This window comes from Elgaria multicarinata, chromosome 4 (assembly GCF_023053635.1).
Source record: "Elgaria multicarinata webbii isolate HBS135686 ecotype San Diego chromosome 4, rElgMul1.1.pri, whole genome shotgun sequence".
Classification (NCBI taxonomy): Eukaryota; Metazoa; Chordata; class Lepidosauria; order Squamata; family Anguidae; genus Elgaria; species Elgaria multicarinata.
In genome coordinates, this window is record NC_086174.1 from 92,179,793 (window position 1) to 92,283,928 (window position 104,136).

General features: G+C 40.1%; 2 protein-coding genes across 2 annotated transcripts; one reads left to right on the plus strand and one right to left on the minus strand.

Moving 5' to 3' along the window:
• Positions 1-636: 636 nt before the first annotated feature.
• REV3L (REV3 like, DNA directed polymerase zeta catalytic subunit) lies at positions 637-84,491 on the plus strand. Its single transcript, XM_063124779.1, has 32 exons — positions 637-829; positions 17,604-17,793; positions 19,324-19,398; positions 20,352-20,512; positions 28,330-28,426; positions 29,536-29,630; positions 30,123-30,227; positions 31,588-31,672; positions 31,753-31,892; positions 33,134-33,259; positions 34,066-34,303; positions 43,958-44,097; positions 44,605-48,754; positions 49,364-50,268; positions 50,902-50,984; positions 52,844-52,969; positions 55,438-55,636; positions 58,380-58,491; positions 64,870-64,985; positions 65,653-65,771; positions 66,850-66,968; positions 68,221-68,362; positions 69,156-69,400; positions 70,736-70,844; positions 72,067-72,273; positions 73,409-73,518; positions 77,091-77,205; positions 77,978-78,115; positions 78,321-78,511; positions 81,352-81,598; positions 82,381-82,590; positions 83,353-84,491. Exons 1-32 carry the CDS (start codon positions 691-693, stop codon positions 83,491-83,493), a joined length of 9,375 nt encoding a protein of 3,124 aa, XP_062980849.1. The 5' UTR covers positions 637-690; the 3' UTR covers positions 83,494-84,491.
• A 6,074-nt stretch (positions 84,492-90,565) lies between these two features.
• On the minus strand, positions 90,566-100,216 carry MFSD4B (major facilitator superfamily domain containing 4B). The gene is made up of 4 exons (XM_063124780.1): positions 99,779-100,216; positions 97,832-98,000; positions 95,834-95,950; positions 90,566-92,187 (listed from the first exon to the last, which is right to left on the minus strand). The coding sequence occupies exons 1-4, from the start codon at positions 100,124-100,126 to the stop codon at positions 90,974-90,976; spliced, it is 1,848 nt and encodes a 615-aa protein (XP_062980850.1). The 5' UTR covers positions 100,127-100,216; the 3' UTR covers positions 90,566-90,973.
• Positions 100,217-104,136: the final 3,920 nt, after the last annotated feature.

The window sequence follows — 104,136 nt, forward strand, 5'->3', positions numbered from 1 at the left end:
TACAGCTACACGTCTCTACTTCCGAAATGGCGGCTAAACATGGAGCCTAATCATAGCATCCTAATCCAAGCCTCTACGCCCATCCGCGACTCGGCGTTCTCCGCCCTTCCTCAACTCCGGGAGGCCGAACGCCGAGCTATCGATAGCACCACTCACTAAGCAAGAGGCTTCTTTTAAAAAAAAGCACCCCTCGAGGGAGAGGGCATTCTCGCGCTGAAGCTGAGAGTAGGAGGAGAAAACCCACCCGCCCTGCACTCCTCAGCCGACACCACTCCCCTTCCGTCACGCAACGAAGGTGGCTGGGTCCGTGACGTCATCATCATGGCAACAACAGCTGCAGTCCAGAAACTACTGCTACGGTGCTCCCGCGCTCAAGGCAAAGGGCGGGTTTTGACCAAGAAGCGCACGCAATTTGCTTGGTTCTAGAGCTTGGCCTACTGTCGGTGAGCGCGCGCGCGCACGGCGGAGCCTTCCTGCCTGCCTCTCCCCGCCCCCCACCACCCCGCGCGGACCGTCCGCTCGTCCATGCGCGGAAGCGAGCGCGCGACAGGCGGGTGAGGAAAGGAGGAGGGGGCTGCGGCGGGGCGGCAGCAGCGGCAGCCTGAGGAGGCGCGGGGGGGGGGAAGCCCCAGCGTCGGGGTTGCGCCCAACGGTCGCCCTCAGCGGGCACCTCTCCTCGCAGTGGCGAACATGTTCTCAATGAGGGTCGTGACCGCCGATTACTACATGAGCAGCCCTCTGCCCGGCCTGGACCCCTGCCAGTCCCACTTCAGAGAGGCCCCGGTCAAGAAGGTGCCCGTGGTGAGAGTCTTCGGAGCCACCCCGTCAGGTAAGAGAGACCCGCCCAGGCAGGGCACGGTGGCGGGGGTGGGGTGGGGTGGGGGTGAGATTATTGCGGGGGGGCTGCGTTGGGCGCTGGGATTCCTGCAGCTGTCTCGTCCCCTCAGCCCATACATAGTCAGGGCTGCCTTTCCTTTTTGTGACTGACTGACAGACAGACAGGCGCTGCCCTTCCTCCTTCACCCCCGGTTTATCTTCCTCCCTGCGGTGTTGGCGCGCTGCAGCGTGTGCCTCACCTGCTTGCCGCCACCCCTTCGGCCGCTGCGGTTGAGTGAACTCGTCTATGCCCGGGGCCCCGCCTGGTGATAGCAGGGAAGGAGGAGGTAGACAGCCACCCCGTGTGTTTCGGTGTATTGTGTTTGTAGCCGCATGCGAGCGACGCCGGGAGAGCGCCTTCTGCTTTCGGGACTGACCCTTACCGTCGCACAGTAAAGGTGGGTGGAGGATATAGGGCGGTCTGTACTTGCTGGCGGTGTGTCTCCGTGTAGTGCATAATCCTCGTGCAAAGCGCAGTTGGAAGCGGGCGAATATCCACCACTCCCGCCCCCGTATATTATAAGCCATAATGAAATGCAGCTGTATAAACACTGCTTTTGTACTAGTGGCAGTGCTGAGCCATAACTCATCCTGGGGGTTTTTCGTTTTAAAACATAACATCTTCAGGTGTGGAATTTCTACACCTGGTGTAGGAAGGTTGTGAGCTTGTACTTGATTTAAAAGGTTTTGTTGGATTTCTATGATAGGTATACCGTCAAACACTGGCAAAACCTGTATTTCACTTGCCATTGTACAAAGTCCAAACATTCCTTAGTACTATAAGAATGGGCCAATCTAGGCACTTGTTGACCTTCAGAGATTTTCTGACATGGTGTTCTTTAAAATAATTTTTAAAAAGAGTAGTATATTATTGCATTCTATTCCTTGTGCCTTCTTTTACAGAGTAGAAGTTACTCAGTCAAGTCACTGCATCCCTAATCTAGCCAACTCCTGTTTTTAGTCTGTTTTTCTTAATAAAAAAACATTTCATGTTACTACCCACTACTGTTTAGCAAATCAGTCTTTGCTAATGTCATGCAGCCCATGGTAGCCATAAAGTGACCTGGCCAACTGCATAGCTTGCGTGTTGCAGGTGGGCCATGTAACGTATGTATTAATATTATTGACGGCATAATGAAAGGCAGGAATTCTACAAGCAAGGCACACAACAGTTCAGACTAAGGACGAGTATTGTAAATGAATAAAGAAAAAGTAGTTTGACATCACAAAGATACACTGATATAAAACAGTGAAAACTTTTCTCTTACAGTTTGTGTGTATTTGGTATTCTACGTGTACTTGGCAATAGTATAAATATGTTAAATCTAAGTAGTTTTTCAACTATTTTATGAAAGGAGAATATTTGAGTATTATGCATTTCTCTGTAATTGTTTTAATAATTCATAAACTTTATCTGTGGAAGCAAGATGGCTTTTTGTGCATAAGTGTAGTTCCTTATAAGGCAATAGGATATGCTTTTTCAAAGTATTCCAATCAATACTGCTGTTTCCCTTTGAGTATTTTTGCATTTTTCCACAAATCTATCTAGCAACAACAGCAAGTGTCCCATTTGGTGACTGCTTATGTCCTACACACTCCGTGCACATAATGAGAAGGAAAAGCAGTGTGTATTCTGTGAAAGTCCAACACAAAGGCAAAGTAAACACCCTCATTCTTCCATCTTCTCTGCAATTCATGGACAACTTGGGGAATGAATATGATGTTTTCTTTCCTTTCCCCATTGGGCTTTTACAGAAGGGAAAAACAGTGCTTCACTCTGGAAAACCCCAGTGTTAAGGCAGAAAAAACACCCCTCCCTTCCCCAGAGTTCTCCACACATGCCATAGGATGTGAGGGAAAGGAGAGGTTAGTAGCAACTACAAATAAGTAAGCCAAGATAAAATCCTACTGAGTTACTGTTTAATTTTAAATGTATGTAGTGTCTTTCTGTTCTACACAACTCCTAAGGTGGTTTGCAATAAATAAAAATCTAAGATAACAATGAAACATAAAAAAAGAAAAGTCAACATAATTGCAGCATCAAAAGCATCTAGATAAAATCCCCAATACCTTGTGGAATAAATAAAAATATTCTTTACTGTCCTTTTAACAGTGTAATTCTATGCATACTTACTTAAAAGTACATAGAATCATAGAATAGCAGAGTTGGAAGGGGCCTACAAGGCCATCGAGTCCAACCCCTGCTCAATGCAGGAATACATCCCACTGTATTCAATCAGATTTACTAGCAGGAAAGTGTGCTTATATTTATAACCTAAAAACTGAAAGAATGAGCCTCACACATTTCCTTGAGGCAATTCCAGAGAATGGGACAAGATTTGGGTAACATTTCTGAGTACCCTTAAGACTGCACCCTATTCATGTTTGCTTGTGAATAAACCACAGTGAATTCAGTGGGACTTACTTCCAAGCAAACATGCCTTAGAATGGGCTGTAAGAGTCATTGGCCTGATTCACATGGCATGGTTTACTCTTGGGTTTGAAGTCTGATTTACTCCATCCCCAACAATCTTTGATTCTGGGTTCAGACATTATGAACAATGAAGCCGAGCGGAATCAGGATGCTTTGGTAGAGTTTTGTTGCTTCCCAAACTGGGCTTCAGTCCAGAGACAACAGAAATGAAGCTGCTCCAGAACAAGGCTTCATTAGCCAGTTGCATTTCAGAAATGCACAGACTTTATGATCTGGTTTGAAAATAACACTAAGCCATAGTATGGTTTATTGAATTCTGGATTGTTGTAATGCATGAATATGGCTGTGCTAACAAGCCATTGTTTATTAATCATGAACAATCCAGAAGAATAACCCATGGTTTGTTGTTGAGTTGTGAACTCTGGGTTTTTTAACCTAGAACCCTGGGTTGTTCACCAGGCTACAGAGCTGGAAGGCAAGAGTGGTAAAAAAAAAAAAAAACCAGACATCCTACATGCTAGTTCTATAGTGATGTAAAGGCATTTGGTATAAAAGGAGGGAAACCACCAACCCAGGGATTGAGAAAACAAAGCATTTTTGTTCAATTTTTTTGCCAGGCAAACCCTGGATAGGATTACAAACCATGGATTAACCATGGGTTAAATTAATCGTGGGTTAAATAAACCATGGGTTAGTGAAAAAGGCCTATAAGCCAGTTCACACATAACATTCTATATGTTAAAGAATCCACCCTGTGAATCAACTACATAGTGTGGATTTTTCACAGAACAACCCATGGTATCCCCGACAGATGATCAGGCTCTCCTGAGTTCTCCCTTTCATTCCTCCAGGCAGTATCCCAGTGTCCTTCGCAGCAGAACCTGTCTTGTTTCCTGCTCTGGTCACTACCCTTTTTCATTCACTGCCCTTATTTATATAAAAAATAAAAATCAGACCCTCAAAAATGTGTAATTGGAGTCGGGGGCGGGTTGGCCCCAGAAATTTTCTGCTTTTCCCCCTTGACCAGAGTGTTTCCATTGATGGCTCAGCAATTTATTTATTTATTTATTACATTTTTATACCTTGGCAATTGTGTGCAAATTAGTCTATATGCAGTCTCATCTCCTCAGCTGCCTTGCATGTTACATACTCCACTTCCTGTTCCCTTTGACAGCTGAAACATACAAGGAAATTGACTAGGCAAACTACACATATTGAATAGCTGCAAAAGATTGACAAAATAACAATAAGTAAAAATAAGTAAAAAGACAGTTGTATAAATGTCTGGGGCTGATTATTATTTTTTGAAAGAGGAGGATGAACCAGTGACGGTAGCTCCAAAGTGCCACTTGGAGGAGCTGTTACTGAAGGGGGCATGGGTGAGATTGCATAGAGTGTTGGGGGTTTTGGCTACTTTTGCTGAGTGTTTGCTTGCTGATACCCACAATGAAATGGCTCTGTCAGGTTCAGACAACCCACGATGAAATGGCTCTTTCAGGTTCAGACAAGGTGCCAACCTATTGTGGGTTGAACAGCCCTTAGAACAAGCAATGAATTGTCAGGGTAGTTTGTTGCCCCAAAGTAAAGCCACTTTGTGGGAAGTGGTCTAGTTTCAGATGACACGACAGCCATTGTTGCTAGTTACCCATGATGGGTTGTCATGCAAACCCAGTGAAGGGCTGTTGGGGATGAGCTGGAGATAGCATGTTGCTTTTAAAACAACAACCTACAATTGGCTTGTCCATAGGGTGTTGAGCGTGACATGCAAACCTGGAGCACTGCATTGTTTTGGAGCTACACCCCGTGCTTAATCCACCAACAAATCATGGGTTAAATGCTGGGTTGCTTAACAACCCAGCGCTCCAGGTTTTCACATCACATTCATCAACCTATGAATGGAATGATAGTAGGTTCTTGATTAAAAGTGGAAGTGGTGGATGTATGGGAGACATTGTGCTCGCTTTCTCCCACTTGTGTATGACAACCCATGGGTTGTGTTAACCATGACCTGTTAGGTGTGAACCAGGTCTATGTCTCCTGCAAATAATGTATTTTAGTTTCTTTTCTCTAAATGCTGATTAATACTTGGCATGTATTATCATGGGATCCAGTCACTGTCCTTTGTGGGAGGAATTGAGTTTTATTGAATATTTCATAAAAATTCTTATTCTCTTCCCTTTCTCTCAGTACAGTGTAGAAACTTAGAGTGTAGTAACTTTAGGCCTACCTTTGGAATGGAAACTGGCTTGGCTGCCCTGTGGCGTGATCTTTGCCAACAGAGGGACAGGGGAAGTGTGACACTGTTGATTCTCTTGGACCTCTCGCAGCCATGGTATTCTTCTGGATAGGTTGTCTGGGTTGGGAGTTGGAGGCACTGTGTTACAGTACTTCCAATCCTACTTGGATGGCCGATTCTAGAAGATGATGCAGGGGGATTATTGCTCAGTGCTTTGCCAACTATGCTATGGGGTTCCATAGGGCTCTATTTTTATCTCACATGCTGTTTAACATCTATGTGAAACTGCTGGGGGAGTTTATCTGGATGTATGGGCTGAGGTCTCATAAATATGCGGATGACACCTAGCTCTATTTCTCCTTTTCATCAAATCCAGGTGAGGCAGTGTCTGTTCTGAATCAGTGCCTGGCCATGGTAATGGACTGGATAAGTATCAATAAACTGAGACTCAGTGCAGACAAGATGGAAGTACTGTTGGTGATTGGTTCATCTGCATGGCTAAGTGATGTTCAACCTGTTCTGGAGGTGGTTGTACTCCCCCTAAAGGATCAGGTTTGTAGTTTGGGGGTGCTCTTGTACCCAAAATCGTCATTTGAGGCATGGGTTGATTTGGTGGCATGGAGCACCTTTTATCAGCTTAGGCTGATATACCAACTATGCCCTTATCTGGACAGGGATAGCTTAGCTACAGTTATCCATGCTCTGATAACTTCTTGTCCATGGGGCTGCCTTTGAAAGACAGTCAAGAAAATTCAGCAGGTCCAAAGCAGGGTAGTGAAATTGTCAGGGACTGTCCAGCGTGATCATATTATGTCAGTACTTTTCCAGTTGCATTGGCTGCCAATCCATTTCGAGACCCAAATTACTTTTATTAACATTCATAACCCTAAACAGCTTGGAGCTGTTATCTGAAGGATAGTCTCCTCCAGTATGTACCTGCTTGGACCCGGAGATCATCTTCAGTGGCCCTTCTCTTGGAGCCCCTGCCAAAGGAAGTGAGCCAGGGGGCTGCCAGGAAGAGGACCTTTTCTGCTGTGGCACCCCAGTTGTAGAATGAGCTTCTTAAAGAGATTTGCTTGGCACCTGTGTTGTGCTCTTTCCAGCCCCTTTTTATTTTCCCAGACGTTTTAGTTTTTCAGCTCTGTTCTAAATTTGCTATTGTATTTTAAAATCACTGCATTGCTGCTCTGTTTTATTCTGGTTGTACTTTTTTTTATACATATATATATATATATATATAGTTTTATGCTGTATTTTATGGTTTTAATTTTTGTGAACTTCAGCTATTGGGCGGTATAGAAATGTAATAAATAAATGATAGAGCAAAAAGAAATGAAGTGATAGATTCTTTCTTACTAGGTGGGGCAGCTTAGCTTCAATTATCGATTAATTTCATTCAAAATTATCCTTTCCTTTCTGATGTAACTCAGTCCTTTTCTCAGACATTTTCCTGCAAAATATTTTTTTTGAGATACCCTTCTTTGATATCTTAGTTGTTCTGTTTTGTGATTGGGTGTGGCTATAGAATTAGGTAGTGAATACTTTTTCTCTTCTCCTAGTTAGGAAAAATGAATTAAGTATTAATTGTTTTGAATTCAGTTCCTTCCTATTTTCCTGCAGAGGGGTGTGTGTGTGTGTATGATCTATTATTCCCCTATTTTTGTCTTTGTTCTTTGCTTGGCTTTCTTACCAGGCAGTTCCCCATCACTATGCCTTAGTGTAGTTCTTCTTTCCCCTTGTTAAACTTTGATATATATTTTTCGATTCCATTTTGATTCCAGTCTCATTCAGTACATTTTATGTTACATCATTATTCCTTTATTAACAAATCTTCCAATGCCATCATGCTTCACCAAAGAAAGGGTTTAGCTGGTTTCATACATCATAGCTCTAGTACCTATCCTTCTGAAACTTTGCAGGTTTCTTGCCTGTGCATAACAATATGATATATGCCACTCAACCCTACCACCCCCCATTTTTTTTAAAAAAAACCCTCTCCTTCCGCATGAACCATGTCATCTGTCCCTCTGAAACTTTGCATGTTTCAGGTGTCAGAGGGTAACCTGTCTTGGTTGAAAAGGTTGGGCCCACAGGATGTTCCCCTCCTGCCCTCGGAAGAGGAAATCCCCTTTCAGCTACAGCACTTGATTTCTTCCATTTCATTTATTGCCTTTCTAGACACCTAATAGCCAAAGCTCTCTGGGCAGTTTACAAAGATTTCTCTGGGTGGTTTACAAAAAACAACACTTAAGTACAACATTCTACATAGTATAAAAACTGTTTACATATAAACAGACAACACACACATGCCCACACATATATTTTAAACAACAATAAGAAAATCTAGGATCTGATTAAAACCTTATCATATGCTGCCAAATGCTTGAGAGTAGAGGATGTAGAGAGTAGAGCTTGGCGCTGGAAAGATAACAATGTTGGTGCCAGGTGGAGCCTGCTGGGGAATATGTTCCATAATTGGGGGAGCCACCACTCAGAAGGCCCTCTCCCTTGTTGCCACCTTCTGAGGCACCTAGAGGAGGGTCTTAGATTATGAGCTTAGTAAATAGGTAAGAGAGGTGCTCCATCAGGAATTTTGGTCCGTCAGGTATTTCAGTAGTAGAGCTGAAATAGTAGCTTGGAAACAGAAACTTCAATTGATAGTAAACTGTATTAACAGTCCTTCAGGCATGAAGGAAATAAACACTGGATGGGATAGAGCAGGGATGGGGACCTTGTGACGCTCCAGATGTTTTGACTTACAACTCACCTTCAGCCCTAGCCACAACAGCCAATGGTGACAGGTTGCCCACCCCTGGGATAAAGGCTGAAGAGGCCCCATCTACCTAGTGGCAACTCTGCAAACAGGAATACTGAACTCCTAGGAGTCTCCTGTGCAAAATGAAGGGTGAGACTGTTGGATCCAATCTTTGCTGTCCAAAAGAACCCTTAATAGTAAGTCTAACTTTGCATTCTCTGTCAGTGGAGGAGTGTTGGAGACCTTTCCAACAGGGAAGGGATGTAGCCTTATAGCAAGAAAGAGGACTCAGATGACTTGTTGTAACACCCAGTGACTGAAGGAAGCCTCAGCCCAGGCTTACTTACCAATCTTATAGTGCAAGATGAAAGTAGCCCAGGTAGTTTCACTACAAACATCCTCTGGGGGGGGGGCATTCATCATGCCCAACGCAGCTGCCCCTGCACAGAATGGGCTGGGATCTCTGGTGAACTACTTATTCACAGATCAGTATGCCAGGGGAATGTACTCCGATGGTGCTCCTAGACACCTGACTATGCTGTGCTCTTGCAATAGACGAAAAGACTGTCAGAACTCCTGATGTCCTGCATAACACGCTTCAAGTACCCTGTGCACATCTAACTTGTGACACAACTTTTCTTTGGCATGAGATGGGTTGGGTCAAAAATCTGGTAGTACTATGTCCTAACTGATGGAACATGGTGCTCAACTAATTATTTTGCTTCTGCTTCTTATCCCTCCCTCATATATTTCAACTTTTCCTCTTCTCCCCCAGACAAAATAGGATAATGGCAGTCTACCTTACAGGATTGTTATAAACGTTACTGAGATTTATTTAATTTGCATCTGTCTTTCAGTAACTATTCTCAGGGCAGCTGACATCCATAAAACAGAATAATTAAAACCATGCAATAAGCATTACAAAATTAAATAGGTAAAACTGACAGCAACATCTCATTGCAGATTGAAAATTAAAAGTATGGGAGAATTAAAGTATATTTTCTTAATCTGAAAAAAAGAATAACAAAGGTGCCAGGTTAGCCTCTCCAAGGAGAGAATTCACTAAATGGTATCATAAGTAAGATGTCCCTTTCCGTAGTCAAGATAATGTTGCTAGTAAGACTCACATACATCTAATAAAGAGACCAAGATGCTCTTTCTGCAGAGAAGAGGCTCTGAATGAACTCTAAAACCTAAGATTCTGCTCAAATAGGTGGCATGTAACTAGCTAAGTTTGACTTCATTAATTTCATTTGGAATTCTATTTATCATTGTTTTTCCTGTTTTCCCCTTACCCCAAATAAACTTCTTTTTATATCTGGACATTTGACTGTATTGTTCCCTTTTGAAATGCCTCACTAAAACCTTCCCAATATGCAGGATTCCATGGTTGCTTAAGCATTGTGTTCTTAGATTACCCCAAAAAGGTTTATTAAGTTCTGGGCATTGGACAAGTAAGTAAAAAATGCCATCCTTTAAAAAAAAAATCTTTGCAGAGCAGGCTGAAAGGAGGGGTCTTTGTAATATGGCACAGAATCTCTGAAAGCTGCTGGACAGCTTAGAGTGTTCAGGTGAAGATTAGCCTGTGGTGGAAGCCTGTATCGGTAATTCCTTGGGGACGAGCCCTCGCAAAGATGGGATTCAATAGTATGGAAAGTCTCCCAGATCTAGGAAGCATTTAAGGAGAGCCTAAGCAGACATATATTAGGGATGCTGTAGTTACATCCTGCATTGTAGGGCTTGAATTAAGCAGAGGTTTATATTAGAAGACTTCCAGGGTTCCTTCTAACTATAATTCAGTTACTGGGCACAAACAGCACAACAATCCACACTCAACTGTGGGTTGTTGAACTGTGGGTTATTGTGTGAACCCAGCCGTGCTAACAAATCATAGTTTAACTATGAAGAACCCGCAATTCAAAGAACCTGCAATTCAAAACTCAACAATAAACCATTGATGTTCTTCGTGGGTTGTTTGTGGTTAAGAACCATGGTTTGTTAGTGCAACAGGTTCACACACCACAACAAACCACAGTTCAACAACCCATACTCAACCTTGAGTGTGGATTGTCATGTTGTGTGAACCCAGCCAATGGGCAGATTCGCACGTCACACAAAGCCACTGTGAATAAGCCACAGTAGGTTAGTTGTTCATACAGATTTCACTTCCCTGTTCCCTTTGATAGTTGAAAGGTACAAGGGACTTGATCAGGCAACACTACACATATTGGGGAACCATAAGTGTACACTTACGAAAGACCAACTAATAATAATAACAATAATACAACTTCAATTGCACATTTTTGAGTCATCAAAAATTTAAAAAGAAAGGAACAAGTGACAGTCCTTCCAAAGTGCTGTTTCAGCATCGGTGGAGGGCAGTAACTGGCAGGATCACAAAGAGCAAGCGGCATGGACTTCTTTGCCACTCTTGTTGAGCAGCTCTGTAGCCGATCCCAGCAACCCATGATAAAATTGGTTTTCCAAGTTTGGATGACACAGCTACCCATTTGTGGGCACAAACAACCCTACAATAAGCCATAGGTACTTGTCATGGCTTCTTCTCAAAAAACAAGCCAACTCATAGAAAACGCTCTCGGTTTGGACAACATGACAAGTGTCTTTCTACGGTGATTTGTCATGTCTTGCAAATCCATTCTATGTGCTAACTGCTTCTATTTATGGTTTGTATGTTTTTAACTCCTGGTCTTTCTGACTTTTCTTCTTCCAGACCATACACCTATCATCATTCATTCAGAAATCTGCTTAGTTCTTTATATGGTTACCACCTTACTGTTAGCATCAATTTAAGGATCGTTAACACAGTAAAGCTCTGATCAGCCCATTTGGAGTTTGTTTACAGAAAACAAGTGACTTGCATGTGGTGCACATCCCCCAAAATTAACTCATGATTTGCTACCGAATGCTGCTTGGGATGTGCAACCAGCCCCAAAGACTATTCCTGCTCAGTTGCAGGAAGAGTTCAAACAGTGAGATGGGGATAGGCATGGGAGATGATGTGCAGAAGGCTGTGGGGGACAGCTCTGAATCTGTCACTTGTGTGAAGGGGGGCGATGGAGAGAGGGTTGGGAAGTCATGTTGGTGGACTTCTGAGCTACAGGGTGAAGCAACAATGCCCTCTACTTAAGGGCAAGCCATTTATAAGTAAAAGGAATTACTTTTTTTTTGAAGAATAGGAAACCGATATAGCAGTTGGAGGGAGAGAAGAAAAAGAGGGCTGTAACAGAATAGAAAACCAAACTGTGACCTGGTCTCCATGATGCTCCCAGAATCATGGCTAGAAAGAGAAATACACCTGATCACTGTCTCCTAGAGTCCATGATCTGCTGTTTTGATGGAGAAAGAATCCTGTACATCAGGACAGATGGATTTGAGGGCATACATAATAACAATTAAGGCAATTTGTGCATTAATGTAGAATGCATACTATATGCAAGCAGTTCTGAGCTCCTTGAGCCTTGGATATAAGAACATAAAAAAGATGCATAGTGGAAATCCTTTATGCTGTCTGAGGCTTTGTTAGAACAAAGCCTTTTACCAGCTATATAAAAGGCACCTGCTCTTCAAAAGGCACATGAAGACAACATTAAAATACAACATTATACTTTAATTCAGTAGTTTACAATTGGATAAATATCTTGGTTTGTAAAGTTATAGTATTAAAAATTGGATTAGTGTAGATATTGTATAATTTATCATTAATTTTTAGACTCCTTTTATAGAGAGGAAGATTTCTGTCAAGAACCTATTGACATTTGGAACAAAGAATTTAGATATGAAGGTGTAGCCAGATAAAAAGAACAAGGCATATATGCCATAAATAGGATTTGCTTCTATAGAGGTTTGTAAATATTGGATTTGAGTAGTCTGTGTGCTTGCATTGAGCATTTAAAGATACTCAAGTTCAGAAAGTCCATTTGATTTGGAAAGAGTTGGATATTTCCCCCCGGAATTATCAGAAACAATCAAACAATGCAGGTAACAAATACTTTGGTCTGTCATATTTTTTATCATATATATGTAAAATATTTTATGCTTGCAACTAAAAATGTAATGAGTAATTGCTGCAAACGTATGCGTCCCACTGTACATATGGTATGGGTGCTCAGATTAACCTCAGCTGGTCTCCCTCCCCACCCAACTCCAGTGCTGGTAAACATACATCTGCTGCTGCATAATGTAGAAGCAAGACAGATTGTTGCTTTTGCAGCCTTACTATTTTTCTTCTTTGTTGATAAGAGCAAGGCATTATTTCTTTTCCTAACTAATAATGGAAGGATTATGTATGTTTCCCGTTCCATCTTCTCCAAACTGTATAGAAATAAACAAGAAGGAGAAAGCAATAAAATTCTAGGTAAACTGATACTATATTCTATATTTTCTGTATTTATGGCTTCCATTTTATTATCAGTGATTTGTTTGGAAACCGCTGTATGTGGCTACTAAGTCAAGGGCATTTTCAGTCAGGGCACTCAGTTAAGGAAGTCCTCCGCTTGCTTCACACCTATTCTCTGGTCTTTTCAAAGCCAGGTAAAGATCTTATTTTCCAAGACCTTTTAGTTTTTAATCTTAAATTATTTTAGTGATCTATAGATTTTGTGACATTTTAAGAGTTTAACATATGTGAAATTTCTGATGTTGTGATTTTGTTGTGTTTCATCCTCTGCTGCTGGTTTTTATCCCACATTTAGATTTTATAGCTCTAGCTTTTGTGTATTAGTTTGCCTGTATTGTAAGATGCCCCAAGAATTTGTTATTTTGTTGATGTTATAAGTATCATTAAGTAAAAAATGGAGGAAATAAAAAATGGGTGATATTCTGTGTTTTTGTTTTTACCAAAGTACAGCTGCATTCCAAAGAAGTTCGACAGTATTATTTTTGTCACATTTATATGTTGCCCTTACTCCTTTAAGTTCAGGCAAAGTATGTTAAGAGTTCTTTCTTTATCTCTCTCACACACACACAGATGCACATGCCCCAGCTTGTTTGAAGCAGGTCAGGCAGAAAGAGTAACTTTCCCAAAGTAAGTTCATGAAATTAATGATCCAGTTCACACTTTAAAAACACACACACAAAACAGGGTTGCTTCAAAGCTGGGTTGATGTGCAGGAGGTGGGAGTGAGGGAGCATGATGGCTCTTGCTGATCAACCTAGGAATGCTCTGTCCCTGAGTTGTTGTCCTTGACATCCAAACCCAGAATTGTGGGCTGTTGGGTTCTAACTCTGGGTTGTCTCTTCTCCAACAACCTGCAAAGGTTAAGATGTCATAGATAACAACCTAGAGACAGAGCATTCCTGGTTATTTAGCTCAGTGGGAGCAGGTGGATGTAAGCCCTGGGTAGCAATGTTGTGTGAACTGGCTCGATGATTCTGTTGTTAAGACTTTTTTCTGAAATCTTTTCTCCAAAGCTTAGATTTTGATATGCCTCCTTGATTATGGTAGCAAAAAGTTAAGTGATTCCCAGCTATGCTCATGGTTCTCAACTGTGCACGTATAAAGCTTCTCTGGGTTGTAGTCTAGGGAAAAATCAAACCTGTTAGCATTTACCTAGTATTTTCCCCCCACTGGGAGTACTTCTATAATTGCTGTTTGCTCAGAAAAAAATTGATCCCTTGATATTAAGCAACCGCAACAAGAAAACGTTTTAAAATCTTATGTATTTGGGTCATTATTTTGTACCCAACATATCTTAATGCATAAATCTTAATAGATCTAGGGTGCAATCTTATGCATCTTTAGGCAGCATGGCTGACTGGAAATGTTGCCAGTTATAGAACTTTTCTCTGTCTAAACATGGATAGGATTCCACCCTTTATTTCCTTAATATTAAAAGAAATGCTAAATAACCAAACAGGTGACTGACTTCAGCTGGAAACTGTTTGAAGTCAGAGAGCATAATAGGTTGTATAAAATATACAGGTTTATAATTAGTTTGCTTAATTTAGTCTGAAAGCAATTTTGAATTTTTCAAGAATCTGGTAGTGACATAGAGTGAAATACAAAAACTGAGTATATAAATCATCTCCTTTCTTCCCATATTTCTACCTACAAGGCTTTCCTGTATATGAAATTAAATTTATCCTCACTGTAAGCATTAATACAAGCACTGTTAGACATGTATGACATTTTGTTTACACTCCCTGTGTGTATCCATGGCTTATAGTCCTGACAGCTATATGCTACCACCAGCATGAGAAGCAGTATGCCTATGTACACAAGTTGCTGGGGAACATCAGCATGATGGTGCTGTTGCACTCATGTATTGCTTGTGTGTCTCCCATATGCAGCTGTTTGGCCACTGTGTGAACAGAATGCTTGACAAGATGGCTCCTTGGTCTGGTCCAGCATGGCTTTTCTTATGTTCTTATGCAGAGTTTATTTAATACTGATTTTCCTGTGAAAGAATGTGTAGTTGTTGTTCTTAAAACATTTTCCTGAAATGTCCATAAATTAATTTTCCAGTTACTTTACATGGAAGTCAGGTGATTTCCAATGGACTAGAGTTCAACTATATTGATTCTGCCCCATGTCATGGTTTTTACTGATCTTTCACCTTTTTCAGCATTTGCTCTTGCTTCGGGTTTTACTAGTGAGCTGTTCTTTGGATAAAAGACCTTCCTTTCCCCAACATCTAGATTATCCAACCTGCACTGATAAGACTTCCCATTCTTCCTGCCTGTTTTTTAATGCATTATTTTCAAGAGAATCCTTTACAGCTTATTAGTGCAGAAGAGCCACCAATGAATCAAAATGATCAGGGGACTAAAGCAAATATCCTAAACAGAAAGATCACATTGTTTGGGGCTATATTTACTTTAGAAAAAAGTGAGGAACAAGGAGATATGATAAAGCTGTATAAAAGTGTGTGTGATGTGAAGAAAGTGGGTGGAGATGGTTTCTTTTTGTTTGTTTACTTCTCAATACTATTTATTTACTACAGTTATATGCTGCCTTTCAGGTTACAAATCCTACTAAAGTGGCTTACAGGTAACAAAAATAATAAAACCACAAGCAATATTAAAAGTACAAGATAAACCTTCAGGATCCTTTCCACAGAACAATTGGTGAAAGATGGCCCTGGGGGCAGGGAGAGTCTCACTAAAACAGGAGCAGGTGTCCTATGTTTTCTTCATCTACCTCCCATCCTCTCCTGGAATTCTTCCCCACCTGGTAGATCTGTTGGTGGAGAAATTGAAAGTCAGTGTCTTCTGAGTATCTTCTTTGCCTGCCTTTCACCCTCTCTTTCCTGGAATCCTACCCACAGGGCAGCTGATGATAGATGGCCCTGTGAGGATAGAGGTATGAGTCCAGCTGGAGACTCTAAACTCTACATTTAGCTCTGTCTAGTCTGGGGACTACAACCCAATGAAGCCAAATGGTGGGAGATTCAGGACAGACAAAAGGTGGTGGTACACGTAGCATATAGTTAAACTATAGAATTCTCATCAAGAAAATGTAGTGATGGCCACCAACATAGACAGCTATAAAAGTAAAACAATTCATGGAAAATATGTTCAGATATATATGAACCTGACCCGTGGATTCCACAGCAGACCAGCTTCTCCCCCATTGGGCGGATTCCATGGAATTATGGAACAGTTTTTTAACCTTGGAGAATTTTGCACAATTTTTGTTGTCTACGCCCCCCGCCCCAACCTGCCCAAAATGTGCATTTCTTCCATAGGCTAAAGTGAGAAAATGGGTATTTGGGGGGAATTTGCACATTTGCACAAGTGCAAATTTGTAGATATGGAAACAAAAAAAATCTGATTCTGTCTATGGGCAGACAATGGAACAAAAGGCACCTGACAAACTGTGAAACATAGACAGTGCGGATTTTACACAATCTGTAAATCCCTAGTTGCGATGGCTACATACTACCTCTAGGATCAAAGGCAGTATGTCTCTGAATACTAGTTTCTCGGGAGCAACAGTAACATGAGTTATTTCCCTCAAGTCTTGCTCAGTTCTGTGCAGAGTTAGGGTATAAGATTATGTCCACTACAATATAATGAAGCATCAGTGTAGAATTGAGCGATTCCTGTCCCTAAAGCCCAGCAAGTGTTGTCTTGTCTGTGTTGGAGCATATGGCAATAAAAGGAATGTAGACTTAAACAAAATTGAGAGGATGCTTGGCTAAAGAGTGTGTGAAGTATAGAAATATGAGAATATGGTGGGTATTTCACTGTAATTTGAATTGAGTTAAAATTAAAGTAAATGTTTTTGCAGGCAAACCTGAACAAGTATTCTTTTAAACTGATTTTTGTTTAATTTTAAATGTGTTCTTAAATTTAATGAATGCTGAAATTCAGTCTCATCTAATTTTATTTATGTTTGAATACACCAGTGTGGTGTAGCGACTAAGGTGTTGGACTGGGAGTCGGGAGATCTGGGTTCTAGTCCCCACTCTGCCATGGAAACCCACTGGATGACTTTGGGCCAGTCACATACTCTCAGCCCAACCTACCTCACAGGGTTGTTGTGAGGATAACATGGAGAGAAGGAGGATTATGTACGCCACCTTGGATTCCTTGGAGGGAAAAAGACAGGATATAAATATAATAAATAAATGTTGCAATATAGATAATCTCTGTGCTGATAAGTAATGATAGAAGTTTCTTAGTTCCAGCTTTTTCTTTTGACATTAAAATTTCATATATTTGCAGCTCTTGATAAGTTTTTTTTGCCACTGAATTGAATATGCTGCTCTACTATGCAGATAGGTTAAGGTGAAAGAGAAGGATTGAAAATTTTCATTCTTAGAAACATAACACACAAATCAATGTTCGTGGGCTTCTGGGGTGATAAATTCCTGAAAGAGGTTTGATGTGTGACCTGTCTGGGTATTTAAACTGTTTGCATCTCATGTACACATATAAATCTATGGGTAATATTCAACAGTGACCAGCTGTTTGTGGCCAGTCCTGCTGATTCTCTTGCACAACACCACTTGCACAATGGTGAATTAGTACTTCCAGGGGCAACCTGAAACAAGCAGAACCTTCCACCCAGACCTGCTAATTCACTGTTGTACAACAGAATTGGCAGGACTGGCCATACATTGAATGGAAGACGCTGTGGGCTCCACATGCAAATGGGCAGGATTGGATACTGCCTATTATCTACAAACGTCTTTGAATACCATTAACTAGTGACATGCTGTGATGTGTTTTAAATGCTGGTAATCATGAAATGTTCTTCCTTTTGATAAGGAAGAGTTGATGGCTTTCTGGACTCTTTCAATTTTATGATTCTGAAAGATTGTTCTTTTGTTCTCTAGGTCAGAAGACCTGTCTCCATCTACATGGAATTTTTCCTTACCTATATGTGCCATATGATGGCTATGGACAGCTGCCAGAACATTATTTGCGTCATTTAGCATTCAGCATTGACCGAGCACTCAATGTTGCTTTAGGAAATCCATCCTCTTCTGTTCAGCATGTGTTCAAAGTGTCACTAGTCTATGGAATGTAAGTATGATTTCATTATGGTTTTTTATATGGTATTATTTATTTATTTTTGCTCTTGACAAAATTGAAAGAAAACTATCAGGTATTCAGGGTTTAAATCACTGTCAGATAATAAAAAATCTTTAAAATATTTTGAAAAGCTTTTGACAAGGCTTTTTGAAGTGTTTTCACATACAGAACAACTTCTCCACCCTCTCCACAAATCATTTCAACTTGTACCGTATTCCTTGCCTCCAATCTACTTGCCCTTCAGGCTTCATTAAAGCATCAGATATGAAAATCTGATGTCCTGATGGCAATTCCTTCTAGCCTGGACGTTATGAGAAGGTATGTCATGTGACTGCTTGGTGTTAACTGGCTATGTTAAAGATCTGCTGGTATGATAGCTCAGCTTTTTGCCTTCTACCTGAGTGCTTGTGGCAGTTGGGATATCTGGTAGTGGTGATGATGATAAATAAAAGAATAAAGTATTTCCTCCTAGTAGCTAAGTGGTGCTTGTGGTGTATTTCTTGGAAGTTTCCTAACATGTATATGAGCACATATACTTCAGCTAGTATGAAGGGTGCATTAACTTTTCCTTTTGACATAAGGAAACATTTTGTGTATTTTGAGCAGAAGTTGGTTGTATATTCTTGAATTTTGAGTGTAATAAAATTGGTTGAACTTCAACGAAGGATCCTTTTGTGAGCATAACACAAGATAAATATTTGCAGGAGCTTCAGGCTACTGATTGCTCCAGATGTTATACAAATTAGTATGACCATGCTTGCATACTGTATATACCCACGGTGATTCTGTAATATCTGAGTACTGTATCTGTCTTCTTTGTTTTGATTTTTTTTAATTGCATCTGGATGCTGTAGGGAGTTAAGTATCACCATATCATGTGGATGCATTAATTTATAACCAGGGGATCCACAATTTTATTCTGGTAACTAAACCAAAAATATTTGTAGCCAGTTCCATGCTCTGCAACTTTGGCCATAGTGCCACCAAGGTGTTCTAGGCCCTTCAGCTCCTCAGTGACCTAGGAAGCTGGAAAGTGTGCTGATTTGGAGAACATTTAAGTGACTTGACATGCGAACTTTCACACTAAGTTTTTGACATGTTCTTTAACATTTTATACTATATTTTTGGTGAAGATTTGTTAGATTGGCTGCTGAGATTGAGAGAAGGAAGAGCCCCTCACTGCCCTTTATACTATATGTGGAAGATTTGTTTTTGAAACATCTGGAGTTTATCTTACTAAACATAGCCGTTGTCTTTTGTAATTCATTTTTGTCTCTTTACTACCTACTCTTCTCACTGGTAATTGATACTTTATTATATGCTCCTCATGTTGGACTAGCAAATATCTGAAATTACGGTGCACAGGGTGAGGTCCAGATCTAGAACTTGGTATAAAGTCTAATGTGCAGGATTACCATTTGCTCCTATTTACTTCAATGAGAGTAGATTGGTAAATTCATTGACCCACTGGGTCCAAGGACAAACAGTGATATAATATTGTGCTGGATTTTTGTTTTCTAGGCCTTTTTATGGTTACCATGAAAAGGAAAGGCAATTCATGAAGATCTATCTTTACAATCCTGCTATGGTGAAAAGGTAATGATGCAGCAAAAGTCTGATGCCTCTGTTTTTGTTAGTGAACTAGAAAAGAACACTTTATCCATTAATATTTCATAAATGTACATTACTGTAATGTGCTCTACCAGGGGCTACCTTAAAGATAAGAAAGAAGATGCTGGCACAAGTCTCTGGATTACTTATCCTGCTTTTGTATTTTTGTTCCTATGTATATATATTGTATCTGATTATATTTATATGTTTTAAAAATATGTTTATGCCATCTTGAGAAAAAGTGGATAGGTGGGATAAAATGGTTGAAATAAATGTAAACAAAGAGCTTATAAGACATATTATTTAGTACTATAGCTAGAATATGTATGCGTTTGCAAAACTGGCAGGCTCTTTCCTGTGTGTGTGATAAAAGTTTAAACTGCAATATTTTGTAAGTTACGAACAAGCTCTTTGGAAGCTGCTCTTATTCATAGGAAATAAAGTCATGATTGCATTGTAATTGAGGGCTTTGGCCAACTCTGTATAGAACTTGAGAATCTGAGTTGATTTTTAGTTTGTACCTTTTATAGTTTCATTGGAAATCTGTTCAGATGCTTGCATCATTTTCTGTTGCTATTTTGAATCTGAGACTGTACTTCAATGCTGCTTCTTATATGTGTTTACATAAAGGGAGATCTGCATGCAAAATGAGTCGTATTACTGTTCCAATTGTATGAACTATTCCCTTTTGCTTAAGCAGATGCAAACAACACTTGAACAGCTGCTCATGCAAATACCTTTCACACATGGGTTCTTTGGACCATGGTTTTAGGACTTATAATTTTGGCTGTTTAGCTATAATTCTGAGTGTCTATATGCTAGGAAATGCCTATTTTGTACTTCCAATTTATATTTCAATAATTGTCCTACATTTAAATGTTGTAATATTAAGTAACATGGCAATGTTTTTCCATCTCTTACATCTTTTTCAATTATAGAGTGTGCGAGCTTCTACAGGGTGGAGCCATAATGAATAAAATTTATCAACCTCATGAAGCTCATATTCCCTACCTCCTCCAGCTCTTCATAGATTACAACTTGTATGGAATGAATTTAATAAACCTGGCTGCTGTCAAGTTTAGAAAGTCAAAGAAAAATGGTATGCAAGTCCATTTGATAAAAATTGTTGTGCAGCTTTAGGAAAATCTCTAGAATAAACTTTATTTGATATAACACATGGAGGATCATTCATTCTGCGCTCATAACAGTTGATGTGCGTTCTATACTACATTTCTAATTTATGCTATATTATGTGCAGGGATGGAATTTGTTTATTTATTTAAAGTATTTTACCCTGTTAACTGAAAAAGTTAATTCCTCCAGAAGCACCCCCAAACTACAAACCTGATCCTTTTGGCAGAGTGCAACCACCTCCAGAACAGGTTGAACATCACTTAGCTGGGCAGATGAACCACCCACTAACAGTTCTATCTCATCTGGATTGAGTCTCAGTTTATTAGCCCTCATACAGTCCATTTATGTGGCCAGGCACTGGTTCAGAATAATGACTGCTTCAGATGGATTTGATGAACAGGAGAAGTTGAGCTGGATGTCATCCACATATTGATGGCATCATAGGCCGCACATCTGGATAAGCTCTCTCTGCAGTTTCATGTAGATGTTGAATAGCATGGGAGATAAAATAGAGCCCTGTGGAACCCCACAGCATAATAGCCAAGCACAAAGCAATAATCCTCCAGCACCACCTTCTGGAATCGGCCATCCAAGTAGGATTGGAACCACTGCTTCACATTGCCTCCAACTCCTAGCCCAGGCAACCTATCCAGAAGGATGCCATGGTTGATGGTACTGAAAGCCATTCAAGCATCCAAGAGAATCAATAGGGCTGCAGTCCTCTTTTCCCTCTCTTGGCAGAAGTCATCTCACAGGGTGATCAATGCAATTTTCATTCTAAGACTAGTCCTGAAGCCAAACTGAATAATCACCAGTATTGTTGTAAATTTAGTAGATTCTCCCAAGAATGGCTGAGATCAATGACTGTTTGTCAATTCTCCAGCTATTTCAATGTGTTGTGTTCTCACTTGGAAATGTCTTTCCAAGATGAGAAAGAGGGACAAAGCCACTGAGCTGCAATTTCCAAGGCACCTTCTGAATTCTTACAATGGGTCTTAGTGCTTACCTGTTCTTCATCGTGGTCTCTATGCATCACACATATGGGCTTTGCGCCTGCGCAGAGACCGAACCGGAACCTACTATAGCTGAGTGGAACGTTTTTGGCGGGAACCCCTCCCCCACGCTGCCGCGCATGTCCATGGGGTTCCCGCCCTTACCTCAGTTCTTCGTCGTCTGCCATTTTGCCTAGACCTGTAGAACCAACCTCTAGCGTTTTTTTCTTCTACCTTCTCTTAAAATCCTTCAAATCTCTCCTATTTCGACTATATTCTCCTCTTATCTTCTTATATTTTCTCCGAAAAAAATAATAATTTGTAGTTGTTAGTTTCCTCAGCGACATTCAGTCGCGGCGGCCTAGCCGCATGGCAGTGAAGGCGCCTTTTCGAAAATGTGTTAGGTGTGGGGCAAAACTTCCCCCTACCGACGGACACTCTTTGTGTGTTATCTGCTTAGGCGAAAGCCACAAGGTGGAATCTTGCCATCATTGTATGGCCTTTACTAAGCAAACGAGAAAAAACAGAACAGATCGTTTGCGCGCTATTCTGTGGGAGAAGGCTCTCAGAGCTACAGACGCCACAATTTCAAAGCCAACTCAGGCCGAAATGGATAAAACGGCACCGAAAAAGTCCGTTCCAGACCGCAGCACAAAGGAGTGCGATAATACCAGCGCGAACAATAGGGCACTGATACCCCTAATGCCTGGGCGGTCATTAGTGAGTTCCGCGGCCAGAAAAATCACGAAGAAGGCCCGGACTCCTAAATCTTCTTCGGACATCGAGAAGAAGAAGAAGAAGGACGGAGAAAAACACTCCAAAAAGTCCCCTCAGCCCTCTAGGCCTATTCAGACAGCTCCTTCGGTACCGACGGTCCCAGCAACTGTCTCAATACCGAGACCTCAGTCGAGACCGACGTCTGACCAACCTTTGATACCGAGACGTCCACAGAGTCTATCAGAGGGCGAAATTAGAGATTCGGCCTCAGTAGCATCATTGCGAGATCCACCGCAAGCTTTAGAAATGGAGGAGCCTATTACGCAGCCGTCCCCCAGACCGGTGGTCGTAGAAAGACCAAGTCAGATGTGGGATAGAACCTCCCAATACTCCGAGTCCCAGCCCAGACTTTAATACTATGACTGGGATTATTATCGTCCGCACAGATATTTCCCACAGGATAGGGATTACCAATACGCACCGGAAGCTTACTATGCCCAGCCTCCTCCGACTTCAAGGGTCCTTCAGATCCTGCTGGTCCCTCCGTCGCGCCACCCTTCGCCAGCTCCAACTCATCGACGCCATAGCACTTCCATACCGACAGCGACCACTACGGTACCAACCCATCAGGAGCAATCGGAGCTCGAATAACAGCAGCTCCAGATCATTACTGTGTCGTCCCCCGAGGATGGTTACCCTTCTGATACTGATTCTAGGGTTTCAGTTACCCCTTCGGTACCGTCGCCAGAGGATGCTCTGCATTCACAAGACCCTGCTTCACCCTCTGACGACATGGGAAGATTCTCAGAACATATGCGGAGAATATCTCAAGCGCTGGGGTTGGATATACAACAACCCGATGAGCCGGTCGAAGACCCTATTTATGACGTTTTTCAAACTAAGAGTAACGCTGCAGTAGCTATTCCTCTCCCTCCGGCCCTGAAACAGACGGCACAGCTTTCCTGGAAAACCCCTGCGTCCACACAGGCCACATCGAGGAGATTGGAAACTCTCTACTGCATCCAGGAGGGGGATGCTGCTTTCCTTACTCAACACCCAAAACCTAATTCGATTGTGGTTGAGTTCGCCCAGGGTCAGTCGCAGAAGCCCCATTCTGCTCCGGTAGACAAGGAGGGCAGGAAATTGGACATTACAGGAAGGAGGATCTATTCTTCTGCGTCCCTCGGTATCAGGGCCTCTACATACCAGGCGACCATGGCTCGCTACCAACTCTTCCTCTGGGAGAAAGTAGGGTCACTATGTGACTATCTCCCAGAGGACAAAAGAGAGTTGGCAAGAGTGTTTCAGGCAGAGGCTTTGGCGATAGCAAAACAGCAGCTATCGACCGCCAGACATCAGGTCAACTGCCATTCCAAAAACATGATGGGGGCAGTATCGTTGAGGAGGCACACCTGGTTAAGATCAGCGAACTTAACCTATGAAACGAAGGCCAGGATTGAAAACATGCCCTTCGATGGCGAGGGCTTGTTTAACTCCAAGACCGACGAAACGTTGGACACCATTTATAAAGCCCGTACTACGGCAAAGAAGATGGGTTTCGCTCCCCCACCTCCACAGTATAAACCAAAGCGCTGGTCAAGACCACCTGTTCAGCAGCAACAACAACAACATCGCCCTCAATTTCAACAACCGAGGCAGCAGCAACAACTCCAACGAAAACGGCCATACCAAAGTCGTTTTCAACAAGACAAGCGCCAGCCCGACTTCACTAAGAAGCAGCGGGTTTGACTCTTCCATCCCAGATCCACTACCTTTTGTGAACCGCCTAGCACCATATTACCATCAATGGGAGTCAATAACATCGGACTCTTGGGTGCTCACTATCATCAACTCGGGGTATGCCATCGAGCTCGACGTCCTCCCTCCTTCGGGGGTGAAAGTAACAGCGCCATCCCCTCCTCTGCTTCTCGAGGTGCAAACCCTGTTAGTGAAGGGAGCCATCTCTCCCGTACCCGCAGAGGAAGTCAACCAGGGGTTTTTTTCGCGCTACTTCACGGTCCCGAAGAAGGATGGAGGTCTTAGACCGATCATGGACTTAAGGCAGTTAAACAAATACATCACCCCGAAGAAGTTCCGTATGACAATGGTTACTTCTATTCTGCAACTCCTACACAAAGGGGTTTGGTTCGCTGTGGTGGATCTGAAGGACGCGTACTTCCATATCTCCATCAGGAAGTCTCATCAAACTTACCTGCGGTTTTCAATCAGTACGTCCCAGTTCCAGTTCACCGTTCTTCCCTTCGGGCTTGCCACGGCACCGAGGGTCTTCACGAAAGTGATGGCAAAAAGGAATTTATGTATACCCGTACTTAGACGATTAGCTTCTGGTAGCGAACAACAGTTACACGCTCCAGATCGACATACTAACCACTCTCAGCCTGTTGGACTTGTTAGGCCTATGGGTCAACGAGGAGAAATCCATCTTGACTCCACATCAGAAGCTGGGCTTTATAGGGGTAACCCTATCGTCTCGAGACGGGAGGGCATATCTGCTCTCGACCAGAGCACACACTCTTCAGGATTTAGCCATCGCTACCGAAAGCCGTCAAAAGGTTTCGGCATGGACGATCCAGAGGCGATTAGGTCTAATGGCAGTGACTACCGCAGTCATCAGGTTTGCAAGACTCAGAATGAGGATCTTGCAGGCTTGGTTTCTAAGAACATTCGATCTCCGACGCGATGCCCGACGAACTTACCTGTCGATCCCGAGGCAAGTAAGAGCATCCCTGAAATGGTGGTTTTCGATGGCGACTCTCCTAGAAGGGGTTCCGTTCCGACAAGAAACTCCTTCGGTAACGATCACAACGGATGCATCGTTGACCGGATGGGGAGCACACTGCGACTCTCTCACGGCTCAAGGCCGCTGGCCTCCTTCTCAGAGGGAGCATCATATCAACCACCTAGAACTTCTAGCGGTGGAGAATGCATTAAAGACCTTCGCACAAATTATCGAAGGCCGGAATGTCCTGATCGCGACGGACAACACCACCATAGTGGCATACATCAACAGACAGGGTGGAACAAGATCACACCCCCTGAACCGATCGGCACTCAGAATTTGGAACTGGTGCATAAAGAGAAACACTTACCTGATGGCGATCCATGTAGCGGGGAAGGAGAACACCATTGCAGACTCCCTCAGCAGGTCCTTCCACGTCGATCACGAATGGGAGCTCGATGCCGAAGTCAGGGACGATCTCTTTCGGTACTGGGGCCGCCCTGCTGTCGATGTCTTCGCTACCGAAGAGAACGCAGCCTGTCCCAAGTTCTGCAGCAGAGCAGGAAGAGGAAAGCACTCTCTGGGAGACGCTTTCACCAGAACTTGGAAAGAGGATCTCCTCTACATCTTCCCACCGTTTCCACTGTTAACGAAGGTACTAGCCAAGATCCAGATGGACAGGTCGGATTGCATCCTCATCACACCGTGGTGGCCTCGACAGACGTGGTTCTCTCACGCCCTTCGACTGTCGAACGGGAATTACATCAGACTCCCGTCGATACTGTCTCGACACCAGGGCAGGGTTCGACACGCAAATCTGTCGACCCTCAAGATGACGGCGTGGAGAATATCATCCACTCCTCCCCTCGTATCGAAAACTTAACTGTGGACCATATATTGTTGGCTTCACTAAAGCCTTCAACAAGGAAGTCTTACATGGCGAAGTGGCAAAGATTCCAAAAGTTTGCCTTAGAGAAAAATCAACCATCGGAATCTTGCCCTATATCACTGATTCTTCAATACTTATTAACACTTTATCAGCAGGGACTCAAACTCACATCAATCAGAGTCCACTTACCTGCTATTACGGCCTATCATCGTGGCATGGATGGTTTTTCACCTTTTACACATCCAACAGCCAGAAAATTCCTAAAGGGACTTAAGAATTCGATACCGACAGTAAAGTGTATCGTTCCACCATGGAGCCTGTCAGTTGTACTACAATCACTGACAAGGAGACCTTTCGAGCCTATGGCCTCAATAGACCTTAGACTCCTGACATTCAAGACTGTCTTTTTAGTGGCCATTACGTCGGCAAGGCATGCAAGTGAGCTTAGAGCTCTCAGAATAGATGCTCCCTACACTATTTTTCACAAGGATAAGGTTGTGTTACGCACAGACCCTACCTTCCTGCCTAAGGTAGTGTCAACTTTTCATCTGTCCCAGCATATCACTCTACCGGCTTTCTTCCCGAATCCTACAACATCTGTCGAGTCTTCGTTACATACACTGGATGTAAGGAGAGCTCTTGCCTTTTACAAGGCTAGGACACAGGATTTTAGGAAAACAAATCAATTGTTTATTTGTTATGGAGAGCCTTCTAAAGGACTCCCTGTTTCATGCCAACGACTGTCACACTGGATTGTAGAGACAATTGAACTTGCCTACTCTATCTCTAAGCTAGACCTTTTAAAGCCTGTGACAGCTCATTCTACTAGAGCCGTCGCAACATCTGTTGCCTTCAGCAGAGGTGTTCCCCTGACAGAAGTCTGTAGAGCTGCAACGTGGTCCACTCCGTCCGCGTTTGTTAAACACTACAATTTGGACACCCGTGCAAGTCAAGACTGCTCATTTGGGAGGACAGTGCTGTCAGAGATCCTGAGATGATGCACCAACCCACCTCCAAGGTATGTCAGCTTGCTACTCGCCCATATGTGTGATGCATAGAGACCACGATGAAGAAATGCAGGTTGCTTACCTGTAACTGTAGTTCTTCGAGTGGTCATCTATGCATTCACACAACCCACCCACCATCCCCACTTGGTGGTGTGAAATTTACAAAGGACACAGTTATATGTGGAATGTACTTTATTTTATTTTACACTCATGTTTATGGGGGCGCAATGTCGGACTCCTGTAAACTGAGGTAAGGGCGGGAACCCCATGGACATGCGCGGTAGCGTGGGGGAGGGGTTCCCGCCAAAAACGTTCCACTCAGCTATAGTAGGTTCCGGTTCGGTCTCTGCGCAGGCGCAAAGCCCATGTGTGTGAATGCATAGATGACCACTCGAAGAACTACAGTTACAGGTAAGCAACCTGCATTTTCTCTTCTGACACTCCACCAAAGTAAAAACTCTTCACACTGCTTATTTTGATATGATACTTGGATGCCAACATGATGTGAGCAGACCAGGAGCAGCAGGACAGCCATAGTGCAGCCATGGGTAACCACGCAGAACACTCATCCATTTTTCTGCATGGAAATGGCATTTCTCATTGTAATAATAGGTGATTGGAATCCAACACATTTCAAAGAATCAATTAACAATCCTCATCATTTTTGTTTCAAGTAACTGAAAGGAGTATTCATCGATGAGAGCATGAGGACTTGTTTCCATTGCTCTCTGCCTCCATGTTCTACAGCTGCTGTTACTGAGCTCCGATCATTTCTGAGGCACTGAGAAGGGCCTGTGTGAGCACAGTACCATGTGTCAAACCTCCTCCTGGGCTCAGAGTTCTTTGGGTCATGCAAAGGTTATGGCTGCAATCCCATCCACATTTTTTAGGTAGTTAGTCCCATTCAGCTGGATGGAGCTTTCTTTTGAGTAAACCTGATCAGTCAGCGTGGCTGCAATCCTAAACACTTCCTAGGATGGAAGTAAAATCACATTTAAAATACATTATTAAAACAATTCCAATAATAGTACAGAGCAATATAAGAAGCAGTAAGATGGGGTAGCATGATTAATTACAAGCCAGAGAATGCCTGGGTGAACAAGGGCATTTTCAGGAGATGTTGGGAGCCCATGAAACTTGTCTAAAAGTGTTGAGTATTACTAGTTTCTCCTCTTGTTATGCCACATAATGTCCCCTGAATATGAAAAGATAAGTTTTAGTTAAATAGCAGATGGGATAAACAAAGCATGTCTTTTAAAATTGATTTTATATTTATTTTCATTATAAGGTTCTGCATACTCAGACTGCACGTGGAACATATTAACTGTTCAAGATGCAAATAATTTCTATTTCAAATCCGCAGTATTTAAATAGGTAATATGCGTTGACAGATAATTCTCAATTCTGGACAGTTTATATACTGTGCTCTATTTTTAGGTGATGCATTTGAAGAAATTGGATGTTATAAAGAGAATTTGTCAGGACATTCTGCTACCAGAACCCTTCTTCGATGGGAAGATAATCAAATACCAAGGTTAGCATATCTACCTAGTTTTTTAAAAAAAGAAAGCAGAGTTCAAAATAGAAAATTGATGCATATAAAATTAAATGAGTTTGGATCCAGACTAAGTTGAGCTTAATTCCCATTGAAATCATCAGTTCAAGTTAGTCATGGCTTAAGTCCATTGATTACCTTAGCATAGTTCCAGCTCATTGTGTGTATTACTTCAGCATCACTATTAAATATGGCTACAATCTTTGATTAGTAGTTTAACCAATACAGCTTTTAGTTTGATTAATCAGTGGAGGCAAGAAAAATTAATCAGTGGGGCTGAGGTTGAAGTCACTTTACTTTTGAAGTCATATTAGCTCTAGTGTGTTGTTGCAATAGGGATTGATAAAGATGTCCTAATAGGATAGTGCCAACATATTAAGTGCTGTTAAAAGATTGCTAGTGAGCATATGTTACCAACCAAGCAGGATTTATTGAAGAGTGTTGCTTAGATGATAGAAGACTTGTGCTTATAACTTTGGAATGTTGTAACATGTAATATAAATTGGACACGTTTCACCCAAATGCTTATATGGTTACCTGAATTCTTTCTCCTAATATCTTCTGTGCTTAACTAAAAGCATGTCTTTCTCTGATCCTTATAACGAGTTCCTCTTTGCATATGTATCTGTCATTGTAAATAGAAAAATCAGCTTCTCCCTTCTAATAAAGTCACAAAACCCTTCTCCAGGCTTGTCCAGTTACTGAGTCCAGTAACCTGACTCAGATCTGTTTATACCATGTGGCATGATCCAAACCTAGCTTCTTCATATGCTGTGACCGCTGGTGTCTGCCTTTCTGTGTTGCCAGTGTGTGTGATTGAGAGCCTCTCTTGCTTAGTGTCATTAGGGCAGAGAATAAATGATGACTTGTACTGTTTCAGCTCTCAGGGTACATAACTAAGTCACCTTTGCCTGCCATCTAACTATGGCCTGAACAGCTATAAACCTGACATGATTGGGCTATTTATTTTAAATATATTCCCATCTAAAATTTCTAATTAACATTCTTTCTTGTTTTTGAATTTAACATAATATAATTTTAATAAGAAATATATTTTAATCCTGCTTTAATTTTTAATGTAATTGCAGCTCTTTAATACTGGAGGCTATTGAACCACAGAGTACTTGTGAATTGGAAGTGGATGCAGTGGCTGCTGATATTTTAAATAGGTTGGATATTGAAGGTAAACAATTTTTCTGTGCGTAAATAATGCAAGACATTGATAAGTTGTTTTTACAGTGCTTAGCATCAGTGTTTAAAACCTATGAGTTTTAGTTAGCAATAATATATTATAATAGGAGGAGTCAGTTAAATAATAAAAACAAGGGAGGGAAGGCAAATGTTAGAAAAACCTACTATTGTAAAGGTGTTAAATAGACAAGCTTTAAAGTCATTTGAAAGTTCTTGTTTACTTGTAAGATAATGGAAAGATGCAGATAACAGTTTTTAACTATTTCATAGCATTATCTTTGTATGAGGTTTGGTTTGTGTGCTTAGAGGTAAACATTTTGTTCTGTCTTTAAAGAATAGGTAACTCTTATCTTGGACTTACTTAAAGGAAACAAGTTAATTCTTGTGAACATCTGAACTGTATCGGTGTAAGCGCTTGTGTTAGGTTTTAGTAAGCTTGATACTCCAATTGAATCTGTTGTATCTTTTACTTTTATGTTTCCAGCACAGATTGGTCGAAATCCAGGTTTACAAGCAATTTGGGAAGATGAGAAACAACGACGTAGGGTGAACAAGGAGTCTTCTCAGATTAATCCTCCTAACTCACAAGGTAGATGGAAACCTGCTATTATTATTATTATTTTGGACAGGTACATGTCATAGATCAGTATTGATCAAATATTTATTGCTTGTCAGATTTCCAAGTTTATCTCTCTAAACAGAAAGTTCAGAAATGTTCCCATAATATTCTAATGCACTTAATCAAGACATGATCTTGAAATTCACATTCTTATGTGTAAGCTACTGCTCAAGTTTGTAATATCTAATTTACTTCCTATGAAATGAGAGTACTTGGTTAATGAGATAATTTAATCTAAATATGTCTAAACAGTCTTATCCAAGCAGGTCTAGAATCTCCATAACTTCCATATATGTTGAAATATATATGATAAATTGATCCCAATACTCCTATACTTATTTTGCCTTTTATATTTTCTCCTTTTTATATTGTGGACCATTTCTTTTCTTTTTAATCCTGGCCCTGCTTTTTTGATGTCTCAGCATGAAATACAGATTTCTTCATGAAACTAAGAAATTAATAACAGAAGTAATCTTACCAAAATCAAGCCCCATTCTTTTCAGTGGGGAAAAAGTAAAGCATGTGTTGAATGCTTAATTGATATCAACCGGATATGAACATGCTTAATTTTTATTGTATTGTGTCAATCTGAGATGTGTACCTCTTCCCTGCATTCCCTGTATTATACCTTTTGCTGTCATGTGTCTTCCCTGTTCTATACTTAATTTTACCTTAAAGGTTTGCGTCTTCAATAAATTTTATCATATTGGTTTAGATTCAAAGAACAGTGAGAGGAAGAAGAAAATGTATTAGTTCTGTTCTGTGAATTCCTCCTGAAGAGATAGTGGAAAATGTTACGGTTGCAGTGCCACAATGTTTCAGTTATTGCATTACAGTCTCAGTGATGATGAATAAAAAAATAAAGTCTGTAGTTTATAATCCTGTTTTGGTGGATCATAAAATGTTATTGAGAATGAGTTAATGCAAAGTCTTATACAAGAGCTTGTGCAAATAGAGGGACTCACAATTCTCTTCCACTAAGTTGGAAACAGCCCATCTGTGAGTGGAAGAGGCATTGTGCTAGCGAAAGAATACTTTTGGATCCTGCCATAAATTTTATCCTTGAAATAATTTTGTAAGTACACAGAATATATTCTAGGTATATAACGATGTTGTTAAAAGACAACAATCCTTTGGCTCAGGTTTGCTTGAAATTCATAGACAGTGTATTGCTTGCTCTGAACTACTTTTTAGTTGGAAAAAACCCTTCAAGGACGGGGTAATTGTTAATAAAATATCTATGAAGTTTCCATCTTTATTTATGAAGTCTTTCAGCAATCCTACTTTGTTATATTAAACATCCTATATATCCTTTTTCTCATAACTAAAGATCGTGGATTTGTGGCCCCAACAGAAAGTGAAAAATTCTTTCAGAAGAGACTTAAAGAAATCCTCAAGCAAAGCAATCTCTCTGTGTAAGCATTCATTTAGCTATTAATCTTGTCTTTATTTGTGAGCTATACTGTCATTTTAAATGTCATTTTTTATTAATTAGGACATTATCTGGATCACTGGACTATGGATCACAGGAATTCTCTCCTGAGTTGACACTACATTCTGAGGTACAATCTCCCAAAGTTCCATGTTCACCAGCAAATATGGTAGAAGTGCACAGAGATAAAGAACTGAACAGAGGTTAGTATTAATACAGTTTAAGTTTTAGGCAGAGTACCACTGTGAATAAACTAAACTAGAGGAGAGCGTGGGCGTGATCTCTTCCTTTTGCATGCTTGTCAGTCCACAGGAGTACAGATGGGGTGGGGGACAACACACCACAGATTTATTCCCAGCAGGCTCCCCTTTTGCTCTTTCCTGTGTATATATTCAGGATGGGGGAAGAGTGCCAAGGAATATGTCTACATATGCGTCTCTCTCCTCTTTTGCTTTTCCTAGCAGAATGTTATTATGGTATATTAAAGATGTTAAAACAAGTGCTTTGGAATGTGTTGAAAGCAGCCAAAATGCTAATTGCTACTAAATGGAGAAGTAGTGAAATAGTAAGACATGGCTTTGGAATATTGCAGAGATAGCGAAAATGATGGAGTCTTTCCATAAGAATTGGTTACCATTTGTTAGTTTTATGCAAAGAAGATATGACTTGGATATAAATAGATGCCATGTATTTAAAATGTTTTGAGAATATGGAAATCTATTATTTTAATCATTTTAAGGACATATATGAAACTTGTTAGTATTTCCTATGTAATCGTGTGCATCTAAGACTTTTTAAGGCTTTTAATGACTACATAAATATATTTTTGTTTCTTATTAATTACGACTGTTTATGATGATGATTTAAATAGGGCTTATTGCTAACCTGACCATAATAATTTCTGTGACTATGTGTTTTACATCAATGTATACAAGAATTTTGATAGCTATATTTATAACTATTATATGTGGTGTTAGGAATATAGGTTATATTAAGAAAATTAAAATAGGTAAGTTGTAAGGAAGATAGAGGATGGGTTGTTACATGTTGGAAATGCAGATGTACTAATTATCTAAAAAAAGAAAATAGTAAGTGTCTATTAAGCTAATGAATAGTTATCTTGTCAATATTTGGATGTACTATTAAATTTATATATGTATCATGTGATATGCATTATAAACAATTTAAAAGGAAGGGAAAATGAGTTGCCATAATGCTCACTTAATCAAAATGAAGAATGTAAATGTTAAAGAAATTTTCAATGCCTGTCTGTTCTGAACAGTGCAAGCAATATGAAGTTGCAAACTTCCCCTAGTAAAAGTGTCTCTAACCATATCCTCTGAAAATTCTATTCAAGTAATTTGAGCTGCTAATAGTCTAGAACTATTTATAAAAGGAAATCATGTTGACAGATCATGTGCAGAATTCTTAATCTCATTTTTAGAGGAGATCAGCAGTAAGTATAAAGAGGAAGATGCACTTATTAACGAAGAAGCCATTTTGAACATCATGGAAAATAGTCAGCATTTTCAACCCTCACCTCAGAGATTTAATAACACCCCAGTGTTCAGTAAGTCTAATCCAGAAATATATTTTCTTTCTCTACAGTCTGAAGAGCTATTCTTCCATATTCTGGCAGTTTTATCACTAGTACCTCATGCATTTTGTCTATACCGAGAGACTTCCTGAAAAAAGTGTTTCTAGTCCAGTTGTTTATAAATAGTGCTGTATCGGCACTATCTTCTGAAAAGAGGAGTCTTTATCCTACTGCTCTGGACCTGCTTTCTGGTGGAAGCTTGAGAGTAAAATATACCTAGTTAATATTAAAATATTTCTAATATACATTAAAAGTAGAAGTAATCATAAATGAATTCGATTTTCAAAGGGCAGAGGTGTCAAAAAAGATTTGTAAAGATTTGTTCATATAACATTTGCCTTTTTAAAAAAGTGTTCGGTCTGCAAATATAAGGTATACAGGCCTTTTTAAAAAAGAACAATGCCTCTTGAGTTCACAAGATAGACATAGATTGGGTTCACACAACATGGTAACCCACACTCCAGAGTTGAGTATGGGTTGTCGTTGAACTGTGGGTTATCATGTTCTCTCAACCTAGCCACAGTAACATACCATTGTTTATTACCCATGAATAGTCGATGAAAAGAACCTATGGTTTGTTGTTGGGTTTGTTATCATGGTTGGGTTCAGACAACACCATAACCAAAGTTTCAACAACAGCCCGCACTCAACCCATACTCAGTCCTTGAGTGTAGGTTATCGTGCTGTCTGAACCCAAACACTATCATTGGACTTTTTAAAAAGCAAGCAAGCTATAGACTAAAAGGATATGTCTGAATTTGTTTTTGTTTTTTCTTCAGTGGACAGTAATGCTGATCAAGCCATGATACATCTCTTGGCTGGATTGGAAGAAGATGCATATAAAATTGGAGGACAGAGTACATTATTGCAACAGTTCTCTTCTGGAAGCTGTAGAAATCCACAGAACAGTGATGATGAAGAAAATGAACCACAAATTGAAAAGGAAGAAATGGAGCTCAGTTTGCTAATGTCCCAGCGATGGGACAGCAGCCCTAATGATGTTGGTGCAAAGAGAAGGTATATTCTGATTGTGAGATTCTAGGTCTAGAAGAAATTATACTAATTAGTTTATGCTGAAGTTCCCATACTCCTAAAGGAAATCCATATAAGTATCCAGAGTTTAGTATACTATGAAGAGAGATGTCTGTAGAAATGTGATTAGTGGTGCAAACCCAGATAGCTCAAGAAGCAGACAGATAAGAGAACACAAAGGCCATAGCTAGACCTAAGGTTTATCCCTGGATCGTCCAGGGGTCAAACCTGTTCATCTAGGTGACACACAGGGGATCCAGTGCTCAGGCAGGGGTGAACCCTGGATGATCCCAGGATAAACCTTAGGTCTAGCTGTGGCCAAGGATTTCTAGCTAAGCTGACTTTGAATGAAGGAGGAGAGTTTTCTTGTTTGTTCTACAAACTATTCCAGAATTCTACTCCTTATCCTATATTGCTGTAAGGTCATATTTTACACAGCGGTTACGTTATACTAATAAAGAATAACATCTGTAATTCATTTTAGATACATTATTCAGTTTTTTTCTCTGTGCCTGCTTTCTCTTCTGTTTATAAAATACAATCATGTTTACGATTGATTTCATTTCTATACTGCCCAGTAGCCAAAGCTCTGTGGGCAGCTCACAATTCAGAAAATGAAATACAGCATAAAAATTAAATATACAAAATTTAAAAACAATTTAAACAGTTAAAAACAATTTCAATAAAATGCTACACCTATTCAGACAGCTGGTATAAATGCCCCATCTTATGCCATTAAATGCCTGAGGGTAGAGAACAGTCAACCTGGCACCGAAAAGATGACAGTGTTGAAACCAGGCGGTTATCAGGGCCCTATTTTAGCACTGCAGTGGGCCTTTTAGTTTATAGCTGAAATTTAATTTGAAGTAGTCTGGAAGGGTTTGGACCAATTGAGCCTGTGGATTGTTAGAATCTATGTGATTTTATCTCTGTCAGCATTCTCAGAGGGGGAGTTGCTCTATTCCCCACGTCCATCTGCAGGGACAGCCTTTACAAGGTGGGAGGATAGAAGTTCTCGGTGAGAGCCTGACAGAAGTGGGATGAGGGTTGCAGGAGGGTCACCCAGGATGAAGTGATGTTGCTGGAGGGCTGAGCAGTGATGCCCTGTTTGGACAGGGGCCTTGTGGAAAGGCCAAAAGCCCTTGCTGTCAAGGCGTCTGTCAGGTTCTCACAGAAAGATTCCATCCTCCCACCTTGTCAAGGCTGTCTCTGCAGATGGACGTGGGGAATAGAGCAACTCCCCCTCTGAGAATGCTGACAGGTGGACCACCTCCCCCCTGCTCTGCTTTGAGAATGCTGACAGAAATAAACTCACACAGATTCTAACATTCTGCCAGGTATTGCAGTCCCAAGCCTTGTAAGGCTTTATAGGTTAAAATCACATTGAATCAAGCTGGGAAACATATAGGAAGCCTGATAGCTTGTTATATTTGTTGGTTAATGAAAAGCATCTTTCTAATCGGATTATCTGTAGTCCATGGTTTGAAGAATATTTGCAGCCATGGTTTTAGTTAAGCCTTCTTTGCTCTAAATATAGTTCAACTCTAAATATAGTTCAGTCCTGATTCCCGTGTTACAGCAAACTACAGAAGTGAGGGAAGAAAACTACACATGAGAGTAGGAGGGAGTGTGCAGACCTATGGCACATGAGAGCCAGGGTGGATAGTGGTTAAGACTGGAAAGGCCCAGTTCAAATCTCTAGTTAGCCATGGAGCTCACTTTGTGACTTTGGTCCAATTGTTTTCTCTCAGCTTAACCTGCCTTACAATATTATTGTAAGGATAAAAGATGGGGGAGAACCATGAAGTTCTTGGAGGAAAGTGGTAATAAAAAAAGAATTCCAAAACTATTGTTTGGAAATCGGGAAACATGATGTCATAGGCTCAGTGAAGGCAACTGCTTTATCTAGTGTTAGAAGTAACCAAATGACCAAGTTACATAATTTGGTTTTCTTAACCTAGGACTATTTGCATGTGAGGCATGAGCTATACTGCTGAGATATGGCCCTTTCCTCCATCATAGAATACTTTAACTTCCAGAAATCAGGGTAGTAAGCCTCCCTTGGAATGAATACAGCATATTTTGCATTGTGAATTAACTAAATTGGTGCTAAATTCTGCAATTTGAAATTAAATACACTAATCCGTATTGAGGTATTAAAATTTTTAGAACTTTTGGTTTACTGAATAATGATTAGTGCATCTAATTTCAGATAACTGAATTATGCAGTGTCTCATTTTGCAATATCATACAAGTTTTTAGTTGTGTGAACAGATGAAATTATATACAGGTTGCAAGGTCACAGAAGTGTTGTTTTATAGAAAGCTAATGTAGTGTCTATAATTAAAGCATTGGATTTGAGCCTGGATTTAGGTTTTGCATGTGCCATGAACTCATTATGTGGCTTTGCATTAATACTAGTTTCTCCAAGTGGCTTTGAAAGTACCATTGCCAGGAGAGCCAACACAACCAAACTAAGGCAGGGAAACTGCAGTTTAAGTTGCAGTATGTCTGTAAGCATTCCCAGAGAAATATAAGGCTTAATTTTTGTGAACCACCCAGAGAGCTCCGGCTATTGGGCGGTATAGAAATGTAATAAATAAATAAATAAATAAATTATAAGGTTACGCTAATGGTGAGAAAGAAGAATTCAAAATGAGATGAAAATTATGTGGACTATAGGAAAATCTGTATTTTCTGATTAAAATATCATCCTATGTTGCTACCAGTTAGTGTGGGCAATGCTGAGCTAGATATTCTCAGTCAGCGGAGGAGTGGACCCAACAACAAAGGGTTAAGTCTTCCAGCTCAAGAAGACAGGGCCAATGAAATTTCACTTCCTTTCCTCGAGGAGGAAACCCCTTCCAGTCTTGGCTCTGTCTTTGCCAGGAAGAGTAGGGTTGGTTTGGGCTGCTCTTTGGCAGCCTGTAAGTTTAAGGGATAAAATAATACTTAGGAGTGGTCCTTTTCCTCCTTTTCCCTGCTTTCTCCCGTCAGTGTCCTAGACAGGATATGGGGAATTTGGAGGTTATTTGAGGGGAAGACGCTTGGTATGTTTTCCTCAGGATTTTTTCTGGCAGTGCCTTTCTGAAAGGGTACGTGGTGCATTCAGCTCTGGCGCTCCCCCTCAACATTGACTGGTATGTTTGAAGGGAGAGGTTGGAGTCTGCTTCTTCTCCTTTGATCTGCCAAATTTGTTTCCGAGGAGGACCTGGTGCTTTCTGACCCAGCACCTCTCCTGAGTGACTGATGGACCTCGGACCTTGGTAAAACCCAGCACGCCTAGCCCTTGTGTTTTCCCAGTCATCTTCACTCATGTGATGCCTTGGCTTTGCTAGGCAGGAACCTGAAGCCTTGCTCCTCTCAGCATTCCTGTCCCCTTCAGCAAACAGCTGAGTTTTTTACCTCAGAAGGGCGAGAACCCAAGGTGTCACAGCACTTGGTGTTTTCATTTCTCTACCCAGTGAGAACCCAAAGCGCCTCACCTCTCAGTGTTTTTCACTTCTCTTCCCAGCCGCAGAGAACCAGGTAAGTCTCTGCCTGTGTTCCCTCAAAGCTTTTTTTCTAATGTCTTCAAGTGAGGGGGAAGGGAACTCCCAAAATACAAACTGCCAACGGGCAGCTCTTTCACTTTTGGCAACTGCTGCTATAATTCAGCCTGAGGAGGAGGAGGGCAGAAAGGCCTCTTGTTGTTGTTGTTTATTCGTTCAGTCGCTTCCGACTTTTCGTGACTTCATGGACCAGCCCACACCAGAGCTTTCTGTCGGCCATCGCCACCCCCAGCTCCCCCAAGGTCAAGTCTGTCACCTCCAGAATATCATCCGTCCATCTTGCCCTTCCTTTTGCCTTCCACTTTCCCTAGCATCAGCCTCTTCTCCAGGGTATCCTGTCTTCTCATTATGTGGCCAAAGTACTTCAGTTTAGCCTTTAATACCATTCCCTCAAGTGAGCAGTCTGGCTTTATTTCCTGGAGTATGGACTGGTTTGATCTTCTTGCAGTCCAAGGCACTCTCAGCATTTTCCTCCAACACCACAGTTCAAAAGCATCTATCTTCCTTCACTCAGCTTTCCTTATGGTCCAGCTCTCGCAGCCATAGGTTACTATGGGGAATACCATTGCTTTAACTATGCGGACCTTTGTTGTCAGTGTGATGTCTCTGCTCTTAACTATTTTATCGAGATTTGTCATTGCTCTCCTCCCAAGAAGTAAACGTCTTCTGATTTCCTGGCTGCAGTCAGCGTCTGCAGTAATCTTTGCGCCCAGAAACCTCTAGTGTCCCATTTAAGGTGCTGCACCAAACCTTATCAGGGAAACCCTGGCACTTCCAAGCCCTTGGCTTAGCTCAACCCCTCACCCCTCCTCAAGGGGAAATTCTGGCTTTTCTGGAAAGGATTTTAATTCCACAAAGCATGAACATGGTAGGCAGCACAAATATAGCCACAAGAGGAGAAGGGAATCCTCTTTGTATAGCACGACGACCACCTCCTCCTCTTCTTCTGCCTCATCCACCTGTTCCTCCTGGTCTCACACTGGGGGAAAGTGGAAGGCTAAGCACCGTCGTAGGACACACTCTAAAAGACATAGAAGGTCCACACACAGAGCCATTTCCTCCTCTCATAGAGATGCCTCTTCTAACAGGGGCTATAAACAAACCTCAGGCATCATCAAGAAGGGGCACTTCATCTTCTTCCCTGTGGGTGATAATCCTATTCAAAGGGCCCCCAGCACTCATGTAGGGTCCCTCTCTGAACATGAGGAGCTCTTCTCACAAGAGTCTGAGGGAAAAGAAGGGGAGTTGTCAGGTGGTGACTAACCTGCTGCGACCCCGCCACAACATAGACTTTTTCAGCAGAACCTATTCCCTGTTATTCTAAACAAAGCCATCAGGGTTCTTAAACTGACTAAGCCACCTGCTGCTGCTTCAGAGATTTCTACAGAAGACCCTGCCCAGGAAGGGAATGCAGAGGTCTTTCCCTCTGATGCCCCATCTGACCCTGTGATGCCTTTTCCTAAATGTTGCAGTTGCTCAATTTTGAATAGATTGAGCAAGCCAAACAAAGGACTACTCATTCATTGGCGAATAAAATGTACTCTCTACCACAAGAAGTGATGGACCGCCTGAAGGTGGCCTTGGTCAATGATCCTGTGGCCGCCCTCACCTCTAAAGTGGTTCCCATTAAGGTGGATAATGAAGCCCTCGCGGATCCAGGTGAAAGGAACAATGAGGCAGCACTCTGCCGTGCTTATGAAGCCTCAGCTCTGAGCATCAGGCCTGCCACAGTTAATTTCATGATTGCTCTGGCCTCTGTTCTCTGGGCACACATACTGCTGACAGAGACTCCTCCTGCCTCCAGGCACCTTAGGGGAAGTCTCAACAAGCTTGCAAGGGCAGCTGAGTTTCTTGGAGACTCTTCCATGGACTGTATTCAGTATTCTGTTAGAGCTATGGCATCTGGGTTGGTTGCCTGCCAGGGTTGTGGTTGAAACATTGGGAGGCAGACCAGCAGTCTAAGGCCACTCTTTCTACAACACCTTGTATGGGCAGCAAGCTCTCTGGGAAGTCCCTTACTCCTCATCTAGTAGAGTCAAAAGATAAGAAAAGGTCTTACCTTTTGCCTCAGAAAAGGAGGACTCTTAAGAATAAGAAACAAAGCTCTCAATCCTTTCATTCCCAAGGCCCTGCTTCCACCTCCTTCCTTCAGAACAGACCCTTTAGGTGACACTGGTCTTATTGTCAGCATTCCAAGTCTGGTCGTGGAGGAAAACATCAGAGAAAACCTTCCCCATGACACCATATCCTTTCACATTGGTGGTCGCTTACAGCAGTTTTGGCACTCTTGGATACTCATCATCTCAGACAGCTGGGTGGTTGAGATTGTCAAGCTGGGCTACACCTTCAAGTTCTGCACTGTTCCCAGGGACAGATTCTTGTCTGTCCCGGTCTCCAGAATCTCAGAGAAGCACCAAAGGATTTCTATAGCCATCCAACATCTTCTTGAGATAGATGCTGTCAAATCCGATCCAACTACAGAGAGATCTTTGGGTGTATTCTCAGTGTTCTTCACTGCTCAAAAAGAATTCCACAGGTGTGTGGAATTCTGGATTTGAAATACATGAATCAGTTTCTCACGTTTGAAAGTTTTGCATGGAGACTCTCAGGACTACAGCAGAGGCGATTCACTCAGGGGACTACCTGGCCTCCATCGACCTGTCAGAGGCATACTTACACATCCCGATTCGTCTCAGCCACAGGAGGTTTCTCTGGTTCGCCTATGGCAAGGAACAATACCAATATCGGCCCCTGCCCTTTAGGCTTTCCTTGGCTCCCAGGGTCTTTGCAAAGATCTTGGCAACCCCGGTGAGTCACCTACGCATGAAGGGGGTACATATTTACCCTTATCTCGACGATCTTCTGATTCAAGCTTTGTCAAGGCAGAGAGCTGTGGAGTATGTGTCAGTTACTATTGACTGTTTGAATCGCCATGACTTCATCATTAACAGAGAAAAGAGTTCCCTCTCGCCAGTTCAGAAACTACAACATCTAGGAGTAATTATATGGATAGCCAGAAAAAAACTGTCCACAGAGTGGATGGAAAGACTATTGAACAGTGTAAATTGGATTCTGTCCAAAAGGAGGTCCTCTCTTATGGCACTAGCCCAACTACAGGGGGCAATGACTGCTGCAATAGACTCTGTTCCATGAACTCGGTTCCATTCTCGCCTGCTTCACTGGCTTCTTCTTCCTCACCAAGCAAGCACTGCACACAAGGCATACTTGGTCCTGAGTCTCCCAGATCATGTTGTTTCCTCTCTTTGATGGTGGACCAACCCAGGGCACCTGGCCAGGGCGATCCCTTTGAGAGAACCAATTTGGTTGCAGGTCACCACAGATGCCAGCCTCTCTGGATGGGGAGCTCACTGCAAGGAGACTGTCAATCAGGGACTGTGGTCAAGGCAGGAGCAGTCTTGCCTAGTCAACTAGCTTGAAATGACAGTGGTTCGGCTGCCCTGTTGACATTTTCAGACAGCATTGTGGGCAAGGATGTCCTTGTCAGGACAGACAGCATTACAACTCAGGCCTATATCAACAAGCAGGGAAGTTCCTGGAGCAGGAATTCTCGCTTCTCCTTTCCTGGGCAGAGATGCGCCTATCCTCCATCACTGCCAAATATGTGAAGGGCAAGCTGAATGTGGAGGTGGACTAGTTGAGTCGCACCACCATTCAACAGGAAGATTGGGCACTTCATCTGGAAGCCTTCAAGGACATCACAAGGATTTGGGGACTCCAGTCCTCAACCTCTTTGCCGATTTGTCCAACAACAAGGTGCCCCAGTTTATGTCATGGTTCCTGGATGCCAAGGTGGAGGGCATCGATGCTCTGGCCTTTCCCTGGCCTCAGGGTCTGCTGTATGCTTTCCCACCATTTCCTCTCCTTTCCAGGGTATTGAGGGAGGTGAGAGAATTGAAAGTGCAAGTTGTTGTTGTGGCTCCTCATTGGCCATGCCAGCCATGGTTTTCAGACCTCAGGGAGCTCAGCATAGATCCTCCAAGGAAGCTTCTGATGCGTCATGGTCTCCTGTTTCATCCGACCTGGAGTGGCTCCGCCTCTGCACCTGGAGGTTGAGCTGTAGAAGCTCCTAGTGCAAGTTCTACCATTCTAGTCTCCAGAAGGTCATCTACCAATACAGTTTATCAAATGACATGGAATGTGTTCCAGAGATGGTGTAGGAGAAGGAAGCTCTCTCCACTTCAGGCCGACCTCCCCCCATCTTCTGGATTTCCTACAATCTGGCCTTGAGCAAGGTTTAGTGACCTTAAAGCATCAAATGGAAGCTTTGGGAACTGTTCTGGGTTCTGTGGCTCACCACCCTCAAGTTAAGCAATTTCTAAAGGAAGTTTATCCCCATGTGCCATACGTAGATTCCCAACATGGGATCTCAATTTAGTTCTCACCAAATCACCATTTGAGGCTCTCCATTCCATTCCCCTCAAAGAATTAACTTGGAAGGTGGTGTTCCTTGTAGCAATCACCCCCTCTAGGAGGGTTGGGGAACTCTGTGCCCTTTCTGTCTGAGAAGAGCTGTGTGGTTTTCCCCCTGACGGGTGATCTGGGGCCATCAGGTATCCAAGACTACTATTAGCCAGTGGGTCAGAGATTGCATAACTTTGGCCTTCCGTTCTTCTAACAAGCCTGTTCTAGAGAGAATCACAGCCCATTCAGTCAGAGGGGCAGCGGTTTCTGCACTAACCACACAAGCATGGAGGATAATAAATTTATTTATTACCCACCCCTCCCTCTGGATCGAGGCGGGGAACAACATCAAATATAAGAATACTATAAAATATATAAAACTGATTAAAACATATAAAACTAATACATTATTAAAATAACAGCCAGGCATTTTAAAATTTGACTGCGTAGGCCTGCCAGAAGAGATCAGGCTAATCACCAGGCTTCCACCTGGGCTCATCCCTCTACTTTTATCTAACAAGTATGCATCATCTGAGGCGTCCTTTGGTCACCGGGTCCTGCAACAGGTTTTGTGAGCAACCATGCCCACTCTACGGGGGTTACTGCTGTTGATCATCACTTTGCTGTTGGGTCCACTCCTCCACTGACTAAGAACGGAAAGTTGGACTTACCATGAAGTGTCCTTCTGGTCAGCAGAGAGTGGATCCAACAGGCCCACCCAAGGGTTTCGGTGACTCCCATTGCATGAGGGCAGGGGGACTTCGTTTTCGCGTTTGTGCGGTGCCCCCTAGGTAGATAGGGCACCGCACTAGTATTAATTTGACTGGTTTTCCCCAGAGTTGTTGGAAATTGTTTATCTGTTCTAAGTTATGGTTTGTAGTTTCAATTGATTCTATTGCTATTAGCAAGCCTGCCACTGGGAGGGGTTTCCTCCTCCAGGAGTGAAAGTGGAATTTAATTGGCCCTGTGTTCTCAAGCTGGAGGACTTAACCCTTTGTTGTTGAATCCAATCTTGGCTGACCAAGACACTTCACGGTAAGTCCAACTTTCCATTCCTGTAAGATAAATGAGAGGATGACAGCACATGACTGTTTAAAAGAAGTCAGTTCTGGGAATAGGAAGAGAATAATTTCTTTTTAAAGGTCTTTCCCAACACTATTTATTTATTTATTTATTTATTTATTACATTTCTATACCGCCCAATAGCCGGAGCTCTCTGGGCGCTCTTTTTCTCTTTTTTCTGGGCGAACTTTTTCTAATGCTTTTTTCTCTAGTTCATTTCCATATGTTTCACCAATATGTTTCACCAATATGTTTCACCAATATTGAAATGTTCACCCTACCATAATTTGCATGAAAGAGCTCCTACTCTCAGGAGAAGAAACTACTCTATGATGGTTCACTTTTTGCACCGTATCACTTTGGAAAATAGTAACATAAAATCAAGATATACAGTTCTTATTGTCAGTCCTCCAGTGCTTCATTCCATGCCTATTTTTAACCTACTCACTCTATAGCGTAATGTGAATGTCCCATTTTTAGTAAAGAGTTTTTCAAATGCTTTTTATCTCTTCCTTCCCAAATAAGATGTCATCTACCATAACCATTAAACGTTCAGGTTGCTTGCCAAAGCTGTTGAGATATCTAAAATAAGTTGTACTTCTAGGTCAGTGGGCAGAAGTAGGAATCAGAGCTCAAGTGAAGATGATGGGTCTTCAGAAGATGATATGGATTGGAATGATAACCATTTGCTTCTGGCAAGCCTATCTATACCTCAGTTAGATGGAACTGCAGATGAAAACAGTGGTAAGTAGACTTAAAATAGCTTGGCATCTCATTTTTCCATAGAATTGTTGTTTTCCTTCTCTCCTTCTGGGGTAGGCCTGTAAGGTTAAACCAAGTTGGTGGCATAAGTGATATAGACAAGTACAAAGATTTTATTTCTGGTTCAGGTTTACTAAGATTATAGATTATTAATAAGATTACAGATGATTGTTTATTTGGTATCCTGAAACTCTCATAACTTATGCCTGGGAATAAGCCCCATTGAACTCAGTGAGACTTACTTTTGAATAGATATGTACATGATTGTACTGTAAGTGGAGAAAATCTTTAAAATGGAGACTAGTGGTCAAGTCATAGGGGATAGTTTTCCTTGTGCTGTAGAGTTCCCTTAATTGTACATGTTCTTATATCACCAGTAATTATCATTATCTGACTGAACATATCTTTAAAATGGCTGACATCTTAAGGAAACACATTGAGGAGGAAATAATAGTAAAAATTGCTTTTTTTATATCTGTTCTATTCTAGACAACCCTTTGAACAATGAAGGTTCTCGAACCCACACTTCTGTAATTGCAACAAGCAAAACATCTGTGAAGACTTCCATTTTTCACAAAGATGCTGCTACTCTGGAACCTCCATCTTCTGCTAAGATTACCTTTCAGTGTAAACACACAAGTGCCCTTTCATCTCATATTTTGAACAATGATGACTTAGAAGGGCTTTCTCAGCCAAACATGGCTGACATAAGACCTGAATTATCAGTCCATTCTCTTACGAAAGAAAGCACTTACAATGTGAAATACCCAACATCCTTCAACAATACCCTCCATTCTGAAAATTTACACAAGGAAAGTAATAAAAGTGAAATACTCCCAGTTTTGTGTGAAACCGCTTATGAAGACATCTCAGTAAACAGACACATGTCTAACAGAAAGTACACTGGAATTAGAAAGGCTACCAAGGACATGACTCTACATATGAACCACCAAACTGGTGAAAGTATTTTGGTTAAAAATTCTAACTTTTCAGATCTGGGTCACTCCAAAAATAAAGCATCCTTTGAAACAAATAAAAAAGCCAGTAGCACAAGTATAAATAGCCTTTTCCCAGTACCAGAAAACTGTGAGTCTGTGTCTTGTTCAGAGGGTAATCGAACTATCATTCATTCTCCAGAAAGTAGCACTGATGGAGATGGCCTTAATCATCTTAAAATTAGATATGAAGAATTTCAGGAGCATAAGGGTGAAAAAAATGTGAATCAACAAACAGCGCATTACATGTTTTTTCCTAGTGTTGTCCTTTCTAATTGTCTCAGTCAGCCACAGAAATTAGGTCCTGTGACATATAAGCTGCAACAAGGCAAAAAACAGTCTAAGTTAAAATTAAATAAGAAGAAAATGGTGCTTAGCAATCAACGGTCTTCAAGAGTCAATGATATTACATCCGCAAAAGAGAGCTGCTATGTACAAGGTAATGCTAGTAACAACATTCCTGATAAAGACAGTTTGTTACCAAGCGATATTGTTCAAGTTCCTCATGGTGCTTTTGAAAACAAAATGTCTATGGATACTAGTAATTGCATTGACTGCCATTTTGAAGATGGCCCTCAAGAAGCTGAGCAAGCATTTGGACTATGTGGAAATAAGTACACACTCAGAGCTAAACGTAAGATAAATTATGAGACTGAAGACAGTGAATCTAGCTTTGGCATGCACAATTCAAAAATTAGCCTACCTCATTCTGTGGAAAATGATGAAAATATGAATGGGTCTAGAAAAAGTCGGAAACGAAGAAAACTTTCTAAAAAGTTACCACCTGTTATTATAAAATATATTATCATTAATAGGTTCAGAGGGAGAAAAAATATGCTTGTTAAACTAGGAAAAATAGATTCTAGTGAGGAAAAAGTTATACTTACAGAAGAAAAAATGAATCTGTATAAGAAGCTTGCACCTTTAAAGGACTTTTGGCCAAAAGTTCCTGATTCACCTGCTACCAAATATCCTATTTATCCATTAACACCAAAGAAAAGTCACAAAAGGAAAGCAAAATGCAAGTCTACTAAGAAAAAGATTGGGAAACTGCAAAATATAAGCAGTAAAAATATTAAAAGAGCTCTGTATTTTAGAAAGAGAACACATGCTTTTCTTTCTCCCCCTCTACCATCATATAGTGCAGAAGCTGAAGACTGTGATTTGAGCTATAGTGATGTTATGTCTAAATTAGGTTTTCTATCAGAAAGAAGTGCCAGTCCAGTTAATGTATCCCCACCTCGCTGCTGGTCTCCCACTGATCCAAATGCAGAAGAAATTATGACTAATCTAGAAAAAGAAACTTTAGTGTTTAAAAATGTCAACACGTACAGCAGTAAGACTGTTAATCCCTACATGGGAAAATATAGTCAATCAAAAACTCAGGTTAAGAAATGTAAAAAACAATTTGCTAACACTACCATAAGAACTAATAAAAAGAGCAAGAGTAATCTGACTAATAAAGTAGGAAATGAGGTGAAGAAAAAGCCTAGAGCAAAGCAGAAACAAAAAATAGAAAAAGTGTCAAAATTGATAACAGTTACAGATGAAAAAAATAGTATTCCTTCTGCAACAGAAGTTAAAGTTGTGCTGAAGCGCCGTGATTTACCTGAGAATGTTCATGGCTTGGAAAATTCTCAGCCATTTTATACCCAGAAAGAGATCACACCAACTAGCTGTTCGGCAGGACATCTACCATCAACACAACTTCCATTGACCGCTAATGCACAAGGAAATCCACTACTTTATTTCCATTCACTGCTGGAAAATGAAAAGCCAGTAGGACACCAAGGTTCTACCCTGACACAAGAGGACCTTCATCCAGCCATAGCTTCTGTGGTGTCTGGAAGGGAAAAAGCCAAACTAAATTTCCAAAGATCTAACAGTCAAAGTGGTGTATTTAGGCCAAAAGAACCTTCCTTAATTCAAAATAATGTATTTGACCAATCTAACCCTATATCTCAGGTAGCTCTGAATGCATACAGTTCTAAGGACTTCATGCCTAAAAAGACAGAAGAGGTTACAAATTCACAAAGCAAACTACTATCCTCTGTTGGAAAAGTAAATGACAACTATAATTCTTCGAACACAATAAAGACTGATCAGGTTCATCCTAGTAACTTTTTGCATTGTAAAGATAATCAGCAGCAAATAGTTTATCTATCAGAAGCAACAAAACATTCTGATCATATTTCATTTTTTAAAACTTCCGAGGAAAGCCATGGAACTTTTCAGTTACCAAAAAAATGTTTTGTAGCTTCTTTGAGAAGTCCAGTTAAAAAGTTAGGATGGGAACAAAAACAGAGAGGATTTATTTTGGATATGTCACATTTTAACCCTGAAAAAAATATAAAACAAAAGAATCTGTCTGAAGCAATCTCCCAAGCCAAAACTGATTCACAATGTAAAGGCAAGACTCTGGCAACTCCTTCAGCATTCAGTGAAGGACATTCTGGTTTAGCTGTTCTAAAGGAATTACTCCAAAAGAGACAACAAAAAGTGCATGTGAACAATATGCATGAACAATTCTCAGTTAAAACTCAATTGAGCAGAGGTGTTACATATCCTCTTGATCAAAACAAATCAGTGAAAAAGTCTCGTTCAGTTGCATCCCCAAGAAAACCTCGTACTCCTAAGGATAAAAAATCTAAAGAAAAAACACTCAAGCTCTTAAAAGATACTGCAAAGCAATTAAATAGTAAAACTGGTCATGTTACACCTGTAGATAGTCCAGCTTTTTATTCAGATCCAGGTTTTGAAAGTTGTTACTCACTTGAAGACAGTCTGTCACCGGATCATAATTACAATTTTGATATTAATACGATAGGGCAGACTGGATTTTGCAGTTTGTATTCTGCAAGTCAATTTGTCCCAGCAGATCAAAATCTGCCACAGAAGTTTTTGAGCGATGCTGCTCAGGACCTCTTTCCAGGTCAGGCAGCAGAAATTGACATTTTAAGTCATAATAGCAAAATATCTAAGGAAGAAAACCATTACTCCTCAGACACTACAGCTTGGTTAAGATCTGGTCCACTAAGTCCTCAACTTTTTGATAAAAGGTGTTTGGATAACAATGAGAACCATCTCCACAGCCAGTGGAAGAATAATGTTCTTCCATCAGCATCTCAACCTAGTTCACCAGTAGATGGGCAACAGGCAGAAATGTGCCAGAAGGAGCAATTTCAGTTGGATAGAAATGCAGTGAAGAAAGGAATTTTTCTTAATCTTTCATCACCTAATAATGATTGGAATCAAAATCATTTTAGAAAGGAAGCCACTTCTGAACCCAGTCAGTCAGTTGACTCAGTTAGTATATCTTTTTCCTCCATTTTGTCTTCACCGGATGGTGAACTTATGGATGCCGCTTCTGAGGATTTAGAGTTGTATATTTCAAGAAACAATGAGGGATTAACACCAACCCCAGATAGTTCACCAAGATCTACAAGTTCTCCCAGATCTACAAGTTCCCCCTCACAGTCAAAAAATGGAAGTTTTACACCTCGTGCTGCTCACATCCTTAAACCTCTTATGTCACCTCCCAGTCGTGAAGAAATCATGTCTACTTTATTGGATCATGATCTTGCAGAAACAATTTATCAGGAACCATTCTGCAGCAACCCTTCTGATGCACCGGAGAAGCCAAGGTAATGTGGCAATACAGGTGGGCTATGACGTTTTCTGTGGTCAGACTTCTTAATTTTATATCCATGTATTGTATTGGCTTTTAAAATTTCATACATGAAATAAAAAAATGGATATAGCTGTGATATAACATTCTCTCAGGATCCCATGAGCAAGGGGCCGTTACTCCATGGGTTAAAATAACTGTGACCTATAAAAAGAAAATGTTCCATTTCACTTTTGTAGACTTACAGGTTTGTAGCACCATAAAGAATTTAACATAGTATTTTTTAGATATTGTTATAGGAAAGGACTGAAATAAATTAAACTTTACATGTTTTCTTAGTATTCGAATCACTGATGTCCTAACTTGGAAATTGAGAAACAAAAAGCTTTCTTAAGTTCTTACTGTTATTAACTGAAGAAATATTTTACTTGAGAGTTTTCCTTTTGTTAAAATAAATTTATTATATGTGTTAATGTTATATCGAAGCCAGTGTAATATTTGGTATTCTAATATAGTTGTAAATTAAGAGAGAAAAAACTTTAATGTCTAGTAAAACTACTAGAAAAAGGAGTAATTCTTTTAACTTTATCTTAAGGGAAAATAACAGAAAACATTATCTTCACAGAGAAATTGGTGGAAGATTACTTACAGTAGAAACTAGACTTCCAAATGATCTGCTTGAGTTTGAGGGAGATTTCTCATTGGAAGGGCTACGGCTATGGAAGACTGCGTTTTTAGCAATGGCACAAAGCCCTAAACCAGGGTCTCCCCTTCGCAATAGCCAATCCACTACTGACAAAAAACAAAGAAATAGCCGTAAAACTAGTGATGACAAAAAGATTGTGATCATGCCTTGCAAATGTGCGCCAAGTTGCCAACAAGTTCAATCATGGCTTCAGGCCAAAGAAGATTATGAACACTTTAAGAAAAGAACTGTCATCAAATCGACTGAGATAGAAAAGGCTGATGAGAGTTTGAATTTCATGCCTCTGCGTAAAAGTATGTGTTATCAAATGGCCAAGGCAGCTGAGAATTCCAACTTCTCAAGCAAACATGTTGAACAATCAGAAGATTTTTGTTTTTCATCCTCAAGTCCTATGCCACTACAAACTTTGGAAACCTGTGGAACAAATATCACTGAATTGGATAAGACTGCTATCAAAAAAAGAACAGTGCCACTTCTCACTACAGCAGTAGAGATGAACAGAGATGAAGATTATATTAATTATAGTTCTCCTGATTCATCAGTGCTTCCTCCTTGGCAACAACTAACATCCCCAGATTCCAAACAGTCCCACTCAGAAGACTCAGAGGGTATATCATCCTCTGTGGAAGAAAATGAAACCCTAACTAAGAGAGAACAGACGTTTGTCAAAAAGGAAAGCAAAATACCCCTGAATGTCTCCCCATTGGTGAGCAAAGAATATGATGACAATTCTGAAACTGTTTGCCTGCATAGTACACCTATTAGGGAGAAAGTATCTGAAGGACAAATACCAGAAGTACTTGGACTTACTCCATTATTACCAGGTATGCTTATTTAAAGAGAGGCATGCAGAAATTGAAAATGAAAACAATGTAATATCTGTGCTTTTATCATTAGTGATGACCAGCTGAGACCAGATATGAAAGTATTATTAGACAAGCAATTTATTCTCTAATATAAAGTAGTCATACCTATCAGGATATATATGCAATTAACATGACCAAAGTTATGAAGAACAACTTTCGATCTTAGAATAATAATCATTAATTTTAACGTTAAGTCCACCAATATAAGATGCTGCAGTGTCAGACCATTCTATGCTTCGATATTGAGCTTTACATGGATTTTTTTATTGTATGCTAATCATGAGGTACATAAGAATCTGTCTTATATCCAGTCAGACCCATTAGTCTGTCTAGGTCAATATTGCCCATATACTAACTGGTAGCAGCTCTCCAGAATTTCAGCAGAGATTTTCCCAGCCCTACCTGCAGATGCCAAGGATTAAACCTGGAATCTTTTGATACAAAGTTCGTGCTCTACCACTAAACTATGACCCCTTCATATTCAGAAGGAGCACTGTGTAGTTTTTGAGCAAGTCGCATGCTTTAGTATGTTACCAATTGGTGTATTATCTTCTCTCTCTCCTTGCCCCCTCTCTCATTCTTCAATTGCAGGCCCAAACACCCAGAAATTGACTCCTAGAAGAGGACGTAATGGTGATGCTCTTCGAAAAGTACTTTTAACAACTCAAGTTAAGGTAAAATGGAATGAAAATAATCATTTTTTTTTGCATTCTAGCTTATTTAATATTTCTAGTTCTGAAGTAAATGATTTCACCTCCTCAGATTCCAATGTGTTTACTTCTGTATAATAATTTTTTTTTATTTTTTTGATCTCAATCCAAATTGCAATTTTAAAATAATCCCTCAATAAAGTGTCAGAAAACTTAAACTAGTGCAGAATGCAATATGACTCATAAATGGGGCTATCCATTGTGAACACATCATTTCCGTGTTATAAGATAATCTGGTTCCCAGTTTGTTTCTCAATTCAAAGTGCCTGTTTGGGCTGTTTTAAAGCCCCCGGTGACATGAGCCAGGGCACATAAAGGACCACTTGCTCCCTCATGAGCCTGTCTGTCCATTTAAATGTTGAATACCAATCTCTGGCTGCCCCTACATTTTAAAGTCAGGTGGGTGCTACCAGAGAGTGGGCTTTTTCTATGGTGGCATGCAAATTATTGACATCTTCCCAGATACATTCACCTGGCTCAAATTTCTTTTTTTTAGATGTCAGGTGAAGTCCAACCTGTTCTTCTGGACTTTTAACAGTATATCACATGGCTTTTTATCTGCTAGTTTTGAGGTTCTGTTTTGTTGAAATTATATTCTCCCCTGCAGTAAACTGCCCTGGGGTGATTTATTCGGAAAGCCAGGGCACATTTTTTAATGAATAGAATAAAAATAAATACCTTTGGATACTGGAACCTGCTTTAGCACAATTTTGTAAAATAGTCCTTCTGTGAGAAAAAGTTGCATTACAAAAATTGCTGTTAGCTCTTGCACATATATGTGGAATTAAGTAATTGGTTTATTAAAATATATTTAAAGATAATGATTGTAAAGACCGCTGATTTTTTTCTCAAGCCAAATTCAGTAGTAGCTCATACTTTCCGTAGTGCTGAAGCATGCTTGTCACCTAGAGTCTGATATTGTTAGACTAAGGAACTCTTAGAATGAAGGAGCAAAAGAGCAGCATTTTTCTGAGGTTCAGTTCCATGTATTTTGTATGGTTTTAATTTTGTTCTAAGTCACCTTGAGGCTTTTTTTTTAGAAAGGTGTATACGAGGAGATGAAGATAATGATGATATATAGATATAGATATAGGCATGTGAATACTTGAACCACATGGGTAGGGTTACTTGTGCAGCTGTTTCCAGCCAGTTGTCACCCAGCCAGCAACAGCAGTTTCCTTGCCCATGTTACTGCTTTTATGTAGACCCAGTGGGCAATGACGTTGCGCTAGTAGAAACTAGGTTCGGAACTATGCACAAGAGGAGAATCCAACTAAAGTTACATTTGTACAAGCATGATTGTGCAAGAAAAAGATCTGTCAGAGATTTGGTAGTGCTTTTTGAATTTTCAGGATGATACTACCCAGCCAATGTGTGGGTTGTGTACATTGCATGCATGAGTGTTTCTGAAACTACAGAAAAGTGGCCTTGACACTTGTGTGTTGACAGAGGTGTACACAAAGGATAAATGGATATAAAATGCATGTCGAAAAATAAAATACATAGAAATATAATAGCAGAATTATGAAGCAGTCATAGAAGGTCTGATCTGGATAGCTAAATTTAAATATTTAGAAATTTGTCAATAATTAGCCCTGTGGATATGAAAGATGCATTTTTATATACAAATAAAAGCTTAATATGGCATGGCTCTTCTTCCTGGAAATTGATATGAGGAGTCAACATATTTTATTCTTTTAAATAATTGAATACACATAAGTAATCTGAATAACGTAGCAGAATTTGTCCAGTTGTTAGATATGGTATAATACACTAATTGGTGAAAAGTGTTTGTTTTGTTGTTGCATGTTTTCTTTTGACAGAATCAATTTACTGCTCTCAGTACCCCAAAGAAAGAGACTTCTCAGATTTTAGGACCGTCTTTAAACAACTCTTATGGATTTAAAATAAGTATGCAAAATCTTCAGGAAGCAAAGACTTTACATGAGGTAATGTTCTCTAGCATTAAAGATGATTTACCTACTCTTACATTTTTCTTTCTTTCACTTTAGTATTTAAGTTTTATTAGTAAGAGAACATCATCTATGGGGATAACCAAATTTTGAAGATCTTGGTATCTAATTGGATTGAAGGACTTTAATGTGTGATTTTGCTTACCCATTGATTTTACATATTACATGATATTATCTTATTTATCCTGCTCATCAGACAAATATTGTCTCCCAAAACAACATGCAACAATCAAATAGTGAGGCACAGGTCCTGCCCTCCGGCTTACGAATCATTCACTGGGGTTTAGGGGTCAAGAATAAGCCATGGATCACACATGCCCTCATTCTGCCTCCCCTCCCGCCTGCTAATTTCCCCGCTATTAAAAAGTGGTTTTAAAACTGTGTTAGAAACAAAACCTAGGTTGGTGATTATTACATGTAATCCCAAACCTAGGAGGAGGATTCAAATGCAAAAGGGTTGAAGAAGGCCTTGTTTGTTTGGACAGCCTAACCTCTATCCCTAAACCCCAGTGAACCCTGGATCATATGTGGCCATACTTGTTGACATCTCTTCTTTTGTTCTGCAGGCTTCCATCAGGCTTTTGATAATAACAGTGTTTACAGTTTCTCACTCTACTTGTGTAACAGTCAATATCTCTATTTTCACAATCTCTTCCTTATTCATAAGACTCAATCCAATAGCATGTGTAGTAAATCAGTATTGCAACAGAACCCTGTCTATTGAGGATACAGGATTATGATTGCTTTTTTAGAACTGGAATTTCATTTCATTGTCACTCTGCAGTTGGGCTATTCTGGGACAACTGCTCAGAACGGACTTCTCTAATGTGTAGAAATCAATTTATAGGGTAGATGTGCCTGTAGATACAGCTCAGGTCACTCTATTCCTCTTTCACAGGAGCTAGTTTCCCCACACTTTCTTCATTCAGTAGTTTTTTCTCTATATTGTAACTAAGAGGCTCTGCTTAACATGCTTTGTTTTAAGAGTTGCAGACCCTGCCAGGTGTAGCCGTCATCCTCAACATAGAACAAGTCATTTCAATTTTTACATTTCTAATCTGTTGCTGAGAAGCTTTGAAATTTCTCAGCTTGCACAATTTTAACAACTTTTTGATCTGATGAAATATTTTATTTTATTTATTTTTCAGCCAAGATTGGCTTCCAATTACAATTAAATTCTACAATGTGTATTAGTGATATGGCCATGATATTTATTGCAGTCTCTTCTGATCCCTGACTGATCACAGTTAATGTTATAGTTCAGGTTCTAGGCTCTTCCCTCCAGAGGGGGAGTGGGCAGAAGAAACTACAGATGGACTCAAGGCTGGCTGATGGTAAAAACGCTGTCAGAGAATAGCCCTTTGGATGATCTTCAATCTTCACTTATATTTTACATATTATGTGATGGAGGCTTATTTAAATTGCTGCATGTGTGGGGCATAATTTCCATAAAGAACCCATGGACTGTCATACGATTACTGATTGCTGTGCCTAGGTAGTGATTATGGGAATCAAGCCTGGCACGTGTTGTGATTTAAACAAGCCGCTGTGACTTATTTTGATCATACGAACTGGGCCATTGTCTCCAAAATATTGAAGTACAGTTCACTAATGTTTGTATTCTTTGGATTTTACATTAAAATCCACATATAAATTGGATTTTGAATTTATTTAATTATAATATTTTTATACTGCTTCACATCTAAACAGTTTCCGGAGTGGTTTAGTGTGTTTAATTTAGCTGCCTACCTTTAGAACTTCAGGCGAAATCTGAATTGCAATACTATTCAATAGGGGTGGATGTTTTGGTGTATTCATCATACCCTTAATCAAGTAGAAGTAAATATAACTAGAATATAATGTAACTTAGTGATTCTTACTCTGTGTTTATTTAACAGTTAAAAATCTAAAAAGAAACAAATTCTGAGCCCACCAATGATCATACATATCTGCTGCAGAGTCTTCTATCTTGATGGTAGTTTGTTGTATGGCTGTTTGTATGGTAATGACTGAAGTCTGTTAAAATATTTGGTTTTGGTGCTCTTCTAAAATCTTTCTTGGGAGGAAATGTAAAGATAAACAGCACAAAATATTCCCAGAGTACTGAAGCATCCTATGAAATGCTTAAAGTTTACTCCTTACTAAATATTTGATATGTACCACAAACAGTATAGCCTCAGTAGTCTTTTAAAAATGGTGTAAACCTCTGTAGTAGAGAGGCAAGCAGCCCAATTTCAGATTACCTATACTTCTGATCCCATTTATTATAATGATCAGAATACAAGCACTCTATTTTTCTTAGTTTCACAAAGAAATGTGAAATTATTTTTAGCGATCTATATGTAAAATTGTTATGCTCATAGCTGATTACTGTCTATAATCCTTTGTTGTATTATTTCAAAGGCCTTTTAAAAGAAGATAACAATGTATATTTTTATCCATAGGTTCAACATCTTACACTGCTCAGTGTAGAGTTACATGCTCGAACAAGAAGAGACTTGGAGGCAGATCCTGAATTTGATCCTATCTGTGCTTTATTCTACTGCATCTCATCTGACACACCATTGCCAAATACTGATAAAATGGAAATCGCTGGTACTATAGTGATTGATAAAGACAGAGCAAGAACAATCTCATGCCAAGGTTCTTATTTTACTTTTGTTTTCTTTAGGAATTCACTTCAACATTTTGATTTTCATTGTATTCAAATGTTAAGCAATATGATAAAGTATGGTTTTGAAAGATTTTTGCTAGTATTTAAATTCATGTCATCTCACTGTAGAATCATGGGAAGCACAGTAGTGGTTTCCACCTTATATCTTCCTATGAAATTTGCAAGGGCTATAATACTTAAGTATGTTAAACCAATGTTTAATATTTTGTGGCATACTCCTGCAGAAGTCCTGAAGATATAAAGAGGAAAACCAGTCTTAGATGGCAGGCCTCAAACCCCTTGTGCTAGACCAGTCCCTTTTACCTTTGCAGGGCTGTTCAAGAATTGCAACTTTGGTAATCTGTTAAAATTGGCTTAAGTAGAAATAGAAAGTTAATTATGTTAAATGTTGCATAAGGGTTGTTGTGTGGTTTTCTCTGATCTTTGTAGGGTCTAAACAGGGCCCTTATTGTATTGTACCTTTTTGGCTTTGTTTAGACCAGTGATACTCAACCTGTGGCTCTAGAGCCGGATGCTCTTGAGGCCCTACAGGCGGCTCTCGCAGTGTAGGCATCTGATCGGCGCTCCACTCTATCAGGCAGCGCGGGGAGCACTGACCAAAGGACCGGCAGTGTGGGAGTCACTGAAGTACCTCCTCCCATAGGAGGAAAGCGAAGGAGCTGCTGGGATCCCCCCCACAGGTAAGAATAGAAATCACCTAAAACCCAGCAGCCATGGGGGGGAGAATGGGGAAGCCTCCCTCTTTTTCCCAGCAGCTAGTAGGAAATGAAGTTTATAGTGGTGGGAAAAACGATGATGAATGTTTCAATATGTGATGTTTTGTGTTGACAAAGCACCATCACAAATTACCATAACATCATGATGCAAAGGTTGCAATGTTAGTACTTTATTTTATGCTCTGCAACAACTGTTAATGATGAAGTGGCTCTCCAGCTGTTAAAGGTTGAGTACCACTGGTTTAGGCTAGTAAAAAAAAACAACTAGATTTGAACTTGACAGTAAGATGTTAAACTCTGTGATACGACTTATTAGTAAACCACTTTATGCTGCCTATCATTAAGGATCTGAGAAAAATAATCATTTAGTATTGTGGCAAAACTTGCATCTTTCATCCACTTTTATTTATAGATATTAAGACAACTAGGTTCCTCTTCTTAATTTAGTATACTTTGGTAGCAATTTTAAACATTTACTTTTATGATAGATTATTGTATTAAATTATCCTGACTTTCTGGAGACTGCCTTAATAACTTCTGAAAAGAATTAAACTGGACCGTAAAATCACGTTAGATTAAATACATTTTCTTTAGAAGTTGCACTAACATTTAATGTTGCAGAGTCCTTCATTTATTAGCATTGAGCATTGGTATTTTTCTGTGAAGAATCTATTAGTTTATTTGAAGTATTACTAAATAACTAACTATGCTCTAGTTTGTGGTTAATCTTAAATCCTACCATGTGTCTTTTTAAATACTAAAAGTATATTCACTACTCTTGGGTTCTTATGACAAGTCATGATCAATTAAACAGAAATTGAAGTGGAGGGTCTTTTCTGTTACCTTGCCTTGATTTTGATTCAAGGCCTTTGGGCCTGTTTCAGTTTTGTGTGTTTTTAAAAACATTATAACTGAATGAACTGATAAGGTTTATGTCAGTAATTGTTTACATCTAACTATTAATCCATTTTTAATAGTTTAAATATTGGATGTGGTCATGCTTGTCCTGTATGCAGGAATTAGGGTGCAGAAAACCTCCCTCAAAGGTCAAAGTGTAGTTATCCCCCTGCCCAACATTCAAGCTCAGTGCTGGCCACTGATGCTCTTGGATGATTCATCACTTCCTCAGCTCCTCTTCAAAGTAAGCCCTGCCTCACACAGAAGGGCAAAATGACCACCTCTTGCCCAGGACCCTGCCTACAGCTCTTCTCCTGCTGATACAAAGTGTAAGGAACCTATCAAGGAGGTAGTCCCTGAATGCATTAAGTTCGAGATGCAGCAGGGTACTCCTTGAAATACCCTGCTGTATAGCCAGGCTATGAGGGAACTTGCATGGTGAGTAGCAGGGGTGAACACCAAGGCATCATAGTGAGGAAGGTTTACATTAACTTCTAACGGAACCACTTTGTACCTTGCTCTCTGCATGTGGGGCCTGCAAGATTTGTACTTGTTACATAAAGATATGAGTTATATAGCACTGCTCTTTAAATGTAAGTTACCTTATCGTTGTGGGTGAAAAAGTTCCATTGTTCCTTGGATCAAGCAGAGTACAATTTGATAACTGCCAAAAATGTATTCATTGCAAAACTTGGGGGCAGAGGGAGACAAATTGCTTAAGAACTTCATTTTCAAATAAGTTTATTTAGTATTAGTTTAATGGAAGGTAAAACCAATTTTCCATCTAGGATAGAGAAATACAGTTGGGGAGGTTCCACAATTTATTTTGCTGGTATTATGCTTGTGTTAGTTCATAAACATTTGAGCACTACAGAACTCTTAACCCATTTATATGCAATATACTTAGGATGCATGCCTTCTAACATATTTTTTTCAAATATGAAATTGCTGTAAACTATTTCATTCTCTATAAGCAGTAGAAGTGGGGTGGGGTGCGGAGACACAAGCAATGTCGAACAGTGGTTTCCTTTCGATTTCTTTATCCAAAAGAATGGTAAAGTTTTTCTAGAAATAAATAACTTTTTAATTTGCTTTTCAGGTAACAGAGAACATGCCCCTTTGCTTACAAGGTCTGGTCTCTCAGGATTGGAAGTCACATATGCTACTGATGAGAGAACACTTTTCCAGGAGGTAGTGAATATTGTTAAAAGGTAGCACATCTGTGTTCTGGTTTTTTTCAGCCTTTGAAATTCTAATTAAGCTTCATCTCCTGGTTCTCCTTACTTTCTTTCCCCAAGTTTAAAAAGTTTGATTTCTTGGAAAAATCTACTTTCCCTGCTCGCAACAGATACATTTATCTTCTAAGGTACTTTATGCAAGTCTCCAAACAGACCTCTTGCATCAATCTTACTGAAGTTGTAATAATGTATATCAAACCCAGAAGACTCTTTGGGCTTAAAACATCTTACTATGCAAATAAAAGAAAACACTATCATAAGTAGGAATAGGAAGAAGGGCTTTTTAAGAACTTTATGACAAGACTCATTGCTTTTAGAGGTACAAATGGACAGACTTAAATAGGCATGAAAGCTAGCTTTTTACATGTCTTCTTCCAGTGGGAAATTCCTGCTTTCCAGGTTTGGAAAACTGCTTGGTTGTGCTTTCCCTGTTTCTGACCCATTTTTATAGCACCTTCTGATCATGCATCTATGGAAGTTCAGATGTGTCTTTCTTCAGGTCAACTGCCAAAGCTTCAAAGTCCTAATGTTACCAAGAAAACTAAACTTAGAAACATCTGGCTGGAATACATTCTCAAGGAAAATGTGTACTAGGCAGAGTACATTTGCAATTCTCTCTCTTTCCAACTAGAAAACTTCTGATGAGAATGGCATTTACCAAATCCAGGAAGCCAGAATACTAGAGTTGCTGAAAGCAACCAACACAGGGTGGGTCCTGACGAAGCAGCGGATTCCTGTTCAGAGAAGACAAAATTACAGGTAAGGAAATTAATTTTATCTTTCTCTTTTTTGGGAATCCGCTGCTCCGTCTGGCTTAGGAAACAACTTGGAAGTAACAAGCTGCTGCTGTCCTTTTAGTTATTTTTTAAAGTCCTCCAACATTTGAGAAGAGAAGGGAGAGAATCACTTGACTACATATAAAATCATGCCAAAGAATAGCACATTCTTACTACTTTTTACTTCTGAAGATCACCAAATGAAGACTTGAGTGCTGAAGGCTTCATTGGATGAAGAAAGCACACTGATTTCTAAGATCTTTGTGGTGAAAATCAAAACAACTGAGTTTCTACCTGGTGAATGCTTATTGAGGTGCTATATACGTGCTTGCATTCTCTGTACAACTACTGGAGTACAGTATGTATCTTCAAATATTTTTACTAGAGTATTATTATTCTTGGAAGAATAGCAGCTTATATTCCCTGTAAGAAAATTGATAGGAGACATTTTCAGGCAATTTTTCCACTTAGCATAAAAGTAGTTGGCATTTTTGCTTATTTTTGAAATCGATGTGACCTTTTTCCAAGTAAATGTGTTCCTGATTTGGCTATGAAACCTTACTAGAATATTAACTTCTCTTCTACACTCCCCTATTATTGGCTAAGATTTTAACTGTAATAGATATTGGACCAATAAAAATAAAAAATGGCTTTTGTTGTTAATAATTATGCATCACAAATGCGGTTTTCTTGGATATAGTAGAAAGACTATTGCTTGGTGAAATTCCAGGGTTGTCAAAGAAACTTACTAGAGTTGGCCATGTAGCTACTTCAATTCCAGTAATGTAAAACTTTACTGGCCTTTGTAACTGATGTTAAGACTAATGGTATACAGTTTCCCAAACTGAAAAATAAAGACTTGGAGGACCTTTTTTGAGAGGGCTGGTTTGAACATAGTACTAAATCATAGTTAGCACTACAAGAACTATTCAAGGTGAGCCTCGGGTTCTTACATTTCCACTCCTCCGGCAGCATGGGCACAAGGAAGAGGGGTTTTCATTAACTTGCCTTATGTTGTTCATATCTGACAAACTGTTGTTAATCTTAATTATGGTTCATGGAAACATACCAGTTTCAAACTATGGTGTACAAATCTTCCTTGTTTTCACAAACCATCATTAATGTTAATCACAGTTAGGGTTTGGAAGACATGTTAAACTGTAGTCGGTGGAATCTTCTGATCTCATGGCTGTGTTGGAAAAGAGGAGGAAGGAACGAGCAAATCCACAGCTCATCTTCATAATTCTAAACCATAATTTACCACTACACGCTCAGAGTATACCTGAATCTGTTATGATTTATTTTTTGGCTCTCTGAAATAACTCAAGAATAGGATGTAAGCATAGTTCTGTGACAACCCATACTCATGCCTATCTGAGAATTTTTCTTGGATATGACTGAAGAAGTCTATTGACATATTTTCAGAATAGCTGAAAGCATTAATGATTCAATTGAACAACAATGGTTGATGATTGTCAAACTGTACATATTTCTTGAGTTCCATTCCACTTGCTGATAAAGTATGATAGAATGAAGAAAATGAGCTAGCTACAGGTGCTCACACTCAGGGCCAGCCCTACAATGAAGCGGCCTCATGTGGGCATATCAAGCGGCACAGAATGGGAAGAGCAGAGAATTGTGCCACTCCTCTCACCCAAAGGACCTGGTCTGCCTGGCCAGCTGGTCAACCACCCAACGACACTTTCATGCCATGCTACCTCCTCCTCTGGGGCCCACCTCCCTTCTTGCCTGCTGGCCTCTTCCGCCTTCCTCCCCAACCATGGGGCAGCCTGGCAGGGTCAACCAAAATATGGTGAAAGGCTGGCTGCTCCAGAGCCAGGACTCTCACAATATATCAACTAATTCTCTCAGGAGGTGAACAGGAGGAAGGGAGGGGAGAGCCTCTGCATCCACCTGATTGTTCACCTGGCTCCCTCACTTGTACCAAACAAGTTCCTGGAAAAGCAGCCTCCGCTCTAGGCCAGCCCTGCTCCCACTCAGAATGTAAGAGGGCTGCTCACCGTTGCTTTTTGCACCAACTGCCAAGGCAAGCACACATGGGCAGGGCAAAAAGAGCAGGGGGCACGAAAAGCTGCAACGGAAAAGGAAGGGAGTGAACGAGTATGGGCAGGGAGGGTGACTGGGAGGCAGCACTGCCTCACTTGAAGCGGCAATAGTTCTTGGGCTGAGCCTAATCACACTGATGTATTAATACTGTTCAGGTACTAAACAGTATGGATGTGGATGTTTTAAATTTCTGAGTGATGAAATTTAATAGACCATTTGATTGTCTGTTCAACATATTGAACTTATTTAATGCTTAAACTATGTATTTTGAGCAAAAGGGCATCTGAGATGTGGTTATTCTGGATGTCCTTCTGTTAAGAACCAGGTACAATTTAGTAAAACCATGAAGACCTGAACAAATAATTAAACATATTGAAATAAAAAAAAATGCTAGAGGCTGCTTGGTTACTATTACAAATGAAATATAAAAATGTTCCTTGACATGTCTGTGGCACAAAATGACTGATTTTTTCTTTAAAGATTATCAATTTTCAGCTACACATTTGCATAGATAAGGCCAACAATTGTTTGACACTAGCGATGGCCCAAAACTAAGTATCACTAGAGTTTTGATTCCATATGGACCTCTTTCTGAGTCCCTGGCTTACCTGGACAAGATTTAACAAAAGTTTCAGTGAGCCAGACATAAGCATTTACAAAACTGCCTAAGATAGACAAATATGTCAGACTATATCTGTCTACCCCAGTATTGCCTACATTGAATAGTAGCAGTGGCATCTCAGTCAGTGGTCTTTCCCATCACCTGGTACCAGAGTTCCTTTTAACTGAACATGCTTTTACCTGACAATGTCTGCATATGAAGCAGGTGCTCTGCTACTAAGCATTGGGCCCTAATCACTTTTAAATATTCTCACAAGGATTTGAGTTGGTAGTAGCTGTTATAAAAATCTGTTATTCATAAGTGCCATCCTTTTAGCGATGGACGATGTTTCCATGGATTCTTCTGACCATGTTGAAGAAAAACTGAAAATGGTGGCATCTGTATTGTGTGTTTTTCAAAAACCTAATGAACAAATTCAGAAATCAGAAGCTTTACAAAGAAAAGAACAAAATTAATTTCCAGTTGAAACAAGAAACTAGCTCTATATCCACAATTTTTTAATTGTATGACGAACCTGAGAATGTTTAAGAAATCGAAACTATCTTAACGTTAATAATGGATGAGCCTTGCTTTCCTGCATATTTGAATGCCCTGCAAGTTCCTTCTAGTGTAGTAGAGCCCTATGCCTTCTTCTGAGGAAAAGGAATATAAGGATTTCCTAAGATTCATGCAGCTAGTTCTGCATATCCAACTGGACTTTCATCTTGTGTGTATCAAACAGCAGTCTTTCATGCCACATGCCATATCCCTTTTAAAAACTGAGGAGCTTATGTTAACGGCATAAGGAACTTCTGTCTTAAAGAAAAAAAAGACAAACATTTCACTGAGCAAGCCTAAAGTGGCTATTTGGATCCTAGCTACTCTGGATATAAACCAGCTTTCCTGGTTTATGATGTCCTCCAGGTCTTTTGGACTTCAGCTCCCATCAGCCTCTGCAAGCATGGCTATTGATGAGGGATGATGGCAGTTGTAGTCCAAAGCAACTGGAGGGCACAAGGTTGGGGAAGTCTGATACAAATTGTCCACTCAATTCCCCCTGTGTAACGCGGGAATAACCGTAACATTACCGTCATGAGGTTATTTTAAAGATAACTTTGTAGAATGCTCGCTACGCATTAAAAGTGTTACATGTAAAGTCTATGGACTGTAAAAGTAATACTGCTGAACTCTGCAAGGAATATGTCATTCAAATGAATTATGCATCACATTTTCACAATATCTATAAATGTCGGGAGTAGAACTGTATCTCCTGGAAAAATTGAATTTCAGAATTGCTCATTTTTACATTGATCTGGAGCAGGACCTGAAGCAGAAGAGATCTTTACAAATTCTGACCTGCAAGACTATTTTCCTGGCATTAACAAAGTCTTGTGGCACGTTAACCACTAACAAATTTATTCTGAGGTAAACTTTCATTATTCTGGAATATTTATTCTGGCATAATGCTAGAGATGTTAATCTGCTCACCACATTCTGACCTTGTTCAGAGATCACGCTAAACCATGATGGTATTGTGTTTTGTGGGGGGTGATTTTCCTAACGATTGTGGCCACATTACCACAATTTTAACCATGGCTTAGTGTGTTGTCTGTCAGGCCCCTGCAGCAAGATCAGCTGAAATGGAGCCACTGTGCAAGGGCTCCATGGTCAAAATCTGTCTAGCAACATACCATGCGATGGCTGCTAGCCAGCTCTGTTGCTGTCCGTTCCTGCCCTCCATATGCAGCTGGAACAGTGTGCCAGGCACAAAAAAGTAATCACCATGCACCATGGTTAGCCTAATTACCCTTCCCCAAAGTTGCATCTGAATAAATGCTCTATATACTCACCTGACAAAAGTTTTATGAATGGTAACAGTTGTGATTATCACTCTGTATTTTTAAATTTAAAATTTTCATTCTGACATAGTTTACATTCTCCCCTCTACCCCCAAAGCATGTGTAGATAAATCTGTCAACTTAAGGTTAATATTTCATGCATTTGAATGAGTGGACAGTGTCCAGGAAAGCTTATGCCAGAATAAATGTGTCAGTATTTTAAGGTGCTACAACACTCTGTAGTTTTTGCTGCAACAGACTAACATGGCAATTCCTCTGGAATTGTTCCTGGCATTAGAGATTGTGCAGGTTAACAGTAGATTTCCAAAACCAGTAACAATAGCACTACAGTTAACAGAACAGAAGTACTTTCTAATTTCAAACTATATGTTTGTCTACTGGAATTTCATTGAGTCCCCTCATAAAGCTGTGCCAGCCTTTCCCCCCCTAAAGCACTTCCTCTGTAATAGGGTGCATGCATACATCCTCCATTACTCTTCTCTTTCCGCCTTCCCCACAGATTCTTTCAGTGGTGAGGGCTGTACCACTCCCATGCTGAAAGGATCCAGAGGTGGGAATTGGCAAGCTCTACATCCACTCCTTTTCCTTACACTCCCCTCCCCACATCCAATTGGTAGCATCCAGCTGCCTCCATGACCCCAACACAAGTAATTATTCAGCAAGAATTGATTCTCATAATTGTTATTAGAAAATCTGCAAGCATTAGACCTAATCCAGAGAAGCATCAGTAACATGGTACTTTATACCTAAGCATTTGTCCACGTTTCTGTATGGTGATACATATGGAATTACACTTTGTTAATGGATAACTAAGCGTATTGTGTTCCTTTTTCCCAGCCCACCAACTTAGCAGAGTTTTGCTTATCCAATACAACAGATCTATGTGCTAAAACTTTTCCCGTGCAGATTGTGTTTCAAGATCAGGATGTGTGGTTTCCATACTTTTAGGAATGAAGTTAGTTCAAATTGCTGACTTGAAATTCTGTATAAAATTTGTTAGACATATAAAGCACTTGTTTCTATGAAGAAAATGTTTTTTTTCTTTTAGGTATGATCCAGATATTTTATTAGGCTACGAAGTTCAAATGCATTCATGGGGATACCTCTTACAGAGAGCTGCTGCTCTAGGTGTTGATTTATGCCAGATGATCTCTCGTGTTCCAGGTGTGTTTGTGGTTCTAATGTTTTTCGTCATTGTGAGCAGCTGTAATTATATTCCTGTATTTTTCTGTATATAAAGCCATATATATTCTCACATTTGCCCATTTTACTGTTTTTCAAAATAAATGCAGCTATGTATGCTGCCTGTTTTCTACCACTCTCTAGCATGTGGATAAACAATCAGCTTATCACAGATCTTTCTTTCCATTTGCTGCAAAGCAAAGATTTTTAAAACAAAATTAAAATAATGAACATTTTTGGTTCTTTTTAGTTCATGGGCAATAGGCCTGCAGTACAGGTAGCACTAGTGTGTTAGGCAGTGGGACTTGGAGTATGTATAAGCAGGAGTGGGAGAGGGCCTGAAAACCTGGCTATGGTATAAGATCAAGCTTGCATTTCTATCTGCCTTTCTTGCACTGCTTCCTGTTCTTGGACACAGTAGACTAAAGGAAAAACCACAAGAGTTGCTTATATGCTACAGCATACTATATAGCAGCAGTATCTTCTGTGGAGTTGAGCTGTGGCATACTTGCCCAAATGATTGGCCACCACTTTTCTAGTGTGTTCATCCAGAGCATCACTGTTTTCTTCTGATAAATACTTCTTTGAAGTTTGAATTTTGTAATTGAGTTGATTGACCTGTTAAAATATTCTCTATTTACTGTTTTAGATGATAAGAAAGAGAACAGATTTGCTACAGATAAAGATGAATACGGCTCCGATACAATGAGTGAAATAAATATTGTTGGACGGGTTGTTCTAAATATCTGGAGAATTATGCGAAATGAGGTAAAGTCTATCGAAAATTATATTGAAGATGGGAGAAGATTGCTTTGTAATAAAATTGATACTTAGTACACTGACTCCACTTATTATACACTGCTTACAACTTCAAAATAATGTATTTTAAACAGTTTTCCAGAGAGATAGCCATGTTAGTCTAAACAATCCCAGCTGTTGTAACCTTCCCTCATTGGGGAGATGCTCCAGCCCCTTAATCATTTTAGTTGCCCTTTTCTGCACTTTTTCCAGCTCTATAATATCTTTTTTTAAGTGTGGTGACCAGAACTGTACACAGTATTCTAAGTGTGGTCACACCATAGGTTTGTATAAAGGCACCAGCGGGAGGACTGAGTGGGGAGAGGGTGGGGGATGAGTGAGTCAATTCAGCATGGACTAATAGTCAACTCAAGGCTGATCCTAATACACACCACGGCTAATTATTATCATGTAGAGTGGGGAGTATCCCCTAAATAAACAACTGTCGAGTTGGTTATTACCCCACTGTTGACTATCATGTTGTCTGAACTCAGCCATTTTCTTTTTATGTAGATTTCCACATTTGTATCTCCCTCTCCCAGTCTAGAGAGTTCATATGTTTCTGTGTCAGTACAGGAAATATGAATTTTGTTGAAATATGTTAATGATTGTGACTTTCCATTATGTTGCTAAATTGTTGCTATAGGGTTCCATCCAAAGTCATGCTGGTGGAAGGGAGTTCACAGAAGTAGAACACCTGCTCCCCTCCTTTCCCTTTCAGCTCCCCCTCCCCACAAAATGTTACATATAGGGTCAAGGAAACTTCCACAATTGTTTATCCAATGACACAAGAGGCTGAGAGGAAAGAGGAATCTCAAAATATCAGTCAGAGGTGCCTGCTGTGGGCAGGAACTCTACTGCTAGTGAAATGATGCTATTGGATAAAAACCATACTCTGTATTTTCCATTCAACCAACCTTTCCTTTGTGTTTCATGGCCTGGTTGCATTTTATCATTCACAGACTGTGTAATTATTGCACTCCCATGCTTGCTGCTGTTGGTGCAGGTTATATAAACAAATCATCATACAAGTCTTCTCTTGTTTTAGGTGGCTCTAACTAACTATACCTTTGAAAATGTGGGCTTTCATATACTCCATCAACGCTTTCCACTGTTTACCTCCCGTGTTCTGTCTGATTGGTTTGACAACAAGGCAGATATCTATAGGTAATTGCCTGTATTTATGAGCATTTAAAAGTATGCTTCCTGATACAAAATGTAGTCTGTACCATATATCAGAAATGGGATGAAAACTTAATTAGCAAGGAAAAAATGAAAGTAAGTTGCCTCCTGGCAGAAGATTAATAAATGTACTGCAGATCTCAAGTGCCTGATTCAACTTCTTATCCGTATCATTTAGTTGTCAATCACTTAGGCCAAATTTACATACCACCCTGCATGATCAGCTCCCCTCATTCATCAGGTATAATTTGTAGTGGATCAAGTGGGTATTTCCAGAGATCAAATGAAAGCACTAGTGTGAGAATCACTCATATTATCAAAATTATATGATTTCTGAACTTCGGATGTTATTTACATAACATGGTAGCTGACTAGAGGAGAACAACTCTGCTATAAGGATAACATGTAAACTAGGCCTTATCGTCACCCTGTTTCAAGTGTAACAGAATTTTATGGTGCAGTTTTCTTTTACATATCAAATATTAATTTACAAATTGCTATTCCACCTCAATGGCTACGGTAGTTCAATCCATTCATAGATAGTTGTATACATCCAAGTGGTACCAAGGAGGCAACAGGAATGACTTGAAATGACTGAGGCTTATAATTCAATCTCAGTAGGAAAGTTTGCACGCAGGTTTAGTGCTGGAGTTCCCAATGTGGTGCCTGTGGGCATCGCTGTTCCTACTGACAGCAGCCTTGGCACTTGCCAGGCTCTCCCTGGCCCTCCTGATTTTGTTTTAAAACAGGAAACTGATGTGCTTTCCGCACATTTATTTCCAAGAATATTTCTGTGTTCCATGTGGGACTTTCCTGATATTGTAGTTTCAATTGGTATACATTCATTTTTATTAATGAACTTATGAAACAGAAAATTTTGCACAGAAAAATAAAGCACTGGGGGTGAAATTCCAACTACGCCACAGTATAATGTCAGGTTTATTCATGACTCAAACAACTAAACAAGTGTGTGAAGCTCAGAACCTTTTCCCTGGAAGACCTCATGGCCACAGTAGAATCGGGTGATCTGGTATGAATAGATCTGATAGATGCTCATCTTCTTGTGCCAATATAGCCATCATATAGCCAGCATTATATCAAGCTTGACTATTTCAGTTCTTCATTTTACTCTGAATGTTCACAAACTGTTGATTACTGTCTTGAAACTTTTTTTTCAGAATTTTCTTTTGTTTTCAGACTCTAAAGGTTGTTATGTTCTTGTGATTTGATTTCAAAGGTGGAAAATGGTTGATTATTACACAACCCGTGTCCGTGGGAATGTCCAGCTGTTAGAACAAGTGGACTTGATTGGCAGAACAAGTGAAATGGCAAGGCTATTTGGAATACAGTTCTTGCATGTATTAACAAGGGGATCACAAGTAAGCTTTCCTTAATCTTTTTTGAAAAATCAGTATGTCTAGGAAGTCCTTCAATGTGGGGAAAATGTGGTAAATCAAAGTTCAAGATGGTCTTAAAGTTCAACTATATAGGTAGGACACAGATTTCAAGAGGCAACCGTTAAGAAGGGGAGTCTATCCTGCTTCTTTGAGAAAGGTCAACATTTCACAGACAGGTCAAACAGTACTTTTTCTAGAATCAGTTCTAGGATATCTTGCTTTTCTATTTTCATCTGATATCTTTTCTCTGGCTGCTTCTGTTAACTCCAGCCCACTTCACTCTCCTGTTCAGGGTTACTGTTCTGTGGAAGAGGCCATTTGTAACAGGAAGACTCCCTCCATTCCTGTCTTTTGAAGCCTAGTCTCCATCCAGAGGCCTACAGCCATTGAGTATAACTCTAGTTCACTGATGCCACATCTCATAGACAATGAAACGTTCATGGTACTGTGCATTAAAGCCGTAGGTAACTCTGTGAATGGAAAGCAGCTGAACAGTTGAGAACTGTGAGAAGTCCTCCATGAAGCAAGAGTGCATAGTGTAATCAGAGAGCTATCCAAAGTGAATCCAGACCACAGGGTCTTTCTCCCAAATTCTGAATCTGAGAGTCAGTGCAAACAAGGTGGCAGTTGGGAAAGACATTAAAAATCCAGTTATCAATTAATCTTGCTGCTCTTTAGAGTAAGAATATCAAGTTTATAGTCATTCCAAAACAGTGTTGAAAAATGCATGTAATGTGTTTACATTTTATCAGTAATTAATATTTTTCCTTTTTAGTACCGTGTGGAGTCGATGATGTTACGTATTGCTAAACCAATGAATTACATTGCTGTGACACCCAGCGTCCAACAGCGAGCTCAGATGAGAGCCCCTCAGTGCATCCCTTTAATAATGGAGCCAGAATCCCGCTTCTACAGTAATGCTGTCCTTGTACTAGATTTTCAGTCTTTATATCCATCTATAGTGATAGCATACAACTACTGTTTTTCCACATGTTTGGGACATGTTGAGAACTTGGGAAAGTAAGTATTAATCATTTAAATCTCCATGCATTTTTTTGTTACTGAATAAGTATGTCAAAAGTCAAAAGGAATAAAGTTAATGTGTTTGTGTGTGCGCAGGTACACATGCACACAGGAAGAGGTAGAGAAAATATTGTAAGTTGTGAGCAAAAAGATGAGTTCTTCAAAAATTTCTTCAAGTTGCTAATAAGCCTTGTGTCCCTACAAATGTTTTGTCCTACAACTCTCATTCAGCCACCATAGTGGGGAATGATGGGAGTTGTATGCTAAAACATCTGGAGGGGCACACGTTGCCTATACCTCCATTAATAGATGAGCAAATGTTTTTCTTATGGTGCAGTCCTAGGCATGTTTAAACACAAAAAAGTCATCTAGTTCCTATCCTGGCTAGTTAGGGCATGCTGGGAGTTGTAAGACTTTTTTCTATCTAAACATGCATATGATTGCACCTATGTAAGATATTAACTGATAACTTCTAAAATATTGAAAGAACCTCTTCTGTATGGTCTCAAATGAAAATTATTCGAAGGGTACTACAGAAATGTGTTCTGTTTACTGTGCAGTATGAAGCCCATCATATTAATGTTGCTTTATTAATTTATGAAACCATTTGTATAAATAGGCTAAGTGATTGTTTAATTCGTATTTTTACCCAGTATTGCTCCTAGTGCTGAATTAATAGCTCATGTTTGGCATAAAAGCTGTGTAAAATAACGAAAACTCCAAACTGGAATCTGAGGACCCTTTCACATGATTTAAAAACTAAATATTCATCTATACATGTAAGGAACAGGAATTTAGAAGGGTGGATACTGGAGAGGGTTTTTTCCCATAGTGGAACCCCAGGTTTCAAACTTGCTCCATAGGGAAGTTTGCTGGTGCCATTGCTGCTGTTATTTTAGGTGTCAGGTTAAGACCATCCTATTTTCTCAAGCTTTTAATTAACCACATGGATCTTATGATCTGCTGGCTTTATTTTGTGCTGCTATTTTATTCTTGTTTTAGTTCGTGCACAGTTACAAGTTGTTGTTTTATAAGAGGAAGGGGGGAAATCCTTAATACTGAAGAATGAACAGAAGAGGTGGTATGCATGGCAGGAGCTGGGAAGATAACTAAAGAGAGGGGGAGAGTAGTTTGCAAAGTGGAACGTGCTGGAGCTTGTGAGAGACTGAGAAAGATGGAACAGATGCAGAGCAATTAAACCATGTATTACACTGCCATAGTCTCACAGTATAATATGTAGCATGGAAACATCTCATCTTTTAATGCAGACTAGCAACGGTAGTTGGCCTGTATAGTTCCTGAAGACTAAGTTCCCTTTCTCTTATTTTCTAGATATGATGAATTTAAATTCGGCTGCACATCTCTGAGAGTATCTCCTGAACTGCTATATCAGCTTCGGCATGATATCACAATATCACCCAGTGGAGTTGCTTTCGTTAAGGTAACGTTTAATTCAAAATGGTAATGTTCTGACACAAGGAATTATGTTTTTTTTGCTTACATTTTATATTTATTTGTTATTTTTCCTCCACATTTCAGCAACAAAGATAAAAGCATTCAATATACAACTTAAAAAATACTAAGTATATTAGTAACAGACAGCAGTATATACAGTAACTCTAAAAAATCAATCCAGCTCTCAGTAGCCAATGAATTACATTTTTAAAATATTTTCATGTCCTCCTAAAGTAGATCCAATCTAACTCCTTCAAGAGGTATTCAATAGGCTGAGGACACAACATAAGGAGCACTATTTCTAATAGAAACCAATCTTGCCTCAGACAATTGTGCCACCCAAAGTAGGCACTCATCCCCAATGTCAATCCATTGGGTAAAAGTAAAAGGCAAGTGAGAGGATACTCTTTGAAATATCCGAGACCTGGGCTTTTTAGAGTGTTTTGAAAGGTTAAAATCAGCCCTTGGATTTCTGTCCAGAAACTAACACCAGTTATCAAACTAGTAGAATAGGAATAAGGTGAGTTCTTGTTCCTTGATTCTGATTGTGCTCTACCCTACCCTCAGCTCCCTGCTTCTCCTTTCCCTTCCCCCAAGCAAGAAGGGGATGAAGTAGTTAAGCTCAAAATGGGACTGAGCTGAAATGGGCCTCCTGATCATATCCTTGTTCACAAATTGAGACGAGGGTTTTCCATTTGATTATTGCTTTGAGGAGAATGCAAAAGGAGCAAAGTGTTTGCCCAGCTTGGTCATATATCCAAATAAATGTTACATTTATATTCAAGATGCTCTCATTGTGAGAAAAGAAGAGTCTCAAAACACTGATTATCACCTCATTGGCTTTTGACTGGCATATCCAGTTTATGATCGAGTCAGGGGCCTGGAGTATATTTGTTTTGGCAGAAAGGCAAGATATTAAATAAATAAATAAATAAATAAATAAATAAATAAATAAATGGAGTTTGCCTTCACAAATGTTGGTAACCCTTCCTAATCTTTATCAATATAATACCATAAATATATGTGTTCATAATATATTCACAACATGGTTATTCAAAAATATTAATTTATCCTTCATGAATAGAGATGGTGTTTAGTTCCATTGAACCACAGTAATATTAATGCTGATCATATATTAAAAATCAAAAGCTTTTTGATTCGTTTTAAAAGGTACTTTAATGTTTTGCTGTTTCTTTTTGATATGGCAGCCTTCAGTAAGAAAGGGTGTATTGCCAATAATGCTGGAAGAAATTCTGAAGACTAGAATAATGGTGAAGCAGTCTATGAAAGCTTATAAGCATGACAAAGCTATCACTCGAATGCTTGATGCACGTCAGCTTGGCCTTAAACTAATATCAAACGTCACATATGGTTATACTTCTGCTAACTATTCAGGAAGGATGCCATGTATAGAGGTGAGTGATGAAAATAAAATGCTAAGATTTTTCAGGAAAAAGAAAACAACCCTTTCTTTGTACAATGACCTGGTTTGCATGTAATGGTGGCAAATGCTGGTTTAATTAGTTCTTAAATTAAGTTTGGGTTGTTTGTGGGTTAAGCATCTCAAAGTGGCTGGGTCTGTATGTCATGCTACAACCTACATCCTATCAGAGGTTGATTATGCAAAGTGAAAGCGACTCACACACAACATGCAACCAAGCAAATCACGGATTAATCAACACAATTTGCTGTCATTACTTTCAAATGGGCCCAATGTTTAGCAAATTAGCTTTTGGCAAAAGCTAATTTTCAAGTTCAATTCCCTAATTGTAACGTAGGAATAATGATTTAATTCAGAGGGTTTTGAGGAGGACATACAAGTAAAAGATTTATACAACATTTTAAGTTGAATCCAAACACAAGCCACTCATATAACAGGATTTTACTGCCATGCAGTCCTTCTCCATTGCTGTACTCTATGCATCTGAAAAGCCATTCTAGAAGAGTGTGAGGACTGTCCAACACTGTGACCTGGTTCGCACAATATGGCACATCTCACGGTCTATTCTAGAATTATGTGAGGGTTGTTTAACCCTCGCATAATCCATGCTTGCCAGGTTTGCATGACACAAGCAAGAGTTGGATATGCAAAATCGTTCCTGCACACACCACAGCCTCACCATGGGTTAATAAACCCACAGTGGGCTGTCATGTCGTGCAAACCAGTCTAGTGTGGGATGTTTTAAATGGTTTTAAATTGCCGAATGCTACTAATCAAGAAAACTATGTAGTTCTGCCCAATGGGTTGGATACAGTCAATGGACTTTTGTGATTTTTATTTTTTAAAAATCATGTCTCTGTTCTTCAGCAAACATCTTTTGAAATTCTCCTGTATTTGAAAACAGCTGGTCATATATGGAAAGGAGGGATGCTGTGCTTTTGTTTTAAATCAAAATGTTTCCACAAGGTATCTACAGTGAATCCCACAATTTTGTGAATTTTGGTCTGCGTATCGTAAAACAATAACATATGCATGATCAATTGAGAAGAAATGCTATGCAAATCAAGGCTCTGATAAAGAATTATTTTCAATATTTTTGTATCTAACAGATTGGTGATAGCATTGTGCACAAAGCCAGAGAGACCTTGGAAAGAGCAATAAAACTGGTGAATGATACAAAAAAATGGGGAGCCCGGGTTGTATATGGGGACACAGACAGGTAATTCAAACTATTCTTTCATTTGGGAGGCTTATTAACCGATAATAAATAACTGGCTGCTTTTCCTTTCTTTACCACAAATCAAGATCCTCCTGATCCATATGGGAACCTTTGAACCAGTATGAGAATTTAGACCATGATCACCTCTAGATCCATATTACAGACCTTAGTTGCAAAATCCCTTGAGACAAAAATATAATCTATTCTAGAGTAGGATTTGTGAACTGGAGAATAATACGTAAAGCTCTGGCGTGGGCTGGTCCATGAAGTCACGAAGAGTCGGAAGCGACTGAACGAATAAACAACAAAAATCCATATAATCATTTTCCTTTATCATTTTATTTAAAATTGTCATATTGTTTCTCTTTTCAAATCCAGTGGGGTTACACCCGTCTACTCTATTGTCCATAACCATATTAAAATCTCCAGCTAAAATAACATACCCTTTTTTAAATTCCTCTATTTCCTCAAATAATTTTTTATAAAATTCTTTTTGTCTCTCATTTGGGGCGTACACATTAATAAAGGTATAAAAATTGCTTTCCACTTGTCCTTTTATAATATATCTACCTTCCTCATCCTTTTTTATTTTTTCCATATTAAAACCACTTCTCTTTGATATTATTATAGCTACCCCATTTTTTTTGAAGTCCCCAAAGACTTTTCATAATACACTGACCATTTCAAACGTATTTCATTCGTACCGTCCTTAACTTGATGTGTTTCCTGCAAAAAGATAAAGTCAGATCCTTCTTTATTTAACAATTGTTCAATCCTTTTCCTTTTTACTACTGCCCCCAAACCTTTGACATTGAGTGTTGATATCCTTATTTTCTTATCCATATTCCTTTTGTTCATTTTCTTCTAGATCCCTTATACACACCCTTGATAACCACAAACACAAAAATTTTAACACATAACAACATAATACTACTTTTTTATTTTTATCTACCCCTACCCTTCCCCCCTCTGTCCCACCCCCTTCCCCCCCATCCCCCCTATTTCTTTTCCCCCCTCTATTTCTCCGTAGGTCTAATACCCCAGTCATGGTAGTAACCTTAAGGGGGTGGGGAGATGAAGCCCACAGTCCCCTTACAGCCAGCCTTCTTCTTTTAAGTAATCATTGCTTCAAATTATTATCTCACTGGTAATGAAAGTTATTTTCTGCTTGGACCAGCTCTTTCTTCTCCTCCTTCTTGTTGGGATGCCAAATCCTCATCCATCCCCAGGCTCCTCAGCAATTCCATCCCTTGCTCCAATGAGGTTACTCTCTGCTGTTTTCCATCATGCGTAAATCTCAAAGACACCGGGTAACCCCATGAGTAGGCAATGCCCTTTCGCTTGAGGATAGCTAAAATTGGCTTGACACTGCTCCTGCATGAGATGGTTTGTTGACAGAGATCATTGTAGATTTGTACTGTTGATTCTTGAAACTTCAACGTGGTGATTGGTCTTAATTTCTTCATAAGTTGCTCTTTCTTGTAATAACTGCCAAATTTGACCAGGATATCTCTTGGAGTTATTCTGGATCTGTTTCCTGCTACTCTGTGGATTCTGTCAATCTCCACCTCTGTTATCAGAAAGTCTGGGATCAGCTCTTTAAACCAGCGCAGTATAATTCCCCTCAAATTTTCCCCTTGGCTCTCAGGGAAGTTCTTAATTCGAATATTCGCACGACGATTTTGATCTTCCAAATAAATCAGTCTCTTTTCATGCTGCTCAACCGTTATGTTATGATCTGCTACCTGTTGTTCAAGTTGATCTACTTGTTTTGAGAATTGATTCATTTCTGTTTTTATTTCTCCCACACTTTTCTCAATTTTATTCACTGCTGAGTTTACTTCCTGAACTTTCTGAAAAATATCAGCTTTTATTTTCTTGACTTCATTCAACATTGTTTCATTAGCAGTTAAAAAAGCCTGTTTCAACTCTTCTATCTCAGGATTTGGCTTCATTCCAGCTTTAGCCACCATTTTTTTGTCTTGTTGTTTATTACAATCCTGATCGCTCTCGTCTTCGCCACTAGATGAAACCCTCGTTAGACGTGCAAATGAGTGATTAGAAGGGTGAGCCCTCGACCTGGTCCAAGTAGTTTTTCTTATCTTATTAATATTTATTTTAAGTTTAGATTTCGGCATTTAGTTCGGCCACTAAATTACCAGGCGGAAGTCAGCCACTCCGATAAATCTTCGCTTTCTGACCCTTCCTCTGCCTTAGCAATATAAGCGACTGCTTTTAAGTGTTGATAGACAAAGTCCGATAATGTCTCTGCACTCCGACAAGCTAGATTTATTGTTAGCTAACTGAGCCAAGTTAAGTTGAAAATGAAAGTAATCTATTATCGTTCTCCTGACTCACAGCGTCGCAGTTCAAAGCTTGCCCCTGGCAGAGATTTTTTAACCAGACATTTAGAAAGAATATAGTTCATAAATCTTGCCGATCAGTTGAGATAATATCGCTTTTAGGCCTCCCTTGCAGGGAGCTCAAAGAAAGGCTTACCACTCCATGGTCTGTCAGGCTCCGCCCCCCCCACTACATTTTGAACTAGCTGAAGTTCCTGAATACTTTTCAGAGACAGACCCAAATATGAGTGCATTGCAGTCATCCAATCTTGATGTAACTAAAGCAAGCTTAGGCAACCCAGTGTCCTCCAGGTGTTTTTGACTACAACTCCCATAACCACTGACAATTAGTTACACTGGCTGTTGCTGATTAGAGTTGTAGTCCAAAATATCTCCAAAAACAGGCACAGTTGGTAAAAAGCACTCCAGGCCACTGCTGTAACCTGTTCAATTCAGAAGACACCTTAAACCATGGCTTTAACCATGGTGAATATGGTTTTATGCCTTTTTCACTGTAGTTAAAGCCATGGTTTAAGGTGTCTTCTAAACACGGCCCGGCTTTCTGGCTTAACCACCATGGTTAAAGCTTTGGATTAAGGTGTCTTTTGAATGGGGCAAAGGTATTTTTTTTAAGCGGAATTCAACATGTCCAAAACAGACAGGAATGCTTAACCATTTTGCGTTTAAGCAGCATGGTTTAGTGTGTTGTCTGAATGGACCAGGGCCTGTTCAGACAACATGCTAAACCATGGTTAGGCCGCTAACTCTTTTGCAACAAATGGTTAGTGAGCATGTTTAAACCGTGGTTATGTAGCCATCATAGTTAGAAATGACTCACACGATACGCTAAACCATAATCTTTAGCTCAAAATGCTTAACCACCGTGGTTTAGCATGTCGTTTGAACAGGGTCTTTAAGCCATAATGTTTAGCTCAAAATGCTTAACCACTGTGCCTTAGCATGTTGTCTAAACAGCATCACAGTATACCTATTGCTGGGTCAACAGCCCTACTGACCAAAAGCACTTCTGTTTTACCTGGATTAAGTTTCAGTTTGATAGCTCACATGTAGTTTCATTACCAGCTTCAGACTGAGTTAAGGTTATATCTCAAAATATCAATTGCTTACCTGTACATTTTTGTGCAGAAGAAGAAATGTTACCATACTGTTTAAATACTTCTAGGGAAATGTTTTAAACAGACGATTCCCATTTGCATTATTTTATTTCAGCATGTTTGTACTACTGAAAGGGGCTACCAAGGAACAGTCTTTTAAGATTGGCCAAGAAATTGCAGAAGCTGTAACATCTACCAACCCCAAACCAGTAAAACTGAAATTTGAAAAGGTAAGTGAAAAATTGCATTTTTGTATTCAAAATAATTATGCATTAATAATTGCATTTTTGTATTCAAAATAATTATGCTTGTTATTAATTCACATATTTCCAGGAATATGTCAAAATTGACATATTCCTGAAGAAAACTTCCTTGGACCCGGAAAATCTTAGTAACTACAGGCCAGTGGCAAATGTTCCATTCCTGGGCAAGGTCCTTGAGCGGGTGCTGTTGCACCATGTCTTGCTTGTTGGTCCCTGGGCAATGGCTGGTTGGCCACCGGGTGAACATGAAATGTTTACACATTAACTTAATAACCCATCAGGAAGAGAAAGATGGACATTTAGAGATTAATGGAACACTGAATGTTGTCATCACAAAATTGTTCAAATTCTGAGCTAAGCATATATAAGCTTTAATATATTTTCTGGTGGTGATTAGAGACCCTTTCAGTTCATCCAAGAATTTACATGCACATTGTGGGCTCTCTCTCTTAGTACTCCCAGCCCAGTATATATAGTTATCAGGAGCTTGCCAAGAAGTGCAGGGAGCTGATTTTGAAAATAGTTGGAGTTGGAAAGACATCCAGACAGACAGAGTGGCCCTCTTGCTCAGGATCTAAATTAAATTGCTTGCTGAAAAATAAATAATGTATAGGCATGATTGAGATGTGTCTGTTAGTATTAGAACTAGGTCTATTTATGAAAGTTGTAGGAAAACATGTTCTGCAATTTTCTTGTATTTCCTAATACCAGATTTTCAAAGTGCTTTTTTACATTTTAGGTTTATTTGCCATGCATTCTGCAGACCAAAAAGAGATACGTTGGTTATATGTATGAAACTCTGGAGCAGAAGGACCCGGTATTTGATGCAAAAGGCATAGAAACTGTTAGAAGAGATTCTTGCCCTGCTGTTTCCAAGGTAAATGGGCACAAGCATTTTAATGTGGTTAAAAAAATCATTTTTGATTATATACAGTACCAGTTTCAAAGCAGTAAAAAAAATCATTAAAATTTGAAGGATAATGAAGAAGATTAAAAGTGCTGTTGGTATTTCAAATAACTTTACTTACTTTTTAATAGGATTGAGCAACACAAGATACTTGAACATATGCTTTCTTTTCCAGATACTTGAGCGTTCTATCAAGCTGTTGTTTGAAACACGTGATATAAGTCACATCAAGCAGTATGTGCAAAATCAATGCATGAAGTTATTAGAAGGGAAGGCCAGCATGCAAGACTTCATCTTTGCAAAGGAGTACAGAGGAAGTTCTGCATACAAGCCTGGAGCCTGTGTACCATCTCTAGAAATCACAAGGTAATAATGTAAGATTTTATTTGATATTAAGTCATTCTTGTTGTGTAGGTTTAAAGATGAGTTTAAAGCCCGTTATAAAAAATTAAGGCTCCTTTCAAGAATGTCAGAGGGTCATTTTTTACCATCAGCCTGCACCTGAATCCATCTACTACTTATTCTGAACCCTTCCTCTTTAGGGTAAAATCTGGAACCAGGGGCCAGAAGACACTGACCTATATGCATATCCACACCAACATATATCTGAATATATTGTACTGTTGCATGGATTTTAATTGTAAATTGCTTTGGGAACTAATCTTAGCTGAAAAGCATGATACATAATAAAATAATATTGCTAATGGTATAATAAAACATTGCCCTAGTCTCATGAAGTCCACAGCCTCTCTCTGACTGCAGAATCAGGAAGGTATGAGTTCTTAATTGCCACCTTGCATTTAATTGTAGAAGATGGAAGCAAGGGATAAGAGGGAATGATATTGTGAAAGAGTTCTGGTTCCAGAGGCAAAAGAGGGGAGAAAGTAAAGACAATTTAACTCACTAGTATACCATAAGTCCGTTCTCATGCAAACACATAGCTAATACAATATGAAATGTTTGTGTTAAAGGCTATCCTTTAACACAACAAAAAAACAAAATACATTTTATCATTAAGTGATGTTAAGGTCATGGGTGAATCCTCTAAAATGCTTGAAATTATATCCTTAATTATAATTTCAATATACATATGGCTTGCTGTTTGAAGTTGATGCAGTTCATGCCTCAACATTAACTCCACAAATCCATAAGTGATTCCAAGCCGATGCTGCTCAGATCCTCAAAATAATCTCTGAAGTTCCAAAATCTTCACAGCTGACAACTAATATCCAGTGGCCTGGTTCACATGTAATAACAACCCAGAGTATGAGTTGTCATTGAATCATAGTTTGTCAGGACGTGCAAACCCTGCCCTATGGTTTAACTGTAGGTTTTTAACTAGGAAGAGCATAGGTAGATGCTCTATACTGAATCATAGAATAATAGAGTTTGAAGGGACCTATAAAGCCATCAAGTCCCACCCCCCTGCTCAATGCAGGAATCCACACTGAAGCATGGCTGTCCAGCTGCATCTTAAAGGTCTCTAATGTTAATCCATAGTGCAGGGCTCACACATAACAACAACCCATACTCAATATGTACTCTGGATAGTCATTATGTGCAAACTAGATAATTGAAAAGCTTCTAAATAGCAGTTCTTCCAACCTCTAACATAGAATATATCTTGAAATAATAACTTGATGTGCCAGTATATATTATTGAAAAGAGATTTGCAATTCCATAGTCATAGCACTTAAATTTCTTAATCTAAATGATTTTTACATATGAATACATGCTATAAGCTGAAGCTTTCATTAGCTGGGTTTGCACATAATACTAACCCTTGGTTTGGATTGTTGGTGTCGAATTCTGGACTTTTGTGTTGTGTGAACCCAGCCACACTAACAAACCATGGCTTGTTAATCACAAACTACCCAGAAAGAGAATCCATGATTTGTTGTTGGGTTGTGAATTCTGGGTTGTTTAAACCATAACTGGTAATTGGGTGTAAACCCAGAATCATGGATTGTTAATGGGTTGTTTCACCAGGATACCAAGGTGGTGGGGATGATCCATCAATAAATCTAGCTGGTCTTCTTGCCAGTAATACAACACTGCAAAGGCATTTGGGTACAGGGAAGGAGGTGGGAAACAACCAAAGGATTGAGAAAAAACGTGGCTTGTTCCGTCCTCCACCAGACAAACCCTCAGTAGGGCAACAAGCCATGAGATAATAAACCACTTATTAGCACTATGTGCAAACTAGGTCTCTATTGCTGTTTTTCTGTAACTATGCCATATACTTCTACAGTCAACTCTGAATAGGAGCGTGTGTGCAGAGATGCTATCCCAGAAGCAAAGAAAGTCCTAGAAGTCTGGGAATGTGGGAGGGGTTTCTCTGACAAGGCCTGTGAGAAGATTTTGAGAGTGGGGGAGGGGTAATACTGTGTGATCATTGGCTGACAAAATGTCATTCTCAAAGTAGTTACCTTTGAAGCTGAATGGCTGGAGTAGGCCACAAAAAGCTATATAGCATTTTTATAGAAAAACTGTAGCTAGTGAATCTATGCTGTAATATACTGAAGGATGTTATAATGAAACCTCTGTCAACAACTGGCTAAGCTTTGTGATTTCAAAGAATGTTTATGAACATTCCAACTACTCAGGGAACAAAACTGTCACTAACAGAACTTTCCCTCAAGCTTCTGAGGAAATCAAAAACTGTCAGTTTGGGATTAAAGCATCATACTAACCTTAGGAACAAGAGGAACTGTGTGAGCAACACTGAAGACTAGAAATCTGAACGGGGAAGAGATTAGGCTGAGAGTGATTGGCCCAAGCTTCGCCCAGTGAGATTCATGGCTCAGTGGGAATTTTAATCTGGGTCTGCCTGATCTAATTGCATCACTCTAGCCACTGTACTAGACTGGCTCTCTGAGTACAAAAAGGATCTTAGGAACAAGGCCTAAGCTATGGCCTCCCTTTCTGGAAGGATTCAAACATAAAACAGTTATGTGAAAATTGATGGGCAAATTTTAATACTGAATTTGCTCTGGGTACATCAGATATCATCTTTGTTTTATTTTTCCTTTGTGTGTGTTTAATGTTGTACCAATGGGAAAAAGATTGCAGGGAATGTATGGGGACTGTTAATGGGAGATAAAACAAGTTATAAATTTGCCTGGCTTTTTGAGTAGTTTACACTGAATAGTTTAGTCTCTTTCATATGCAAGAATGGATTTTGAAATGGATTTTATTTCTCCAAGGAGGATGCTTGCATATGACCGGCGGTCTGAGCCACGAGTTGGTGAAAGAGTACCCTATGTCATTGTGTATGGCATGCCAGGATTGCCTCTCATACAGTTGGTTAAGCGGCCCATTGAGGTTCTACAGGACCCTAACCTGCGGCTGAATGCCACTTACTACATCACCAAGCAAATTCTTCCTCCACTGGCTAGGATCTTATCACTTATTGGCATAGATGTCTTCAGCTGGTATCATGAATTACCAAGGGTAAGTGACATAGTAAATGGAGTATGAGGCTGCAGCCGTAGAAATGAAGATGTTTTGTACGATACACACATCAAGAGTGTACTTAGATGAGCAGAGAAATCTGCCTTACCAGCAGTTGGGCAGCCTTGCATATTTCTGTGCCATAGATATTTATCTATTTTTGTGAACCGCCCAGAGAGCTCCGGCTATTGGGCAGTATAGAAATGTAATAAATAAATAAATAAATAAATATTTTGCATGCCGGCCCCTCCTGCCAGAATTTCCTACACATAATTTTCTCCTCTTCCAACCACATATGCAACACTATTTGGGGCTTCTGGCTCTTTAAAGCTGAGTGGATCTTCTCAGAATATCAGTGGACTGGCACACGGACATTCCTGACCTTCATTGATACCTGCAGATGCCATGAAGCGGTGCTGTTCTTTCCCTTGTTTGGAAAGATCTTTCTGTAGCTATTGAAGGTTGTCTTCTACAGTGTAGGATTAAGACTGACAATCAGTATAGTGAAGGACTCTAGTGCTCTTAACTGGCTGGAGGAAGAATGTTACTATGAGCAAGGCTGCCTTCTTTCCTCGTTTGAACAACCATGTGTGGACAAGCTTGTTGCACATCATATCCAAAGTTCTCAAAGATAGTTGTGATTCTTGATATATCTTGAAAGACATAATTTGCTAAGACTCAGCATATACTGATTTGGGAAATTGTACATTTTATTAAAAATTACAGTGGCAAAAGTAAAGCTAATGCTCATAGTTATCCTATCAATTTGTTTTCCCCTACAGACTCAGAAAGCTACCACCACATTCCGCACTGAGCAGGAAAGCCGAAAAGGGACAATTTCCCAGTATTTCACCACTCTGCATTGTCCTGTGTGTGATGAGTTGACTCAGCATGGGATCTGCAGTAAATGTAGAAGCCAACCGCAGCATGTAGTAGTGATCCTTAATCAAGAAATTCGAGAGTTGGAGCGTAAACACGAACATCTGGTCAAGGTAGGGAGAAAACCAGTAGGGTGAATAATCTCTATAGCTTTCAATGAACTGGACACAATACAGAAAACAATCTTAGAAGGTGGCAGAGGTCTTCTGAAGTTCTTTTTTTAAAAAAAAGATCCCAGCATGTTTTCTAATTTAATAATTATAAACTTTAATGAATATTTAATTATGTAAAAACAAGACATATTTACTTGCAAATAAAATAGCAAAAGGAATTCCAAATCAAATTGTGCTCTACATGCTAATTAATCATAACTATCACTTTTTGATATTAAATTACATTGAACTACCCTGTATCTTACACAAGAACACCCCTTTATATAAAAAATCTGTCATGATGGATTTTCTCTAATCTGTACTCATTTCTACTAATTTGCTGTATGCCACGCTTTCTTAAGCCACTCTGTTATCAAATGAACGTTATCCAAGGTTTGAGGGAAGGGACTGGTAAAAAGCTGGTGCTGAGTTGTGCCAGCGGAAGCACTTTCTACTAAGGCAAAAGCCATCATTGCATACAACCCACTGGGTTATCTTAGCATCTTGTGTCTTTAGTATTAAAGTAGACAGAAAACTGGAATGTGTAATTTACATTCCAATCTTGTGCATATTCACTTGGAAGTAAGTTCCACTGTATTCAGTGTGTCTTATACCCAAGTAAATGTTCATAGAGTTAGCATTAGTTAAGACTGTCATGTGCCTAATGATATATATTTTTCTAGTTAAACGTATTTTACATGTATCCATTTTACATACCTCTAGATATGCAAGAATTGTACAGGTTGCTTGGATCGACAGATACCATGTGTTTCATTGAACTGTCCAGTACTTTTCAAGGTCTCCAGAGTGAGCAGAGAATTATCCAAGGCACCATATCTCCGCCAACTACTTGATCAGTTTTAGATTGCCTATATCACAGGATACCAGGTGCTATTTTTTTCAATGTTTACCACTCTAAAACTGTCATGCATGGTCCTTCAATTTCATCTTGTCCAGGATTTTCATTAACTGTTGACTTATTCTGAAAAATAATGAATGTTTGTCCCAAGTAAACTAAAATACATTTGTTAATCTGTTAATAGCTCACTTTTTAAGATGTCAATTTTCTTCATTCTTCTGCCTTTTTAACATACTGTTTTATAATGCAGATGTTGAAATAGCTGTGTGTTAACATCTTGTAAATCCATTTCAAATAAAAGTTTACTTCCCAATGGACTTCTAAATAAGTACTGAAAACATTTGGGGGAAATGCCATTGTGTTTTATTAAACTGTCAGTATCAGGATGTGTTACTTATAGATATCTCATCCACTTTATAATTTTGACTGCAGAATATTTTGTAAATACACTTTTTTACTTTTCAAACAACTGAGTAAAATAATGTGCAATGAATTTTATACAGACAATTTTAAAGTTGGTTGAGGTATTTCCTCTTCAGTTTTGCTTGATTCCAAGTAGGTTTGTTGTTTTGACCAGACTGTGCAAACAGTAGTATGTGTAGCATTTTTGAAACATTTTCTAAAAATCACTGTCTTGCTTTAGCTATTAATTGGGGCATTGTGAGGAACTGTGCAAAGACATTTTTGTTACAAAACTGTGGGACTGTTGCAATACTTTAAATAAGAAATTTTATTCCATTTTTGCTTTTGTATAGACATTTCTATTGCTTCTAAATATGCTTAATATTTCATTATGTATTGTACAGTTAAAATTTATTTGCCATCATCTTGAGAAAATGTGTATTTAGAATATTTGTATAACTGTATAAAATGAAAAGGAATTATGTGGTCACAGTGCATTGGGTTTTTTTAAAAATTGGAAATCATTTTGTTTTTAAAAAATTAATGGAAACCATAGTAAAATTGAATAAAATCAAATAAATGTATGTGCATTTTTAAACTTTATTGTAGTCAAAATAGTATTTGTCGTTTAATAGTGGTGTGACTCCAATCCCTTTAGAATGACTAGTGACTGTTCTGTGTGTGTACGATTTCTAGATATTTCAAGAAATTGGTACTGAAGATACATAGTTTGACAAATGGGAACACATGCTCTGAGACCCTGTTTTTTAATTTTACACAAGACGTAATCAAAAGTTTACAGCCTTCGAATTGGTCTGTTTGCCAAGGACCATCTATATTATATTGCATTGTTTGTGGTAGGAAGATGTAGGGCTGCATATTATTTGGGGAGGAAAATGACAGGCATAGGACAGTTGTTCTGGGAGCCAGCAAACTTAGGGGGCATATCGTTCCCAGGCCTACAGCAGGGGTCCCTAACCTTTTGGCACGTTTAGAACTTTAAATGGGTGATGTAGGCACCCACAAAATGGGGAGTGGGAGTTGCCCATTCAATGATGCAAGTAGCAATGATTCAAAATAACCAGCTAATTTTTTGCCTTCAAGCTTCTCATTCCTTGGAAAATGAGTTAAAACAGAGATCAAATCAATAGGTAGAGCTCTTGATTAACCTATTTAATTGTTCTTCCCAAAATAATTCACGATCTTCTCTCTTAAGGGCGACAAAATTCCATAGAGAAATAAAGTACGCTGATAATGATCCAAGATCATAAAGGGATGACTGAAATACATCTATTATTTGTTTCATTTATATCCCAACTTTCTTCTGAGGAGCCTAAGGCAGCACACATGATCTTCCCCCTCACAATTTTAGACTAGGCTGAGAGTCAATGACTAGTGCAAAGTCATGCAGTGAGCTTCATGGCTGAGTGGGGACTGGATTCCTTTTTGCAGGGTGTTTTTGCCCCTCCCTATTAAACCAATGGGGAAAAGTATTAATGAAAAGTTAACTATCAGACTTGATGGCTCCATTCAAGTGGTCTATTCCCAGATGATGTTAAAGGCTGCACTGGAGGCCATGGGGGAGATCAGCAAAAAACACTTTGCCCCCTCCCCTTCCTCCAGCTGATGTTCTGCTGGATCTCAAGGCCCGCCTGTCTGTAAAAGGCCAAGTCTGAATCCAATCTCATAAAAGTGAAAGTTTAGAAGCTATGGCACTTCTTACTCAGAAGCAAGTTATCTATCCTATTAGTTACTGCCAGATGAGTGTGTGCAGGAATGCAGCTTGTGCATTATGATAAAGTAGATGAATATCAATCTATGACTATACTTTACATACTACTACAAATCCATGTCACCACGGGAGCTAGTAGTCTACTTTTTTTAAAAAAAGATTTACCATTTCTTGAAAACAGGTCGAAAACAAATGATGTATTTTTCTCTCTCTTCTCCCTGTGGTGTCCTTTCAGCTCTTTCTCCTCTGCTTCTCTTCTTCCTTCCCTATCACCAACTGACTTTTCTTCAGTACTTTCGCCAACATTCTGTGCCTGACCTTTCACTTGCCCAACACTCTTAAGAGCTCACAGGAGTAACATTATTACACATACTGTGTCATGTTACATTACATGCACAATTTGGGGCATATGCATTAACCTCCCCTTTGCCTCATCCCTCTCTGTTCTCCCTTCCGGAGCTGCCCAAAGCTGGAGCGCTAAACAACAAAAATGAGCAAAATCAGTCTGGTAGACCTTGAGTAATTCGCCTTACACTACTGCATTCTTATATAAGATATGCATTACAGCGATTTATTTTCTGAGCATTTCTTCTAAACCAGAGGAGGGCAACCTCCAGTCACGCTGGGGACCAATCTGGCACTGAGCACCTTCTCTCTCCCCAAGCCTCACGCCCTGTTCCCTTCCTGAGGATGAGTGGCACAAAGAGGAACCCCTTTTATATTTCCAATCAGAGATATTAAACATAAACTTGGGATTCCCCTGCACCACTTCCCACACCATTCAGGATGCAGGCAGCATGGGAAGGAGGAGCCCAACTTGGCCAGAGGTATTGGGAGTACCGGGAGTACCAGCCTCTGTTGTACCGAAAACTTTGGCCATCCTCCTGGACCAACAAATTGAAACTGCCCCTTTGCGATAGTTGAGACCAAGCAGGTCAAACAAACCAAGTCCTTTAATAAATACCCAGCTAACTCTCAGGCAACGGGAACAAAAATCAAAAAGAAAAAGACTGCTCATAGGATAGAATCTGACATCAAACCTGAACCTACACCAGACAATATCTAGTACTTGGGCTCAGTATCAGAGGGTGAATCCTGGGAACATTTCTCACCATAGCCATACTATCACCCCCTTGAGACCTCTGCAATTCATCTGGTCAGTTCTAATTTGAATCTAACTAACCCATTTATTTTTACAATTCGTAACTATACTAAATAATACACATTTACTACAACATATGCCTAAACACTCAGACTGGGTTTGGACGACATAATAACAAACAGTGGGTTAAATAGTCAATGATTGGTTACTGGGACTTTTTCACACCACGGTTGGTTATTTGGCCCAAATAACCAATGCAAATAACCAATGCTGTGCAGAGTTGATTATTTGAACAACCATTGGTTATTGTGTCATCTATCGTTTACTATTTCGTCACACATAGTTGGTTATGTTCAACTACCAGAGTCCCCTGGCAAGAGTGACCAAAGCAGTGGCTGCCAGTCTGGTCCAGCCAGCAGAACTCGCAATGGCTGATGGGATACCAGCAGGACTGAGAGGGGGAGATACGGTGGGGGATGTGTCAAACACACCATTGAGTAATAGTCAACTTGATGCTGGCCTTAATCCACACCACAGTTGATTATAATCATGTCATGTGGGGAGTACCTGCTCGATAACCAACCGTGCATTCAAGAGGCAGCTGGACAAGCATCTGTCAGGTATGCTTTAGCGTGGAATCCTGCATTGAGCAGAGGGTTGGACTCGATGGCCTTATAGGCCCCTTCCAACTCTACTATTCTGATTCTATTAACCCACCATTGACTATTATGTTGTCCAAATGCAGCCTCAGTCACATATATGCAGCTCTTAATTCCTTGTTTATCTAGCAAAAGATTACTTTGCTGGGATAACCTCCCTCAATTCTTTACTGTATAAATAAACCCTGCATTTACTCTTTATGTCTTAAGTTATTACAGCCTACCATCATAAGTGGCTTCCTAAATCAATTCCCTGAACGCTGAAGCTGACTGCACAATTAACATTGCAATACAAGAGCAGTCTTACTTTAATTACAGTCCGAATAACAAAATCAAAAATATCAAAATGAGAAGGTACTCCTGGAATGGATTAAAGGTAAATAAAAGCACTGCTGTTAAAATTACCTAGAGTACACAAACGTTCATCAGTTTGCTTGTTTCCAGTTTCCACTGTTTTTCTATACCATTTGAAACTACACATTTTATAAGAAAAATAATTAATACCTCATGTTTAGCTTTGATTACCTGATGAGAGAAGAAATGGTGGTCAAGATTATGGTGCAGAATTATTTTATTCAAGAAAATGTCAGACTTCCCAATGCCCCTGTAAACACAAACAATAAAACTACTTGCATTTACATTACAAAATTACCTTACCAATGGGCACACTTAAGAAAAATAAAGCAGTCACACCCAAATAAAAGCTATAACATGTAAGGCAAATAACAAAAGTTGTCAAAAGGTGCAAGTCAAAGTGCAGGGCTGGTCTAATTCATAGCACAGTTTTATATTGTCAATTGCAAGACACACAAATACAAGGTATACATATACATTGTCAAGAAGGACATGATTCCTCAAGTAAATACTGAGTGTATTGTTGTAGCAGTATTTATATTTACCAAGCAGGGTTAAGAATCCTTAACATGACATATATCCAGCACCAACCACATCATTACAAAAATCTTAATCTTATTGCTTAGTTGGCAGCAACATGTCTACTCTGGTCTTGATTTGCTTTTACTCCTAACAATCAGCAGCTGATCTTGTCAATTAAAATGCTACCAACAAGAATACTTCAGTCCAGATCCAAAGAACAAAATGGCTGTTCTCGTGTGCCCAAAGAAACTGGGTTAGTGATTCTGAAACACGTGCTAAACCTCTTTTAAAACAAAGAGTTTGCATTATGTTATTGGAGGCTGTCAAGACAAAAGGAATAAAGTCTGGATTCGGACAATCAGCAGGAGAAGAAACACAGCTCATGCAACCAGGATTACTGTAATTTACCCATGCTGCATCGTGGATTGCCCTGTTTCACCCACCATACCACCACTACTGCAAACCATGGCTTGTAGGGTGAATTAAAATGCACTACACCTGTGCCAGATGTGGGTTCAAATGACAGAACAACCCACAACTTGAGTAATCTCAGTCATGTGGCCAGTACACACAGGCAGGGGGAACAACCCATGCTGCGTGTTTCCCCCCAATTGTCTGTACAACCCCACACTTTCAACTGGGCATATCTAAGTCCTTCTGCACGCCTAACGTAGCACTTTGGATCTGGTCCTTGTATGCACCCAAAATTGAATATACGCCTGCAGGCACTGCTAAAATTAAAGAAATTCACACTTTAAATGCACTGCTGTAGAGTCACATCGACATCACTATCTCTACCATTTACATTTACCAGATCTATAATTTTGAATTGTGGTAGTGTATAAATGTAGCTTAACAACTTACTTCAATTTAATGCTTCATTAAAAAAGCCTTGCATTCTTGTTTCGACAGTTTTTAATATTAAAAAGGCTCCATCATAGAATATCCATTTGAGGTAGTTTCTTAAATTATTTTTATTTTTACACAGGATTATTCACAGCTATAAATAATGCTAGTCTTCCAGTTTCAACATTCCAGTCTACAATTCCTTTAATATTTTTGCAATAAACAAATCAAGTACCACAGTATCTTTCCATTTAAATCTAAGGTCACTTAATGAATAGTGCCACTGTGATCACAGCAGAACACAACTGTCCACACATTCCATTATAACTTGCAATCCCATACCTGAAAACTAGAGGGGGTGGGAGAGAAAAAAAGATTCCGCTTGCTTAATGAATGGGCCAAATAAACCCATGGAGCCTTGTGTTCACCTTCCTATACGTATTATAGTCTGCAATGAATCTCTAGGGTTTAGAGATTCATGAACAGGCCATGGGTCATATACTCCCCCCTCCATGCCCCCATTTCCTTCCTTGGCCAGCTGACAAAAGACACTCCTAAAACCCAACTTATTTAGTCAAGCACTGTTAGCCATTACCAACCAAATCGCTGTTTGTTGAGGGTATCTATTACACAAACTGCTTCCAAACAAAATGCTAAACTGCATATTTCTTCATTCATTATAAGTGTGTCACTACGTAACTGACTGTATATAAAAACTGCTTCTTTGTGGGGGGGGGGGGAACACCCCACATTGTCCAAAACATGAAAACAATATTTGTGGAGAGCCTTAGATTGCTATATTTGCTATCCAATGGTAGCATACTGTGATAACTTTCATTACACTTATGACTGTTGTCATGCACGTTCCCCTCCTAGCACATGCTTGTGGCTACAATAAACATTCTACACACTCTAGCAAGAGCAGCTCCACCATGAGGCATCACTGAAGCTAAGTTTGTGAAGAGAATGCCATTAAGTTTTCCTGAACACAGGCATGAAATTGTCCCACAGCAATTTAAATTACAGTATCCCCCTTCTAGTTCACAAGGTGCTTTTTAATAAAATGGAAGGAACTGAAGTTAGTAGGAACAGGCTACACCATACTTTGATATATCTGGGTTCATCTTGTTTCCAGGAAAAGTATCAGTGAAATAAGCATTAAGGAAGATCTTAAGAAAGTAATCTTTGCAAGACACATCTGAAGCAGAACAGTAACATCAGTGATTGTAAGCAACATTTTATATGCAAATAATGTGATGGAAATTAAATATGTTCATAGGTGAGGATTCTTTTTCTTTTCATGGATAATACAGATGCTATTTCATGGATAATACAAACGCTGCAGTAGAGCATTTTTATGAGGTATGTGTATGTAGATCGTGATAGTTAGATTAAGGAAATGTTGGGACTCAAGGTGTTAGGGACATGGGTGACAACAAAAAGAGAATGAAGAGTACCCATGCTGTTCTCAAAACATATTTTAATCTCCAACCCACTGACCGTGCTTATAAAGCATTACATTATGGTGTAAAACAAATATAACCTCCCTTGGCCAAGGATTAAGAAGACTACAATGATTTCAACATATGAAAACCTTCCATTACACAACACAAGAGTTTTGATTACTTTAAGCTACTCAAATTTAAGTGTCCCACCTCTATAAAGAACCAATATAAAGTTGTAGGGAACATTCTGCCTTCTCTTCTTTTACCATCATGCTCATAAAAATGGGCACTGCTCAATTATTCCTGTTTGATACTTGCTCCCACACACTTTTGTGTAAAACAACCTTAACTGGGATTTAGCAAGCCTCCCGCCATTATCATTTTAGAGTAAACCTACTAAACCTCTTGTTTGAAAACAAAACCTTAGTCATTTTTACTTGAATTTTTTCGCCTTGGGGATCTGATAGCAAGAATAGGAGAAGTAGTAAATGATAAGTTTCCTGAAGGAGGATGGCTGGAGTTGGCAGGTGTAGATTCCCCTTGGATCGTCTTAGATGTTTCTATGACAGAGTTCTGCAGAGTATTATTCATCTCAATTATTTCAAAGTCTGCTTCATTCCATTCTTTGCCATCCTCATCATCCTCAAGATGAGAGTTGGACAATAAGGCTTCCTGGAGTTCACCGTCTCCAACACGCTTCAGCTGAGCATCGCAGGACGATGTAGCTAATTTATACATCACAGGGAACAGCACTGCCGTCATGACCGCTGCTCCCAATGCAGCATATAGGAGGACAGGATGAAAGGGGAAGTGTCCTTGAAGGAGGCCAACCACTGCAGGAATACACATTTCTCCCAGAGCTGCACCCATTACAAACAATGCTGCAGATTTCCCTTGGATGGTGGTATACTGCTCAATCCAGGAAATGCCACTGGGGAAGATAGTAGCCATTGATGCTCCATACACTGCAGAGCCAAGCCACAGAGAGATTGGGTGTGTATTGAACAGTGCCAGGAACAGTGAGGATACAGTAGAGCCTATGATACTCAGCAGAATCATAGTTCCGGGATAAGAGCATGTAGCAAAACAGATTGCTAGTCCCCTGCAAGCTGCAAATGATCCCCAAAAGAGAGAATTCAACCCTGCTGCTTCAGTCTCCTCCATACCAACATAGATTTTTGCATAAGTAAAAATGTAAGACCCGTAGGCTACCTCTGCTCCTACATACCAGAAAAAGAACACCGCGAGAAGAATTATGAGGGCATGGTGGTATTTGGCAGTCTGGTATTTCTGCGTGGAAAGCTTCGTTCTGTCTCGGACAGGACTGCTCCTCAAATATAAAATAAAGAAAAGCAATGCCACAAGCAAGAGATAAGTGCCTATCACAACGTAAGACCACATAAAATTCAAGCTTAGATGCAGCTTCGGCACTAATGTAACATCAGGAGGAGGATTCTCAACGGACTGATGATCATCACCGCCAGCCAAATGAGCCGGAGGACCGACAGAAGAGCCACCCAGTGCCATCTTGGCCAGAACAGGGGCCACAAAAGCACCAAGGGCAAAACTGAAATGTAAGGCCTGCATATGTGGACCAGCCTCTGTCCCCCATGTGTCCAAAGCAAGAATGTTGCCACCTGTAAGGGAAAGAAAATATCCAGGGTCACATTTTCACATGAATGATTTCTTAGAGCTACATGTTACCTGAGATCAGCCTAATTCTGGCTGTTGAAAATTCTGAAGAACCAATAAGCACAAAAACAAAAAAGCTGATGGGGATAGCACAAAAGGAAGGAAGTCTATTTTCCATTCCTACTTCTCCTTCTCCTTTGTTGCTACACCCCTTTGTCGTCAAACGCCCCTGACACATGCAAAAAGAGATCTTGGGTCTACAGTCAAAGTGCACCATAGGGAGCTTGTGCTTTAAGCTTACACTCGGGAGATTAGCAATTAAATACAGAGCAAGGCTTGATCCAAGGAATATATAAGGCTTTATCACGGAATATATAAGGATACTAAATTCCCTGCACGCATTGCATCTGTGAATTTATGTCCAGCAGAACTGTTCAGGGTGGTAAGGGGTCTTACTCAGACACCTTCCCCCAGAACCCAAGTCTAGAGCCTTCAGTACTTCACTATGAAGCTTTTAATGATCATTTCCAAATCTCTCGGATAAGAGCCAACTTCGTTGTTATGGCAGAAGCTGACAATGGAGTGTCCAACAACTCCATGAGTAGGATTACACTAGATCAGTTTCACTTGGTGAGTACCAAGGATGTGGATAAGCTGCTCGAACGAGTGAGGAGGACAATTTGCCCTCTTGATCCTTGTCCTTCTTGGCTGGTCACCAAGGGAGGAGATGCAGTTAGACTACAATTATAACATATTATTAATGCATCTCTCAGGGAGGGGAGTTTTCCACCATGTTTGAAAGAAGCAGTGGTACGGCCGCTTCTAAAAAAGCCCTCCCTGGACCTTAATAATTACAGACCAGTATGAAATCTTCTATTTTAGGGCAAAGTGATAGAGAGAGCAGTTGCCTTCCAACTCCAAGCAGTCTTGGATGATTAAGATTTTCTAGACCCATTTCAAATCTGCTTCAGAGTAGGATACAGAGTTGATACTGCTATGGATGATCTTCACATGAGTACTGATAGGGGGAGTATGTCCCTGCTGGTACTTTTGGACTTCTCAGCGGCTTTTGATACCATTGACTATGGTATCCTTCTGGAATGCCTGAGGGGCACCAAAGTTTGACAATCTTCAACTCCTGATGTCTTACTCCTAACTCAGCCCAAATAATGCCATTTCCCATGTAAAGCACTGCAGAATCCTTTCTCCCAATCCCCTCGCCTTGACTGCTATAACATTCTTATCTCTAGACTTCCTTTGTTATACCTCAGCCCTCTCATCTCAATTGAAAACTCTGCCATCAAAACTATTCATCTCACAACTCACCTCCTATTAGGGGTTTATGATACAGCAGTGACCACATCATCCATTATCAAAAACTGGAATAATTACTTTGACACCTGGCCATAACATTCCAGCTCTGCTGATTTCATAGTGGTATTTTTATTTTTTAATTTACTACATTTTTATACCACCCAATAGTCGAAGCTCTCTGGGAGGTTCACAAAAATTAAAAACATGAAAAGCATAATAAAACAACCAACAATCTAAAAACACAAATACAAAATACAATATAAAAAGCACAACCAGGATAAAACCACACAGCAGAAATTGATATAGATTAAAATACGGAATTAAAACAGCAAAATTTAAATTTAAGTTAAATTACCGTATTTCTTTGATTCTAAGACACCATCGATTGTAAGACGCACACTAACTTCAGTACCACCAACAGAAAAAAAGCTTTGATTCTAAGAAATAATAAATGCACCCGCGATTCTAAGACGCACCCCGTTTTTAGAGATTTTTTTATGGGGAGAAAAGTGCATCTTCGAATTGAAGAAATACGGTAGGTGTTAAAATACTGAGAAAATGAAAATGTCTTCAGCTGGCGACGAAAACAGTACAGTGTAGGCGCCAGGCGAACCTCTTTGGGGAGCTCATTCCACAACCGGGGTGCCACAGCAGAGAAAGCCCTCCTCCTAGTAGCCACCTGCCTCACTTCCTTTGGCAGGGGCTCATGGAGAAGGGCCCCTGTAGATGATCTTAAGGTCCGGGCAGGTACATATGGGAGGAGGCGTTCCTTCAAATAACCTGGCCCCAAAGCATTTAGGGCTTTGAATGTTAGTACCAGCACTTTGAATTGGGCCCGGACCTGGACTGGCAGCCAATGAAGTTGTAAAAGGACTGGCGTGATGTGATCTCGCTTGCCAGTCCCTGTTAGTAAACAGGCTGCCCTGTTTTGTAACAGCTGAAGCTTCCGGACCGTTTTCAAAGGCAGCCCCACATATAACGCATTGCAGTAATCCAAATGAGAGGTTATCAGAGCATAGAAAACTGTAGCTAGGCTATCTCTGTCCAGATAAGGGTGCAGTTGGTATATCAGCCTAAGCTGATAAAAGGTGCTCTTTGCCACTGAGTTCACTTGTGCTTCAAGTGACAGTTCTGGAACCAAGAGCACCCCCAAACTACGGATCCCATCCTTTAGAGAGAGTGCAACCCCGTCCAGGACAGGGCAAACATCACCTCGCCAGAAAATTGAACCACCGGCTAACAGTACCTCCATCTTATCTGGACTCAGTCTCAGTTTGTTAGCCCTCATCCAGTCCATTACCGTGCCCAAGCACTAGTTCAGAACAGCCACTGTCTCACTTGGGTTTGATGAAAAGGAAAGGTAGAGCTGGGTATCATCTGCATATTGATGACACCTCAGTCCACATCTCTGGATAACTTCTCCCAGCAGCTTCATGTATATGTTAAACAGCATAGGGGATAAGATAGAGCCCTGTGGAACCCCATGGCTTAGGAGCCACGGCACAGAGCAATAATCCCCCAGCACCACCTTCTGGAATCAGCCATCCAAGTAGGAGCGGAACCACTGCAACGCAGTACCTCCAACTCCCAGCCCAGACAGCCTATCCAGAAGGATACCATGGTCGATGGTATCGAAGGCCGCTGAGAGGTCTAGGAGAACCAACAGGGTCACACTCCCCCTGTCTCTCTCCCGGCAAAGGTCATCCCACAGGGCAACCAAGGCAGTTTCTGTTCCAAAGCCAGGCCTGAAAACCGATAGCCTCTGACAGCTGAAAACTGGTTTTATTATTTAGTTGTGAGCAGTTAATGACTTCCCTGCCCATTTACCAAGATCACAAGTGCTTAAAAGAGTTTAACTTTGGCTGGCTTATGCTCTCAGCCCATAGAATACTCCTGATACATTTCACTGTAACTGGATGTGGATACACACACAAATACACACAGAGTTTCACTACCAGATACCCTGTTCCTTTCAATGGATACAACAAATCTGGAGGTGTGTTCCTTCATGCACACAAAGCAGCAGCCTCAGGGCCAAACTACACACACTGCTCAATCATGTAATTTCTTTCCCCTCCCTGCAACCCCCCTCCACACACACAAAAATTAGGGAAAAGCTACACATACAAGTGGCATCTGTACTTTGGCCATCATCTGAAACAAGTAGGACAGCATGAAGGTTTAAAAGCTCTCTGCACATGATGGAATGCACTTAGCATTAAGATGTTAGTAACACACTAACTTAAAACTAAGGGATGTAACACACTCCTAATTTAATCATATCCAATATGATGGACATCCTGCAACAAGAAAAGGGTTGGGGGCTTTTTTGTTTACCTGTATCTAGGACTCCCATTGCAAAACCAATGACAGACATCATTGATGTTAACAAGAGCGCTTTCTTACACCATGGAATGGCATACAGACCTATAGCCGTACCCAGCATAGATAATCCTACAAGGTACAAAATAATTAAAAACACATTACAGGTGGTACATTTATAATAAATGGCTACAACTTATCATATTTAATTTAAATTCCAAATTTATATTGGCCTTTTTGGAAATCCAGGAAAACTTTAAGTTAGATTTGCATTTGTAGGCATTATTGTGCAATAAAAAAAAACCTGTGATTTTTATTAATATTACATTCTGGCTATAATCCTGTCTACACTAACATAAAAACATAAGAGCCATGTTGGATCAGATCAAGGGTCCATCTAGTCCAGCACTTTTCATAAAGTGGCCAACCAGCTGTCGACCAAAGACCCACAAGTAGGATGCGATGCAAGAGCACCATCCCACCCATATTCCCCAGCAACTGGTGTATGTAGGCTTACTGCCTTGGATACTGGAGGTAGAACATAGCAACCGGGAATTGTACACCACTGATAGGGGTGTAAGCCTCACTGAACTCTACTTCTTTTGAGGAGACATGTATGGGCTTCCAAAAAAGGAAGCTCAACATTTCAAAACACATATTCTTCAGAACACATATCCATTAATAATTCACAAGAGCACTCTGCAGTTTTTTCCCCATTCTAAACAGTTGAAATGCCTTTCCTGCAGTTTAGTTTCTAGCAGTAAGGGCTTTAAACTAAAATAGGCTTGTATTTTTGGTGTCTTGGCCCTGCCCCTTTTGCCTTCAGTTCCACCTCCACTGGAATGTGATCCCCAAAAGCTTCCCTGAAATGGAACTCAGGATGAAAGAGGTTCAACACCCCTCATCTATAAGGATTACTTGAAAAGTTACTGTTTTTATAAGGATTTAAGGATTAGGAAAACCTGAATAAGGGCACATAGTTTGAATTTCAAGTTTGCAATTTGAAGCACCCATCTAAAAAACTAACTAACATGCAAGTAAGGAAAACAATAAATGAACTTGCTTGCTTCCCAATGTCGAAGAGGCAAGTGACATGTAACACTGATCAAGGACATGTATCTTAAATAGTGGGAACTGTTGCAGGGAAAGTATCAAAGCATTCCAGCTACCTGTGCCCTTACTATTTGGGTCACAATCTAAGGGTGCATTTCTATCAGTTGCATCCCCGCAAGATGGTGGCCTCGGAACTCAGAGGCTTCCATGTATCCAGACCAAAGAGCAGTGGAGGCTATCTTTGCCTCCCCATCCTCTGATCATTGTGTTTTTTCCTGTCTAGCAACAGTGCTCAGAGGGGGGAGAGAAGTAGGCTGACAAGAGGCTCAGGACAGCTTGTATCCTGGCCTCTCCAGGCTCCTCCCCTTCTGGCCCACTGGAAACCCCCTTTTCCTCCCCTCTGAGGTCGATTTTCTGACCTTGGAGGCTAGCCGCTGCAGTTCCTTCCATTCCAGCTGTGAGGGAGCAGAGGGGGTTGGATCTCCAACTCCCCCTTCTGAGGGCAGGGCGCTGTCTTTGACTTCAGAGGGCCATAAAATTGCTTCTTAAATCATGAATTGTGTTAAAAAGCAGCTCTTGTCCCTTTAATAAGGGGATGTTGGATAATTTTATTTAGTCCACATTTTAAGTGAATCAATCTAATTTGCACTTCCCGGACAAATGTGTGGTTTGGAACAGAGTTAGCTTTCAAATTGTACACTTCTCTTAATTTTGCAATGCAATTTTTGGCTCAAAATATATATACAAAAATGGGCATTTGTAGGGAAATGCATACAAAACTGCACTTTAGAGAAAACTGCATATAATTTAAATATGAATTTTGTGTGTGTGTGTTTAAAAACAGGATGGAATGGACTTGTGATTGAACACATGTGAAACCGACAAGGACCAAAAATAGATCCATCCCTACCTAGATCAGGGCAATAACGTTCAAAATAATGTTCATTTCTGTGTACTTACCTAAGAGAAGTTGGGCATTCATGCAGTCAAAAAGTATTCCACCAATTAGAGAACCACCGAAGTACCCCATTGAACGGCCCACAAAGATGTAAGAAATTTGACTAACATTTTTGCTCACATTTGCAGCCAGGTCTTGAAATGTGGGCCCTAGGATAGCAATGGCCATACCCTGGAAAGCAAAACATAATGGAAAATCAAATGTACCTGCTATTAATAAAGCTTTGCAGAAGAAAATTACAAATAGATCAGTAGTTGACCCACACTGTAGACCAGGGGTGCAGAACAAAATCCAACCCTCTTGGTTCTCAGCATGGCTTCACCCCCTTTTCCCTGACCAGCAAATGGCAGTTTCCTGTGCAGTTTTTCCCTCATTCTAAAAGGATGTAACTGCATCTCCTAAGGCTTAGTGAGTAGCAATAAAAGTTTTAGGCTAAAATAGGTAGGTTTTGGCCCCACCCACCTCTGGAACGGAGCCCCCAAGGGGTTCTCCAAAATGGAATTCAGCCCAGGAGCTGAAAGAGGTTCAACACCCTGCTCTATACTATCTTATGTATAATAATTTTGAACTAAGCTCCTCTGAAATCAGTGGGAGAATGTAAGATTAGATACAAAAGCCCATTAGGAAAGGTAGCTGAATCCCTGTTACATTGTAAGGTAGCTGCCGCTTACCAAGGCCATAGCTAGACCTAAGGTTTATCCCAGGATCATCCCGTGTTCGTCCCTGCCTGAGCACTGGATGCCCTGTGTGGCACTTAGATGAAAAGGTTTGACCCCTGGATGATCCAGGGATAAACCTTAGGTCTAGCTATGGCCCAAAAGAAATAAATCAGTAAAATAGTTCTGACTGGTACCAAAAAAAAAAAAAAAATTCAGAACTTGCACTCCTTCATTTGCCTTAATTCATCTTTGATCCAGCAGGACTCTTCTTACATTAAGATACAGCTCTTTATTAGGTTGTGTGCCAGAAATTCATAGGGTTGGGGTGTTGCAGCTAAGAATCATAAACTCAAAGGCCCCTTGGGTATGCAATGACCAGAGTGATCTTGGGAGAAAGCTCAGAAGGAGTCTGACTGAACATGGGCTAGAACCCATTTGGAGGTCTAGTCCATGGCAATGATGAAATCATTCTTTGCCACCACTGCACCTGCACAAAAGGCCTGTCACATTCCAGTCCATGAGAAGAAAATATACAGCACTTGAGAAGCTGTTGCAGCTAATTTGCATCACACTTTGCAGACGAAAACCACTTTTATCCAAGCCAATGTGAACGCCATGGTTGGCAGAGGCTCAGTTAATGCAACCCTGGCCTCTGCTTGTCCAGTAACAATGGATACTATTCAGTATGTACAGCCCAAGGACGTGGACAGGATCCCTTCCTGGCTTGTAAAAGCCGGGCGGGGCAAGGGGAGAGACTAGAGAGACTGGCCATGAACATCTCTTTATTTGGTCATGCCTAAAAGAAGTTGTGGCAAAACCTTTGCAAGCAGTGCCCTTCTATCCACAGAATACAGATCCGGTTTTTATCTGAAAATTTACCTGCTGTTTTTTGTTTACTTAGTGGCTATCCTGGCAAAAGGCAAGACGTGAATCCTAACAAACAAATGGGGTGGGCAGGAGGGGCACTTCTATTTTTGAACAGTCCTAATCCTAAACAGGAGTGCCAACTTTACATATCCACGAGGGTTCTTTTTCGTTTAAGGCAGGCAGAAGCTCCGCAGGTCTCTCCCCGCAGTGTGTGTCGGTGTGTAATGCACCTGCTGACTATCCCCCACTCCCCATTTCTGGCACATTTCAAGGACTGCGGGCTCCATCCTGGGATTTATGTGGCCCCTGCCTGCCTCAGACGGCTCTCCCGCCAGGAGGTTGCGGGGACTGCGCCGCAGCGAATCCAGGGCATTGCGCCCCGCACAGGAGGAGAGAACTTCACCGCCAGGCTCACTTCCTTACCAGGCCGAGGAAAGCGGAGCACACAGCAACCGAAGTGCACCACTTCAGCGCCCGCCGCGCAGCCCCCTCGGCCTGCGGCTTTCCCGCGCCGACGCCGCCTCCTGCCCGGCTTCTTCGGCCGCTACCGTCAGCCACCGTCACCACCGGCTGAAGGAGAAGCCGCGCAGAGCCCCGCAGGGGTTCCTTTGTGGGCGCTTCCCCCGCCACCGCCACCAACTCCTCTTCTTCTTCGTCGTCGTCGTCGCCCTCTCCTCCTCCTCCTCTTCCTCCTCCACCACCACCATCATCTTCCTCCTCTTCCAGCCGGGCGAAGCGGACCTGCTTCTTTCTCTCTCCAGCCCCCGCCATCTCTAGCACGGCACCGCTACCGCAGTTTCGCGCTGACACTACGTGACGTCGTCACACACGAGCCAACGGCACTTCTGCCGCAAAAGAGGGGCCTTTCTGGCAAGACTACAACTCCCAGAAAGCCCTGGGAATAAACAAATCGTGGCCCGGTTGCTGTAGCGACATAACACCTACCTACCACGATGTTTTAACATCGAAGTCCTTCTTACGCTCCTATTGGCTAAAATCTTGCGAATATTTTTTTCGATATCCAGTCATTGTCCAGAACGGGGCCCGCTTTATGGAAACTGCTTTGCCCAGACTAAAAATGGCGTCTAGGCTGTCTTGCTCTGCTGTTTATTATTTAATAAACCTAGGCTCGCCTGCTGTCAGTGTTCAGCGAACGAATAGCAAGAGAGAGCATAGAGATAGAGGGAAAACAAATAGTCTAATAATTTCTGTCCGGAGGCAGAAAATCCTGCTGTCGTTTGTAAACAATGGAGAAATCCGTGAAACTACAGTTGTGATTGGGCAACACAACAAGCCCACTCAGAACAAACGGCAGCTGCAAACACACTAGTTTTATGTTCTTAGTAAGTCGAGACTTGTTTCGTATGAAAAATGTGTGCGCTTTTTTAGTTTATAAACATTTTTTTAAAAAAATGCTCTACTAATATAGTTCATTATCCTCATGGGGGGCGGAGGTGCGTGTGGCAGAGCTAGTGGCTTAGGCAGCCCCACGATATAGCCCGCTGTTCCTATTTCACCTTGAGAGGAGGCTGAAACATTTGTTTTTCCAGCCAAAAACCTCATTAAAAACACCTCGGGTCGCCGTAATGTCAGTCTACTTAATTTATTCCCTCAAACCACCTTTGCAATCATAAACCAGTGTCTTGTGTTCCATTGCCTCGCACGATTACGTTTCAAAATTACATCTTCACGTGAATTGCTGTTCTCTTGCGGATGAGCGGCCAAGACAGCGACCCTGAAGTATCTCAAAATCCAGGATTTCGCCATTATTTTCTACAGCTAGCTCTACTTCCTCCTTGGAAGACATACACAAAATGGCACATCTTGTGGCACCTTAAAGACTAACACATTCATTCTGACACAAGCTTTATTATGCCACAATAAATGTGTTAGTCTTTAAAGTGCAACAACACACTGTTATTTCTGCAGCAACTGTTACACCCCTGGAAATAGTTGCCCAAAAATGGCGCCTATCTTCAACGTGGAAACCGAGCCGCGTGCAGATGAAGCACTTACAGACATGGGAGAGGTCAGGCGAGTGCCACGCGTTAAGGTCACCGGCGGTGCAAGCACAGACTCCCTTAGCCCCGCCTTTTCCCCTGGGCCAGTAGTACGCCTATTAGCTAAGTTCGAGTACCAGTGGTTTTTCTAGCCCCACGAAACAGAATGCCTGAGGCGGAGTTATGTGGGGAGTTTTCCTTCGGGTGAAGTTTAAAGTGGCTCCTGGGTTAAAAGCCCGATAGAAGTATCTGTGAAATCTACGGGTCATGTTTATGAATATAAGCTCATGAAATCTACTTGCCCTTTGAGCTAAACTCTCTTAGCTATTTGTCTATTTTGTTTGCGTGCTCTCCGGTGAGGAGCGACAAAAACTTGCCTGACCAGTCGATAGCCATCAAATACGTTTACACTAAAGTAAATGTCCTTGAGTTCAATAGAACTTCCAACTGTACAGAGGACGGTAGCCTAAAACGGCAAAGCCTTGCTAGAGCTTGAACTCTTGCTATAAATTTGTGGTTTAAGCAGTAAAGATTTTCAGAAGAGATATGTAAAAAGAAAATACAGTTCCCTGTTGTAGCATCTTACTTGCACAGCTGGAAACTAGAGGTCAGGTCATTTTTCACTGAGTTGCTAAAATATATCTTGCAACTTTAGTTTGGCTAAGAGGTCTTAGTTTTCAAACAGATAATGACTGGAAAGTTGTATTATAAACAGTTCCCCCTATAACTAGAGGAGGAATGCCTGAGGAGCTGTTTTTCACTCAGGAATTATTACTGAGTATTTTGCAAGTTACTATTTACAATAGATTACATTCCACTGATAATGTGAAATGTTAAATGACGGAGTTACTGATCTCCCTTGCTTAGTAATGACTGGTTATACTTCAGTTCATAATCAAGTACAAGTAACAAAATGTTCCTTGCATCCATTTACTTACACAAAGTACATTTTGGTTCAAAATTATATCACTAGTATTTCTGACCAGTCTTTATTCTCAGCCACTATTTTATTTTTTATTATTGTATTTATATCCTGCTTTTTTCCCTCCAAGGAACCCAAGGCAGTGTACATCCTCCGCCTCCTCTCCATTTTATCCTCAGAACAACAACTCTGTGAGGTAGGTTGGGGTGAGAGTCTGTGACTGGCCCAAAGTCACCCAGTGGGTTTCCATGGCCGAGTGGGGACTAGAACCCGGATCGCCTGACTTCCAGTCCAACACTTTCACCACTACACCGCACTGGCACTGCATTATTAAGATGAACCAAGTCGTGATTGTAAACTGTTTATATGATTGTGCGCACATTTTCATATTACATAATATACATTTGCAGGTATCCAGGAGTAAACTTGCAGAGAACAGAACTTTAAAATTATTTTTATACATGGTGACACATTCATATCAAGAATAAAGCATTATGTATGCAAATTATCAATATTCTGTCCATAATGTATTACTTTGGCTCAGGTAGAAAACTTCTTTTTTGCTATTTGAGTTTCTCCTCACTCCCTTTATCAGGAGGAAGAAAGAGAAGGAGAAGAAATTGTTGCAATCAATTTTTGCAATTCAACATGGAGTCCACCTGCTTAAATGCACCTAACCCATTGATGGATTGTGTCCATTTGTTTTTTAAACCAAAGTCATATGTCCCTGAAAGTACTAATTGGTTATATAGAGATCCAGTATGAACACAGACACCGGCATACATATATATTGTTTTTAAAAAGATAAACAGTTACGACATTAGATATCAAAGTATGGATTGTTTGGACTTGAAATATCAAATATTGCCTTATAAAACGCTACCAAGTTTTTAATATATTATTCTATATAAATTTGAAGCTTAGATTATTATGGTGCAAGGGAAATCACAAAAAAGCACCTCATTCTACCAATGCAAGCTTGCACTGGTTCAAAGAGCATTCCCTCGGCACGGTGACACCAATTGGATAGCACTCATTATTTCATAGGTTTCTAATATAATACTTCAGACTTTAAAAGTTAAGGCAACTTATGCAAAATGTTAAATCACTGCACAATGACATGCTCACTGATATGAGTTCAAATCCTTCTCAGTCAAACATTCATCACCATCACATATTCTAGACCCGAGATGGGGAACATGTGGCCCTCCAGATGTTGGACTGCAGCTCCCAGCAGCCGCAGCCAGCATGGCCAATGGTGGAGTGATGGGAGTTGTAGTCCAACATCTGGAGGGCCACACATTCCCCATCCCCAGGATTTTATTTGTATGTTTCCTTTGTGGCATCATGACTGCTAAAAACCAGAAGAGTATCAGCATCATTCAGCATGGAAAGTCATTTGTGTAAGACGGGTCTGGATTGCATTGGGATAGCTAAAATTTATGGAAGTTAAACCATACAAACCAACAGTGTGCACCTTGTTTTCTTTTGTGGCTGCCATGCCACAGAAGTAACTTATGATTCAATCTTAAGTTAGTAGTAGTATATCAAAATAATTTTACTATCTCATATGAAGATTGGAAGTACACAAATTAAAACCAAATTAAACATAAATATCTCCCTCTCACTTGATTTTTATTCAGATAAAAAGGAACCAGTCTTACTTAATCTCTTCTAGTGCAAGTGAGAATTTAAAGATCTACATACTATATAGACATCAAAATTGCTTGTTAGATCACATTGTTGGATATTTTCAATATAAAAATAAACCAGACCAATCAGACACTACTGAAAGTGTTAAAGAAAAAAAGCTGCTCTTCTGAAATTTCTTCAAAAAGGCAGTCCTATGCATGTCTACT

Bases quoted from the DNA above. Each gene is read 5' to 3' on its own strand.
- REV3L (XM_063124779.1), top strand. From the start codon at position 691: ATGTTCTCAATGAGGGTCGTGACCGCCGATTACTACATGAGCAGCCCT. The intron at 44,098-44,604 runs GTAAGTAGACTT...GTTCTATTCTAG, and splicing joins AACTGCAGATGAAAACAGTG to ACAACCCTTTGAACAATGAA. The intron at 70,845-72,066 runs GTAACGTTTAAT...TTGATATGGCAG, and splicing joins GTGGAGTTGCTTTCGTTAAG to CCTTCAGTAAGAAAGGGTGT.
- MFSD4B (XM_063124780.1), bottom strand. From the start codon at position 100,126: ATGGCGGGGGCTGGAGAGAGAAAGAAGCAGGTCCGCTTCGCCCGGCTG. The intron at 95,951-97,831 runs GTAAGTACACAG...TGTACCTTGTAG, and splicing joins GAATGCCCAACTTCTCTTAG to GATTATCTATGCTGGGTACG. The intron at 92,188-95,833 runs GTAAACAAAAAA...TTTCCCTTACAG, and splicing joins AATGGGAGTCCTAGATACAG to GTGGCAACATTCTTGCTTTG.